The 144,179-nt window shown below is 48.0% G+C and overlaps 2 protein-coding genes across 5 annotated transcripts; both read left to right on the top strand.

The window, feature by feature from the left end:
* The first annotated feature begins 12,703 nt into the window (after positions 1-12,703).
* On the top strand, positions 12,704-17,084 carry LOC144154002 (uncharacterized). Its single transcript, XM_077685812.1, has 2 exons — positions 12,704-13,175; positions 16,193-17,084. The coding sequence occupies exons 1-2, from the start codon at positions 12,943-12,945 to the stop codon at positions 16,887-16,889; spliced, it is 930 nt and encodes a 309-aa protein (XP_077541938.1). The 5' UTR covers positions 12,704-12,942; the 3' UTR covers positions 16,890-17,084.
* An 11,482-nt stretch (positions 17,085-28,566) lies between these two features.
* LOC144151896 (neprilysin-1-like) lies at positions 28,567-119,973 on the top strand. 4 transcript variants are annotated; one of them, XM_077683058.1, is made up of 8 exons: positions 28,567-28,970; positions 38,074-38,307; positions 42,984-43,197; positions 81,906-82,034; positions 85,695-85,961; positions 96,125-96,790; positions 101,412-101,933; positions 119,402-119,973. In XM_077683058.1, the coding sequence occupies exons 1-8, from the start codon at positions 28,786-28,788 to the stop codon at positions 119,717-119,719; spliced, it is 2,535 nt and encodes an 844-aa protein (XP_077539184.1). In that variant the 5' UTR covers positions 28,567-28,785; the 3' UTR covers positions 119,720-119,973. The 4 variants fall into 4 exon arrangements, with proteins under 4 accessions (XP_077539184.1, XP_077539185.1, XP_077539186.1 ...); XM_077683060.1 differs by lacking the exon at positions 28,567-28,970 and adding an exon at positions 34,777-34,897; XM_077683059.1 differs by lacking the exon at positions 81,906-82,034.
* The last annotated feature ends 24,206 nt before the right edge of the window (positions 119,974-144,179 follow it).

Genomic DNA, 144,179 nt, shown 5'->3' with positions numbered 1-144,179 from the left:
GTAATGACTTGCGGGGAGGCCTGGAGAAAGGCGAGGAGAAAAGAGGATGAGGACAAGCAGAAGAAGGAAGGGGGTCAAGAAAATGGTTGAGGGCAGAGATGTGACCTAGGGAGAAAAGAAAACACTTTATGAACAGAAGTAAGACTTTAACCGAGCTGGAGTTCTTACACCACATGGAAACGAAAAGGGAGAAGATGGGTCAAGCTAGCGAGCACACAAAAAAGAACCCCAATGTTCACAGACGCAGGCGTGCGCACACCACGAACGCACGGGAGCATACTTACGTGAAACGTATTTCGTCCAAGCCGTTGTCACGGAGAAAATACAGCGATGCATTTGTAGCCCACGTCGCAACAGGACTTGAGACCCATTGTCCGACGACATCGTGACGTTTTCGGCATGCATCAACACGCAGTCGCAAAATTGTTTTTATGTATAGCCACGACGAATCAAATCGGGGCACTAATACAGCGCGTGTTCGATGTCTTCCCGGACACTATGTTTCACAAAGAGCGGACGTCGACCGACACGGCTTGTGGAAATAGCTTTGGTGGAAGCAACATTGCGGCGTATATACGGCGTATGACTGCGTCCTCGCGCTTCCCTAAACTAAATGGCATCCGAAAGTACGGGTGGGATTAATTCTGCACTGTTAGCTAGTAATGTTTTGTATCGTCTGTCCGTACTCAAAATTGGGACTGCCGTGCCACAGAACACGCCAGAGACGCGGCGTCACGCCGAGTGAATTAAATCGGGAGAGTGACGCCCGACCGACAAAGGTTCCCCTTCAAGGCGTTATACATACGGGCTCTTTATAAAATCGCCGACGGCTAGCGTAAAAATGTTTTAAGGCGAAGAACTTAATTGCCCCATTCTACGAAAAACCACCGTTGTTGTTATTGTTGTCGTTGTCCGGACAAAAAAAAAATATCCGGCGCTAAAAAAATTAAATATGTACGTCCTCGTCTAACGAGGAGGACGGCTGTACACGAACCCCTTTCCCGAAATACCCTCCGAGGAACGGTGGGAGGCCGCGCTGCGCAGCTCGGACCCGGACCTACAGGCCCGCTTGGTCGCCAGGGCCGCCGAGGTCGCTGATCAGTTCACGCTGACAGCCATCAACGCCATCTAACCAGCAGCATTGCTTTCATGATGCATAATCACTGATATTCCTCGAAATAAAGTTTATTTTCTCTCTCTTTCTCTCTCTCTCTCTCGCTATGGATTATTAGGTTGGCCAATCCCACACTGCGAGTATGTGCTCTCGGAAGGTACGCACCACTTTTCTAGAATACCCACAGCAACACTCCAATGTGCCTTCCGTAAGCCTAACGTTTGGGTTTGGGGTGCGCGGTGCGAATTGGTATCTGCTGCTTGGCGTTCGCTTCGACAATGTCCAAATGAAGCATTGGGATAGTCGGCGAAATGGAGCAGTCGGCTTCATAACGCGAGAGACCGTGGTTCGATTCCGGCAACGGGAAGCGTTTTATTTCACTTCACCCACAATCATTCAACATGATCGTCGGAGATAGTTGGCTCCTGCAGGGCGTATTGGCGTGCAACGGCGTCAGAGAGGAAACTAAGGCTTCGCTTGAAAAACATGTGCGATCCGATTGGATTTAAACCTTGGCCTGCACAGTAACAGCCCAGTTCTCTGCCAAACGTGCGAACTCTCTTTTTAATGCAGAGAAAACTTAGCGAAGCTCACTCAAAACAATTAACACAGTGGGGCTCTTCGATTTACCGTCTCGGACTCACCGCGGACTCCCCGAGAAGCAGTCCAGCACTCGATTTTCCCATGTATCCCTATGGCTTCGGGGAATCCTCGGACTACCCGCGTACTATCCGCGGTGAGTCCGAGACTGTAAATCGAAGAGCCCCATTATATACGGTAACAGCTAAGAGGAAGCCTAACAAAACTCGTTACCGTACGCTGCCAGCGTAAAACAGATGTCGTTCTTGTTCCTTTCTTCTCGAAACATTGACCTCGATTGATTGGCCGGTAGTGGGAAGCTTTGAGAGATAATGTGCCCGCTTGAGAAAATTCACACATTTGTGAGTTCGAAGCGCAAATATCATAGAATAGTTTGCGTCGCATGACACCTGAACGTAATGGCACGTGCGTGGAACAGGTGTATCCATTCAGCGCAGAACTTTGATTCCGGTGGAGGAAGCTACTGCGTCTGAAACAAGTCTGGTAGTTGAAGTATTTCCAGCCAATAGACGAAGAAACAAAATCAAAGAGAGACTCAAACACAGTGTAGCAGTAAAAAAAAACGTCTAAAAATTACTGCAGGATGTCTTTTTTTTAACAGCGGGGTAGTTGTCACTGCCTGTAAGTTCGCCGTTGCAGGAAAAACTGCCAATTAAATGCCGCGCACTCGTGAGCGCGTGCCTCGAGGAGACCGCTGAGCGTCCTCGGCACGCGCGGTGGCTTTAGCAAAAAAACAAAACAAAAAAAAAAACCCTCCCGCGCGGTCGTCAAGCGCTGCCGCGCATGTAAAAAGAACTCCAGCGCTGGGCTAAAGCTGAAACGATACCTTGCTTGGAGAGGTCACCGCGGCCGCGACATACTCTAGAAGCCATTATGGGTAATAGGAGACATGGCTACGAGTGTGCCAATCCTTCCAGAGATGACTTGCAGATATCGCCACCGGTGCATAGAGTCGATGGCGGATAGCTGTTGGAAGTCTGAAACGTTGAGGATGACTTCGCACCCACCCCTCGTCGCGAAGAAGACGACGACCTCTGCGATGCATGTGACAACGATTACTGGCACCGCAACCAGGCAAATAAACAATGATACTGGAACTTACTATGCGTCCAGCAATGCTCACCTGCAACAGCTCCGCCATTCAAATCTTGCGCTAGTGCAAGCTTACCTGAATTTTATCTTTCCTTTCTTTTTGTGCCGTACTTATATACTATCTGGTGCGTAGCCTTTTCATGTTTATTGCGTCTTGTGGAAAAATGGCGCAAAAGAAATTAGAGTCTCAAGAAGAAGAAACGAAAGCGGAGAGACGCAAATACGATGTAGCAGTGAATGAGTTGCCCATAAGTATCGCCACGTTTCGCCTTCAAAGAACGCAACCAGACTTAGATGCCTCAAGATATTTCCCGATTTACCAGAGTCTTACCCGCCAAACTCGTATGACGTAACAGGGACTGTTTTGGGGGAGTGGCGGCCGCTGAGTGAAGCCACCGCCATTAAACGTGGATGCAGTTGGGGTGGTGTTTCCAGCTTAGTTTTATGGCACCTTTCCAATGATAATATGGAGTTCTTACCTACCGCAGCCATTGTCCAGTGCAAAATTTAAAATTTGTGCGGAATTTCTTAAATGTTTTGGCAAAAACAACGTTATTTGAGGCCATAAAGGAGACGGGTGAATCACAGGAGGCCAGTTGTTTCAAATAAAGCAAGGTTTTATTTCGTCTTAACGGTTGTTTAACGGCTACGTTGTCACAAAGGGACAATCAGTGTAGTCACCGCTCCGCTTCTACTCCCCCTTTCTTTCTTTCTTTCTTTACAGAATGCATAGTGGAGGCTTCAGCTTGATGCCCGACCTGGACCCCTGCCCACAAATTTCCCCGTGCAGGGTAGCCGACCGGGCTACCCTGCACGGGCTACCCTGCACGGGCTACCCGAGCCTCTCCACCTTTCTTTTTGGTTTTTTTTCTCCCTCTGCGCCGTGCGGAACTTCTCGGAGCATTAAGGTGTGTCCAAAGTTCAGTGCGTTCAGTGTTCCAGTGTTCAGAACCAGCTTACATACAACAGAGAACGCCTTCAGCTAGTCTTATAACAGGCCTGTCGATTAAATAAAAATCCGAACTGAAACACAGTTTTGTGTTAAAGTAAGGCTAATTTATCAATGTGGGGCTGTTTAATCCATACAATTTATCAATGTGGGGTTGTTTCATTCATACAACCTGGGATACTAAAACATGGGCGTGTAATAGAATATCTCCCAGGCAGCAAGATTTTTGCATTAATTCAGTAACTTGGGCTTTCCTGATTGATAACCGAGCAGCACTTATGTGTCAGAAAGAGTGGAGAAATATATCAATGAAATGTTAAAAATTATATCTGCTGCCGCCATGAAATCTGAAGGTAGCAAGGAGTAAGGGGTTAAAGAAAAAAATTAATGTTTTTGTATAGGTTCACAACATGCATTTATGAACGTGCCGGTGAGGCGTAAGTGAAGAAAAGACATTTTGAACAGAGAAGATGACATGGAGTGGGCCGACAAATCATTGCATGCTGCGAACTATTGAAGTATTGTAGTGTCCGGTGCGCACCTGCTGCCGTCACGTACTGCGGAAAAAGAGCTGGTGGACGCCCGAAGTTACAACCTACGACGCCGAGACGCCGAGTATCATCTCGAAGGTCATGCGTGCGTTCGGATTCCCATCCGCGATGCCGCCTTAGCGAGAAGCTTGTCCGTCGATATTGCGGACAAAACAGACTTGTTTACGTGTCCCCGACGGTCACTACAGGACATCAAGACTACTGGCGCGGCCCGACGTCATGGCTAGATAATAGCTTTTGTGTTGTTTTGGGAACCGTTTTGTTTTAGAATCGGGTCGATGTACTTTTAGAGGGGAGAATGCCATGAACCACGTTTGGGGAGTGGTTTGTTCATGTATAGTGACGGCGCATTGCCGCACCTGGCTGGCTTACCCTGTTTTTTACTGAAGGCACTTACAGTAAAGCCCGCTTATATCGAACAATGATATATTGAATTATTGCCTATATCGAACCCTTGTATAAGTCTGGTAAAAATTACATGCATTTGAAACTTTTTATATCGGACGCGATTTTGCTCAGAATGGACATGTCGAACTCTCCCGCGCGGGATTTTTCTGTTTTCTTAGGCATGCGGCAGGCTTTCCCGCAATACATTGGCGCGCAGCGGTGGCGCGGGTGTCGCTTGCCACTCCCGCGGGAGCTCGGGCGCGTCCAAACCAGCAGTGGCAGAGTGGACCAGCTCCACGCATGCATGCCGTTGGGGCCAAAAGCGCCACATTGGGTGCTGCGGGTTGCAGTGTCACCGAACTTCAAGTCCGCACCACTCGCTGCCCGCACTCGCAGTTCTTTCGCCCCAATAAATTATTGTTTTCTTTCCGAGAAAGTGTCGTATCAATAGTGAACTGCAGGGTGGTAAGAGCTCAGCGTTAGCTCGTGACTTCGTCGGCAAGATTGCTCTCATATAAGTTTTAGATGCGACGCTGAGAGCATCTCTTGTCGGCAGCCCTGTCCTTCCTGCGTGCGTCCGTCGTCGTCGGCGTCCGCACTCTCCTCCGCTCACCCCCTCTCCTCTCCGATAGCGAACACTCTCTCGCGAGGGGCATTGGATTGGATTCGATTGGATTGGATTAGCTTGACTTGGCGTGGATTGGATTGGATTTGGATTGGATTGGATTAAAGTGAATTGTGTTGGATTGTATTGCTTAATAGCCGCGGCAGACGCACTGGCGCCGGCGCGTGCCCAGGTGAGAGCGAACACTCTCTCTCAACATCTGCGGGTGTGCGGCTCAGCGCGCTCTAGCTCACTCCGCCGGTGGGCAGCGCTGCGCGCGGTGCTGCGCATGTGCAGTACTCTCTCTCTCCGCGGTCTCCTCTCCTTCGGCCGCGCTGCGCATATAACCGGTGTGCCGCTCTCCGGCGGCCTTTCGGTCGACGGTTGCTCTCCGCTTGCGCTTGAACCCCCCCCCCCCCCCCCCTCAGCGTCGCATCACAACAGGGTTCCCGCGAGGGGAGGTGGGCGTAATTTTTTTTTGCTTCACTTTCTATATCAAATTTTTGCTATATCGAACTATTTTACAATCCTCGTGCTGTTCGATATAAGCGGGCTTTACTGTATTCATAACCCTTTGTCGTTATGCCGCACTGAGCATTTTGTTTGATATCCCGTATGAAACTCGTTCATCTCTCACCTAGACCTCCCTTCCTAATCAGCATTATTCTCGGTCCGATAGGACGTTTCCGTTAATTATTCTGCTTCATGAGAAATGCATGTATGCCCAACGCTGCGACATTGAATCCACCGACATTCGACCGTGTTCGTCACTTCAGCGCCTGCTTCTTCGACGTTCGTGCTCTTTTTGTGGTTAGCTGTAGAGTACAAACTGCTCCAATAAACCTTCGTTACTATAATGTTTCAACAGGCCACTTTCCTTAGCTATTGCATCTGTCGTGCGCATAGCTATTCCCTGTCAGTTTACAATAAGAACGGCATGAAAAGAAAGGTGCATACAACAGGATCAGTATAGTAGAAGAGCGGTATTCATAGGTGTTCTATGCCCAAGTTGTGATATAACGGGTTGAAACAGGGTGTCGGAATGAAATGATTTTCGCTCCGGTCTTTGTTTGCGTTACGGTTCAGCTCCGGAACAATAAAATAATTTTCTGTAACGGTTCATAACGGTTCGTGTTTGCGTGCAAAAAAATGAGGAGTATGAAAATTTTCTTAAAACATTGATGATTATGCAATTAGGTTGGAAAACCAATAAAGGATGCTTATGATTTTCTGTGAAAATGCCTGTTAAATATCTTCGCTGCACAAAATTAAATTTTGGAGGACACCTAAGCCATCCTTGTCGTGTAACCCTTGGTGGCGCAGATGTAAATGACTTTCCAAGATTCCACTCTGCTCCCCAGAAACTACATCCTGGCAGTCCCCAACTTGGTACCCAGGCTTGATTGAGATAGTGACGTAGATGCAAACTCCTCGAGCGCTTTTTGTTTTGGGGTGTCCTACTGGGATGGAGCAAACAATCGTTAAGTACAAACACTTGAAGCCTCCAGAAAACCAGCGTACTGCGCGCGCATACGCTCGATTCTTGAGTATTCCACCTTGATCTGGGACCCGAATAAAACTCTTATGAATGAATTGTGACAATTCAAACTTCCGGCCTTGACTTTGTCACTAATTCGTACACCCGTGATATTATCGTTACAATTTTAAAAATCTGTCTTATGGAACACCCTAAAACTTTGGCGCGCCTTCTCTGTAAATTTAACCTTATAACACAGTCTTATGTAATGCCCAAGACAGAGCCTTTAAGGGCAATTAAATGTTGATGATGATGATGATGATGATTAGAGGAAATAGCAACGGATCAACGTAGATACCTTCATCCACTCACGTATACAGGGTGTCCCAGCTATCATGCACCAAGATTTTAAAAAAGAGTAATCGCATAACTCGAATGATACCTAGTGTATAATGTTTGCAGTACTGTGGAGAAGCGAACAGTTTTTTTAATCAGATTTAATTATTAATTGTAATTAATTATCTAACTCGAGAAGTACTGTCCTAATCACTAAAGTGTCAATGAGGCACTTGTATGTACCCACGAGGGGCATCTGACTGCGGTATTTTCAGCGATAAACTAATTGCGTGCACATTCATTCTGACTGATAAAGAAAACCCGCGAAATATGAAAAATACCACGTGACGACGCCTCCGCGCTCACCGTAAAGCAACGCCCTCAAACAGGCTGCCTCTGAGTTAGCCAGAAGGAAATAAACAAAAGAAAGAAAGAAGAAGAAATCGCCAAGGAGTTTGTGCCTTATCTGCACACGCGCCCCGCGAATCTTGCGGTTGCTGCTCCTTCCATGCATGCCATTATCAGGGTGATGCGCTGTCGCTTCGGGCGGGTGACACGCGAGGAAGTTGGTTTCAATCAGCCTAATTGGGGACGCTGCTTTACAATGAGCCCGGAAGCGCCGTCACGTGGTATTTTTCATATTTCGCGGGTTTTCTTTATCAGTCAGAATAAATGAGTACGCAATTAATTCGTCGCTGAAAATACCGCAGTTAGATGCCCCTAGTGGGTACCTACAAGAGCCTTATTGACACTTCAGTGATTAGGACAGTAATTCTCGATTTAGATAATTAATTACAATTAATTATTCAAGTCTCATTACCGAAAAAATACTGTCCGCTTCTTCACAGTGCTGCAAACATTATTCACTAGGTTTTCTTCGAGTTACGCCATTGCTCTTTTTTTAAACCTTGGTGCATGATAGCTGGGACACCCTGTATATCCAGCCGAAGGGATAACAGCAAGAAAATTGCTGAATATTCATGACGCACTCCCCGTTCTAAGCGTCACTTTCTAGAAACTATTGAAGACAAGAACGCCCTGCCCAACAGTGTTCTTCCAGCCCATTGCAAAATGTTTGCTGCTGCGCTCTGGTGCTCAGGCTCAACGTAATTTGCTGCTGATTTGACTGAGTGTGCGGCTGTAATCTGATGCTCTCGCTGCTAATTGTGTACGCTTCTGTTCCTGCCAGGCATACTATTTTTTTCTTCTTTATTGCTATGTCATGTTTAAGAACACTTCAGAACAACCCCTACAACAACGCCGTAGCCACAGGAAGAATGCAGGTACGCATGTAAATTAATTAAATAAATAAATAAATAAATAAAAAAATAAATAAATAAATAAATAAATAAACAAACAAACAAACAAACAAACAAATAAATAAATAAATAAATAAATAAATAAATAAATAAAATAAGGCCGCGACGTCTGCATCGCAGCCACATTCGCACGGCGATCACGCGGGAGCTGAGCACCAATGACCGATACAGACCAAGAGAGTATGGAAGCAGGAAGAAGGCAGGAAGCCTGCCGTAGGAGAGAGGGAGCCAGCGAGAAGAACGGCGATTTTATGCCAGCATAGCGACGGCCGTCTCCAACTGTACTGCATTCAAATTGAAATGATTCCTTAAATACCATAATTTTGCACTGAAACCGAAAACAGAAATGATTTTTTTTTTCGGTTTCGCTTCTGAACAAAATAATAAGTAACGTTTCGCTCTGATTTTCGTTCCTGCAAAAATATCGTTTTTTTTTTTTTCGTTTTTCGGTTTCGGTTTTTACGTCGTTCCGACACTGTTGTTGCAAATGCGACACGCCTGCCTTCCTCTGTTCACATACTCGCTCTGGTGGCAATCTGAAACAAAGTTTGTGTCTAACGAGTGGCGTACGCGACTTCTGCCTTCAGCTGTCCGTATACCTATACTCCCGCCGTAGAGCAAAGCAATGTAAGTTGAAGCCGAACGAACCTGTTTGAAATGTTGCGTGCTACTTATATAGGGGCCAATAATCATTGCAAATTCAAACGGACACTAAACACATTGTCCCTTTGCGCGAAATTTTGCACTTTATGTTCTGCACTGCGTCTACAAACGAGTGCAACGGCGAAAACTACAAGGAGCAACAAAGTACCCGACAAGGCGTGTCAAGTGATGCCGTGTTTAGGAAGCCGCACGGACACTGAAATTTTTCTTTCAACACGACCCCGTTTACAGATATTCATCTGTAAAAAAAAAATAAAAACAAAGGTGCGATTGCAGGTATACTGCCATTCTTAACTTGCAGTCGACTATCGCCGCGAGCCGTTACGAAGGCCAAAGTAACATTACATAAGCCTGGTAAGCTGCAACTACAAAACAAAGGTTGCTGCCCTCTCGAACACCTTTGCAGGTCCGGCCCTTGGTGAATGCCCGAAAGGACAGCCTTGTCTTAAGATCGTGATTCACCAACTCGCCATACGACAGACTTGTGCACCACCATTCTATCGATAGACTACTTTTTTCAATAGACGAAGCTGTTCCGCTCGTTGATCAGTAATTAGTCCGTAAAACAGTCAGACTGTTTTAAGGACCAACCGATCAACTGGCGGAGCAGCTCTGGCACCTAATACAAAAGCAACGTACAAAGCAACCGGTTAGGGACACCAAGGAATTAAAGCACAAAAAAACTACTTTGGTTATTTGCTATCAAAATATTACTTTATAAATTGTGGAAAAGAAGGAACCTGGAAGTAAATATGCTCTCCGAGCGGTGTAACCGTACAGACCATCTTTAGAATCTTCGGTTGACGCAGCCGATGCTACTCCTATTTATCTAAAATTTCTCCTATTTATCGGTAGTCACCAGCATGTATGCATGCGTATGTTAGTATATTCTGCGTTTAACGGTGGTAACTAGCCCCTCTTAGGAAGCATTATCTGAAAGTTGTGGGTTCGGGTTCTACCCGGAGCACACATTGTCCTGTACGGTTTTGTTTCTCTGCCATTTCAAAATTAGTCCTTTTTTTTAAAAAAAAAAGAACATGAACGGTACCATACAGACCCTTGTTGGCGTTGTCAGCTGCTGACTGTAACTTCGATATTCTTCCAACGAGCCCCTTATTCCAAGTTATAAGCCACGCGCACAATGGGGGCCCCGGTCCGGGCAGTCTTGGTGGCACTAGTAGCACGCGAGGCATCACGGCAGTTGACAGCTCTCGACACTTTACACACTCTAGTCGCGACACCTGGGGATTCACACTCAAGTTGTAAGAACGACGTTGTATACCGCTCCGCAACGTGAGCACACTTACATACACGTAAATGGACGATAAAGAAGCGGAAATTTATCCAACCCTGCAGCCCAAAAGGTGGAGACTCGGGCGGGTATACGAAGGGTTCTCGCTCAGTCTGGTAAAAACTTTTTTTTTTTCGCTTCAACTTTTTTCCTTCTGTTGCTATTTTCATACTACAGTAGACTAAATCCTCCATGCGCTTTTTAGCGCTATTTACAAGTGAATTACCTTTCTACGTTCATTCAACAAGCACTTCTATTCGATTTATGAGTTACGTACCAAAGCAAAAGTAAGCTAGCCAGCGAGGCAGGCAGTAAATTTCGACGGATAACTTCGCGAATAAATTAGTAAACGTACTGGCAGAGTACTATAATAACTTTTTAACACGAAAGTGTTTTACGCGGGGATACGCCAAGATTTTACTGACGTCATATCCATAACGGAAATGACTCCAGTAAATACAAAAACAAGAGAAACGGCAGAAAAAGTTTAATTGACGCGGATGGCGCTGCCGTCTAGGAGAGGGGAAGCGAAGTAGTGCATCATGACGCTAACGAGCGTCGACACTTGGCGCCTCGATCGGGCAGCGTAAGCGGCGTCAGCTGCGTCGTGACTTATCTGGCGCGAACAGAAACGCCAGGAAGCGAAATGCGTTGGTGCGTTCACGATCGAAGCTATGAACTCTGCCTCTTGCGTTCCACAAGCTGGGCTCGTCGCGACGCAATGGTCTACAGTACACGGCACGAAGCAGGACCGAAGTTGCCGCACCTTTGCCGAAGCGACCCGCCAGCAGGAAGGTCGCTCGCCAAGCACACCCTCCAGACAGCCGCCGACCCGCAAATCATGCTCCTTTCTTTGCACACGTCGCTGCACATTTCCCTTTTGTGTTTTACCGATTCCTATCACAGAGGAATCAACGACGGTTTTTTCGATATGTGATTAAAGATACCATACAGCTGTCACCAGGGAAGATCGTGCAGACCGAGTAACATTTTGGTCTAAAGTGGGCAGGCATATGTACAAACTTCTAGCAGGCCTGAGTCAAAATTCTCTTCTCCAGTGTCCTGAATGCGCTGGCTGTTCTTGAACTCTGCATGCTATTATAAATTAAATTAGCACTACACGTTTTTCCAGCCTCATAGAGCCTGACTCCCCTGTTTTTATTAACTGTTACTTGTTACCTAGCTGGAGAATATAGGTTACAAATGCATTGCAGCAATCACCACGGCAAATCGTATTTTGAGCTTAAACAGGCGATGGTTTACAGAACATAGGTCGGCTATGGCACTACGGTTGATCTTGTGTCTGTGAGCATACCATGAACGGCACAGTTCGCAAATCAACTTAGGACTTTTTTTATTTTTTATTAGCATACATTTGAAAACAACTGCTAGCTGCTCGCAGCTTTTAACAGTCAGCGGTGGCATTTTGGTTTCTTTACCCGCCGCGGTGGCTCAGTGGCTAAGGCGTTGCGCTGCTGAGCACGAGGTCGCGGGTTCGATTCCCGGCCGCGGCGGCCGCTTTTCTGATGGAGGCGAAAAGCAAAAACGCCCGTGTGTACGAGATTTCGGCGCACGTTAAAGTTCCCCAGGTGGTCAAAATTAATCCGGAGCCCTCCACTACGGTGCGCCTCATCGCCTGCGTTGCGTCGGCGCGTTAAAACCTACAATCAATCAATAAATCAATCATTTTGGTTTCTTTAGTGCAATAATATTGAAGATTGGCATCCCTGAACTCGGTCAGAGTATTTAGCGCGTCAAAGTGCGTTTATGTTAATTGTATTGTGCGGATGTCTGTCATCATAGCTTCATGGAGAGTAATAATATGATGTCGGCCAGACAAGGAGACACAACACTACGGTATGCTCTCATGTATACCGCCAGTTTCGGTTATCAAAATTGGTGTATAGTGCTTGACCATTTGTGCAAAGTACGAGGCTCTGTGTAAATGGAAACAAATATTATTCGACTGCTACAGAATCATATGCTAAGCCACCTGAATGCTATTTGAATTTGGTGGCAGGGCGTTTATTAACTGCGTGATATTCACAACTACTGAGCGTTGGCGGGAAAGCATGTTCCATGACACAACTGCGTTCTAAGCGGATTGCCGTCACCCGGCGTCCATTGCGAGAACCTTATTTACTGCGTCTTTTCTCAGAACACTATTTCGGCCCCTTCAATACATGGCATGGGCCATGTGTTTATGCAGACAATTGCTTGATAGCAAGTTCATATACAGCCCATCTTCGGTACGTCCTACTGCAAGGCCCTGGCATTGTTTCACTCATTTCTATTGTTCGAATAGCGCCACAGACGAAAGACGAGACAAAGTTCAAATAATGCAAAAAATGTAAGAGAAGTTCAAACGGGCTCTTCAGTCATAGGTCATACAACAATGCAATCATACAACGCCCCCGGTTTCAGTTTTAAGAACGCTTTGACGTACATCAGCGCACTTTGCGCTGTACAGGACCAATTTTTCGCTGTTTCTCTATACGCATTACCACCTGGACTTCCCTCTGTAATCAAGCATCCGGCACTACTACCACGACCCCTGTTATGTCACCGGGAGGAGTATCCGGTGTGGCCGACTCCATGCAAGCCACCCTCGACGCAGCGACGGCAGCCGCGACCAAAGCTGCTCAAAGTGTGACCTCGGCGGTACACGTAGCAGCGTCGGCAGCTACGCTGGGCGTCTTCAATGTGCAAAGTACGTCGTATCCACACGAGGAGGAAGACGAACCGTGGCCTCGACGGCAGAAGGACAACAGAGAGGATACGGCAGATGAGAGGTCAGCATGTCACCTTGTCACTGCCACGTTTCGTCGGTACAGATGTATTAGAAAGGGTTACATTCGGACCTGATAAGGGAGGTCTGGCACCTGTGGAGTCGTGAAGATAGGAAGTTTTTGTTTCAGGGTTTAGGAACATGTTGTTGTTAGACCGATTACACGGGTTTCCGAAAGTAGGCATGCTTCAAATGGCGATACATATTTGCGTTTCTTCAAAATAATAGGTCCTTAACCGCGGGTTTTAAAAACACGCTGTCATATTAGGCGTACAAGGCAGATGGTACAACTTACTCAACCCTTTCTGTTAGCGTATTAAGAATTTTGCAGATCCAAACTGATGGAAAGGTTCGCCTCCAACTTAAAGAACGAAGCCAGTCTTCTGCGTCGCTAGTCTGGTGTGTTCTTGGCTAATGGCGCCGCTTATTTTCTCTGATTGACTTCGTTCGTGTGGCCGGTAAACCAGACTTTCAGGCAAGTGAGAATGTTTTGTCGCCACAGAAAGCACCAAAATTAAGGGCGGCGCGATTGCGTTGCAATGAGGTAACAAAATTGCTGTGGTTTAGCTTTGGTTAGCCCCAGTTGATAGCGTAAGATTCACTGCCCTGCCTAGACCCGTTTTCAAGGGGTGGTCGAGGTGTAGTTTCGCAATGATGTACAGACACGCTCGCAATAAATACACTGTTTATTCATCACCTTTTTTCTGCTCACGGCGTTGTTTAAGCCTCGCTGCTGTACAAGCGACCACAGCTGGATGTTCGTCTTCCTCCATCGCACACGGCTCTGCGCCGCACGTGGCCTCTTGACCTTCCTTCGCGGCGCGCGCTTAATGCTGTGGCGGCGGCCTCCTCGCTTTCTTCCGCCAGGTGGCGACACAGGTTCCACGCACGTCTCCGTTCCCTCCTCGCCTATCTCTTTCCCCAGCCGCTTATCTCTCTCGGCCATCGGAGCACTGCTCCGTGCCGGGCGCTCCGCCAGGGGGGGGGGGGGGGGGGGGACACGTACCCCTCAAGCCTCCGTTTCCTCCTCGCCCATCTCTCGGCGGAAGGTTTGCAAGCTGGGCTCGTTGGAAAAACATTCTTGGATGACACCAGCGAGAACTTAAACAGAGACAAACGAAGTGGAACACAAGTTGTATCAACGCGGGTTTGCTAGAGCATGAATTGTCATTAAAGGGCCCCCATCATCTTACCCTTGTTCTGATTGTACTAAGTGCAGCGGATTGAAACATAATTTTCTTGCCACTGACATTTTATTTAGGCGCCGTAAACAAACCCCTCGCGAAATTATTGAACCGTTCCACATAGCAGAAAAAGGAGACAAGTGTGCCAGCCAAGTAAGCGTGTGCCTTCATCCCAAATAGATCGCATATCTGCGTGTGCCTTGACTGTCACCGGTGTCTATCTAGTTGCCTTATCACTATAGCTTTTGTAAACTTGTTTCACTCATGCCCAGTGTTTTTATTATTTGGTGCTAAGTGTTTATATTCACCCTTCTTGATATTAAACTTTATGGTTAGACCAGTGACTGTCCTTGTGTTCCAGTTCCTTTGTCTTTGTTTAAGTCTGCGCTGGTTTCATCCAAGACTAAGCCTATCTCTCCCCTACCGTTGATCTATCCCCGCCATAGAGCCGCTGCTCCGTGCCGGCAGCTTGCGGAAGGGGGTATGGTTTGACCTTTGGCTCTCAAGGTCAAAACTGGTCACCCCGCCAAAAATTGCCCGAGGTAGCGTAGTGAAGCTTTCGCTACAAAAAACAAAATAAAACTCTAACTCGTGGGTATGTAAGCAAGCTAATCTTTGCAGACCAAAACATTGCAAAACTGTTGAAACAACGGACATACGGGCATCCTTGCACCCAGATGACGTACGCGTGTGCACCCTTACACCCAATATGCGTGCAGATATACGGGCGTATAAAGGCGTATAAGGGCTTTCGGACGTACGTATAGATGGACGCGAGTACAGATTAAGACGTGGTTCTGTGTAGGTACATTCATGAGTAAAAAAACACATCAGGATGGCCAGTGGAAAGTATATTCTAATGCACAACATGAGTGTGGATATTCGCAACACCATGTTTTATGGCGTTGCCCATAGAAACAGTGCCCACGAAACAACGAAGATGGCTTCCGAAAGGAGGTTTGTAGCGCGACTTTATCTTGTTGCGTCTAATCGTGGTCTTTCGACATGTCACAGTGTGTTGTCACTAATAATCGAACCATCCAGGTCGGTTGCAAGGACCCCACCAATAACAACACGGATATCAGCGGGTGGTGTAAACCTAAGTTCGGTGTAGTTCAGGCATCGTAAGGTACTATTAATCCGATCAAACCTGTTTGGGTGAGCTTGGGGTTACAGAAGGGGTTTGCCCTAAAGCAACAGCTGTTCCTGAAAGGTGCGAGCACCCTTGTTTGAGCGTTCATGCACTGCTCACTGCTACAGCTAAGGCGACGTTCGATGTTGACAATGCGGTGCAAATATAAAAAGCATGCATAGACACTTCGTTTGGGGCAAATGAACGATGAACCACTGAGGACTGCGGGAAAACGCCCAGAAGTGGTGGCTACTGGGAGGCCATTTTTCTCGCGTTATTTCTCTTTTTACTTATTCAGGCCACTTAAGCCGGTGCTTTATTACAAGAGGAAAAAAGTGCTTCTTTGAGAGGTGCAGTTTCAATTTAACTCAGTTCAGTCCCATGGTTCATTGGTCAGCTACATCGAATGCTCTCAACCCAAATGCAATACAGTAAACCATTACCTTGATGGAGCGACAAGTTATAAAAAAATTGGGGACAAAGAATCGACCCGGGCAGCGCAGGACAGGAGTCGCTGCAAATCTATGGGGGAGGTGTTTGTCCACCTGTGTACTTAGATAAGGCGGTGATGAAGATGACGATGGTGATTATGATAATAAAATCCCATGAATTTGTGCAGATTTCGCAAACCCCATTCTTGGCGCAGCCTTCCCTGTCTTGACGCTACTGCCTTCTGAGACCCACTTTTTTTTTGCATGTGCGCAGGAGTACCGGAACTCAGCCCCCCTACACGGTGTTTCGTGAGTGGTCATCGAAGTCCTTCCGGGTGCCTATCTACAAACGCAAATGGCCCCGTATGCTGCGCACGGCCGGAAAGCCCACTGTGGCCAAATGTGTCACGCTGATCCTAATCTGCTGCCTGCTGCTGCTGTGCCTGCTCGTATATGTACTGCTCGAACCGTCTAAGCGAGAAGCCACGGGTGAAAAGAACCAACCATCGACCATGGCCAACATCTCCCCTGACCAGGAGGACACGACCGAAGGTTTTTGGCTTACGGAGGGGCTCCCCGAGCGACGTAACGGCAGCCAGGTAACCACACCCACCACCACCGCGGTCACTGAGGAGGCCGATTCTGCAACGGCCGATGAAAGCGAAAGCGCAACGACGTACGACGAAAGTGGCGATAACGCTGGCGCGGGAGACACGACACAAAGTACGCAGCGGCCGCAACATTTCCTTGATACAAATGACGTCACCTCTGCCTCGATCGTCAATGTCTCCGCTGCTGCAACCACGGCGTCGAGGGCAGTGACCACAGCCACTCCCGTGAAAATGAAAGAGAATGCTGGCTCTTCCACGACAGAAGGAAGCAGAAGTGAAGCGGTGCAAGACAGCAATGCCGAAAAATTTATTTCGAACCCTGAAAACGCTGCCCTCACGAACTCTAGCGCTGTGTCCTAAGGCGGGATGCTTAGCGTGACGGGTGTGCGTTAATGCAGCTCGTGTTTTTTTCCAAGCACGCCCACCGAATTCAAAGAATGCGCTGTACTTCTGCTGTGGGTGTTTTGTGGCTCCGACGTGATCTCTGCGATCTTGTGTATTGTCCAAGTCAAACAAAATGTTCGCAAAGTTGATATAAAATGACGTGTCACTATTCATCTGTTTTACGAGTTACTGCTTTAGGGTTAAAGGTGTCTGCGGCTCGCTGCGAAGTGTGAGCTGCGCGTGCGCTTGCACACGAGGGGGCGTACGAATGTGAGCGGGTGCGCGGGACCGCGCGTCTGTGTGTGTGGTCGGGGCTATGTCTGTGTGCTTGTGCATGCGATCAATGAAGTGCACGATTACTGATGAAGCCTGTAATTGCCGCTAAAAAATGGATAAGTAAAGGAATAAACGCGGGAACGTCTTTATTGCTTATGTGGTGTTACCGGCCGCGCCATTTTGTACTGCGTAATTTCAATGAGATGGCGGTATTTGGTGGTGAAAGCGTTTGTACCCGGCTGCAGCAACGGCGTAGTCATGGGGGAAAATTGCCTATGTGGTGTGCGTTCGTGTGGTCTATGTACGTGCGCGTGAGTGCCTGTGCATACCAAAGATAAATCATGCGCCTGATTGCAGGCGACGTTTGTCTGTGTTCTTTCCTCCCATTTCCAAATGTTACCCATTGTTCGGAACAAGGCATAACCGTGCTCCTTAGCTGCACGACTTATCGGAAGCAGAGGAAACGTTAGAGATCATTCGTTAGCCCTGCAGTTTCACACCAAACACTCCATGTGCTCGGAATAACATGTACTTCTTTTCATATAATTGCGATGCATTCTTCACGCCTTTTTCTCTATTTTACGTTGTTTGTAATCCCTTTTGAAAACAAGTCAAAGATAGTCCCTCGAACAGAGTAGGCAGGGGTAGAGCTGGCAGGGAAGGGGCAAACGAGGAGCGCCAGAAACGAGGAGGGAGACGGGGCGTTATAATTTCAGTACGTCAACACGAATCCGCATACGCTGGCCTCTCTATGATCTTTATTCCCGCCAAAATGCCGTACCCGAAGGATCTGCTCACTAAAGCCAAGTTCGAGGGCCGCAAGCGTAAACCCACCGGTGTCGTTATGCCGAAACTCTTGAAGCTCAGTCCAGCGCACAAGAACTAAATAAACATGGTACCTGGACAAATATGACCCGCCTAAACGCTGCAAGAACGAGATGGCCTTCGGTAACAGTGTGTAGAGGTCGGCGAAAGAACAGAGCGACCGCGTATCGCTTTATTTACAACCGTTCCGATCCTTCTCTGATGTCGGCGACAAGCTCTGGTTCTGTTCGAATAGCTTCTCTGTCCATTATTTGTAGTTTCATTCCAGTACAAAACCAAGAATACTCGGTTTATCTCTCTCTTGAGTAGAGTAATGGCTGCCTAATTTTCTATGCGTGCTCACCGCCCCTTTTCGCCAAGCAGTGACTACGTGCTGAATTGTTTGAGTACCATTTCTAAATCAACACCCTGCCACAGCTGCAGACGAATTCACTGATGACCCCGGTCGTCATGAAGCACATACAGCCAGAACTGTATACAGACGACACGTGCGTGTTGTGTAACAATGCTAGGGCCTCGACCGCCCACTTACTCTGGGACTGTGAAGTGCGACCTAACGAGGCGGCAACCAGGACAGACCTACCGCCGTGGATCCAAGAAGCAGGGCGCAGTTGTGACAAGGACACCCAACTATCAGCCGTCCAGCAGGTCCTGGCGGCCCTCGAAAAGCAGCACCGGAGCGAAAGCTGCGGGGCGACGCCCTCCCTTATGGGGCAGCGGCGTCCAACCCCGTAGGGAGTAGCGAAGGTGTGGTCCGAGTAGGGGTGACGTCGGGATCGACGAGTGGCTACGTCCGGGCGCAGTGTACACACTGTGTCTATTGCAGGCACTCAACAAAGTTTTTCTTCCTTCCTTCCTGCCAAAGTGAGCCATTTTAGTTTTGTTTCAGTGCGTAATTCATAAACAAGCTACCGCTGAGAGCAATGATGGGGTCTGTTTCTGCGGCCCCGCTGTTGGCTGGAGTAACCCCATTGACATGGGACTGAGGTACGGCGAGCATTAGTTAGATGCGCGTTGTGCTAAAATACTGTCCCACAAAGTTTGCTCATCCAGAAAGAGAAACTCCAGTCCCAAAACTCCCAGTGGCCCAATTAGCTGTAGCCCACGAAGGGCCTTGCATGATAATTAACCCTGAAGTTTCAGTTTCGTTTCGTGAATGCTTCCATGCATAGGCAGTTTTAACGCTAGCATGCTAGCCTTCGTTGCTTACGGTGACGGGATTCAGCAACAATATTTCTATGCTTTAATGAATTATTCTGTTTCTTGAGTGCGTGCTGCTTAGAAAAGAAAAAAATAATATTATCGATCGAATCTTTAAATTACCACTGCCAATACTGTTTACACGTGAGTTACGACTTACGATTGCCTGGTCTTCAACGTCTTCTCAAGTCACAAAAAGCACGTCACACATGAATAAATATTTGTTCTAAGGTACCAAATGCAACAAAACACTGAAGCTGTCACCATTCTTTCCATTCTCATTGATACATTCATTCGTTAGCCAATATATGTGCACTGCAAGACGAAGGCCTTATTGTCTTATTGTAAAATTTGGTTATAGTTTACGCATGCTCTATTTATACCACAAATTTCCCCTATTATGGTTGAACCTATTTAATTTAGTTTCACTGGTAATGATTGTTATTATTTCTCTCGGACCAAGCTGCACTTCTAACACGGGCGGATATGTATCACGCAATGACATTTGCGATTGCTTCAAAATGTCGAATAGGGTCAAGACGGGAGGCACCGCAAGTTCGTATTTTCATAGTCCTTGCGGTTCTTGAAGGACTAACTCAACTATCCTTCCCTTCTATTACAAGCATATTAATAAATACTGCAACGTACACAACACAGAGGTAGCATGATACATAATACGCAGCCTAAAAAGCAGCCATTGCTGGTTATAAAAGGCGTGCGACCAGGAACACGAGCACAACCACACAACTTAACAAATGATTTATTAACCACAGTACAGGAAAAAAATAGAGATCAGCATTCCCCAACCCTCCAAAAATGGGGACGTGTTTTTTCAGCACGCTAAACACTAGATGATAAATTTCAGTCACATACCGAATTTGAACATAAAAAAGATACTCCCTAAGCCTTATGACCGTAAAATTCTGGCAAATATATTCGTTTTTGCCTGAGGCAGTACTTGTCCAGACAACGAGGGCCCTACTATTGGTAATCATTCCAAAGAGCATACCATCTTATTTGTTTTCTTATGGCTTATGCCCTTAAATAACAGAAAAGCCGTGCCGCTAAATACATCCGCAGTTCGCATTCGCATTATGTCAGAGCGTAGTCTCTGCTGGCTGGTCAGAGCGTAGTCTCTGCATATGATGTACTCCTCTTCTAGTGGTGAAGGGAAGAACAGTACCTCTGCCTCTTCTGGTGGCGGGGTGGTGAAGGGAATAACGGTGGTGAAAGAGGGGTAGGCGGTGAAGAGGGGGAGTGCCGGAGCAGCGCCGCAGCACCGAGTAAAGCAGCTTCACCGCAATGTTAAATTAGCGGCCAGACATACAGTGCCTCGCAGTAAAAAACTGCGTGCGAAGCTTATCCCGAACCGTTCAAAACCTTCAAAAAGGGATGATGCTGTCGCTATACTCCGAGTGGCTTGTGTTTTTAATCCAGCAAGGAGGAACAGTACGTTAAGAATGAAGGCACGACGATACCATAACCTACCTGCTGTCCCAAGGGATGCAAAAAAAGTGTGACCCTGGATTGTTTGCTGAAATGGTTAGGACCTTACGACACTGTCGTGCGTTCAATCTCCAGATGACACGAGGTGAAAAAGATGGCAATATGTTTCGTTGAGTGTTGACACTTATAGAACTCCGAGAAGTCGTGCAACATTCGCAATATGCGCCTCATATAACTCGCCGACACGTGACTTGTGCAACCAGGGGGAATCCTTTACAAGCAGCTAGGTGACACAGTTCCGCACAATCCACGCAATACCATATAGGCTGACGCCTACTTTAGAGCTAATTCCTAACGTAATGAGTTTGCAACATTTCATACCCCTGCTGAAGGAAACAAAACTATCATCCGCACACTAAATGCCTCAATATATACGTTAAAAGGCGTTTGCGCCGACTCACTTTGACGGCTGCCAGTGATACGCACAATCGGACGACATGTACATGAATATATCAGCACGCTTTCTGCTCGTATCAGCCAATGAGATGATATGATTCCCGGTTCGATTCCCGGCCGCGGCCGCTGCTTTTCTGATGGAGGCGAAAAGCAAAAACGAACGTGTGTACGAGATTTCGGCGCACGTGAAAGATCCCCAGGTGGTCGAAATTAATCTGGAACCCTCCACTACGGCACGCCTCATCGCCTGCCCTGCCTCGGCGCGCTAAGCACTACAATCAATCAAATAAAGACGTTTACAAAAAAGTTGTATACCTGTACCCCCCACCCCCCCCCGTCTCATCTCTGTTGGCAAAAACGCCAAGGCTCCAAGAATACACTTAAACACTGCATGCTTCGCCCCTCACCAGGTCTCAAGTTAGTGGAGATGGCCCGGGATTTCTTCGTAACCTTTAGAGAATCTAACTCTATAGTGGAGCCACAGCCCGCAACACAGCGTAGGTAGCGTTGGGCACTTCGCACGCTGCATCTCGTCGCTGTAGCTTGCATTTCACGCGCACACGCACGCACACAACATACAAGCCCCGCATTTTAAAACAAGTAAGCTAATCGCATAACCGGTGGTTCTGGCAGCCAAGGTACCATTAGAGTGTTTCCCATCAGCCACCTGGATGCTCTTGGCAGTCTTTAACGCTCGAGTAATGACCCAGGTTTAAAAATGGCCGCGTATCTGCTCCTTTCTTCGCAAATGTCGACAAAAGACGATAGTCTTTGACGATATTTGCCAAGTAAATGTCTCCCTTTGCTTCCGCGCTCACCTTTCATGTTGTCCCTGCTGCGTCGCGCTCCTCTCAAGGTAACAACACTAAAGGTTTACTCAAGTGAATTTGAATTTACCGCGTTCCGCTGCTCCAGGCCGGCTGCCTCCTCGATGCCAGCGCTGCCGTACGGCGGAGACGTGCGTTAATCGAGGCGCCCTACTTCAACGTTAATAGAACCGCGTTGCCCTGTCCACGTGTGTTCCGAGAAGAACGTGGAACCTATCTAATGGAACCTTTCTTAACTGTTGCCGCTTGTATTCTTAAAATGCCGCCAGAAGCTATAGTGGCGCGGGCGAAAGCAGCGACAGTGTGAATTTTCTTGGTAGTAGATGCAGTATTTCATTTCGAAGAAATCAAGCATCTATGCATTTTTTTATGAAGGAACACTCTAAATATCCCTTGTGTATTGATTTTCGCTCTTATATTTGCGCAATGTCTTGTTCTAGTTCAACAATGTTGACAAGTATGAACGTGTAAACCGGACTTAGACGTTTGGATTTCGCTGTGAGTATATAAGACTTCGTTTCACTTTGGCCGGGTGGCTGAATCGAGTCAGACAGACAGACAGACAGACAGACAGACAGACAGACAGACAGACAGACAGACAGACAGACAGACAGACAGACAGACAGACAGACAGACAGACAGACAGACAGACAGACAGACAGACAGACCAAAATTTCTGGGTTTAAGTAGCCCAAGAAAAACAATCGCCTTTAAAAGAACCCCACCTTCACTCCGAGAGGTTGGTGTGGAGCTCGTTACAACGACAATCCTAAAATAGTTACAAAAGCATAAATACCACAGAAAGTGTCTGAGAACACAGCCTAGCAGGCACCTGAGTTCATCAGGCATCGGAGGCGCAATTCCAAGGTTGGGGATAGGCCCCTCTTGGGAGCACGTTTTTTCATTTTTAACGGTTCCGTTGTTCTTTTACCAGACCACAACTGCCGAAACTACCTCCCCTATCCAAAATGGTCCATTCATTCATTCATTCATTCATTCATTCATTCATTCATTCATTCATTCATTCATTCATTCATTCATTCATTCATTCATTCTGTGAATGAGACTGCGCGCGCGCATCGCAGGCAGCCTAAGGAAATAGTGTAAAGTATAGGTTGCATTATTTGCTAAAGTCTGCCTGCGACGCGCGGGCGTTGCCACGGAATACGTCCTGCGTATTTTGTCTCCTTGAGCCGCACCTACAACAAACCGTGAAAACCATCTTGAGTGATTTTTTTTGTTTTTTGTCACACCTTGGGAACAGGATCTTTCTCAATGTGTGACTCGGTTTTGTTCACCGAGATTCGTAGGCTTCAATGATGTGCGTACGTTATCCTCTGCATATATGCGTGTGTTCTTTTAGTAATAACTTTTGTTCAAAGTACGGCTTGTTCATGCCATTCTCTCGACATTTTTCCTCTTAAGGAATCATTGTCCACCCCCCCGCTCTGTGAAAAAAAAAGAGGGCAAGCGAAGCTAGACGCACTGCAAGGAAAGCACGAAACAAAACATGGATGTTTGTAATGTGCGCATGAGCATACTTCTTACGAAGTGGTCTCAATAAACATGGAAGCACTTCAGTTTAAGGGGCGAGGCCCCTTACGGGCTCGGGATGCCGGCGTCTACTGTAGTCTTCTCCTGTATTCACGGTACTAAAACACCGGGACACTCGTTTTCCGACGCCTTGCGCTAAAACGTAACGCATACTACGAGAAAAGTGTATAAGGGATAAAACCGGTTCGAAATAAACTAACATGATTTAGGATTTGTGGAACGCTCCTTGTCCGCTTCAGCAATCGTCAAGCGCAAGCAGAGGCTGTTTGTAGACGGGTTATAATTCGTGTTACACTAGAGTACAATTCGGCTCTTGACGCTAGGCCTGGTCGGGTAGGTTGGACGGTCGAAGCAAGAAAAGGCATACTTACCTGGTTCCAGAGCCTCGTTGGTCACCGAGGACGAGCCCCCAGGGTGAGGCGCGGGCACTGCACTGCGCTCGCATTGACCCCTGCCACTACCCCAAACTGAGACAGATGGAGAATGCGAATTGCATAAATCTGGTTAAACTCAAGAGAGGGCTCCACCACCTCAGCAACAGCGCGATTGCTCCTCCCACCAGCGCTTCTCCGGCGCCCGTGTTTCTGTTGGGGTCCATGTGAAACAAAGGAAAAAGGGAGGCGAGAGTAAAAGCAATTAGCAAACTGTTCGAAGAAAAGAGACATGAGGAAAAACTCTACACTGTACTGTTAGAGTGTCCCGCTTACATGCTCGCAAGGTGCCGTTTGGAGCAGAAGATCGAACACCTACGCCCAGGACCAATCAGCCTACAAGTGCTCCTTGGCCCCTGGCACACTCCTTCAGCACAACGCAAAGCACTAAAGGCGTTGTTTGAATACCTGGACGAGGTCGGCGTCACTGAACTGATTTAAACTACTGAGAACATGACGTTCGTCGAACTGTTCACACAAACTACATGATGCCCGTTTCTTTTTTTACTTCTTCTATTCTCTTTCTTCTGCCCTGTATCTATAGGGCCTTTTCTACCCTCCCCTACCCATTCCCCCGCCGAGTAGCATGTCGGTGGTACGATTCCGGCAAAACTCTCGGCTTTCTCCTCTAATAAAGAGCTTTCTCTCTCTCTCTCTCTGATGCTACCCTACCCAAATTCTCCAACAAAGCTACTATAGTAGTGACTACAAGGAACGAAATAGCGAACTGCGCATCGTTGTACACCACGGAGCCAGAGGAAGCAGAAGAGGCCGCCAGGGCACTGGCGCTAACGCAACCTGGTACAGCCACAATTCTCACGGACTCGAAGAAGGCCTACAACAGATTCAGAACAGAATGGAACTCAGAAAGTGCCGCCAAAATCCCCAGAGAAACGGACGAAGGGATGCACCCAATAACGAAATATGCAGAAGTCATCACACATTACAGGAATAACAGAAAACGCCTTCCACGCCCTCATCCTAGACTATCCAGGAAGAACAATCAATATATCGACAGATACAGGCAGCCTCTTCCCACACCCTTTACTCCTCAACCGCATGTTCCCAACGAGATACGCAAAAGAATGTCCCCTATGCTCAAAATCAGGCACCCTAAAACACACCATCGGCGTATGCACAAAACTCAAGTCCCCCTCAATTCTTGTTGGCTCCGTCAGCATAGAGGATGAGCGATGGGAGATCTTGCTGACCAGCCCCGCCCTGGAAGATCAAGAGCAAATGGGAACCTGTGAATAAGGAACCACTCCAACTGAGCTAAAATAGCCCCATCGCAACCCTTTTCCTACCAGTAAAGTTTATTAATCTCTCTCTCTCTCTCTCTCTCTCTCTCTCTCTCTCTCTCTCTCTCTCTCTCTCTCTCTCTCTCTCTCTCTCTCTCTCTCTCTCGGCGCCCAATCAGCGCGTGCCGTGAGGCAAGAGAGACTTACAATCTTTGAATACACTTGTACATTGCATGCTTCGTCACTCCTAAGGTTTCACGTTAGTGGAGATGGCCCGTTCTACTCTAGCAGAAAAACGTTTCCCTCCCGCGTGGCAAGCGACTTACTCGCTGTGTAATAGACCAACCCAAACTGCTCCACCACGGAGGACAGCAGTCGTGTTGCATCGGGAAGTGAGGCGTCGACGTTGAAATATCCCCCCCGGTAGATCGGGTATGTAAACGGTGAAGGCGGAAAGTCTGTCTGGGCGTGCACGCACCTTCCTCCAAATGCACGCGTAAGGGCATAAAGTCGGGCTGTAGCAATACTCCTTCCGTAGACGGCTATGCTTTCCTTCGCACGCTCAGTGTGGGAAAGCCAGCGCACACATACGAAGCTTACAACCATCTCCTTAAAGGAGCCATGAAGAGATAACAAAAGTTTGTTTTATTCGAAAGATTAGGTGTTTCATAGTACCCTAAGCGCTTTCCCCGAAGAAAATGATGCTTTATTCACTGAGAAATAAGGCAATTTAAGCCAAAATTTTAAATCTCCCGCTAAATTGCACATTTCGTGACCTGAACAAGGCGTCATACGAGCCGGTCCATGAAACAGATACTTAGTATGTCGACTCCATATAGCACCCACACGCGGGAATCAAACAGGAACCGGAACTCGTGCCGAAACCGAGACGGCGGCCATTTTAAAAATACTAGTAAAACCTAGTGCACCCGCAGCCCTAGTCATGGAATCGCCTGATCCGGAGAACAAAACTCTCGCCGAGGAGCTCGGGCTTGCATTTAACAACCTCACACCACTTGAACGCTCAATGCTTCTAAGTGCACGAGCGGCAAGAGTTGTGGGATACGCGGTGGACGGGAAAGCTACCATTCCGCGATAGCCACAACAGACGAACGCCCTGCCGTCGGCACCGCTGCCTCGTCAGCCCCGTCGCGACGGACGAATACAGACTGGTACGTATGTGCCGTATTTTTATTACGGTTAATAATAGTTCAATTTCAGTAGCAGTATCGCTTATGCCAGTTGGCCGGTATCGTGTATGGAAAGCCGTTCGCGCGAGCTCTCTCGAAAGATACGAGCGTCAATGCGCGGTGTGTACGGCATTTTTTCCCCCCAATGTCAGAGCGCTTTGACGGCGATTTGACGAAGTCGGCGACAAGCGCCAGCATGTCCCAGGAGTGAGCTGACGTAAGGGTCCCTGCCGTAATCACTTCCTCGGAAATGAAGCGAGCACACTCGTACTTCTTTCGCTCTCTTTCTCCTCCGTTTGCAAAGTTCACAAGACGTAGCCACTTGCTTCGCCGAGGTTCGTCGTTGGGCAGCACATGAAAGGAGATCTCGTCACCGGCGGGGATGTCGCACTCCCTCGACGATTTGCCCGTACTACATGGACATTTCAAAACGTAGCAACGAAATTTCATTGTAAAGTACTCGAACAAACTTAAGTTTTCAGTGGTTGTAAACTGGAAACGAGCTCCTAACAATAGCAGCAAGCCAACACCATTCCGAAACTGCGACGACTGTCACTATCTCGTCGCTGCTTGCTGTTCCTTACTCCCCTCGTTTCTATTTTTACCTTCGCTGGTTGGCGATATGACGGCCAACCTCCTGTGAAGGGATTGCGATACCAAGCAAGGTCGCGGCTGTGCGTGCTGGGACGGTTCGTTGGCCTCGAAGAGCCTCGAACCCGAAAATTCGTCTGCGCGACGGTGGCGACGGCCAGACGCCGAGTTCGGCTGGCGGTAGTTTCGTACGCATTGGCGTACACGCTTGCGTGTTTATTCGGAACTTCAACCGTTTACTCCACCGTTCTTATTGTCATAAAAAGAATGTGCAGTATGTTTAACGAGCATATAGCTCACTATGCAAACTGGTAAGCCCTGCCTAACTTGCGTTTGCTTTTGCCGGCCTCCGCCAATCGAAGAGCATTCTCGTGTGACATCATAGGTTCTGTTGCGGGAAATGAGCTGGTGGGTCGCATGGTCATTCCTTTTTTTCCTAATTATGTAGCTTATTTGAGTGAAGTTTGTGTTAAAAGTGGTGTCAGTATGGTTCTAACGAGGCAATCTTTCGAATTAACCAAACTTGTGTTTTCTGTTCATGGCTCCTTTAAGGTCGGTTTCACCAGTAACCCAAAATACATTCCTGGGAATACATTTTTTTCGGGGTGGTATAAGCCTTCTTATATCGAAATATTACAGCCCGATGGCATTTTTTATTTTAACATGAAAGTGTTGTATTCCTGGATACACCAAGATTTCGATGACGTCATATCCGTCACGGAAATGATGCAAGCAGAATGAACGCAAGAGAAACAACAGAAAAGGTTCGTTAACGCGGATGGTGCTGCCGTCTAGGAGAGGTGAAGCGAAGTAGTGCATCATGATGCTAACAAGCGCCGAAAGTTGGCGTAAGCTGCGTCGAAGCGACGCCGACGGGTGCATGGCGCGAACACCAACTGATTTGATGCGAAGAGAAGCGCCAGCGGGTAGCGGAACGCGTTCGGGCGTGCACGGTTCAAGCAGAGTCCTTCAATGCCTTTCTGGTCATGAAACTTCGCCGTCACGCTATGGGAGAGCTTCGTTCGCTGCCGCGCCGCGGGGTTGGTGTTGATCGGAGGGCAGCCGGGGGCGTGGTCAGAGCGCGTTTGGCAGGGAACGGACCACGGAGTAAGATAAAGCAGACGCTCGCCGCTTATCAGCAGTGCGCTTTCGCTTTACGCCTCATGGGCCGCTCACACGGACTTGTCATTTTGTGAGTGGCGAAAAAATTTGGTGCGAATGGGCATGCTGCAACTGCGTTCCTGCCTGCCGGTCTGGCTACAGAGCAGCGGCGGCCGCCCGATGCCCTCTTATCTGCTGCGGCGCCACTCGCGATAGCCTCTGTCCCCGTACGAAACTTGGCGGGAAGAAGCATTGAAGGACTCTGGTTCAAGCTACAAATTCTACCTCTCGCGTACCACAAGCTGAGCTCGTCGCAGCGCAACCATCTGCCGTATACGCCACGGAGCAAGACCGAAGTGGTCGCACCTTCCCAGAAGAGCCGCTAGCGTGACGTCGCTCGCCAAGTACACCGACAAGACAGCCCCCATCCCACACGTCATGCTCCTTTCGCTGCAGATTTCGCCGCACATTTCACTTTCGTGCTTTACCAATTCCTATGACAGAGGAATCAACACAGTTTCTTTTTTTAAATGTTCTATACGCTGAATACAAGTCCCCGAGTTTGCGTTCCCGACGGGCGCAATAACTGGGGCGTTAGACATGTGCAACTCAGCTGCAATACTGCGGTTTGCACCACGTGAAAGAGAGCCTGATGGCGCTGTTGCAATTGTGACAATTGAAATGAGCGGGTACAGGCATTTTTATGCTGTCCAACCATATCATCATTATCTTTAATGACCACCCTTTCAGGCTGGAACGTGCGAGCTGCATCGCGGGCGTCAGCATCATCGGTGTCCAGCTCGCGTGCACGCGCCAACCTTCGGAACGCCCTGGTCCCGTTCATCTGCCTTCCCAGGTCTGTGATACTCGTGGCCAGCCGTCACCAGCCAAGCGCCTCTTTGGATACCACCGGATACTGGTACGTTAACGGTATCTGCCTCCACGACCACCGGAGGCGAGGTACTCTTATGGGCACTACTTCCGCATTCCCCCCAGTCATTGACTTCTATTTACAGCCGCCATTGATCTCCTTTTTTCCTTTTTGGCACCCCTATCGCACGGCGTTCTTCCTGCGCGCACTCGCATTGCAGTTGCCGCCCTCCCCGATACGAACTTCTAGCTCTCACCATATTTAAATCTCCTCCTAATCTTTCCCGTTATCCAGCTCCTTTCATGTTCCCTTCCCCACCCCTCACGGGACTGATAAGGTGTCGGCACCCCGCGCCAGACAGTTTCGGGCACTTTTCACCCGTCTATCCCCCTAAAACCTCATAGCATAGCATAGCAGCAACGTACCATGATGCGGCAGCCGCCAGGTGAAGTAGTTCCTGAGGTTCCTGGAGGGTATTTCCGCATCAGCCACCGATCATGAGCCGTCGTCACATCACTTGTTTTCTTATATATGGCCAACCGTCAGGAGATTAAACAGCGGTAGTGTCTATTATCGCGCGAACCGTGAGAATTACCGTCAGGCATTTCTTACGACAGTCGCTCTAATTGGCTAAGCACGTTATCCCGAGATTCTATGGAGCAAGTACTCCCTGAAATGTTTCTGCAGCTGGTCACGTTGCGCTGTGGTACGGCACTTGCTTTTAAACGGGAAAGCTCAGGTTCAAATCCAGCAGCGGGGACGCTGTGTTGTTTTAGCTTTCGTAATGTTTAATGTTTTCGCTCGTCGTGACTTTGTCAATGCTTTTTTTTTATTCCGGTTATTACTATGTCAAAAGATTAGGTTGTTTTCTTCGTCGTTGGGCTGGGTTACGTTAGGTTTGTTGCCGTTGGGCTGGATATGGGTAGGTGATACACGTACGCTTAGGTTACGTTGGGAGGTAATTATATTCAGCGAATTTTGGGCCAGCCAGCCTTTACGAAAGCCTGCCAGAATTCCCGGACGTGATTCTCACGCCTGCCGTGAGATTAGGCGCAGCCTTAAACAGCGGCTCTTGCAATAAATAGCGCTCAATAAGCGAAGCTCTTGTTCTGGTTTTGCAGGATGAAACGCAGGTTAATGGCCCTATGTTCTCGCATATCTGGAGCATTTTGCCTTGTGCTTCTTGTACTGTCTTTTTTTCGGTGTAGAATGTCGGTTGCGAGGGCAGTCCTTAGCGCTACCCAAATGGAGCAAAAACACCGAAAAACTTAAACGTCTCAACAACAAGAACAATACAGCCATACCCTCTTCTAACTTTCCCTATAGGTCACGAGTAACTTAATTGTCACATTGGCATACACACATAAATGTACGTATAGTCACAGCATCTTGTGCGCTTCCGATTTCGTGTACGGGAAAGTGAGGAGGACTATAATAAACGAAATGAGAATGAATAGCTTAATTAAAAGAAAAAAAATCAATTCAGAAACAATAAGAAGGGGATTCGAATCGGGGTTTAAAAATAAGACTTCGGGACGAAGTGGGCGTTCTCTGGGAAAAATTGGGATTGTTTATTTTTCTTTTGATTTTTTCAGGGGAATTGTAATAGGGCTCATCAATATGGTGTGAGCGGTCATCGAAGCCGCAGTAGCCTTATTACGGTATCATATGCGACAAGCATAACTTTTGGTACCCGCTGTCTGATGAAACACAGAATCAGCGGCCTGCATGGAGGAAAAAAAAGAAAAAAAGAACTTTAGGAGAGGACCCGCTAGCCATGGGCTAATTCGCGAGAGGTGTAGTGGAATCCCCGCGGCCTTGTCCCGCTCTTATAAGAGGTTGCTGGTAACAGCGTCGTAGCAACGGCGGCAATAGGTCGGACACACAGGCCCTAGGTGACGGCCTCGGCGCAAGCAGTATCCAATGGTTAGTAGGCGCAAAGGGAGCAGACGAAGACAGAGGCGGTGGCGAGTAAGCCACAATATAAGCAAGCAGACCTTCCCAAATGGCGTTACCGGCTTCAGTGCATGTGACGTCAGGGCCTCCACTTTGCTTTTCTATCATCCGCGGTGAACTCATTCGTCCTCTAAAAGCCAAACATTTGCAGGAGGTCGGGTTGGGGGGAGGGGGGGGGGAAGGGTCTACGGCTGTCTTCACCCTCCCCGTGCGTACGCCACTGAATGATGCAGCCCAGGGGCCGAATTCTCTAAAACGACGACTCGTCGCTTTGAAACGACGGGGTAGCGCCATGCAAATGCATGTGTTCTGGGGCTGGGGCCGTCGCTTTGGGGCGACCCGCAGGGGCAATCACCGCAGAAAAGCGCCGTGGCAAGGGCTCGAAGCGACAAGTGAAGCGACGGGGGGGCAGTGGGTGTCGCTTCGCGCCCTTGGCACAGCGCTTTTCTGCGGTGATTGCCCCTGCGGGTCGCCCCAAAGCGACGGCCCCAGCCCCAGAACACATGCATTTGCATGGCGCTACCCCGTCGTTTCAAAGCGACGACTCGTCGTTTTAGAGAATTCGGCCCCTGGTTTCCGTAGCCTCCATGAATTACCTCAAAGCACGACATTGTAACGGCAAATATTAACTGCACCGTTTTCTCTTCCCTATGTTTTTTCCACTTGGCTTAGTGTTTCGTCCAGTCTAGTCAACAGCAGCAGTCTTTACTTTTTGCGCAACTACACGCCGCCGATTTCCTTTTCGCTAACGCTCCAAGCTCCGCTTCATGGTTCAATGATAAGCGCGTGAGCTCACGTTTTAATCGGAATATTCTGTGCCTAAGAGCTTAACTCCCTCCAGCGCATTTTGTAGATATTTGTTCGGCCGTGTTGCGAAAAAAATGGGTGAAGAGGGAACTATATGCTCTCAAACACTAATATGCTTGGAAACTGATTTACAATGAACCGATGCGGTGGATCAGTGGCGTTGGGCTGCTGAGCCAGAATACGCGGGCTGAATCCCGGCCGTGGTGGCTGCTTCTATGATGGAGGCGAAAAGCGAAAACGAGATTTGAAAGCGCTGTGTCCAGATTTCAGGGCATGTTGAAGATCACGACTTTGGGAAAATTAATCCGGCACCTCCGCTACGGCGCGCCTCATAGCCAATGCATGCGAGGCGTCAGGGCTTTAAACCCCCCAATCAATCAACCACCTTCTACAAACAATAAAACAAATTCCTTTAACCCTCACCATACATGAAGTCTATTATTAATTGTATTTGTGGCAGGATATTTCCCCGTAAATATTCGTTTTGACGGTTTAGTTCCTTTATCTAGGTGATTCTCACTCACTAAATATTTATGAACTAAACTGGATTAGCCCGCCTAATACTGCAGCTGCCGTCGAGGGGACCTAAAATCACTTATTGCTAATACCTTAGCATGGAAGGCGCTGAATACCGATTTCCAGCGACGTTCAATATACCTGCACAGTTTGTTGCATTGGCACCGCAGCAACTTTGCAAAAATTAAAAAAGAAATACTCACTCCTTTCGTTGCATATTTATTTTTTTGCGAAATGTTTGATGAACCTGTTAGCTCCTTTGTGTTGAAGAAATCGAAAGCGCACTTAATACGGTTCAAAGAAGTACTTTGCACGATCTTTAACATGTCATGGATAGATTTTTTTTTTGTGGAGGGAGGTGTTTCGATAAAAACGAGTCCAGCCAGACCGGTCTATAAATTTCTTTCAAATACAAAGACCTCTAAATTGTATCAGAATTAAAAAAATTCACCGCGAATGAATGAGTGGTTTGGGCATTTTTTAAAAACATGGCCACTGTTTAATCCGCTGAAACAGCGAAGCGGTGGTTTTCATTTGTCGCCTCGAAAGTCAACGGGCGCTTGCCGGGGAACGGCAGCGCCGTTGCCACACAAGTTCTAGGGTTCACGCGAAGAAATCAGGCAACTAAACGTCAGTAGTTGAAGGCTCCCTCCCCTCTCCCTCCGATAGCGGTAGGAAGAGGAACCCGCAACTGCGAGATCACTGCGCCCTCTATCGGTGTGTCGGAAACCTGGTAACCCGCAACTGCGAGATCATTGCGCCCTCTATCGGTGTGTCGGAAACCCGGTTACTTTGAGGCCCCCGGCGAGTCTGGGAATCTGCTCCTACCCACGCGCCTGAGTAACGCCGGACCTTCAGCAGACGGACAAAAAGGGTCGACCCCGCTGTTGAAACTGCCTGGGAATCTGCTCCTACCCACGCGCCTGCGTAACGCCGGACCTTCAGCAGACGGACGAAAAGAGTCGACCCCGCTGTTAAAACTGCAGAACCACAAATCTGAGGATGGCTTCTCCGGGGCAGGAAGCACAGTCACGAGTGTTAGGCTAGAGATTGTGCGTCTCGGAAGATACGGGTTCTAATCTTTTGATAACGATTCGGCTTTTTTATCTTCTACAGCCGTACTTAAAAAATTCTCAGCCCTCATTTACTGAACCGGAACTGTTTATTCGTGCTCCACTGAACTTGATTATGATTGTGAGGTTCAACGCGCCGAAGCTACACTTGGGCTATGAATCGTGCCGTACTGCAGGGCTCCGGATTAATATCGACCACCTGGGGATCGTAACGTTGGCCGAAGTCAAGACACACGGGTGTTTTCGCTTCTCGCCTACAACAGAAAAACTGCCACCGCTACTGGGAACTAACCCGCGTCCTAGGGCTCAGTCGCACAACGCCTTAGCCACTGAGTCACCGCGGCGGATTGCTATACTAAGCTTACCCAGCTACGAACGTCTTCTGCTAATGACGTTAACACTCATCCTGCAGTCATTACTAATGCTACAGTAATTGCTGCTGCCAATGCTAGAGCGACCGACAGATTTCAACGAGGGTCACTTAGGTAGACAGTTTTAACCAGTGTTTCAACAGCACGATCCGACTGGTGGACACGTTCAGTTGGGGATGTGTTGAGGCGAATAAAAGCTGAAGCAGAAACATTTTCCGGCGCAAATTGTGCTCCGTACGGGTACTTATTACCTTCGTCACGACTGTGCAGTGCATAGGTCGGCAAAACAGAAAAAACTCACCCAAACTCATTCACAATTTTTTTCATTAATGCGGTACTCAATCCAACTGACTCAAAAAGCTCGCCTGTTCTCAAAATCACTCATACTCAATCATCACATACTCATTTGAAAACGTACTCACTTGCACTCAAACTCATTTGTCCTCACGGGTATTCGTACTCAATCTGTACTCATGAGTACTCAATCTGTAATCGTGAGTATTCAATCTGTACTCATGAGTACTCAATCTATACTCATGAGTACTCATCTGTACTCATGAGTACTCAATCTGTTCTCATGAGTATACTCATGAGTACTCAATCTGTATTCATGAGTACTCAATTTGTATTACTCACGAATACTCAACTCAATGCTCAATACCCCCAGGCACAATTAAGTGTCCGCGTAGATTGACGTCCGTTCGTATCCGTTCGTGTCCGCTTATTCGCAGTTGCAGAATGCTGGCGTTTGTTTTTTGTTGTTCCGAATACTAGAAACTTCGTTACAGGGCGTTTATCTCGATGAAGTTCAGTGAATATCAAATCGGCTTGTTTTTTAATGTGTGTCCCGAGGTATTCACCTCGTCGGACCTGAACTTCACAGCGTTTACGGCGTTGCGTTAGTCGCGTCGCTTCTGTCGGCGATCGTGTTCCTGTAGCTCGTTGCGTGCTTGATGCATGTGGGAGCATAGACGGCCGTTTTCTACGCTGGCATAGTTCGGCGCGTTGAGGAAGTTGCTTCGATTAAGGTGTGCGTTGCGTATGGTGCGGGAGCCGGTTGGCTATTCGTTTAGCGTGCGGTGGCGTGGTGTTGTCGTAGGGTGACGTGGCGGATCGGTCACAATCGTTGCGGCTCCGTGCTCGCTTTCGCCGTGGTTGCTTCGAAAGTGAAACCGCTGCGGTGGGGAAGCGGGCATAGTTCATCTCGTCCGTTCGGCCCACATTCCTTGGCGTCGTAAGCGTCACTTCATCGGTAGGGTCTTCGATGCCTTCGTCTGGGTCGGGCTCATTCGTTGGCGTTCTTGCCGTGTCCGTGTCGTCGCTCAAGAGCTCTCCCTTCGCCCGTTGTTTCGAGAACGCTAAAATCGCTATCTCTCCCGTACAAGCAGGCTCGAAAGCGTTCTGTTCGTCCCGAGTCCGCTTGCTCGCGGTTGCGTCCTCTTGTGGGAAATGGGGTTTGTCATGCGAGTCTCGATCGGAGCAGCGGGTGCCGGTGATTTGGTACGTTCTGGCTAGGACGCGCCGCAAGCGCTGGCCTTGTCGTTGCTCGTTGACGGACCTACATGCACGAGTGTAATGTCGTTCGTTCGCTGGACTCGAGTTGGAGCAGCGGGTGCCGGAGAGCTCGTACGTTCCGGTAGGGTTGAACCACGTGCGCTGAGTTATTTGTTGCTTGTGGCAAGGTTGATTTCTCGGTTGTGACATTCCCTGGCCCTGTCCGGATAGCAGCACCGGGAGCGGAGGATGCTGCGTGTGTGCTGGCTTGGTCGCGTTCCGCGCGCTTTGCATTTCGTTCGCCGTGGTCATCTCCACCGGTCTAAGTTAGATGTCGTTCGTCACCTCTGGTGTGTTTAGTGCGCTGTGCGCCTAATGTTTCCTGGGAAACTCCCCTAATATTGGTGTGCGATCATTCGCCACGTATGGTGCGTTCCGTGCGCCGTGGGTCTCGCTCGTCGTGGCCTATCCACAAATCCGGATGCTATGTCGTTGGTTGCGCGTACGGGGGCCGGGACAGCATGTGCGGAAAATGTACGTACTGGCCCCGTTGCGTTCCGCGCTTTCAGCGTTTCGGCCGTGTACGTCTGGACCGGAAGAGCGGGTGCCAGGCACGTGATGCTTTCTGGCTCATGCGAGCTGCGTACGTTGCGCGCCTCGTTGCTCGTTTTTGGAATGACCTGCGCGACGGCGATGTAGCTCGTCGATTGGCCCGGTGTCAGAGTAGCGTGTTTTCGTGATCTCGTCATTACCTGGGAGAGGTCCGCTGAGCAGGCAATTACAGTTTTGCATGCGTCGTCTCGTTGGTGTGCGTGCCGTCGTTCATGTGCCTGTGTCTGGATCTCGTGTACTTCAGGCACTGTGGCAAGAGTGCGGCTAACTCTCGCCAGTTGTCTCAGAAAACTTTCTCGTTCTTCACGCAGCATCCTCCTCACAAACAGCGCCGCTTGCAAGTTCCTCGGTCGTTTGTCGTTGTAAGCAGTGCGGTTGAATCATCGTTGGCGCATTCGTTCGTTTGGAGAGCTGGCGACGTTGCTCATTGTCCACTAAAAGATGCGAGACGACGTCGTCCTTACGGCCAGAGCAGGGAAGCCCTCGTAATCGTCGTGCGCTCACGAACTGCCGTTTCTTCGTTGAACATAGGACCTAGCGTTCCGTTAAAGTCAGCAGTGGATCGACCACCGTTGGCGTGGGGTCCGCCGGTGCCCCACGTCTGCCTGCCGCACTCTCGTAGTCGTGATGCGGTTCGTCCACGTCGCTCGTCTGTTCGTCCGTTCGTCCTCCCGTGGCCTCAAATCCTGATCCTGTCGACTGCGCCCTGTTAGCTAGGTCGCGGCTCGAATGAAAGGGTAAACAGAAAAATTTTTAAATGATTAACTAATTATAAATACTGAGGTTACATATACATCAGGACAAAGGATCACGGGAAGAAAACGTCTTACGCTGTGCACTGTCGTAGGGCGACGCACTACGCGAAGGCGCGTACACGGGAGAGAGCGAAACGGAACGTAAGCTCTCGCGTTGCGTCTGGCGTCTCGTCGTGTAGCACCGGAGTCTGGGGCGCGTCATGCTTTTGTGAGAATCTGGACTTCTCGGCGCTGCTGCCGAGATGGAGGTGGGGGCCAGGGGGACAACCCTAGTGGCGGGGGATCATGCCGATGGCGAAGAGCATGCAATGTGCGGCGGCGATGCGTGCGTGGAGCGTGCCGGCACATCTTCAGTTGCAGGCCGAAACAGGCCGTCCGTGAGGCCGTAGTGCGCGAGCACGGCAGCGCGAAGGTCGTCGTAGGGGGTTTGGCTGGGCGGTGGTAGGGCGAGGACGCAGCGGAGCTCGAGAGGTAGCGTCTCCCAAAGGATGGAGTGCTTGAACGGCTGTATTGGGGTGTAGTTCCGCGAGAACGTAGCCTCAAGCTTGATAAACCAACCTTGGATGTTGCGTGGCTGGAATTCCGGTATCGGTGGGTCCCCACACGTCACCATGTCGGTGTGCCGCTGGCCTGGTGACAGGAGCGGGACGTCCGGGTAACCACTTTGAAGGAAGCAGACGTGAAGTGGATGCGGCTACTGGTGGGGACGATGGCGATAGTGTCGCTACAACTTAAATATCCCCCCCCCCCTTATCAGTTATTCAGCCTTTAACTATTCGTAATTATGCACAGACTCGTTCGTGGCGAAACACACCGATGGAGTCACTAGTGATCACCTTGCTAATACTAATTGCACTAGATTTTCAATGCACAATAACCCGCTCTTACCTGAGGCGAGAGCTAATTATGGGAAGTTCACTACCATATTTACTGGCGTATCAGGCTGGAATTCCTTGCCCCATCGCATTAAAATATCCCTTATCAACGCATATTCTTTCGTCGTGCTAAAAACTGTCTTGTTTAATGTTTAAACGATCAATGTGCCTAAGACTTATTTTGACTTGATCTTGTCTGCTATCCGTAGCACCTTGTATTGTTCCTTTTTTTTTCTTTCGTATTTTTCTGTTTATTTATTGTACGCATACTTTTTTCCAATTTATTGTGAAGTTTGTCACCGTATTGTGAAAACCCACATATATATTCTGTAACATATATATATATTTTTCTCCATATATTGTACACTCGCGTTCGTGTTTCTTTATTGCGCACTTTTGTCACCATGTCTGGACACCGATATGTATATTCTGTAACCTGTTGTTTATGTGGCAATATTTATGATGTATCAGTTTGCTTGTTTTTATACTGCTATTGTTTTCACTCGTTTCGTACTAGTCTAAACAACTGAACCCTTGATCGCACCGTTGCCCCACCTATTATTAGATATAGGAGGTCCCTCGGCAGACGCTGACTTCGTTACCTCCTCCTATAATGTTTTCAGCGTTTGTTTTTTTCGTTATGCAGGAATAAATTAAATTCAATTCAATTTTAAAGGCACTCTCCGTTGCAGGAAACGAGTAGCTGCGGCAGAAGGAAGGACGGCCGGCAAGATGGCGAAGAAGCGCAAGCCTTCCTCACGCTCGTCCCGGTCACGCACCCCTTCGCACCCCTCCGCGCGCTCGTCCCGGTCACGCACGCCTTCGCACCCCTCGTCTGGCGCGCGCACATCTTCGCTGCCCTCGCGTGAGCGCAGCGGCACCGGGGACCAGCAGCAGCCAACTGCCACGCAGGGGGAACCAGCGCAGTATGTACTTGCATATGAATACCATGTTAAGATAGACTTCTGGTAAGCGCGCTTTCATCGGCTTCATTTCTCCAACAATCTGAATGCCTGTGTTTTGAAAAGGACAAGAACCTGCAAAAGCGCGGTTTGTCACGTACTCGCACTGTTTAAAACCGCTGATGGGTCATAAAATCGCACTCTTTTGACATCCTAAGTATGTTATACCAATTTTTTTTGCAAATTTTCGTTGTTCGTCTTGTATAGTTTTCACACTTCGGCGTGCTGGGAGAGTATCTTTTCGTTGTGTCACCATGTAAGCGGAATCTGCATTTATATATCTAGGTTTGGTTGTTTGTTACGTGCATTATTGCTTTTATTTTAATGCACCTTTACGCAACACTGGTTACTTATTATAAGTAAATAGTTATTCAATTTAACAAATGAAAAAGCACTAGTGGTATACACTCTTTATTGCGACATTTGTGCGCAGCGCGAACTGCTGTCGTCTCGGAGTCGGCGCATCACGAGCTACTCTGCCGTTACCTCGCAGTACGTCGTCACCGCCGAGCATGCTATTGAAAATCGTCTTTGAACCTCCCGCGCAAATTTCACGTAATTCGGATGAGCCATGAAAGGAGGGGGAGCGTCGGGCAAAAGTGTAAGGGGGAGAGCGCTCCTCAACGGTGACGCTTGGCGAAAGCGGAGCGGAGGCACTTAGAGAGATGGCGCCATACCAGCGTGTGCCACCCCCCCTTACACTTTTGCCGACACTTCGACGACAATCTCGTGTGGGATCAGTATACTGCCCACCCCTCACACTTACGCCATTCTTTAATCCGTCGTTTGGCGAAAGTGGAGCGGAGGCACTTAGAGAGATGGCGCCATACCAGCGTGTGCCACCCCCCCCCCCCCCTTACACTTTTGCCGACACTTCGACGACAATCTCGTGTGGGATCAGCATACTGCCAACCCCTCACACTTACGCCATTCTTTAATCCGTCGTTTTGTTTCTTCGCTCGCTCGGTTGCAACGTCGTCGCCCTTGTCACCCGCAAACCGCAGTAGCGGTCGCCAAAGTGCTGCGCATTAAAAATAGATTCTAACCTAGTTATGACGAGCAAAAGCAAAGGCTATGCACGCAGTCGTGCGTAAAAACATGCCTTTGCTTGAGATTTCGCAGCCTTCCGTCCAGCTATACGTACTGGATGAATGAATTCATCAATTTTTTTTTGAAGCGCGCGCACAAACAGCACATCTGGCGCGCCACTGATGTCGAGACTGAGGGACCAAGGGCGGGTGAGGCAGCAGTTAGTCACGTGGTTCGCTTGCGCTAAAGCGCACGCACTCACAGCCCAACCGGCCCTGAGCGATAGAGCACAGGCGAGCAGCATTTTAACCTCGCCTGGTCGGTTTGATTGTGGGGTTTAGCGCGCTGAAGCCCCACCTAGGCTAAGAGGTGTGCCGAAGTGGTGGAGGACTCCGGATTAATTTTGACGACCTGGGGACCTTAAAGGGCGCCAAAATCCCAACACACGGGCGTTTTCGCTTTTCACCTTCATCAGAAAAGCAGCCACCTCGGCTGCGATCGAACTCACGTCCTGCGGCGCCACCACACACTCTAAGAAAAAAGGGTAGAAAAAAGGAGGAAATCGAGGGTTTTCTCCCCCGGACCAGCGAGATTCTCCCTTTAGCTAATTACACGTAGCGCCCTTTGTACGGCCTCTACGAAACACCGAAACGGGGGAGGAAATATTCTCCCCTGTCGTCTGCAATCTGCTGTCGGCGCCGACGCTTAAAACGAAACCGTTCATCGATGCCCTGTGGCTTTCGCCGATCGGGCGCATACGACGACTATGAGCAACACCTCCCCTGCGGTGTGCTGCTTGCTTGTTTTCTCGCTGTCTTCTTTTTATTATTACCATGTGCCCGCCACGCTAACGCACGGCTCGCCAGCCGTGTGTTTGAAGCTCATTCTGTGGGCACCGCTGCATGCTTGCTGTGGGCGACTCGCCTGCGCCTTGTTCAACGTTGCCACTGCATTTGTGGACGTTTTATACTGACGCCCAAGGGTAAAAGAGGTCAGCGGTAATAGCAAACTGCCCCTTTTTTCGTCAACGAGCACGGAACGCAGCATATTGACGCATCAGTTACCAACAACAAAAGGGCCCCATTCGGTAACATCATGGCTGAATGGTTGCCAGACCAGCGGTGCGCTCTACGCTAAAAAAGCGAAGGCGAGGCAATGAGGGTCATTACCCAAACATACCTGCCGTACTGTTTCGTGAAATGTTTTTTCTTCTTTGAGCTATTTTACTGCTTCTTACAAAACGACAAATTAATAAAAGTTTGCAATTGCATGGGCTACATTTGATCAAAATAACAAAACCCACCTAAGGCTCACGCACTGCCGTGGGTAATCGAAAGAAGCAACAAGCTCATTGTTCCTACCTGCATTCTCGGCGATCAGGGTTATAAATACTTTGCGGCCGTTTCAATGTTTAGTTGTGGGTTGTGATCATGCGGACATGTCAAAAGTGTGCTATATGTTGTGGTGTATACGTGTATTATGCTTGCGATGTTGTGTGTTGCGTGTATTGTGCGTTGGCAGTGCATTTAATGAAGTGTATGTCACTATGTTGTGCTATGTTTCATCCCAATATGTGCCCGCCCACATGCGGCCTCTGTGATATTGGCTATAATAATATACGGTATCCATAAAGGAAACCAAGGAAACGCCTTGATGTAAGTGCCCACTGATGGTGATGCTTAGTAGCTGCCCCTCCCCACCCCTACTTTTTTTTTGCGTCATCTATCGGTCATTTTAAAACGTTTACGGTTGCTTAACTTCGAGCACGCCAGAGGGCGAGCATTGTCATCTCCTCACTCGGACGGATGCGACAGCGACGGATACGTTTTTCGTGTTGTCTGCATTGCCTTTGCGCCACTGAGATTTACGATTGCAGACGATCCGCGTTTTGATGCATCGGTTGTAGCAAGGTAAGGCGAGTAACAACAACTGGTTGTTCTCAAACGGCCGCATTGGATGCTTGTGATCTCGTGTGCGGTGAACGGCGGGGTTACGAGACTTTCGGAAATTAAGGCGGCATTTTGGAAGCAATCGGTATGACTTCTACTTGGTTTACGGCGGCGCGTTCGCTCTGAACGCGTAGGCGGGGCGCGCAGCGAGACGAATGCAAGAAGTCGCACATATACGATTGGCGACGTCGCGTGCTAACCGCAGTTCTGGTGCTCGTTAGGTAATTTCTTGGTTATTTTAGCGCATTTTAAGCGCACACAACCACAGTAACCTACGTATTTGCCCTTCCTCGATCCTCAAACTGATCAGCTCGCTAGGCCTTTTTCGCATGACAAGCCTTGCTCGGGTAGCGCCGCCAGGGGAGGAACGCTGCTCCATTAGCTCACGAAGGGGGGAAATCTTCCTCCACTCCTAGGGGTAGAAACGCGCTCCTCCCTCTTAAAGGGAGAATCTTTCTACCTCTTAGGGAGAAACATATGATACATTCCTGTTTCACCTCTAAGGGAGAAGCTACCACACCCTTTCTTCTTAGAGTGCACAACGCCTTTGCCACTGAGCGACCGTGGCGGGCACCGTCGCCTGGTCGGGTGATACCCCAATTGAGCCACGGAGCGACCGCGGCGGGTACCCTCGCCTAGTCGGGTGATACCCCAAATGAGCCACTGAGCGACCGCGGCGGGTACCCTCGCCTAGTCTGGTGATACCCCAATAGGTGGCCGGTAAAATGCGCAAAGCCTCATGGGTACATTGTCTGCTCCCGCAGAGCCCCGCCACTTCCGGTTCGAGAGCTCTCCTGGCCTCCCGTACGCCGGCGGCTTTCACGGGCGTGTGTGCGTGTTGCTTATCTGTTTCCACTGAAAAAAAAAACGCTCATGCATCGCACATTCAATGAATACCAGCGATTAATCCTACTAGGGGCCTCTCTCAAAGGTGCGCACTCTGTGACAAATAAACAACAGGCACACACGCGAGTGAAAGCCGCCGGCGTACGGGAGGGCAGGAGAAACCTCGAACCGGAAGTGCCGGTAGCAGATGACGTACCCATGAGCCTTTGCGCTTTTTACCGGTCACCTATTGGGCCACGGAGCGACAGCGGCGGGCACCCTCGCCTAGTCGGGTGATACCTCAATTGAGCCACGGAGCGACCGCGGCGGGTACCCTCGCCTAGTCGGGTGATACCCTAATGAGCCACTGAGCGACCGCGGCGGGGACGCTCGCCTAGTCGGGTGATACCCCAAATGAGCCACGGAGCGACCGCGTCGGGTACCCTCGCCTAGTCGGGTGATACCCCAATTCAGCCGCGGAGCCACCGCGGCGTGTGCCCTCGCCTAATCGGATAATACCCCAAATGAGCCACTGAGCGACAGCGGCGGGCACCCTCGCCTAGTCGGGTGATACCTCAATTGAGTCACGGAGCGACCGCGGCAGGTACCCTCGCCTAGTCGTGTGACACCGCAGTTGCGGTGCTCCCAGCGGGCGAAGCTATAGTAAAGAAAGGCGCAGCTTGCGCGCCGGTGGCTGAAGGTGAATGCGGCGCGATGAATGACCTTGAAAGACGGAGCGTAGTAGAGCTTTCGCGCTAATAAATAAATTAGCCCTGGATATGTGCTGCTATGTTCGCAATCAGAGTTCTGTCAGTTTAAAGACACTTCCTGTTACAGGCAAGGAGGAGATGCAGCACAAGGAAGGATGGCCAAGAAGGGGGAGAAGCAGCGCACGCCCACCTCACGCCAGTCTGCGTCACGAACGCCTTCACACCACTCGTCTGGCGCGCACACGACTTCGGTGCGCTCGGGTGAGCGCAGCGGCAGCGCGGACGAGCAAAGAAGTGGCACGCAAGCGAAAGCAATGCCCATCTTCCCGGAGTTAGCAATGGTGAGGAGCCCACCGCATCCTCTTGCGTTTTTAAAGGAAAAGAATTAAAGGGACAATTAAGCGAAAATACAAGTTTAGTTCGGTAAAAAGACTGTTTGTTCCGATCACAAAATTAACAATTTTTATAGCAGACTCGGAACATATAATAAAAACACTAGTAAGGAAAATAGATGTAACAGTTTGACAGACAACAACAGCGCTTAAATGGGCGCAAGAAAGATTGACAACGCTCTGTCTTGTCTTGTCAATCTTTCTTGCGTCCCGTTTAAAGGAGCCATGAAGAGAAAACAAAAGTTTGTTTTATTCGAAAGATTAGGTGTTTCATAGTACCCCAAGCGCTTTCCCGGAAGCAAATGATGCTTTATTCACTGAGAAATAAGGCAATTTAAGCCAAAATCTTAAATCTCCCGCTAAAATTGAACATTCCGTGACGTGTACAATGGCGTCATAGCGCCGGTCCATGAAACAGATACTTAGTATGTCGACTCCATATAGCACCCACACGCGGGAGTCGATCGAGACGGCGGCCATTTTAAAAATACTAGTAAAACCTAGTGCACCCGCCGCCCTAGTCATGGAATAGCCTGATCCGGAGAACAAAACTCTCGCCGAGGAGCTCGGGCTTGCATTTAACAACCTCACACCACTAAAACGCTCAATGCTTCCAAGTGCACGAGCGGCAAGAGTTGTGGGATACGCGGTGGACGGGAAAGCGACCATTCCGCGATAGCCACAACAGACGAACGCCCAGCCGTCGGCACCGCTGCCTCGTCAGCCCCGTCGCGACGGACGAATATAGACTGGTACGTATGTGCCGTATTTTGATTACGGTTAATAATAGTTCAATTTCAGTAGCAGTATCACTTATGCCAGTTGGCCGGTGTCGTGTATGGAAAGCCGTTCGCGCGAGCTCTCTGCTTCGACCAGAAAGATACGAGCGTCAATGCGCGGTGTTTACGGCATTTGTTTCCCCAAGGTCAGAGCGATTTGACGAAGTCGGCGACGAGCGCCAGCATGTCCCAGGAGTGAGCTAACGTAAGGGTCCCTGCCGTAATCACTTCCTCGGAAATGAAACGAGCACACTCGTACTTCCTTTAGCTCTCTTTCTCCTCCGTTTGCAAAGTTCACAAAACGTAGCCACTTGCTTCGCCTAGGTTCGTCGTTGGGCAGCACATGAAAGGAGATCTCCTCACCGGCGGGGATGTCGCACTCCCTTGACGATTTGCCCGTACTACATGGGCATTTCAAAACGCAGCAACGAAATTTCATTGTAAAGTACTCGAACAAACTGAAGTTTTCAGTGGTTGTAAACTGGAAACGAGCTCGTAACGACAGCAGCAAGCCAACACCATTCGAAACTTACGCGACGACTGGCACTATCTCGTCGCTTCTTGCTGTTCCTTACTCCCCTCGTTTCTATTTTTACCTTTGCTGGTTGGCGATATGACGGCCAACCTCCTGTGAAGGGATTACGATACGAAGCAAGTCGCGGCTGTGCGTGCTGGAACGGTTCGTTGGCCCTGAAGAGCCTCGAACCCGAAAATTCGTCTGCGCGACGGCGAGATGTCGAGCTCGGCCGGCGCCTAGTTTCGTACGCATTGGCGCACACGCTTGCGTGTTCGTTCGGACCTTCAACCGTTTACTCCACCGTTCTTTGTCATAAAAAGAATGTGCAGTATGTTTCCGGGGCATTTAGCTCGCTATGCAAACTGTAAGCCCTGCCTAACATGCGTTTGCTTTTGCCGGCCTCCGCCAATCGCAGAGCATTCCCCAGTGACATCACAGGTTCTGTTGCGGAAAATGAGCTGGTGGGTCGCATGGTCATTTCCTTTTTTCCTAATTATGTAGCTTATTTGAGCGAAGTTTGCGTTATAAGTGGTGTCGTTATGGTTCTAACGAGGCAATCTTTCGAATGAACCAAACTTGTGTTTTCTCTTCATGGCTCCTTTAAGCGCTGTTATTGTCTGTCAAGTATTTACCAACAAGCCCGAACCACCACGCTTTTTCAGATGTAACAGTGGCGACTGGCCAGGCAGTTTCACCTGACGTTCAGGAACGGTGGACGAGCACTACTGCGCATGCGTCAACTAGACATCAAAAAACAAAGAAAGCGACGTTTTTTTTTGCCGGATGTGACGTCATGGTTTAAAAAAAAATGGCAGCTGTTGCGCGGTCATTTCGCTGCGCGCTTCTCGTCGTGATTTTTGCCTGCCGTTGCAGCGGTGCATAGGTGTTTGGCTTACGATTGTGATGAAGGTGCTCTCGAAGAACTTCTGGAGAGCACTTACGGTGGTGTGCAGCGTGTGATCGGGACGCTGAGTGTGTGCGACTGCCTAATTTTCGCGTAGTACGTTGCGACGGTGACGACGGGCGCTCTGCATCAGTTCTGCCGCCTCGATTTACGACAGTGATGAGTGCGTTCCCGTCGAATTTCTGCACTGTGTTTTATTAGAGCGCCGTGTTGAGGCCGCTGGGCGTTTCGCCGCCTACGTACCGTGGCGAGAGGCAGCAACGCTGGTCAGACGAGGGCACTGGGATGGCGCATGACCACTCCCATCGTAACCAAGCTAGCCACTGCAAACGTAGACCACTTCTACGTAGACCACAGGGCTGTGTTTTTGTCCCAGTACAACGGAGTTAACCTGTGCGAAGGTATAATTGTGTGTTCGGAGTCGTGAGGCAGGCAGGTAATGTTCACCATTGCGAAGGTGTAGTAACTCCCATAATCTGTCTGCTAATCACTTTGTTGGTCTGAAACCTTAAGCCAGCTGATAATAGGACATGCAGCCCGGTGGGAGGTAGGGCTGCGCACAGGACAAAGGTTTTTTTTTTTTTTGTTGTTGTTACCGGCTGTAGGAACCAAGCCTTAATCCACATCCAGGCCTCAAGTAGTGAATGAGAAAATATGAACTAGTTGCACTTAGCCCTGGTGCTAAGCATTTTTTTTTTCGTGGGCCCTCTCAAGTTACCGTTTTTAAAATTATCCATTCTAAGGCACGTTCAAGCTGGTATAATGCAATGCATTCAACAGATGCTGGACAGTTCACCCAATATGTCCTTGATGTGTGCTGTCACATGCCGAAGAACAATATTGTACTTCAGTTGGTACTTTTAGGAACAGATCTTATGATGTACAATGCTTTCAAGTTCATTTCTTCTGTGTTTAGCGTGACTGAGGACTTGCCTGCAGCAATCTTACCGCAAATAAGTGATTGCTTGTCGAACAGCACAAAAGTACCACTACAACTTAAAACTGGAATTAGTCAGGGATGAGGTTTTGCTTGTCAGTTTTCTCTCTCCAGCAGTGATGGCAATGGAAGCTGAGCAGTGGCGTTGCTGGGTAAACTTGCACCCGAGGCCCAGAAAATTTGTCTCCCCCTCACATATACAAAACAATGATTAATAATAAAACTAGTGTTATTGTTATTATTGATAATATTAATGTCTTCTATTGTTAGCATATGAACGCTGGTTCACACTTGCGACTAAAGCTACCAAAAGCGATTTCTGTCACTCTTGTCACTTGGCATTGCTCTCATCGCGCGACAAGAGCGATTGGTCTCGACAAATTTTGTGTCTTTCATTTGGATACCAATGTAAAAAAAACTTTTTACAGCTACTGAATGCATGGGCTTCGAAACGTCAATGCAAGCATGCATAATATGCGGCATGCGATGCGAAATGAAGCCACAGGATACTTGATGTGTAGTTATTTATAAGAACTGGCAATATATTAGAAAAGTAAGCAGCAAGATAAGAAGTCGTGTGTTATTTAGGCAATAATAGCTACACGAGCTTGGTTTAGAGAACTCCAGACGACGACTCTGGTGCAGATCTTGATACACAACACTGACCTTTTCAGTGAATTAGGCATCGATAAAAATCCTACCAGTAAGGAGCGTTATGGTGTGTCACTCGTGAGCACGAAAACACCATTAGCAGCCGAGAAAGGAGTGGCCAAGAGCTACTTGCGGCAGCACAGGGTGTAATGCGCCAAACCAAAGTAGGTTAGGGGAAAAGTGAAGGCTGATATGCGGCAGTGTGAGGGTACCACATCTTACAGCCGATACCAAGTGAATGGATGCCTGCAAGAGCAATGGAGGTGTGAGAGAGTCTCGGGCCTCGTCAGACAACGACACTTATTATAAGGTGGTCGCTAGAGGCGTTCGGAAAGCTTTGCAGCCCGCTGTGTTGACTAAATCATGCAGACGTCCCGCGGGCCTGGAGGAGGGTGGCCAGCAATGATAGGGCTGTTTAAAGGCAACACATGCAAGACAAATAGTCACTTCATTCGCATCAATTTTCCTGTGTCTAGGAACACACCTTGAACAAATTATGCTTGAAGGACCACAGGCGGAGCCTGGTGAAAGAAGGCTGGGGGACAAATAGAAGTTGTCCCAGCAAATAAACAACAGCCGGACTTAAAAAAAGCTATTTCCAAGTATTGTGCAGGACAAGTGGTATAAAATGTGAAGGAAACGGCCGCCCCATAAATTAGGAAAAACCGCCTGCGCCTGCCCGTTTGTCACTAAAGGCAGCCTCTGTGGCAGCATGCGACTGCTGGAAATTTCTCTAAGTGAGAATTTCAGTACGTTTGAAATAGATACATTGTCGGGTCTCTATTTCTATGGTTATGTGATTACTGAGAATGGAAGCAGATAGAAAGGGAGCATTTAGCGGGGAAAGAGATGACTGGCCGTACATGAGTCGTCTAAGCGGCCAGTGCACGGCTAGTCGTGTGGATGTTTTCTGCGACAATGTTGTCGTTTCCTTTCATACGTTGTAAAAAGATTCCACCACACATTTGCAAATAAGTTAATTGACATTGGCGTCTTGGGAAAACGAACACAGTATAAAGTATAAAATGTGAGGTTCGGGCTTACCAGTGAAGCAGCCACTAGTCAATGGAAGAAATCTGAATCGAAGGAGGTTACAAAGCGATAAAGAAAGAACTCTTGAGTAAAATATCAGATTCGTACGGGCCCGAGTGTATCAGCGCCACACGCTGGGTCACAACCGTTCAGTCGCGCCCATCCCGATTTGTTGGTGACGATTTCATTGACGTCGTCGTACAGTCGACTAGCTCAAGACAGATCCTAGATGAAACAACCTTTTCCCAGTAGCTGAGGAAATAATATCGCCCCCTCCAACCAAAAGTAATAACCAAGAACAAGACGTTTGGGACCCATCTCGATTCCCTCTTCCTTCAGGGGTGACTGGGGTCGCGTTGTAGCGCCAGTCACTCACAAAGTGCCTCGCTGTGGAGCGCGGTGCCTGCATGTACACAAGTGGAGGGTTCGTAGGGAAGGATTTATGTTCTTTGCGACTTTTCCTCCAGTTGGTCACGCTTCTGGAGTGTTTCACCGAAGTCTCTTTTGCGGTCTGATGTTTTGCAGCCAGACGTCGTCGTTGTGCTGCCCGAGTTGTTCCAGTAGATTTTTCCTCCGCAATGCATGCGGAGGGGCACTCAGCTCAAAAATCTTGTATACGACACCGGGCGTCCTGTCCTTTGTCGCACAGTCTTCAAAATTTTTTTTCTAGTAATGTTCACAAAGCACTCGGCAGAACGCTTTCACTAACACAGAAGCTGCCCCTCACTCCCACCTCAATTATCGTGGGGTCTCCCGACCATATTCCGGGATAGGAGCACTCAGTGGATCGAATGCCTAATGATAGAAAGTGGGTGACGTACCTGGTGTTTAACTTTTTGTTATGCACTTAATTTCGTTGTCCTGTCCTTTTTTTTCTCACCCTCCACCTAGATGATGAACCTACCAGAGCAAAATATTTAGGTCATCAGCTTCAACTATTTCTTCACTTAGAACTCCTTGGGACGGTCACTCGGAAACCATGGTAAAATGGAAAGAAGATGAACACACGGCTATCCGCTTTATTTATGTGCGCAACGCAGATACTCATTTATATTGCTCTTAACTTACAGGGGAATGAAATAAAAAAACGTAGATTTACCTGATTAAAAGTTAGGCAAATAAAATAAATGCCTACATAACTGTTCTATTTCTTGCATAATTTGTTCAACAAGCTACTCGTCCGTTGTTCTTTTAGTTTAATTACACGGAGCCGCATGGGATACGCCCCTTCCATATAATGCCATCTTCGTACAATTGCCATGTGCTGGCTGCGTCGCTGGGAACGATGAAGAAAAGTCAACGACATAAAAAATGAGCTATCAACACCAGATATCAGATCCTTTGCGATTGCTTAAATTGCGAATTGGTTGGTTAGTGCAAGCACTGAAGGAATCGGGTGCAACCAAGGGGAAATCGCGACAACCCATTTGTCTCACCTAATGTTGGACACCTGAGCTCCCACCCCTCCTCTTCCACTTGCGCCCCTCCTCCCAACACAGGCTTAATTTGTACAGTTAGCTCCCCCGCACCAACCTTCATTGCATGTTTCACACTTACTTTCATTTCGTTTTAATTATCAGTCCCCGCTTCCTCAAGATTCAATCTTCCCCATATTTTTTTTTTCAGGTCATTTTCACCTTTGTTTCCTTCTGAAAATATGACAACCGGACCGGGGTACATGGTCTCCAACGCGTCACTGCGAAGACTCCAGAAAATGCTAAACATTCACCATGACCCGTACACAACATCTGATGTGCGTAAAAAAAGTCACATAAATAACCGCCGAGGACACATGACCAAAGTCTCGTAGGCTTGGATGCCTCCCCCTTCACTCCTCCCCCCTACTGATCTCGTCCGCCGCCCCAACAGTGGTCCTGGACGTGATGAAGGGGCTTTGTTAGGCCCCTGTTGTCCCACTGGAAAGCAAGCTCGCTCGCTACACCCCTCCGAGCGTCGCAGTCGTATACCGACGCACCCCCTCTCCAGGAATCGTTCCTTGTTTGCCTCCGCTCACCCTGCAGCCAATTAACTCCTAAGCCGCACCCATCCTCGACTACCGCGACATTCCTGGATGCCAAAATTCTCCTCGCTTTCTTCCATTGTACCAGGAAACAAATTTGAATAGACTGGTGGGGACGTAAATTGAACAGGCCAAAGCTTTGGTCTCGTTACAGTTGTCTTCCAGTTTTCGACGTCAGCATTGCACATTGTAGGGGCACAAGTGGCACCTCCCCCCCTTCACCGAGGGGCTGGTACCCGGGGCCCAGGGACCCCCGGCCCCCCCTTAGCGACGCCACTGCAGCTGAGTGTTTCTTGTCACTACAAACGACAACTTACCTTTTGTATATATATTTAGAGGTGTGTGATTATCAACTTTGCGTCTGTGAATTGAACACAAGTTAAACTTGGCTGTGAATTCAATAAAATATTTTTGAATACGAATAGTAAAAGCTGGCTGCGAATTGAATATTTTCAAACCACACTATCTTTGTTTTGGTGTTTCTAGAGTGTATAAAACATAACTACACCAAAAAAGACAGCTTAGGCAGTCAGAACTAGACACATCTCTGTTCAGGTACTTGCGCTTGACATACAAAAAATTTAATGTAACAGAGAAAATAAAACATAGACATGCAAACCAGTGCAACAAGAATTTTGCATATATTGAGATAAAGAAATATGGGCTCCTCAAAATGCTGTGAACACAGTAAGCATATTAGGCATATTTAATATGATAGGCAGCAGCCCCCCCACTCTCCTCAATGATTGAAAGGAAGCTGCGCATGCTAGTTGCCGGTGGGACCTCACCAACAAGCCAGCAATAACGTTTTATTTCTCACTTCTGCTATTATATTTATAGGAAAGCTATTTTAGATTATAAATTTTGCTTTTGTAGTGTGGCACTTGACCTAACATACAGCACAGTTAGTGAACACTTGCTTGGTGCAAGGCTTCTGCATTAGGCTTTTGGCACGGCTTCGGTGTCATGCAGAAAAACCAACCCGCAAGGTCTTACCATGTAGTGAAGCTTGAAAGTTTGCACATCTTCAGATAGAGCAAACATTCGTTCCTCTACTATTTGTAAATTTCAAATATTTGAAACAGAGCTGCAAATCGAATATCAAAAAGTACTCGCACAGTATTCTAAGTTGCGAATGTTCACACACCTTCAAATATACTGCCTGGTCACTTGAGTATAAGTGTATAATTTACACAAATAATTTCATGAACGATAGTTAAAAATGCAGTAAGGTGTTTCATGCAAGTTTGACGCATTTCTTTGAAATCACTGATAAGCATTGGGTGCAGTTGATTGGATGCTTAACCGCTCTGTCTTCCCTTTACTATCTCCTACATACCCGCAAACTCAATGGGCATGGCTTCATTTCTCCTACTCCCTTCTTTAAACACTGCTATGCTTTCCTTTCTTCCTCCACCGGATTCGACCTCCCTCGAAGAATACGCCATTGCCCTTGCAATAGAGCATGCTACTCTTAATGTTCCTACCACCACGCCAGTATATATCTTCTCCGACTGTCAGTCAGCACTTCGTAATTTCGCTAACCATGAGACCCACCCACACACCACTGATTTCATCACTTCGATACTTGCATCGAATCCTTGGCCACGCTTCACACTGGTTTGGGTTCCTGGCCACGCTGGCATGTGCGGAAACGCCTTAGCAGACGCGCTCACCCGAGTACCTTTCCCAGGTCCGCCCATGTCCTGGCCAACCTTGTACCACCCGCCGACGGTTCGTACTCAACACCGCGCTTCCCACCATTACCAATTAAACGCCCAATGCCTATCACGCACCCTGTACCCACCCCCCAGTTCCTGTCTAACTCGTGAGGCTGCGTGCCTCATTCGACAGGCTTAAACCTCTTCACTCCCCTCCCATCACATTCTTCACCGCATCTATCGGCGCCCTGGCCATCCTTCCTGCCCCAGGTGTTCTTTCTACCCATCCGTCCCTCATTCTAATTGGGACTTCACCCCACCATCTCTTACCCAATCCCTCACTTTCATCACTTCCTGGGAGCTCTGGCTGTCTCCCCCGCCGACAGTGAACATTTAGGCTGCCCAGGAAGATCTCTATAAACACGTGCACCGGATCCGCACGGACATTCTGGAGTACTACGTGGATCCGGTGAATTGAACTTTCAAATTAGGACCAGGCATTCAGGAGTACTACGCGGATCCGGTAAATTGAACTTTCAAATTAGGACCTGGACTTAGAAATAAGTGTTTGTTCTCTCTCTCTCTCCTTCCTTCCTTTGCAGGGTGGGCATTCATAGGGGCACGTGTTGGGTAATATGTTGTGTTGTAGTATGTGTGGGTTTGTAGGCATCTGTAAAACGGCTTTGGACTTAGAGGTTCGCGAGGGAATCTGGCAGGTCTTTTCTGCTTTCTACGAATCCGTGGCTAGTAAATTTGAGGGCAGCAGTGTGTGCCGCCTCATTCCCTTGTAGAAAGGCGTGATGTCCAGATGAGGTAGATGATCACTAGCTTTTGTATGCGTCGTAGTGTACTTGAGGTGTGATGCATCCTTCTTGATAAAGGGACATGCTTACTGGGAAGCAGGGTGGAATCTGTCATGGCTGTGCTTGCATCTGTTTTTTGCAAAGTTGTGGAAGTGGTAGTGGTGAGTGTGGCGGGCATCAAGGGTTTTTTATGAGTGATTAATGGCAGACGTCCCAGGGTTTTGTGCTTAAATATGCATCAAAACAGTGAACTGAATGAAGGTGGCTATGCAGGTTAGTTGAGACTTCATCTTGGAAATTTTGGTCAAATGTCAGGCATGACTCAAGGAAAGGATAGAGGAAAGCTTCATCAACGAAGCTTCATTTCCCTCTGAGAGTGATTACAAAGTAAACAAAACCCTCATGTGACACTGCTTTAACACCACATGTATAAAAAGCAATTACAGCTGCTGCACACTTCACACTAATTATTCAGTATTCTATAGTGCATCTGTCTCCCACCTTTATCACATAGGCCTCAAAGATTTCTCGTTCCTGTTTTGTGCCATACAACTTCAGCACTCTCGTCGTATCAAATTCTGGCATGCAGCCACCTGGCGTGCATTGAGTCTTGGAGTGGAGCACCATATCGGTTTCTGTTCAAGTCGTCACCAATGCGGCATGCTCCCACCACCGCCTGTTAGGGCCTTGTCTGCCCTATGTACCATCAAGATACATTGAAATAGGAACAACAAACTACGTGACTTTCAGTATATGCTGTGCATCATGGTGACGGGCTGTGTAGCCACAGGAGGAACAAAGTTACAAGAATTCGTGTCCAACAGTGTTATGGAAATAGCATTTGAGAATGTTAATTTGGCCCACTGCCGCATGTCGTGCGGGGTCCCGCTACGGTTATCAAACTTTGTCACTGTGTACGCTCAAGCAGAACACGACGAAGGCTGATCGCAGAAGCACAAACGGGCACCAAATATGGTGGTGGGCGAAATAAATATTTTCACGGACCGAACAGTGCCCTCTCGACACCCACGTGCAAGTTGGTCGAACTGGAAGTACATAATACCTTAGATAAACTGCACGAAGCTTACCATCACTCCCAAACCTCCCGCCTCAACCACCTACCAGACGAGACACCCTTGAACTCCTCGTATATCTAGCGCCCCAAGAACAGCTCCAATTGTGCCCGTCCACATCCGTCAACACATTTGTACAGCTCCCATACCGCGATATACGCATCAATACGCTCGTCAGGAAAGCAACCCTCTGGAGACCAACGAAACTAACGTGGATAATTACAAACTTTTCATTTCTGCGCGCCAAGATTCCTCTGCAATGATTTAAGAATATGCAGCAGGACCATGACCTCCTGAATATAATGTCAAGAGCTTATGACAGCACGCAGCGATTACAAGACACGGGGTTCGACGAACCAAAGCGACGCGCAGGAATCACCTTTGTAGCCTGTAGGTCGGAATAGTCTTGTTATTTCTTAGTCAACGACCGTGTGGTGAGCGACAATAGTTTCGTGCGAACGATCGCTCGTGGTTGGCCGGTCGCAATAGTCTTGTCTTGATATTTCTTAGTCAATGACCGTGTGGTGAGCGACAAGAGTTTCGTGCGAACGATCGTTCGCGGCTGGCCATGATAGCACCGCCGTTTGATGTTGAAGGCATACGCGCACTCGCACATCGGAGACGAAACGCCCAGCGGCCTCAACACGGTGCTCTAATAAAATGCAGCGCAGAAGCTTGTCGCGAGCGCACTCATCACTCTCGCAAATCGAGGCGGCACAACTTATGCAGAACGCCCGTGTTCACCGTCGTAACGCACTACGCGCAAATAAGTCGGCCGCACACACTCAGCGTCTCAATCACACGCTGCACACCACCGTGAGCGCTCTCCAGAAGTTCTTTGAGAGCGCCCTTATCACAATCGCAAGCCGAACACCCATGCACCGCTGCAACGGCAGACAAAAATCACGCCGAGAAGATCGCAGCAAAGTAAACGTACAACAGCTGCCATTTTTTTTAATTATGACGTCACATCCGGCAAAAAAAAAGTCGCTTTCTTTGTTTTTTGATGTCTAGTTGGCGCATGCGCAGTAGGGCTCGTACACCGTTCCTGAACGTCAGGTGGCAGTTTCCGGCGGTTTCTGAGTGACGTCACAAAACGTGTTGGCGCTATTTGCAGGCGCCAACCAGTGCCACCGGCACGAGGCAACTGGACAATTGTAGTGGGATCTCTAGTTTCGTTTGAATGTATCAATTGTATGCTGAGATGCAGCAGTTAGCACACTAAGTATATTTTAGTGCTAGCCCATAACACGTCACTACTGCACATAACACGTCATTACTGCCCGTAATACGTAAGTGTAGCGCGAAATTTCAGTTTTTCACTATTTATTAACTTTTATTTATTTATTTTTATTTATTTTATTTTAGTTATTTATTTTATTACTTTTATATTATTTATTCACTACTTATTCACTATTCACTTCAGTGTCCCTTTAAGTAGCGCGGCATAGACGGCACAACAAAGAAGAGACCACTCAGTACTAGCGCTGGTCACAGACCACAGGCGAGCGTTAGTCCTGTGTGGTCTCTTCTTTGTTGTCCCGTCTATAACGCACCACTTAACCATGTTTCACAGTTCCAACCAACTAGCCCAGGTTTATGCATTGACAAGCCTTCACAATAGTCACCCATCGCCCCTCCAATCCCGTTCGACGCAACTGTCACCGTCCCCGCCACCGGCCTTGCTATACAGTAACAGGCGGCAACAGAATAATCGCTAGCGCGAAGGCCGACCCCTTCCACAATCGGCGATTGCCAAAAGGCGGCTCAACATATCGCCCCGGCTTTCTTTCGCCCCAAACAAAGAAACATTATCAAAGAAACATTACCATTATCATTATCATTATCAAAGAAACATTATCAAAGAAACACAATCAAATGCCCTGAATGTAGATATCACCTGCCCGTGCACGCTGGCCGGAGGCATCGGAGCTGTCCACATACCGATAACTCATCATCCCAATCGGGGTCAGCTCTTTCTCCCCCAAGACGCCAGGTACACGAGAAGCCGGAAGACCACATACAATAAATGATCACATTTCCGTTTGTCTCGCTGTGTCTATCCCCCGGCACAGAAGTTATCCACCAAGGGCACACGTGGCGTCTATTACAGACCACAGACTGCCCAATCGCGCCAAATTGTACGCCTATCCCACTCAGGCATACACCCTTTACCAAACTGCACGCCTCCCAGTTCCTCCGCACACTTCAGCACCTTATGTGTGGACGTCCGACAGATCGCTATAAAAAAATAACCCCGTCTTAGCAACCCGAGGAGTCGTTGGCTCGCCCAGACCGGGAGGCTCAGACCGGGAGTCGTGGTGGTCGCCTAGGCGGCCACCACGATCAATCGACTTGTTTCCTCAATTCTTGTATCTTCTTCTTCACCACCTGCCTCACTACACCCATTTTTAGTTCGTCTTGTCTGGAAAAACTAAGCAGTCGCATTCTTGCGTTCAGCGCGAAATAATTATCCCCCTACCTGTGCCGATTTGCTGGTATTTGTGAAGTCTGCTTTGTAAAGCCTATTTTGAGAATCACAGTCTCTGCAGCCTGTTTTGCATGAAGCCTCCCTGGAGAAACGTCGCGTGTTTTCTATTTTATAACACGGTTGCGCCAAGGGTGATGTACTGAAGGAGAGGGCTACGCGCTTGCTTGCTACGGCCCGACGTTAAACCAAACCGACTCCCTGAAATAGTCGTCAACCGGTACGCGGGGCTCGACGTGCGTACAATGAGTATAATCTTGCTTGCCACGTCGTAGTTACCTTGAAGATTTCCTATCGTCAAGCCTAAACATAGGAAGTTAGGCGTAATGTCGCATTTGAAGTGTAACGTCGAGTATGACGTAGCTTGGCACGTCGTAACGCGTAATTTGAAGGTTGCTTAACGTTAAGCCTAACCGAAAACGTGAGGCCTAATCGACAGCTTTATTTTTGCGTACGTAGAAGTTCCACGTACGTAGAACTTTCACCGGTGACCAGTGCGCATGCGCAGAACGCAAAGACCGTACGTGTCTCTCCGGAGGTCGTGAGATTCGAATTTTTACATTGCGGTGTTCACGTTGCTCCCGTGCGTATAGCCAGAGTCCTTCAAAGCATTGAATGACTGTGGTAGAGCTGACCAACTTGGCTGCGCCCTGACCTCCCGCTTCGAAGCGAAAAGAGTTTTGTCGCTAATCCCTCGGTGCGATATCGTGTTCTAAGCGGTTGATTTCGCCTTCAATTTCCCCATTGTTACCCTCATCTAAAGTTTCAATCGACAAACAGCTTTTGTTTTTCAGATAGAAGAGCGATTGTTCCTGTTAAGCCTGACGAAGTGGTTTTTATCATCGTCGTCATAGCAACGGGTTCGCGATATCACGAGTGGCTACAGCAGTATCTGTGTCTGTTAGTAGATGCCGCAAGGAGTAACGTGCGGCTATGGGCGGAGAGCGCGTGCTTCCAATCGCCCTACTCGCGGAGCGCGTGCAGTACGTGTACCTAAAAGAGTTTCAAACTGTATGCTCGTGTGCTACGCATACTTTTCAAGTTTGCGTATGTGAACTCTGTACGCACGTGAAATTATAACTGTATAATGTCACAGCATGAGGTATAGCGTCGAGTACAACGTCACTTGGCACTTCGTAAAGCTTAACTTGAAATTTGTATAGGAGGAAAGGCTAAGGTCAGGCTATGAGCTATGACGCCGTGTGGAAATCTGTACCCATGGAGATAAGTACTCTTGGTATTCATCGCACGTCAAGCTTCGGCTACCACCGCAACGCCAACGTAAAACACTAGGCCTAGGTCGGCAGATGTCCGACAGTTTTAACTGGTGTTATAGAAAATGGATACTTACCTAAAAAGAACATACCTGCAGTGAGGGATTGGTGAACTCCTAATAAGAATATCTGGCTCGTACGCTGATGCCGACCAAAGTGTTACGCACCCACATAGAGAACACATAATCCCAACGGGTATTGGACTAAGCTTTGCAAGTAGTGAATTATGTTCATTTCCACGATACACTGTGGTTGGCGCAAGCGGTTTGTGCGTTTTTACTAACATTTTCGTGCATACAATTCAATAAGGATTTTTAAACTATGTTGCTGAAGCATGCGCCTGTAGCGGCAAAAACGGTTTAGGGAAGCCGTGAGGGGGGGGGGGGGGGGCTTGTATACGTGCCCAAATCAACCAGGAAACTATATTGGATAAGCCTGTAAGCGGATCATTTGGTATCCTTAAAGGAGTACTACTTTCGTTAATGAAGAAAGCGTATTTCCGCTTGTTACACCTACACGTACATAACAGCGCATTTCTACACATGAAAAGGGACGTCATCAGCTGGCAAACATACTTTATTTGCAGCGTGTTACAACGAAAAATGGGCGTCTTTAAAAAAAAAGTTTATGAACGAACCGCTCTTCCGTCGGCGCTCAAACTTTACACGGAGGTAGCATTTCGTGGTCTACTCTACATTGTTAACACCAAAAACGAAAATGGCACTTACCTGGTTGCTATCGTGAATTAAAGCTGTTTTCGCCGAAGAGAAAACGGGCAGCAATCTTGGCAATCGTGACCGCCGCTGCAGTGTTAGAGTGAACTAGAATACTTGCAGTGTGGCGCCTCCTCGCGTATCCATTATACAACACGTTGTGCCGATTTGCGGCAGGTTCGCGGGCGTAGTCAGCCCTCCTGACAATGTCGATGATGCTGTGGCTGTGGCGAGCCTCACATTCAGACGCACCAAGCTGCATTAACCATTGGTATTCGGCTAAAGTCAGCTGAAGCCTAACTTATGCAGGGTTTCCTTGATTTCTTGGTACGTTTCCACGATAGGTCAAAAAGTGTGCTCTGAGAAGCTGCTGTTATTTACTACTTGCATCGAATGTTGCCCAATACTACGTGCATGCACATTACGAGCACTAACCCTGGTATTTTTTTCGGAGCCCAGTTTAAACAGGCGAGTGCAGGCCACTAAGTTGAATGGCTGTGTTCAGGTTTGTCGTGGTGAATATACCATGTACGCCGCTGCATACGTGGAAAATATGCGCGGAATGGTTTCAAGCCATGTTCGCCATTTGCTGGATAAGAAACGGGCTTGGTTTTGGGCTCAATTGATGCACACGGTTATAATCTGTCACTGGAAGCTTTGGAAATCTGTAGGAAGAAAAAAAAAGTCAGACTGTTTGGCGGCGTAGTGTCTCCGAAGTCCCAAAGCATCGTACATTCCTATTTATGATGCGTTGTCCCAACAACACCCCTGGTTTGTGCTATTATGTACTATGTATGTATGTATGTATGTATGTATGTATGTATGTATGTATGTATGTATGTATGTATGTATGTATGTATGTATGTATGTATGTATGTATGTATGTATGTATGTATGTATGTATGTATGTATGTATGTATGTATGTATGTATGTATGTATGTGTCCTATTGTGGGTATCATTTCCTCCGTTGCTACGACTCAAACTCTTGGAAATTCCTGTTCGTCTCGGTATTCGAAATTTTGTCAGAACTAACGTTAAGCTTCGTGACAACCTGTCAAGCCACGCCAAACATTCGTACATTAGGCTGCGCGTACCACTTGATGCCGTTTAGGCCTCAAACCATGGCGTTAAGCGTAACGTCGAAGCGGCGAATACCTGCGTCCTCCAAACCTTATTCCTGCGCTCGCTGCTGGCAGTTCGGCAGGCTCCTCAGAATGGTGTCACTACTAAGGCCTCTTCTGACATCTGCGAAGTCTGCGTAGAATCTGGGGAAGGGTCAAAAAGCAGCGCCGAAACAACACGGCGAAGAGCGTGCGGTCCTTGTCGTTTTTACTCCGTCATTGTCTTTATTTGACCTGCCTTTTGAATCACGTGCCAACACGCCCAGAAGACGAGTCTGCGTAGTCCTTGTCGTCTCGACTCCGTTGTTGCTTTTCTTTTTGCTGCTTTTCGGACTACGTGCCAACGCGCCCGCTTTTACAAATTCATCTAGGGTAGAATTTAGGTAGAACCTAGGGTAGAAGTTCCTACCCACTAAACGAGCACGCTATACTCACACCCCTAACACGGTTAAGGCAATAAAATGGCACAGGGGAAAATTTATGGCTGCGCTAGCTGGTGCCGTAACTCGCTCCCTCTCTACAGCACGTTTTCGTGCCATTCGCAGCCGGAGCCGGAGCCGGAGCCTCCCACCGAGGAACTGTCGAAGCCCGAGAGCATGAGCATGTTACGCTGGACGCTCGTCGTGGTCGGCGTCGTAGGCACGAGTGTTATACTACTACTGCTCGCCGTCCTCGTGCTCATCACCCCAAGTACCGTGGTCTTGACCACGCCTTCACCGACCGTGTGCGCGAAAGACGGTTGCATCGAGCATGCCTACTACCTGAACAAGGTTCAGCAAGCCAGAACATTTGTAACGATGGAGAAAGCGTTAGATGGCCCTTTGAGCGATAAAGCTAGCGGTAGCGTGGGCTGCGTCCAAAGCAGCGAAACAGCTCCCTAAACCCACGTGACTGCGAAAAAGAAATACATTTGAGTCTTTTCTTTCTCGTTCCTCCTGCACCATCTAAGTAACAAAAAATTCACGCATCTCCACAAAGTGAATCATGACGAGTGGGCAAAGCACTGGGGATTGTTCTTATCGTAAATCACCATTGAGAGTGCTTAGTGCTGCTAAAACGGTTTCAAATCCAAGCCAATCCAGTCCAATCTGATACATTCAATTCAATCCAATCCAATTCATTTCAATCCAACCCAATCCAATGCTCTTCGCGCATGCGCAGCACGCTCACCAGGAGCTCTCTCTCTCTCTCTCTCTCTCTCTCTCTCTCTCTAACCTTTTGCGAACCTTTTATTTTGTTTTGTTAACCTTTCGTGAACTTTTGTTGACAAATGTTTCGATTTACACGGTGCTGTGAGTCTCTCTCTCTCTCTCTCTCTCTCTAACCCTCTAACCTTTTGTGAACGTTTTATTTGGTTCTTGTCAACCTTTTGTGAACCTTTTGTTCACAGATGTTTCGATTTACACGGTGCTGTGCTGTGAGCACGGACGACGTACAAGCCTCGGCCTTAATTATGGTGCTTTACCCCTAAAACATTGTGCTTCCTTTGACTCGCATTTATACAAGTTGGTCGCGTATCCGCTCACTGTGCTGGAAATGTCAAAAGACGGTAGTCCTCTACCGCCCTTCTCACGTAAATGCCTCTCTTACTAACGCTCTTCCTCTCCTGTCCCGCTCCTCTTACGGCAAACGCGGTGGAGGTTGGATCAAGTCACTTCAATTTTCGCGCGTTCCACTGCTCGCCGCGCGCCATTTGTTGGAGCCTTTCGTTACTGTTGGACTCGGAACGCCGCCACGATGTCTAGGCTCGAGTGCGAGCTCTTTCTGTACTTTCGGGCCAAAGTATTGTTTTAAACGGGTATTTGTTTTTAATTCACTCTCAAATATCAAGCCTCCATCTATTTCAGATCAAAGAACACTGCGAATATCCGTTATGTATTCATATTTTGCCTCACTATTGGCAAGGGCGAAGTATGGTGCCAGACTGAATGATTTGGAGAGGTCTTGGCAATATAAACTTGTTGTTTCAGTATGCTTTTACCTTTTGCCCTGGCAGCTGAGTCGAGCAACAGACAGACCAAAATTTTCCTCCTTATGTCGCCAAAATTGTCAAAACCTAGTTTTTAAAAACCGTTTTTAAAACTTAAACAAAAAACTGCATTGTTGGGTGACGGCTGGTCTTGCACAGAGACACGTGGAAAATGCAGAGTGCGGAGATGGTGTCGTTCAGCATATAGGGGCAGCGACATGTCATCAAATTCTCACCTAGCGACGAAACATTCTGTAGCGAGACAGGCCGCTCTGCGTTGTTGCTGTCGTATTCTCAACAATGTCATCTAAATAATGCCGCCGCAGAGCCAGCATGCCAAAGTAGACGCTAAAAGTTAACCTGCAGATATAGGATCTCGAAACTCGAAAATATTGCACTTAGCGCAGAATTCGACCGCTCAGCGGCCCCCATTAGGGCATAAAAGGCCAACAGCAGTCAAATTTCACGTCGAACAAATTTATTTTTAATGTGTACCACCAAATCAGCTGGTACAGAAGTGGTAGCCCCGTGAAACATAGAGTTTCATACTAATATACACTAGAGGGAAATCTGGCGCCACCGTCTAGGGAAGCCGCGCTTCAGCGAGCGTGCCGTCATGTACCGGGCAGGCACGTTCCACTTGTCCTTGGCATGGCTCATGAACAGGCTCAAAAGTTGGCTTTGGCTGCAAAAATGCAAAAATTATACTGTCGCAGATTAATAGAATTTGTTTTATTATTATAAAATTAAAGCTCCAGAAAGATTTATTTGTCAGGGATTATTTAGAAGCTTCATGCGAGATGAACAAAAAAACAATGTTACCCCTTTTGGCTCCAAGACGAAAAAGAAGCCATGTGGCTAACCAAGCCAAGGAGGCGAGGAACGTCGCTAGCTGCAATGGCGCCGCCCACGGCAGCCCGCGAATGCAGCGCCAGATTTCCCTCTAGTATATATTAGTATGAAACTCTATGCCGTGAAACGCCTCGTTAATCAGTGAGAAGCGTCTATAAAAGCTCCGCTGCAGACAACGCTGCACCTGCCGGCGGATCGCGTAAGCAGCCATGACGCGCCTGTGACGCTCCGGCCAGCCGGGGCGTCTTCCTATGGCCAGCCACGCAGCTGGAGAACCGGTCGCGCTCTGCTGCGCACGCTTCACCCATCTGCTGCCCCATGCGCGCGCAGAACTTGCGTTCAGGCTTGGGGCCCTATTCTCGACTGCACAAATTGCCGGCAATTCAGGCAATTTTTCGGAAGTCTTTTCTGATTGGCTTTCAATTTTGGTCACGTGCTTCCGGTTGACAAAGCGGTTGTGTGTGCTGTCGTCATTTTGACGTTTCATGTCGTCTACGGACACCAGTTCTAAAGTTTGCCTTGTTTCTCGTTACTAAAGGCGCATAATTCTTGTCCGGCAATGAAAAACCAGACTAAATGCAGCGGACATGACAACGTAAGCCTGTCTTTGCTATTCAACAACAATACTGCTTGTAATACACACCCCCTCTGTGATTGGCTGAGAAGGCGTGACGTAATTTAAACAGTTGGCGGGAACGATTACGTCATGCATTGGCAACTTCAGCCTGCGTAAAAGTGACGTAATGCTATGTAACAGCTTAAAAATGGCGGCAGTTTTTGTCGCAAAATACAAGCAAAATAGGGCACAATATTGCCCCGGCTTACGGCGCCGCGAAATGTGCGGCAATTTGCAGCAGGCGCAGTTTCGCATGTGCGCTGTTTAAAGCATGTTTCCTACCGAAACAAATTATAGTTTCAACTGCTTCCAAGTCAGCGATCATACAATATACAAATAACATGCAGTATTTTGCTTTTATGTTTGGCAATGAAATAAAAACTATTTGTTTGGCGTAGCCGCAACATAAGAGGGCAGTACAAGCCTCTCCATGACAAAGAGAACCCAATGCATGGCATTTGTCCATACTTGTCCTAGTAAGCTGTTGGGTCACATGATCGAACTCAAGAGAAAAATAACAATGAAAAGTGACTATTTAGTTCATTACAGCGCTGGTTGCAGTCGAGCTTGACGAATGAGTGAATCGGCGACATCGGTGCGCTCCGCGGTTATCAGGGGTAGCGCTTCGCTGCTCTTATGTGTGATAGAAGCGATGGTCGCGGCCGTCTTTTTCTGTGATCACGCCATAAACTTGTAACATTGCAGCAGACGATGGCGTGGCAGCGGTGGCGGCAGGGAAGGTGATAACGCAACAAAGCTTGCATCATAGGTCGGCGTACTCACTCGTGAGTACACTCATTTGTACTCATTTGTACTCAAACTCACCAGTGAGTACGATGATGAGTGATCACACACCCAGAAAAAAACAGTGAGTACGATGACGAGTGAGTACAGGGGTAAGTCCACTACTCGTGAGTACAGTACTCATGAGTTCACTACTCATGAGTATGAGTACTCATGAGTACAGTATTCATGAGTATGAGTACTCATGAGTTTGAGTACTAATGAGTATGAGTACTCATGAGTACACAGTACTCATGAGTACACAGTACTCATGAATACACAGTACTCATGAGTACACAGTACTCATGAGTATACAGTACTCATGAGTACACAGCCCTCATGAGTACAATACTCATAAATACTGTGTACTCATGAGTACTTTGTATTCATGAGTATACGCACTCCTGAGTACAGTAGTGCAAACAAGTTTTATCACGAGCTCGAGTCCGGACGCGCGTGTACGAGTCGCAAACATTTAGCGGTGCCATTGTGCAGCTTAACTGTCAAGGATGGTAAAATTAGACAACGAAAACTGCACCTCCCTCCTTTCCCGGTCCCTGTTTGGCGCTGTAAGCGTTTTTCGGCGGTCGCTCGCAAAGGGGTCACGGTGAAGAGGGAAAAAGAAGGGGGTGAAAGCCCGGCGGGAAACGCGGCCGCAGTTGCTCTTCTCTGATGGGACTTGTTGACTGCCGCAGTTATTTTTGTTGACGCGGCCTGTGAACGCGTGGCGGCTTCATTGCGCTTGCTCCCTTCCAATTGTTTTAGGGGAGAGGCGGTGGAGGCTGCTAACAACGCATGAACTAGGCGTACTGAAGTCCCTCTTTTTCAGTCTTCAGAAGTTTCCGTAGACGCATGTCACGCTGTGTAGTCGTTTCGTGAGCCGAACTGCTCATTTCAACTGTCGCAGTTAATTTACGTAACTCGCGTCAAACCGACTGCGTGGTTTGTAACGTTCGCTGTGCGTATTCAAGCGACAGTTTGGCTGAGGTACGTGCGCCCATATGGTTTTGTTAGGTTCCCGTTTTGAAACATTTTGCTCAGGTTCGCTAGTAATATGGTCTCGTGTAGTGCCATTTACAAGTGAGCATAAAGCCCCACCGTGCTCTACGGCGTGCAGGCGCGGCGGGGGAATTTGCCCCAGCAATGTAAATAAAATATCCGAGTACACCTAAGCACGTTTGTGAGTTGTGAATCGGACATCATAATATCCAGTTCAACGCGTGCGGCGCCTTGTTTAGCCTCGCATATTTTGTCGAATAGCTCTGTCATCTTGCCGCTGGAGGAGCGTTTTGCTTTCGAATGGCTTTACTTTCGAGTGGCAACCCGATTCGCCGCTTCTCGTTTATGCCACCGTGTAATGAGGGCGCTGACGATGATGGTGAATTTCGGTGGTTGTTATTCCCCTACCTTTACTACTGTTTACAGGCGGGGCGACCACCCCTCGCTAAAAACTATACCGCCGAGTTTAAGCTCGCACTGTGAAAGGCCTCGTGAAGGAATTGTTTTGAATTGATGAACGCCAACGCCAGACGCCGGGATTGTCGCTTAAGCTCGCATCTTGGAACGTCTCGTAAAACATGTGGATTGCACATAACGACGTCACCGCACTTTTTGATCGATCGCTGTCAGCTTCATCCGCGTTGCTCGAGATAAGAGGTGCAGATTTCCACTGTGCAACCAACCCACCAACACGGCAATACAGTGACGTCAGGGCAAGCTATCACGCCTCCGAAAAACGCGTCAACAAACTTTGTTCTCGAGTACACAAAGCACGGCAGAGCAGTTCTACGCTGCTGTAACGGCTGCCAAGTACCGGCAGCAACTGGGTGCCCGCGGCCCTCGACTGCGACCGATACCCTATCCACGCCCCGCCCCCCTCCGCCCCCCCCTTCGAACACACACACACACACTACTGGGACTGGGCCATTCTAACTCAGTCACCACTGTTCGATTCACTTCACTTTATTTCCTTAAAGACCCCACAGGGGAGTGTTACATAAGGGGCGCGTTGTACAACATAGATACAAAAGCCACAGGTGTAGATGCATAGATGCATAGATACAGATGCATAGATGTTGCGACGTTGCCCTGCTCAGTCCGCCATCGACGCGGCGCAGAGGAGAGCGATGAAGTTGTCGACCCGACGGTGATTTTAAGCTACATTCATATACAATATATACAAAGGTAGCAAGAGCGTTAGATGGCTCGCACAAAGGCACTTCTCAACTCAGTGCCTCCGATGAAATGCCGCCGCACAGCCACTGCTTCAGGGCTGGTTTTATACCCCCGGGGTTCCGCCGCAGCCGCACGCAGTTCGAATCTTCCCAATCAGGACTATCACTGGCCGCAGTTTGAATCCGGCGAATGCAGGCGAAGTGATTGCGTCAGCCGAGCCACGAATGGGAAAGGGGAGGCGACTCAGCGGCGCCGTCTCCAGAGTCTACTCGTCGCTGCGTGTCTTTTGCGGGCCGGTCGTCCCAAGCATGATCTGGTGCGGCCGTCTCGAAGGGAAAAGGAGAGTAGACTCTGTGGCGCCGTGTGCCGCCAGTTGCGGCACTTCTGCCGCGGGCTGGCTGACCCAGGCGCGAATCGGGCCCACCGTCGGCGCGTCGCCAGGTGCAGCAAATTTGTGTCGGGTGCTCTGGTTAACCACACACACACGCATAGAAAAATTAGTAAGGTCAGACCCGTGTGGGTTTTGGCCTAGCTGTTAACGGAAATAGACACAACGACGCGTAGCGCCCGTCCTGTCCCTTTTTCGTGGCGGGACCTCCCTCTTTGGCTTTTCGCGCGCTAGCCGGTTTTCGTCTTTCTGTTTATCTCTCACTTTGCGGGCTGGCGGCGGTTGCGAGGGGTACGGTTGCACAATGTTCGCAGAATTCGAAACAGCGGCGGCAGCGTCTCTTTCCAGGTGGTTTTAAAGACGATAGTCTTTCTTTGGCCACTTGAGCGCGACAATGTTGGCCTGTCAGTCTGTCTTTCTGTGTCCGTCATAAAGATAATTCATTATTGCAACTTAATATCACGCCCCGCTGTACACATGGGAGCTACTGGGGTCGCCGTTAAGTAGCTTCATGTACATAATGCGCCCTCTCTACAACTGGCCAACTGCCCCGCGATTCAGCCGCGATTCAGCCCGCGATTCAAAACGCGAGTGCCTACGTCCCGTTTCGCTCTCTCCCGTGTACGTGCCTTCGCGCAGTGGGAAGCCCTACGACAATGCACCGTGTAAGACGTTTTCTTCTCGGGCTCCTCTGTCCTGATGTATATGTAATCTCAGTATTTCTAATTAGTTAAACATTTTATTTTTTTCTGTTTAGCTACCTATCTCAACTAGACGACGACGAGTTGATTGTTTTTACGAGAAAAACTATGGTTGTGAGGCTCTACTTCGAATCGAACTGAGCAATAGTCCCTAAACCCAGCAAAGCGCTAAGCGCAAGGCGCAAAACGCGGTCACGTTCGCTTGCACAGATAGAAATTCGGGCACCAGTTGCAATGGATCTATTGCGTTATGCACAGAACTACACGCTGTACACGTGAATATTATCTGCCACAGGTACCACCCGGCGGCGTGGTCCAGCGGATAGCGCGTCGGGTACCTTGTGTATATTTCCGGGCGTCAGGGGTTCGATCCCTGCTGGTGCCGAAGTTTTTTTTTTTTCTGCACTCTACGCAGTTCGTCCTTGGGGAGTATCGGAACGGACCATCCGGGTGGGGGACTAACCATTTGTCCCCTCGCAGTTAGTCCCCAAAGGGACTAATGATTGTGGCAGAGGCCGTTAGTCCCCGAAAGGACGAACTTTTAGTCCTTTTTGCCTAAGAGTGCATGAACGAGACGACGCATGCAAAATTGTGATTGCATGCTCACCGGACCTTTCCCAGGTAATCGCCACGATTACGGAGACGCATCGAAGGTCAGTGCATTTCTGGCGAGATCACGAACACATGTTGCTCTGCTACATCGCCCACGAGCTACATCGCTCACGCGCAGGTCATTCCAGCAACGAGCAACGAGACGCGCAACGTACGCAGCGCGCACGAGCCAGAAGGCACCACGTTCCTGGCACCCGCTCTTCCGCTACAGACGTACACGAACGGAACGCTGAGAGCACGGAACGCAACGGAGCCAATACGTACATTTTCCGCACGTGCTGTCCCGGTGCGGGTCCACGCAACCAACGACATCGCATCCGGATTGGTGATATGGCCACGACAAGCGAGCAAGACGCACGGCGCCCGAAATGCACCATACGTGGCGAACGACCGCACCCCAATTATAGGGGAGTTTGCTCGATAAAACGAGACGCACAGCGCACGAAACGCACCAGAAGTGACGAACGACATCCAACTTGAACCAGTGGAGCTGACCACGGAGAACGAAATGCACAACGCACGGAACGCCACCAAGCCCCAGCACACACGGAGGAAACTGCTGTTCGCGACATCCTCCACTCCCACTGCAGGTGCTATCCGGACTTGGCCAGCGAATGTTACAACCGCAGAAATCACCTGGCCACAAGCAACAAAAGACCCAGCGCACGCGGTTCAACCCTACCGGAAAGTACGAGCTCTCCGACACCCGCTGCTCCCGCCCGAGTCCAGCGGACGAACGACATGGCACTCGTGCAAGTAGGTCCGTCAACGAGCAACGACACGGCCAGCGCATGCGGCATGTCCGAGCCAGAATTAACAAGATCACCGGCACCCGCGCTCCGATCGAGACTCACACGACAAACACCATTTCGTACAAGAGGACGCAACCGCGAGCAAGCGGACTCGCGATGAACGGATCCTGCTTGTATGGGAGAGATAGCGATTATAGCATTCTCGAAACAACGGGCAAAAGACGAGGTCTTGAGCGACGACACGGACACGGCAAGAACGGCAATGAATGAACCCGATCCAGACGAAGCATCGATTGCCCTGACGATGAAGTCACGCTTGCGACGCCGAGGAATGTGGGACCGAACGGACGGTACGAACTACGCCCGCTTCCCCGCCACAACGGTTTCACTTCCGAAACAACCACGGCGACTGCGAGCACGGAGCCGCAACGACTTTGACCGATCAGCCATGCCACCCTACGAAAACGCCCCGCTACCGCACACTAAACGAAAAGCCAAACGGCTCCCGCACCATACGCAACGCACGCGTCAATCAAGCAACGTCCTCAACGCGCCAAACTATGCCATCCTTACACAGCGCAGCTCGCCACCGGACAAACCAGACGTCTACGCCCCCACATGCATCAAGCACGCGACGAGCTACACGAACACAATCGCCGACGGAAGCGGCGCACCCAACGCAACGCCGTAAACACTGTAAAGTTGAGGTCTGACGAAGGGAATCCCATGGCACACACGCAATAAAATCAAGCAGATTTGAAATTCACCGAAACTCAACGAGACGAACACCCTCTTAACGAAGTTTCTAGTATCTAGAACAACAAAAAACAAACGCCAGCATCGAGGATCTGTGAACAAGCGGGCAGTGATCTGGATACGAACGGACGTCAATCTACGCGAACGCTTCATTGTGCCTGGGGGCAGGCGCATTTCGGATTCAGAGCACGATTAGGATACGTATCAGCGCGCCCGGAAACGAAAACGGACGACAAAAGCTGCCACCCGAAGACACGCAGAAAAACGCCGTTTAGGACCACGGCCGCACCGACAAGCCCCGAGCTCCCCTGAGCCCGACCCGGCCTGAGAACAAGGCGAGACGCCAGGCGCAACGCGAGTGCTTACGTTCCGTTTCGCTTTCTCACATGTACAGTGTACTTGCCTTCGCACAGTAAGTCGCCCAACGACAGTGCACCGCGTCAGACGTTTTCTTCCTCTGTCCTGATTTATATGTAACCCGTGTTTTTCTAATCAGTTAAACAATTTATTTTTTCTACTTAGTCTTTCATTCGAGCTACGACCTAGCTAACAGTGCAGATAAGTTGATTATTCGTGAGTATACAAATTGAGTACTCATGAGTACTGATTGAGTACTCATGAGTGCAGAATGAGTAGTACTCGCGAGTGCAGAATGAGTAGTACTCATGAGTAGTACTCATGAGCAGTAGTACTCATTGAGTACTCATGAGTACAGAGTGAGTACTCATGAGTACAGATTCAGTACTCATGAGTACAGATTGAGTACGAATACTCGTGAGGACAAATGAGTTTGAGTACAAGTGAGTACGATTACAAATAAGTATTTGAGAAGTGAGTACGAGTGATTTTGTGAACAGACGAACTTTTTGAGTCTGAGTTTGATTGAGTACAGCGTAAATAAAAAAAAATGTGATTGAGTTTGAGTGAGTTCTTTCTGTTTTGCCGACCTATGGCTTGCATTGAAGCAGAGAGCCTAGCTATGTTAATAAAAGCGATTGAAAGAAATAAATAGATACGGTAAAAAAATTGTGTGATGTTCTTTAGCTCGACATCCGCCTTTCGCTCGCTTTTGGATCAACGTTACTCGATCGCCTTGTGGTGTTGGCGCCAAATTTGACCTCCAGAAATGTGTTTTTCTTGTCAGCCTCAGCTACCGTCTTAATTTTTATAGTACATGCCAAGTGTTTTTATATCTTTCTTGCACAATATTTGATACCTTGGTAGCGATCTTTACGAGTGACTCGTCAAATTACACTGCATGTCGTCATAGCTATAGGTGCAGCACGTCACTGATTGCTTACGTCGTGCTTACGCAAAAAAACATGGGCGAAATGCCGGCAATTTGTGCAGTCGAGAATAGGGCCCTTACTTCCGAGCTGCCGACCGTCCGGCCGCTCGCTGGACGGCTGCAACGTCGCCACTTCAATGGCCACGCCCTCCTCGATTTCGGTAATTCGGTGAAATACGCGCGTGACCGCTTGTGGCGTTCACGCGCGTATTTCAGCTGGTGAATTTTGAATCCTGCTTTCTTTTACGGCAGAGCATACGGAAATGGTGTTTTCAAGAGGGCGAAATTTTGAGTGCAGTTGGCCTTTAATGTTTTCAAATTTACAACTTCGGTGTTTGGGTTTTTTTTATTTACTTCAATATCCCCATCTCGTCCTTGTTACCAGCTTCGGCATCTACATTTACATTTACATTTACGCAGCACTTACAGTTGCCCATACTTGAACCACTGCTTTAAAAAAATCCAGGTTGGTCTTATGGCCACAAGGGGGTCATCCCCTCGCTAACGTGGGATCCGCCGAGCACGATCTAGCCTTTCTTATTGCCATCCAAGTGACACGATGCCTAACTAGCCTCCACTTCCAGGTCGATAACGTACAAAGCACCGACAGGCCCAACACCCCACCCCTCGAGGTGGCGTCTGCCCTAAGCCCAATGAAGTCCCCCATCCTCGAAAAGCTCAAGGATTGGGAACTCTAACTCCAGCCCAAATCTACGCTTTGGTTCTATCGAGTCGATCAAGGACGTTATTTAAGGCACGCCTATCCGAGGTTCGCGCAAGCAGACATCGCGAATAACATTGAAAAATCGTTGGACGAAGTATAACATAGCTAGACGTCTTGGTGGTTTCTTTATGGTTATTCTTCGGTTCCCCGGTTCCCGGCTTCCTGATGCGGTTATACGGATTAACGCGGACTTCTGGGCTTGTTGGTACTGCATCTGACGAGTAAATCGCAAAAAAATTACGCAAAGGGCGAAGGGAAACAACAGAGACAAGCATTTTACGGGGCGAAATACAAATCACCTATATAAAAAAAAAAGCATACCAGTCTATCTTATCTCCCCCATGGTCGGGAGTGCTGCCAGTGCCTGCAGTTATCCAGCAACGCTAGTGTATCAGCAATACCGGGCCAAAAACCCTCACCCAAGCCAGCTGTGCTGTATGGATATCCCCACTTATCTGTCACTCCGGGCTGACCGAGACATTGCGCCGAAGTATGCACTTTCCACCGGTGGCGCGTATGTGAAGCAAATAGTGACTCCTCCGAGCCACCCGGGGGAGACCACTCCAAAAAGCTTAGCCACGTCTCCGAAGCGCGAACGGCGCCGGTCTGGGAGAAAGGTGTAAGTCCAGTTCTCGACTTGGTTGTTCCGTGGTCATTCACCACGGCAACGATTTAAATAGGTAACGCCCACCCACTCGGAACCAAACCCCAGGCATAGGCTGCTAACATCACTCAAAGGAAAAAATGACGGTAATCGCTTCTGAAAATCCGTCCAGGTGCCCTAGAGCAGTCACTCTTCTCAGCAGAAAACGCAGGAACCGACGCTAGTACCCATGTGCTCCAGATTGAAGATGTTATGCTAGCCAAACACGCCCCAGCTCTTGCGTATTACACAAGAAACTCACCTCATCCGTAAAAAAACTAAAACCACCCGACAAGAATATCAAAGGCAGATAGCAACGTCTTCAAGCTCAGTGCTTCTAGCACATTTCTTACGCCCTCCCTTCGATTATACCATGTCGACCCAGCCGGAATAGCTAGGACACTCACAGGTCGTATTAAGGCCCACAGCTGCGCCGTCCCATACTCCAGTATCTCAGAGAAAACCCTAACTGCGTCTTCATCAGCTCGCCAGGACCTCGCTTACCCTTAAAACGACAACCCTCCTTTGATGACAATTCCAAGGCCTCGAACATACACCGGCCGTCCTGAAACAAATTGTCGCCGCTAGACGCTCAGCCTGCAGCTGTCGCCGATGCGCTTTCACCAACTTTGTGAGGTACCTACCCTTTGGTGGCCTCAGCAGTTTTAAGCTAGCACTGCCCTATAAGTCCGTGACGGCCCTTTAATACAACACCACGCAAAGGGGCTACAATCGCATGCTCAGGAAGCTACTCTCCCCATCAACTAAGTCGGAGTACAGCACCCTCATCGTCAACATTTGCCATCACCCAACCCGCAACGCTCTGCACGTCCTCCACAATGATGCACGCTGTCGCTGTTTCCATATTTCGGCCTCTGTACCATTTGAAAGATTTTTATGCTTGCTGCCCAACTACCTGCCCGTGGGCACGCAACCCCAAGAGACTCCCTCCTGACCAAAAATATCCAAGATATCGACCTGTGTTACTACAAGATCCCTTGAAGGGACAACAAAGGGTGGAAACAAGTTAGCCCTTATTGGCAGGTTACGCTGCCGAGAAATTAAAATACACCATTCTCGCAACTAGCAGTTGTTCATGAATGCAGAAAACGCCAGGATCATGAAAACGGGGGACGACACCCTAAATGGTTTTTGGTACTGCGATTTGTGGCGTCACAAAAGTTGTGACGTAGCAAAAATGTGTGACGTCACAAAAACGGCAAGAGCTGAATGGAGGAGATATCTCTAGGTGTCACCGTGAAATAATTCCTGAATGGTTGTGAACTTGAAGTAAACGTAAATCAAAGCTTTCCATGAGCTCATCGTGTTTATAATACACAGGCAGCCGTTTTTATACATTGCGAGGCTGGCTGCTAGCCTCACTATTTAGTTATCCATCAGGCTTTCAGAAAGCATTCAGGCTTTCAACGCTTTCCGTTTTCGGAAAGCATTGATGCGCAATTAGCGAATTCAAAAACCACGACGGTGAGCGCCCGAGCTTCTTCAAACGATATATCCGGCAGGAAGCAGCTAAAGTCCCTTCATTAGAAGCGGCAAGTCTGACCTTCCCATCTTTCGTTCTCGGCGCGCGGATGTTAGCTGACAGCAAAGGGTGCGCGTCGCGCCCACTTCGAACATGACCGCCCGTGAAATGAACTTACTGCGGGTGGTTAGCTGACCGATCCCACACTGTGCTCTTCCGTTTGTTCCGAAGCGCCGTTGACAATCCGTAAATTGTGCTTCCTTCTGCCCTTGTTACGGTTGGGCAGCGGGGAGCGTTGGCACCGACGACTACTGGACACGGCTGCCGTAAAGAGAGGGTCCATTTCACGCTAGGTTCGCGCTGCGCAAGAGGAAAAAAATACGAGGTGGCTGTGACTAACGTCACTAAATAAGCTACGCTTAAAGGCCAACTGAACTCAAATTTTTGTTTGTCCAAATTTGGTCCAAATGAGTAGTCTATGCTCTTAAAATCACCATGGCGAAATCCTTAGCTTCGGTATCATGGAGCACGCCAGGTACCTTCGTTCAAAGCACCCCCGAGCAGACGACGTATGCACCTGGCGGAGAGTCACCGAAACCAGTTCCGAGCGGCCTGTGACGGAGGTTGGGGAACCTTTCCCGTGAAGCTCGCGCTTCTCAGGCGACTTGCATGGCGCTGCGCCGTCTGCATGGATGCGTTCGGCCGGGATTTCTCTGCTACACCAGCGCGCTGTACCGCCGTCATCATCACATGTTTAAAACTAACCGTATAGGTAGCAATATCGGCCATTTTTTTCAATGCAATAAAAGAGATTAGGAGCCTAGAAATTATTAACGCGCTTGCGAACGTTTCGGAGTTGGCAAAACTTTTTTTACTTGAAAATATTTTTACTCAAGGAAAAAAAATAGCGCGAAACGAGCACTTACCCTACATTCGTCACTTCTATTGCACCTATCACAGAAAGATGTTTCATAAATTCTTGACCACTTGTACTTCCGCGTTCAGTATTGGCCATATTTGGGATGGCCCAACGCCACCTCCATCTTTTAGACCTTTCCAAAAGTTTCACGACCTAACTAGAGTTGCTGTACACGCAGGTATAAACATTTGTGCGTCTTTTGCCTCACTCGCTAAGTGAACCAAAATCAGCCTTACTTCTAGTAACAAATACATCCGCACAAATATCGGCCGTCGTCTTCGCGAAGTTCGAAAGCTAACGAAACTGCTCCTCTCCGAAACAATAAACTAGATTTTTGGTTCAATTCTCAAGTGAAGTATTTACTAGTGGCAAAGCGGTAGATTTAGTTACTTGAAAGTAAAGTGTTTTCAACAGCACATGCCTCTGATGAAAGTAGAAAACAGCGTTACATATAGGAAAGGTTTTCGTGTTTTAGTGCATCATTTAGCTGTGGAAGCTGGCTTATAGTTTCAGACCACTTTTTTAATTCGATTCTCGATGTGCAGCAAGGTGAAAAATACTGGGCCGATATTCATAAAGCTGTTTGTACCTAATGTATTGTAAAAATAGTGATTGATCTCCACCCGCTTGCAGTTTGTTCCCTTCAAACTGAGCGATGTGAGTTCCGAGGCGCCGGCTAACGAAAGCTACTTTTCGATATCGTAGGAGGAAGTAGCTTTGTAAATGAGTGTCCGCTTTGTTACTCGCAATGCCAAGAATCGCCACTCCGGCAGTTATTATGATGGAAAAATATTACGGCAGGACGGTCTACTTCATCTCGATTGATAGCAACGTGATGCCGGCATTGGGCATAACTCCATTACAATGGGCAAACGTTGGTGGAAGCTCTTCTGTGGAAATAACAGTGCCAAACGCGACGCTACCACGCGCATTTGAAGGCAGCTCTGAGCGGCCGCCGGTGCTAGCGCGGCCGCTTCCGTTCCCTCCCGTACGTCACGTCCGGCCGCCGGTCATGGCCGCCTTTTCTATTCAGTTTCGGTTCCGAAAACGCCAATTTCGCGAGCCGTTTGCGTCGCGCGCGTTGACGTTTGAAACGCAGTATTTTGCATTTCGCACCCTTTTTATGTGTACTATTAGGTGACATTATTTTTACGGTGTCGAAAATTTGAGTTCAGTTGGCCTTTAAAGGAGCCATGAAGAGAAAATACAACTTGGTGTAATTTGAAAGAACTAGGATTCAGTATCTCACTCAGCTCCATTACAGCCCCAAAAGATGCTTTTTTAACAAAAAAAGCAAGAAGAATTTAAAAACTTTCAAATTTTGCGCCACAGTGACGTGTTATCAGCAAGAATGACGTCATACGGGCCAACAATAAAACATAATTTTCAGTGCGTTAACTGCACGTTAGCATTCAAGTGATGCGGTCAAATGGAACTAGAGGCCCTATTACAGACGTCCAGTCATGTGTCATCGTGACAGGTTATTTAGGTGGCCGCCAATCGCACAAACAAGGTTCCGTGACGTCATAGAAAAGTTGCGGGAAATTGGCTAGGGGGTCGCGACTGCTTCACACGTTTTCTTCAATATCTCCGTTATTTGTTCGAAGATTGCGATGATATTGGCATCATTATTATCGGGACTAAGCAGTCTTTCTAATAAATCCAACTTGTATTTTGTCTTCATGGCTCCTTTAAGAGTACCGCCACTTCGTGCACCCGGAAGCGTCTGGGGGCCATTTTGTTTCTGGCTTGCAGTGTTGGCATCTCTCCTAACGAAACCGTTGCTGGTTGTGACATGCAGAGTGTGACCGGCCGCTCTAGCGTCCGCGCAGCAGAGAGAGAAAGAGAGAGAGAGAGAGAGAGAGAGAGAGAGAGAGAGAGAGAGAGAGAGAGAGAGAGAGAGAGAGAGAGAGATAGAGGGGGGGGCAGGAACAAAATGGCAGCGCCCATATGTCAAGAAATACCACGTGGTGCCAACCGACCAATGAAAATCCTGGCGGCACTTAACAATGAGAGAAAAGAGTGCCGCTACTCTCAAAGACTTTATTTAATGACGCTAGCTGTGACCGCCAGACGAGGTGAAATGAAAACGCGCTCCTGCACGGGGCTAGCCGGGAGCCCGGGACGCCGCGCTTGATACAGTCTACTCCACTTATAACAATATTCAAGTGCCAAGCAAACCCCATCGTTATAACCGATAATTGTTATAAGCGGGTTTCGAAATAAAAAGGCGGAACAGAGCTCAAATATTTTATTCGCACGCCAGCAAGGTCGTACTAGCACTAATTTTGCGGAAACGAAGCCACAGTCGATCACATTTGTTTGCCGCGTGTGAAGCTAGCGCAAATCTTTTCCAAGAGCTTCTATAGGTGCTTCACCTAGCTGAGGTAAATGTCCTCAGGGACTGTGTCACGCATTGGGCCTCCTACAAAGACACTACCTGAGTAGGCTGCGCAACCGCGTCATTAGAGTCGTCACTGTTGCAATTTTGGTGCACAATATAACCGGATACCATCGTTATATCCGATATCGTGACACTGAATCATTGTAATAAGCGGTTTATTTTATCACAGAAAGAATACAAAGATTGACGGTGCCATAGTTGTTCATCGTTATATCCGATATATTGTTATAAACGGTATCGTTATAAGTGGACTCGACCGTATTCAAAACGGCGCGTGTTCCTTGGAAAGAGGCCCGCTTGCAGCCAGCTCGATGGGATCTGGGACGCCTGTGTCGATGGGCGCACCGGCCACTCGAACATCTAAAAGCGTTTCACATTCCGTCGCTGAAAAATCATAGAACTTCAAGCAAGTCTCCTCGGACAGAAAAACGTTCCCGTAGTAGGTTATGGGTTGGAGACGTTAAAGCTACCGTAGCCAGCGTTTACGCTCTAGACCACACCGATGCTTCGCCCCTACTTTGTTACGCAATGGTTACGTCTCGAAAAAAACGAAAGGGAAGCGGGTGAGAGAAATTCCAGTGCTGTTTACTTATTACTCTGGAAATAACCCCTTGTTGTTCGTCGAGCAGAAGCCGAGAGAGCTACGAAACGTGTGATCCTTAAATTAAAAGAAAGTTGCAATTAGCCTTTAGTATCCGTTTAAAAGCGACACTAAAAGGTAAAAGGTTAGTGTACCATAGGGTAGTGTAAGAGTACTGTCCACTTTGAAGCGACATTAAAGGGTAGAAGCAAGTTCGCCTGTGTCGATAGATTACGCTGCCGGAAATCCAAATACACCCTTCTCGCGACTAGCAGTCGTTTAATAAGGCAGAAAATGCCAGAAACCTGAAAACTGGTGTCAAAGCCGCGCACTCTTTTCGGTACCACGGTTTTTGACGTCACAAAATTTGGGAACGGCAAGCGTGCTTTGGTTTTCCTCAAACAGTTCTTCAGTGGTTGAGCACGTAAAAAAATGTAAATTGAAACTTTACATGAGTTCACTGTATTTAAAAAAAAACACAAACGACAGCTTTTATACATTTGGAGGCAGGCTGACTCCCTAACGCTTCAGAGCCGGCCACTATGTTCTCGGTTTCATTTTGGAAAAGACGCGCTCTACATTGGTGCGCAATTAAACAAGTAAATCATCCACGATGGTGAACGACCCGCCGCGGTGGCTCAGTGGTTGAGGCGCTGTGCTGCTGAGCACGAGGACGCGGGTTCGATTCCCGGCCGTGGCGGCCGCTTTCCTGATGGAGGCGAAAAGCAAAAACGCCCGTGTGTACGAGATTTTGTTGCAGGTTAAAGATCCCCAGGTCAGGTGGTCAAAATTATCCGGAGCCCTCCACTACGGCGCGCCTCATCGCCTGCGCTGCTTCGGCGCGTTAAACTTTACAATCAATCAATCAATCAATCAATCAATCAATCAATCAATCAATCAATCAATCAATCAATCAATACTTTGGTGAATGCTCAGCTTCCGCAAGCAATAGCCCCTTCAGGACGCGCCAAAAGGGAGATAATGTCTAAGCGACCCGCTTGAGCTTCTAATCTTCCGTTCTCCGCGCGCCGATGTTGCTATCGGTAATGCATGCCCGCGCCCGATTAGAACCTTATCACCCGTGAAATGTATAGGGGTAATTACCTTGTGATCATCCGTTCCCCGCAAGCCGCTGTTGATAATCTCTAAACGCCGCATAGCTCTACCGTTGGGCTGGGGGAGCCGGGCAGGACTACTCAAATGTAGTGTTTGCAGGCCGTAATATGTGACCAGCGGTTTTATTCTAGAAGCGTAAAAAGCTTATCGAGTCCGAATGCTAGAAGCGTAGAGCGCGGTCGCAACTGATCACACTGCACAGCCGCATTGTTTACGGCGCCGGGAAGGCGCCAGCGAGGGATCTCGGTAGTACGGTGTCGGATTCTCGTCGCCGTAATCGTTTCAAGTATCACCCGGTGTGTGGACAAGGCCTGCGATTAAGGCAGTGTTGTTGGCATGGGCATCCCTGGAATTTCAAAAAGAATGTCTCGTTCCGCCGGGCACAAATCGGAAAAGACCAAGCCACCAACCCTGGGCCAGACGAAGCGTTGCCGCCGGCGGCCATGGCTTGCAGACGTAAACGCTACCGCGGCCAGCGTGACAGAGCCTCCTAGACCACACTGGTGTCTCGCTCTATAGTTTGTGACACAATGGCTACGCTACAAAACAAAAATGCAAGGGAAGCTCATTCTCTCATCAAGTAATGCATCGTTGCTCGCCGAACAAAAGCCTAGAGAGCCACCAAACATGATCTTTAAGTTAAAAAAAAATTTCATTCAGCATTTAAAAGCTCTGAACTTACCTGTAGCGGCGTGGGTTCACGGTCAAACTACTGCAACACGATATAAATTACACGGTCGTAGTCCGTCACCCGAACTCCGTCTGACCTAGCTTTACTCAGGGCCCTAAACATCCCGACCCACATAATGATCTCTCACAATCCCTCCCAGAATCCTGGAGAGACTACACACATGCTCGCCCAATTCCTAAAACCATGTAAGCAGGCTAAGGAGGCGTCCAGCCAGAAGCCAATGTCAGGGGCACGTATACGGTAGGCGCTAAGACGTTGCACACACAGATGCCAGCCACGGTCATCGGCAGGATTTTACCTTGAGGGGGGCAAATCCATTGTTTCACGAAGGAAGAGGGGGAGAGGGGGGCAAATCCATTGTTTCACGAAGGAAGAGGGGGAGGGCATGCGGGAGGGTGCAAGTGCTGGGGTGGCTTGCAAGTGGCCAATTGGCACCCCCCTGCCGAAGCCCATGATGCGAGCCCCCCATGTGCTGCTCCCGTATGGTGGCCTTGGCCACAATGCCGTGATCACCATACCGTTATCACCATATCATACTGTTATCACCGTACCAAAACCGTTATCACTTCCACCTCGATCAGATGTTCTTCTGCGTGGGTAGCTGAAGAACTAGTATCGTTTTAGTGACCGTCCACGCCCACTCGTGCATCCCCCCTAACCCCCCCACACTGAAAGATCATCATGCGACATCAGCCCAAAGGAAACAATTGCTCTGAATGGTCACTGAACCGCTCTTCATTAACGGGAACCACAGTTGTCAATCAGCAAGCAGGCGCCCTTGCCTCCCAGGCTGCAGAGTGATCGGCGTTGTCACACTATTGGGCCTATTTCTTCCAATTTCCGAGACATGAGTCACAAGTGGTTTTATTTGTGCATTGAATGAATTACATGATTTGTGAATCTAGAAAGCGGTCCTATCACTGACTGACACTCGCGTAGTAATAGAGGTTGCTCGGCAGCATCGCCCTGGTCTACATCCAAATCTTCGTTAAGACTGTAAACCAGGCACCCCCAGATTCCGAAACACTCCCTCACGCAATGCGGCTCCATTCAATGGGCCCCAGTCGATACCTTGCGTAATGCCAACATGTCCCCCAACCGACCACACCGCCTCACAATCGCGCTCGGATGCACACATGAAGCAAACCTTTCCGCACTACTCTCACTTCTTCCCCGCGCTGAGCTGTGGGAGGAAATTACGCATCCCCTTAGGGTGTACACATAAAGAAAACCTTCCCGCACTCCTTTCCCTTGTCCTTCTTCCCCGCTCTGAGCTGTGGGAGGAAATTACGCATTGCCTTAGGGTGTACACACAAAGCAAACCTTCCCGCCCTCCCCTCTCTTCTTCCCCGCTCTGAGCTGTGGGAGGGAGTTACGACCGGCGGTCAACTGGAGGTACGGTTTTTCATCTCATTCAGAGCGTAAGATACAAACTTGGGCTATTTAGTTGGTATATTACGGCATGGAAAAAACTGATCGCCGTCCCGCCCTGCGAAAGTGAATTCCCCGCAAAGCTGTGGCAAACCAGTACAAAAGTTATTGGAGGGGGGTATGAAATGTTCCTCGTCGTCTCGGCGGACTTGTCACTTGCGCTTGGCTAGAGTCACCAGATAAGGACTCAGAGTACCGGCACTCTTTTCTCCTATAGTTCTGTGCCACCGCCATGATCATTGGCCAGTCCGCATTGCGTAACATTTGTTTACACTGCGGCTTTTCATCGGCGCCGCCATTTTGTTGTTTATGCGTTTTAGTCTGTCAACTCTGGTAGGCTTCGCTCGTCCTCCATGCTTTGCGGCTGCGCGTGACTTACGTCGTTCCGAATGCGAATCAAAGATAACGCGTGTACAGCATTACAGCGCCAGAAATGTGTTCAAAGACGCGGCAAACGCTGGGTCCTTCCCAGCCTGACGCCTGCGCTCGGCGTCTTTGAGGAGAATGGCTCTATATAGTTACACTAGTCCTGCCTAGCCTTGAAAGATAATCTGCAAATACAATCTTTACCAGGTACACATGGGGGGGATCCGATTGTTCACAGGCGCCTTATCATACACAATGCCGTTTCGATGGTTGTTTTACGGTTCCCCTAAAGAAATTCTGAGCTCTATGCCGTATGTCTGATTAGCCTGACGCGTGCCCGCGGCGTCTTAGGCCTCGCCGCCTTGGCGTTTTTACCGATGGAGATCGTTTTTGCCCACGGCGATGGAACCGTTGGGGAATAGAGGTATACAACTTTGCTGTAAAAACTGCTCAGGAAGCGAGAACACAAGAGAAGCCCTCTAGACGAACATGGCGCAGACTAGCAAGTGATCTTTGTTTCTGTAAAGTAGCCCCTGGGCTGAAAGATTACTCCCACTGAACAGGTCAAATGTTTTTTACCACCGTCGCCATAACCGTCCAGTGATAGGAAGTACTTCGACGTCGGCCGTACCTCAGTTTTTGCGTCGGCTAGTTGTGGTCGACTCGCAAGTACACGCACACGGCCGAAGCTCAAGAGGCTTTTAATGCAGCTAGGAGGACCAAGCAGCGGGAATTTCTTGCTACTGCAAAATTGCCGTGGTCTCTACGTAGCAGCAGACCATTCAGTCCTACATGTCGCACACGAAGCCATAACGCTTTCGACTTCAAGCCACACAAGCAGTCATCAATGCTTAACGGATCGCATCAGGTTACATGTTGGGCCTCACAAAAGAAGTGATTTCAGTCATGTCGCACAATGCATGCCGGTTGTCTCTACTCTACGGGCTGATCTGAGCACTCCATAAAATTCCGGTTTTGACCTAGAGCCTTCCGAAGCAATATTACGCAGAAATAACTGGAATTATAGCCAGATCATGACTTCCCTTTTTCATTTATCTTTTCAACAGGCTTTTGCATGACATCGTAGCAGCCGCGTACATTTTACGTACGATTGTATAAAAGTAGCGGCGATAGCCTTTTAAGCGACCTAAATATAACCGGCCGAGCGTATCGTATATGTAAAACCAGATGCAAAAACATTCTCTCCAAACCCTGTATGAAATGTTTCCGCCATTTGTGGGGTAGTGTCGCTAGCAATGACTGCTTTCGTATTATATTTTGGCAATGTCTGAAACAGCTTTTTTTTGTTGTTGTTACCTTCGCCTGGCGCTTTTTTTTAACGTGTTCGTCATTTCGCACTAGCGTATTCGGTCGTAGGGTACGCTCCATGGTGTCCTCTTGCACTAACACCACGCATGATTTCACGCCTTCAGTCCATGCTCAGGTCCGTCAGTCCCTGCGACAACTTCTACCAGTTCGTATGCGGGTCGTGGTCGTCTTTTCGTCGGCGGTACATGTCTGTGGGTCAGGCCCTGTACGATAGCGTCTCCGAGGCCATCCAGGTGAGCTACTCATTCTTGATCATCCAACGCTAGAGATCTAACCTAAGCTAACGCGGCGGCCCGAGGCAGTCCGGAGATTGTACGTAAGCAGCAGTGACAAATAAAGATAATACTGGAAACTTCAATGAGAACATCCGATCCATAGCTGACGTGTTTATAATTATGACCCAACTTAAGGAAACTGACGTATTTCATGATGCCCCTTCAAATACCGACACCAAACGTTCTGAATGAAGCAGTGATGGCTTGTTGGTATTTGATAATGGTAATCATAGTCCAGGAGCCTGCACAACTCGAGGAATGAATGAGCACGGGGAAGAGGCGCCTCTTTCCTGCCCTTACTCTTTCCTCTAGTCGTGCTCTGCGAATGATCGACACTCCCCCCAAGCGTTCGTATGTGGATGCTGTTTACACAGCTGGCAGGTGGCGAGCGATACCTGTATCTGAAAGTACAGTAGTGGTATAGGGACGGTAAACCGACGCTAATGTTTTGATGATCACACACACACCTTACACAGAATGAAATCTCTTAGAATGACAAAGAAGCGTCGGGAATGAAGAAGGGTCCCTCGTTTTGAACGGTCCGCTAAAGAGCGCAGTGTTTGTACGCTATCGTGCCGACGGACTGTGTTTCATTTAAAAAGTGAGGTAATTCTGCTGATGTGAGAAAGACAAGACGAGATCTTGCATTATGAGAAGGCCAGATGGATTAGCCTAAGCTACAGTCTGGTGGGTTACTGATATGATCGTCGCTTGACTATTTTACAGACACGCTTCTCAAAATAGTATTCGTAGCGAATCGCGCGGCAACCAAAACACAAATAGAGGAGTATCTTGGGAGTTCTGGCAAGGCAGCCAGGTCTACGGAGTCTTTTCAAAATATGCCTTCCGTACTGCGCTGAAAAAAAGCTTCCTCTAATGGTAATTATTTACGACCCAGTAATTTCAACGAAACAAGAAAAATAATCCTCTAGGTGAGGTATCGCACGTCCCCACAATTGTTATCCTTTGTTAGGACTGCAACGTTTCTTCGAAGGAGCTGTCTGAATTTGGGCGATTTGATTTTTATTGACTGTTGGCTAGGTTTCTTTCGCCAATAGCTCCTTGATCTTTTGAGGTCTCTGGTGTGATTCCATACCTTACCATCCTGTAATCACTGGTTCTCACATTGCCAAAGTACGTGGGCATCGTGTACAGAAATGCAATACACTGTCTCTTTGGGTTGGGCGTTCGGTCCTCTGAATACCCACTTCGTCTTGTTGTTTTCCTTTCTGGAAGAACGTATTTCTTATCTAAAAGGCTTTTTTCTATATATATATATATTATAGTATATCAGAATAGGAAATGAGGGGCTCGTAGAAGTAACACAGAAATAAGGGTTGGCAGTCAAGAAAACCTCGGAAAGCAAAGGGAAGGTTGTGGTAGGTCATTGAAGCAGATAAAGAATTTGGAAAGAAAAAAAGAAAGCGGAGAAAAAATGCCCGCCAGGTGGGATCCGAACCCACGACCTCCAGAATACCGGTCTGGTGCGATATATATACTTTGATTGCGAGAAGGGCTGCCTTAGGTTGCCGTAACTACTAAAAAATGGGTATAGCTTCTAACAAAACTGTTTATTGGTCGTCGTTTCGGTCGGATGCCGACCTTTATATTTATATATATCTATATATAAGGTTAGTAGAGAGATAGAGACACACGGGAAAGACGTAGAAAATAAAAATAACTTTACTGACGTTTCAGGAAGAAGACTTCCTTTCTTCAGGTACTCTGAAGAAAGGAAGTCCTCTTCCTGAAACGTCAGTAAACTTAATTTTATTTCTGCGTCTTTCTCGTGTGTCTCTGTCTCTACTAACCTTATTTTTCCGCGCTCTGTGTGAGTTTTTATCTTTCCAGACTATATATATACATTTATAAAGATCACGATGCTAGGGTTCGGTGGTTAACCGACAGGGCGTGTACACGAGGTCAATGATGACGACACGAAGTTGAACGTAGGTGCATTGTATTAGGCTGAGAACACGGGTCAAATGGGTCGAAAAGAGAAGAAACCGAGACGTTCAGAGACACGTACGGCACACGCTAATGAAAAAAGGGGCAAAAAAGGAAGCGGGATTTCGTCCTGCACCGTCTCACAGTCCCGCGCTAGTTCCAGCTCAGCGAGGGTTAGCGAACGCACCACATACGCGTGCAATCTGGACTGTGTTCACATGGACGGTCGCAGTCGCAGTAGCAGGGGGTCGCAGACGTGCTGGTCGCGTCGGTGGCTGTCCTTCACTTTCGGTGCTGTCCGAGCGCACACCCAACTCTTCCGCCGACCGACGGTGGTCCCCGTCGGCTTCCATCCTCTCACGCGCTCGCGTACTGGGACACGATTTTTCTCCAATTGCAATATATATATATATATATATATATATATATACAGGGTTTGGAAATGAGGGGCTCGTTAGGAAATACAGAAAGAAATGCCGGCAGTCTACAACGCCAAAGAAGGCATAGGGGAATGGTTAGAATATTTTTTACCGTTAATGATGTTACATTATTTTATTTTTTTATTACGTGAGAAAGAAAGAAAAACACGCGCCCAGAGTGGGGACCGAACCCACGCCTTTCGATTAGATCTCGAATGCCTTACCAATTCGGCTATCTATATATATATATATATATACCAATTCGGCTATATATATATATATATATATATATATATATATATATATATATATATATATATATATATATATATATATATATATATATATATATATATATATATATAAAACCTCAATTTTTTTTGAAAATATCTTATAAATTTAAAAACGTACCCAAGGCATATTGGAAACCAGGTGGGTCGGTAATAGACACACTATCTTGAGGACGCCTGTTCCACTCCCGTATTTCCAACGCCAGAGGGGAATTCTGGTAGTTTTGGTCTTCGCAAATATTGGAGCAACATCGAATTTACGGTCATTGCGGGTGGACATATTATGGGCGGGCAGAATGTGAGTAGTAGAGGGAGTGAAAAAAACAAAAGAAATGAAGAAATTTGCGGCGCGTGTCGAGATCTGGAAGATTAAGAGCCTGTTTTAATGGAAAACTGCTTTGGTAGGGAGAATAAGAACGCAAAATGAAACGGGCAGCTTTGTTTGGATGGATTCAATGCCATCTGTAAGATAAGCGGCATGAGGGCGCCAAATAATTGAGGCGTAGTCGAGGGTTGCTCGGATAATGAAACTGTACGCATGAAGCCTTGGGTCACTATCTGTCAGATGTAGAAGCAAGGTTAAACTATTTTTACCTGGAAGCACGTGTTAGAGGGTTTAGGGTAGCAGTTTTATTTTCCAAGTGTCGGCCTGCCTGGACGCAGAGATTATTAGCACGGATATTAAGCATGTGCCCTAATCTCCTTGCGGGTCTGTGAAATACAAACACAGTGGGTTTTCTCAGTTAATCCGCATACATGACGCGGCAGACGTCCCCTCTTCGACGAGTACGAACGCTAACCCGTTGACGCCTCGGAAACAGGGTGGTTGGTGCACGCCGGAGCCCAAACTCCACATCTGGTTGAGTGTGCGGCCCTCTCATGAAGTGGCCAAACTCGAGGAAAACTAGGGGTTTTCTCACGGTGTGGCACACGTCGACGTTTTCGCAATCGGCGTGCTGCAGGCGAGGGCCAACACGCACCCGCCCACAACGCGGACGTCGGCGACGCGAAAGGCGTTCGACATGTACCGGTCCTGCGTCCACGCCCACGAGGTGGCGCGCATTCACGATGAAGAGAGCTCTCTCAAGCGCTTCATGGGCGAGCACCGACTCGTGGTCTCATCCAAGGACTACGACATCGACACGGTGGACCTGCTGGTCGACTTGGCAGTCAACTGGCACCTACCCTTCCTGTTCCATCTTGCACCGCATTGGGACAACGCGACGGGGGCAAGTACCTTCGAGCTTTTCGGCGCTTCCCCTTAATATGTAATGCGGATGCCTTAAAGGAGTACTGACCCGAAATTTCAAAGCTGAGATAACTATGTAAAATGCTTCATTTTATTCAGGAGATATATCTCCCGGCAAGTTTCAACAGTAGCCGTTCAGTATAACATAGTTTAATTGCATTTTAATCTCTGCCCGCACGGGAAAGGCCAGAGCGGACCAGCATGACATCATCGGATACTTGCCCCAAACTGCCGACGTCGGGGCTCCCGTGACGTAGCCGACGCGCTGGCTGCGGTTGGGGCGCACTGCTACACCGTGTGTACACGTCATGGTTTTGGGACCGACGTCATGCTGCCCGGGCGCGCGGGGATAGTGAAGACCTCCGCCGATCAGGGCGAGCGCGTCCGCTCGCTCGCGCGCGCGTCCAGACCGACAGCGGTGTGACAAGAATGGTGACGTCACTTGCACCCTCCTGTCATTGCCGCCGCTCGGCATTCGTTTTGTCGAAACCTAAACTTACACGAATAAAGAACGCCGTAAATGATTGTTTACACTGCTATCGACCGTCTAATGTGCCATTCTATGATTATTGGGCTAACAGGAACCCATAGCAGCGAAAAAAAAAGCGTAAGACGAAAGTTTCGTGTCAGTACTCCTTTAAACGCCTTATCAAACCCGGAAAGTGACCGTAGTTGTCTTCGTCTACACGGATGGTATCAAAATGGTCGCCGCAATGCTGTAAGCACAGCTGTAACCGGGCACCATGTCAGAATGGAGCAAGAATTAGCCTGGTTCGCGCCTCTGGACAGGTTATAACGTGACGGTACGGGCGTAAAACAGGTGCTGGCCGAGGTGCATGCGCGGCAGCTTGCTGTGCGGAAGCTGCCGCGCTAGCTGCGGCCATCCTGCCTTTCGGAGTAACTCGCGTCAGGAGAAGGAACTGGAACCATTATATCAGGTTCCAGAGTATCGGCACTCTTTTCTCTGATTATTGGATGCCGCCGACAGCGGCCATTGGTGGAACAGCGTCACGTGACGTTCGTTTACCCCGAAAGACCCATCGCATACATTTGGTGCCCCTGTGTTATCGCGTGCGCGCGTTTTTTGAAAAATTGTGATTTTCGGAGCGTGAATTTTTAAGCCACAGACAGTGTAGCGATGCCGTGCTGCTCTGTACTGGGCTGTTCCAGTAGGCCGGAAGGTGGAAAACGCCAGCTTCGCTTTTCGCTGGGAAAAAAAACGACAGAGCCCTAGCGTAACCTGCTACCACTAGAAAAGCGTAGTTTATTCAGTGGCTCTGGCTTATTAAGTGGCTTTAGCATAACGTAGAGCCACTAAATAAGCTACGCCAAGCATAACCGAGCCTGACCCTTTGACACCGGCGCGCTGTCTCGAAATCCTCGAAAAGTAAACCTAGCTGTCATGGTTGCCAGGCAGCGCCTGGACCAACTCCGCCCGTCAAGGTCGGCCGCAGCTGTCAGTCAGTCAGTCAGTCAGTCAGTCAGTCAGTCAGTCAGTCAGTCAGTCAGTCAGTCAGTCAGTAAACTTTATTGATGGGAAAGGGAATAAGGGAAGGGGAAGGTTGGGCTAGCGAGCTGAGTAGAGCCCTCTTTCCAGGGCCCCAGTTTCAGCTGCCCCGATCTTCGTTCTCCGGATCAGCTCTCGCTGAGTCCCGAGGGTGGAGTTGCCCAGGGCTGCCTCCCATGTCTCTAGTGTGTTGGGTTCGTGGGCGTTCTCCGGGGGCCATATAACGGGGCATCCCTAGGATGCGCGGAAGAGATTTGCCACCTCTCCACATTTTTTGCAGTGTTCGTTTGTGGTGTTCGGGAACATTAAAGCAAAAACACACCATCATTTGGTGCCCCGGTCACGAGGGGCTTGACGGAAACGAGATGGCCGATGAAGGAGCGAGGTTCATAACGTACCGCGCCGAGTCAGAGCACTCGTACAGTCTTCCCCCTCCTGAAACCCACGAAGAACTCCTCGCCAGGCTTCGTCTCAGCAGGCAGAAGTTTCCCCCACCACACAAAGGCCTTAACACCTACGAAAGTCAAACACTAAGGAAAATTCAAACACCTTCATACACAAGTCTAGGCCGCAGCTGTGCGCATAAAGCGGGCCACTCTGGCGATAGGCACCCAAAGGCTGCCGGGGCGCGTCAGTGTCGTCTCTTAAGCGAAGCTTATTTAGTGGTTCTGGAAGGAACGAAAACGAAGTGAGAGACACCTACACAGTGCAAGAGGGAGAAGTTTTAAGTGCAGAGCACTTTGTGGGCTCGCCTTGCCGTCTTAGCTCGCTGATACCGGGGTCAGGTAGTCACGCTGAAACCTCAAAAACCATGCGGTTTAAATAGTCATAACCGCTCAAACATCGTAAACCTCTGGCGCTTGTCATACGTCTCCCCGTTACTTTGCGCAAAGAAAACTGCACGTACATTTCAGGCAAAATATGTGTATATAACCGGTAGCCCCCGCGTTCATTTAGCTAGGACCGCTCGTTCGGTTTGTTTTTACGATAGTAAGCGATAAAAGCGGCCGCGCAAGCAAGAAATGGCGCGTTAAAAATGCCGCAGAAAGGCTCCAGCCACGCAAGAAAAGAATGCGCATTCGTAATGCCGCGGAGAAGCTCCAGCCACGCAAGAAAAAATGGCGCGCTCGAAATGACGCAGAAAGGCTCCAGCGGTGAAAGAAAAAAAAAGTTACGCGGGCAGAAATGGAACTTCGTGCAGCACACCCTCCGACGGCTCTTAAAAAAACATGGGGGGGCCAAACAAAAGGCTATCACCACCCTCGGCAGAGCAGTAGCGGTGGGCATTCCTTCGTACGGAGGGACACATTATGACCTCAACTGCACCCAACGACGCACGCTACAAGTTCTTCACAATTACACTGACCTCCCACGTCATACAAAAATTGCAAGCCTCCAACAAGCAGCGACCCTCCCACCAATCGACCACATCGTTCAGGAAAAAACGGATCAATACAATTTTAAACGACAACTCACCCACCAAGGCGTGCTCCTCACCGCGTGGGATCAACGAAGCAATATTCCCCTACCTAATTTTCCAGCCCCAATACCCCCCTGGCAGCGGCCCCACTTCACTCTATCCGTCACCTCTCAACCCGTCGCACTGCAGGAAGCCCAAGCTTCGACAGCAACGCTGCCGACGCCTTGTCTCAACTAAACGACCGTGTGAAACTGACGTTTACACCGACGCTAGCCACATAAACCCACACGTCGGCACAGCATGGATCAGCCAGGACAATTTATCCATCATGGGAGCCCAATATCACCGTATTCCCAATATTACTTCAACGGACGCGGAGCTCATCGCTGTCCACGATTCTCTCGACTGCTTCATGTACGATTACCATCTCACCATTCCTCCCAACCTTCGCATCCTAACAGACTCATATGAAGCCCTCCAAGAACTTTGTCATCCCATGTCCACCGACCCTTCTGTCCACCACATTATCACCAAATCACTGCGCTCCAAACATCAGGCTGCCAAGTCCGAATCGATTGGACCCCCGGTCATGAACCAGCCGCTCCTGGGAACCAAGCAGCTCACGTGGCTGCACAGGAGGCCCTTCTCACAATAGCCTCCGATGGACCCCCGGCGTCGCCCTTTTCGGACCACCCCTGGCCCAACTGCCCTGACGATGACCCCACTCTCGCTCCCGCAATCAGGCTCCGTAGATTCAAGCAGCTGAAACAACAACGCCTCAAGGCACTCACGCCTTCAGGCCACCTCACCTCCTTCCCCACCCTGACACGAGCACAAGAGATCTGCTTGAACAAGCTCCTACCAACACCTGTACGGCACCAGAGACCATTCGACAATGGTATTATCCCCAGCCCGCCGCCCGATAGCTGCCACCACTCCATCGCAGCCCATCTCCACCACCTCATCTGGCACTGCCCCAAGTTTTCTCGATTTCTACATTCACACCCCCTCACCACGACACCTAAACCTACATCGACCCAACATCCCTCTCACACGACACACTCTTCGAAATCGCCAGTTATGCCACAAGAAGCGGCCTAGTACGGGCGATTTAGCAGTGGTCTGCACGACTTTGAAGAGAACCCTTGAAGCCGGCATCATAAGAACAGTACTCCGTCCTCCCCATTCCACCCCCCCCCCCCGACCTGGCCTTTGGCCTTCCTTTCTAATAAAGTTTACAACAACAAAAACGCGTACGAAATAACGCAGACAGCTGCAGCATACAAAATTAAAGCAAGCGCAAAAAGAACAGAACTCCCGCTGGCGTAGTTTCAGGAAGGGGGCGCGCGAGCACTGCGAAGGCGGGAAATTTGAAATGCTTTGTGCGGAGGCAGTGGCGCTCTTCGATTTACAGTCTCGGACACTCCGCGGATAGTCCACGGGTAGTCCAAGGATTCCCCGAAGCCATAGGGATACATGGGAAAATCGAACGCCAGACTGCTTCTCGGGGAGTCCGCAGCGAGTCCGAGACTGTAAATCGAAGAGCCCCAGTGAGCGGATAACGGCGGTGCAGCCCATTACGGCGAATCGCTGCTCTGCACTTCCTACAGCTTTCACGTTGAGTTGAATGGCTTTATTTCTTTTTAATCGCTGGATTTCGCCTTGAAATCATTAAAAAGCAGGCTTGTGTGCATCAGGAATTTGTATTGTACCGCTACAGAGAGAACCGTGAAACTTTCTGGATTGTCCCAAAAATGTATAATTTGCTTGAGCCACACGCTTTATTGTTATAATAGCGTGAATCGAGAAATTTGGTGAATCGGAATTAAAAAAGACAACGAGAAATGAGAAAAAGACACAATATCTCAAAAAGGACCAAGCGCAATAAAAAATTTGCAGCCTATATGTTTCTTCCGAGAACCAAGAAAAAAATAAAAAAGCCCTTAAAAAACGTTGGCAACGAGATAAAAACAGCGAAAACGGGTCAAACGGGCCATGTATTTGCGCAAATATGCATATTTCATGCGAGTAACATATTTATTCTTTATAATAGTGTAACCGGCGACCATTCTTCGAATGTAATTAAAAAAAAAAGTCCACAAATTGTCTTCCAATTACGCTATACTTTCCCTAATACTAGGAACTGCACTATTCTCGGTCACGGCGCACTGCTGCGGCGTCTGAGGAAGTGATCGTGTGATCAGCGAACGCACGACGGCGTGCGCTACTCTGGCGTTATCTCGTCGCCGTCACTAATCGTGTTGTTGTAAATAGTCCTTGAAACTACCGCGCCAATGACACGTGATTCGGATGAGCGGTGCAACGAAGTTGACGACTAAGGATCGATGCGCGCGCAGCACGCAGCGTGGGCTGGTGCTTCTGGGCTTCTAGTGAACTTGGAAGAGCAAGACGCTTGATTTCATGGATGGCTGGTTTTGCGTCTCCTTTCACGGGCGCCATAAGGCGCGGTTTTCCCACACGTCTTGCGAGGCCTCGGCATACTGCCCTTCCTTACACGCTTTTGTCGTACTTTTGTAGCGTAAGCTACGCTGGCCGGGGTTGAGCAGTTTGAGCGTAGACCTTGAAGTGCCGTGCTGCGCAAGCGCGAGGAGAATTGGATTGGATTTGATTGGATTCGGATTTGAGTTGGATTGGATTTAAATAAATTGGATTGTATTGGATTATATTGGACATACAATCCCATTGGAGTACGGGTGTACAGAGAATTGGGTCTGCACATTCGCCAGTCTGCACATTCAAGAGGAGTGACGTCATAGCCGCGACAGACACACTGGCGCCGGCGCGTGCCCAGCTGTGCGCCACCGTTGCGCAGTAGCCAAGTCTGACGCTGCGCCGGAGCCGCTTGATAGCCGTTTCACGTGGCTCCTGGAGAGCCGTGCTGTGCATGCGCGAGGAGTAGTGACTGGACTGGACTGGGTTGAATTGGACTGGACTGGACTGGATTGGATTGGATTGGATTGCTGAACCTTTGCTCACGCTACGTATATCCTGGCATGGCCGAGCTAAGCCACTGCTAATTTTATTCTCCCGCTTTCCTGTTCACTCGACCCTGCCTACCTTCGGTGTCCTCTTCGTTCGATCGGTTACATCGAGTGACGACGGCGTCAAGAAACTACAGGAGCAGGCGCTTCAGATATTTCGCTCTAAAAATACAGCAAACAATAAATTTGCACAAAAGGACTAAACAAATATATCATCGCATACATCTGCAAAAAATTGGGCGCATATCTGCTAACTTCGCTGCAAATATCGTCGGACGACGACAGCTTTCTGCTGTCCCTGCCTCATGAATTCCTCTCTTCTGTCCCCCAAGCCGGGGTGTTCCATTGGCTTCCACGAAAACTGGACGTCTGGGTTCTGCTTTTCTTGCCTGATCCGCCATACGCTGGTGGCGGAAGCCAAGCTCTTCCAAGCCAAGCCAAGCCAAGTACAGAAAGGCACGCTTTTTGAGAACACGTAACGGAGAATCTATGCACATGGCGCAATACGAAACACAAGACGCACCATGGCGCGCTTGCACGCGAGGGCGGGACCCAAACAAGCGAGACCGTTCCCTCTACCCTTGGAAAGACACTTATGGGTGGGGCACAGTAGATTATGGGCTCGAGCAAAGAATGCGGGTTGTTTTGTATGCGTGCGAATAGTTTAGTTTTTCATTTTATTATCCCTAGCTCTCGTTTCCACTTCGTTGCTTTTTATTCAGCTAAGAAACACATATCAACGCCCGGCATGATTTTCCAACGAAATTGTGCTGAATTATTGATCAAGTCAGACATGCGCAACATTTCATTCTTCCTACAGCGGAATATTTTATCCCTAAATGTCGTTTCCACTCCATTGCTTTTTATTCAGTTAAGAATCACAAAAGGCCCGGGGCATGGTTTTCCGAAGAAATTGTGCTGAATTACCGATCCAGTCAGACATGTGCAACATTTTAATCACTCTACAGCGGAGTATTTTATCCCTAACTCCCCTTTCAACTCCATTGGTTTTTGTTCAGTTAAAGGAGTACTGACACGAAATTTCTCGCTTTCAGTTTTTATGCTGTAAAGAATACCTATTGGCCCAGTAATTACGAAAATCGAACCGAAAGCCGTCAGCCGCCAACACAGAATTAATTATAGCACGTTTATTGCAACCAGTTTCAAATTTGGTCGCCGCGCGGGAAAATGGCCGTTCGAAGGCCAGCCTGCAAGCGGGTCAGCCTTACGTCACGGTCTCACCCGTGACGTCAGGGACGTTCGCCGCATCGTCTGCTACGATTGCACATGGTCCGCACTCGCCCGCGCAGTCGACATGTCGTCTGAATCGTCAGACTCGGATGAGTCGCTGCCACCCGACAAACAGAACAACTTTATTTGGCCAGGCGATTAGGCCGGCGATGTCTTCGCCGTCGTCCGTTTTTTAATATCACTGCGGCTCGAACCGGCGCAGACCGTGATAGCAACAGCTTGCCGCCACTCTTCTAATCAATCTGATCCCAAAAAAGAAGTTCCACATGCGAGAAAGTAGATGTTAGTGTGTTGAAAAATTGTGCTAGGGGTTGTTATCAGCGCTGAATTTAAAAGCGGCGTTCAGATATTTGCCGCGATGGTAAGCCTACGCTGACCGGAAGCGGAGGTTCGGCGCTCTGACCCAGCACTGCCGGCACCGCGGTGCGGCGAGCGGCCGAAAGATGGCGCCACCTGCGCGCTAGAAACAAAACAGGCCACGGCAGATGTCTTGGTCACCGATCGCTGAAACGGAAATTATCGCCAAAATAAAGCTCACTATGCGAAAAAGGGGATGATAGTGTGGTGAAAAGTTCTGTAAGGGATGGTCATTCGCAGTTGTACAGATACCGGCGATCAAATATTCGCCACGATACTAAGCCTGAAGTTCCCAACACCCAAGCTGACCGAGCAGCGCCGAGCCCGCTGGCTTGGGCGACAGTTCTTGCGGCCGCCCCCGCGCACGAACTCAGTCCACGTTTAGCGCTGCGTGTCGTCGCGTGGAAAATAATGCATCTTGGCGTCGTCGTCGATTTGCTCGGACAGGCTTCCACGAGCAGTACTTCGCATTCCGCGAGCTTGCCATAGCACAACTTGGTCGAGCTCAACGACGCGCACCGCCGCGTCGACATCGCGCACCGCGCGGTGCCGGCACCGCGCAGTTTTCAGCACCAGTGCAAGGGAACACCATGCGCCGGCCACGAACTGAAGAGCAAAGGCGTCGAACACGCAAAGTGCGCAAAGTTTACAAGCATTGCTCACACAGCTACACCCGTACGTCTCCTGCCCAAACGAATACCACCGACAACAGCAGCGCAGGATATCGTTTCCGGTTCCGAAAACGACTATATGACGTCACCCTGAACTGGCCAGACACGCAGGCCGATGTTTCGCCACGCTGAAAGCGATTTCGCTAGTGCTGCAGATTTGTGGAAGCTCGCGGCCGGGACAATCAAAATCGATTTTAGATGTGATTCCGGCTTCGGATCGCTGCAAAACTTTCTGTGAGGCATCTGTACAAACTACTGAAGCCAATTATATCATTTTTAGGCGTCAAAATTTGGTGTCAGTACTCCTTTAAGAAACACAACACAAGGTCCGGCATGATTTTTCGAAGAAATTGTGCTGAATGACCGATCAAGTCAGGAATGTGCAGCATTAACTTTCCTACAGCGGAGGACTATGAACGATGAGAAGGATGAAAATGACAGCCCTTTCACCCTGAGAAGAGGGCTGTCTAGCGAAGCTGGCAGCGTGGTTGGATTTTCTATGTTGGAGTTTAGCGGTATTGAGGATTCGCTATATTGAATTATCAGAACAGTGGCCCGTCACAGATAAAGGAAGCACACGATCATTTCGTAGAAGCAATGGCGTTTTATTAGAGCGCGGCTACTCCAATCAGAGCGCTGGCTGTAGTGCGCCGCAAAGGTTGCCGCCGAGTTGCGCGGTGCAATCCGCAATGGCGGATGGGAGAACACCGCGCGTGGCGAGCAGTATACATGACTCGAGAATGAGGAGGCGGCGGCAGTGACAGGAGCATAAAGTTGGGCCATGACCTCAGTCCCTCCATAGATATGACCAAGCTTCCCTGCGCCACACGCAATGTGGGGAAGCCAGCTTCAAGCACCAAGCTTAAGCGGATCTCTTTAACATTGAATTCACCTCCTAACACAACTGCATCGCTTGGAAGGCACTTTTCAGGGCAATATTCGACACCTTATATAAAAATATTGATGCTCTAAGAACTTTTTTTAATGAATTTTTCTATATTCTGAGTACCCAGCGCAGAGTTAAGTGAGGCGTGCACGGGACTTAGCCGGCATCTACCGAGGAGCAGCTTAGGTCAGCAGCAAGAGTAAATCGTAATGCCTACCAGATGGCGAACCAAGTCCGCGAGTTTTCGTTCCACACGGGCGCAAGAACTGGGGACATAGACCTATAGAGCTTCGCTGTGAAAAAATACCGACCCACGTCGATTAAAGGACAGGCGGTGTTTTAGGGTTCCTTGTTGTGCCTCATCCTTTTGCTACAGCAGGCTCAGAATGGAAGAGAAAATTAATTTAAGATCCTCATATATTGCTAACAAAATTCTTTGTCAGAGTTTTTCTGCAGGAGAAGGAATCATCCGCCGATCGCTGTTAACAAGACGGCTAATACATCAGGGTTCAGCTGTTGACACTACCTTCGTATATAATCAGGCGGAGCTGGAAATTCACTAAGTAACGTTCAGAAAGAGCAAGGCCGAATAAAAACGGTGAAAAGATTTGTCATGAAGCACACGCGTGCAGCTGCAGCCAGTTACCTCCATGAATGCTCCTTCTGCCTAGCAGCTTACAAAATGCTATTACATTACTACAGTTATTAACCAACGCATGCTTATCAACGGGGGCGTGTGATCTGCTGTAGATACGACGGATACACTCGCAACGGCTGGTGCGCTTTTCCCAGGCGTCTATTTGTGACACCGCTGGCAAAAAACACCCTGCAACGGTAGATCGCTTGTTGGGATGCTAAGGGTGCCATATATATTGGGAACTGTAGAATGCAAGACAGCACACGGGCTCGATGCAAACATCTGACGACGTTACTCAGTCGATACACAGTCGACGCTAGAATAGATAATTGTCGACCCCAGCGAGAATGAACAATGCTTTCTCAAGCAGTCAGAATCTTTATCCTCGCGTTTCTTTGTCGTCACTCCGCAGAGCCTGATGCTGATCGTCTACCCGGGCTCGTTGGGTCGCTACTTCACCGTGTCCGAGCAGACGCGGGCCGCGTTTCCCGAGTACATGCGAATTCACCTGTCGAGGGGCTTCGCCAACGACACCGACTTCGCCACCCTCTTCCGCGACTTTCGGGAGTGGGTGGAAGCTGCGACGAAGGTGTTACATGAGCCGATCACCGACTCCGACTACCCGTGGCTCAAGTTCCCCTTCTCGGGCTTGGGCGCGTACGCGGAGAACGTCGATGCCGACGCCTTCCTGGCGAGCGTCAACAGGCACTACGAAAAGTACGCGCTGTACGGTGGCCGCCAGCGCATCCAATTCTCGTCCGGCTCGACCGTGTTCTTCACAGACAAACGAGTGTTGATGGCGCTGGACGCTTTGCTCTCCAACCACAGCTTCACCATCCCCGTGTCGTCATACGTAGCCTGGAAGTTCCTCGAGCTGTTCGGCTGGGCCCTCGACAACAAGATCGCGGAAATACGTTTCGGCGAAACGGAGAAGCTGCTGTTGCTGAAGGCTCGCCGTGTGGCCTGCGCCAATTTCGTCGAGCGCACCTACGGGTTCGCCATGACAGCGCGCTACCTGATGGAGAAGGTCGACACGCAGATCAGAGACACCATCCTCGGTCTACTCACCAGAACTCAGGTTTGCTTCCTCGCTCGTTCCCTGCAAGCCAGACAAAGATGTTCGCGTGGTCGCTGGTAGAAAACAGGAAATGTAACAGCACGCGCAAAAGCAATTCCACTTTTCTGATTGCCACAGGGTATTTCAATAAATAACTTCTGTATATCGAACTTTTATCGGAGTATGTTGTGATGTTCACGTGTTTTCACAGTTGCTAAAAAGTTGTAAGCTAAGCCAAGTATACACTAATTTGCACCTGTCTACGTCGACAATTTACATGACAGGAAGTATTATCAGCGTCTGTTTTTTCTGGCAGCTTTTTTTTTTTTTAAACTCCGTGGCTAGATATAATGTCGTGCTGCTATTCGTATACACAGTAATCTGGGATCTAGTGGCCGTCTGTCTGGCGTCGCTGTGTTTTTATTTTGAAAAAAATCCACTTAACTATGGTCGCTACGAGACCTTTGATAGTTCCTGTTATGTTTTTTGACTACACGAGCGTTTCGTCAAAGACTACATGTTCGTCCTGACGCTAAGCCTTGCGACAGGTGCGCAAACATCTGGAGTCCCAACTAAGCTCCTAGTAAAAGACGTTTGCCTTGTGAGGAACGACACTATAACGGGATTAACAAATCACCAGCGTTGTGGAGTTATAATCCTTCAAAATACTTTAAACGACCCGAACAAACCACGCACTAAAAACAAAAGCATCGAACGCGCGTACTAGCGGGTATCACATAACACCAAAGGTCATTTAGAACTTCTAGCGCTTGCGGAGAATACGTTGCATAATCAATACGCACACAAAAACGTTAGGTGATTTTCCCTGTGCAGATGCAGCTATTGATACTAAGTCGGAATACCTAATGAAGAATTTGGGCCCAGCAATGGCCATTGGGCATGCCATGCTCAACAAGACGGTTTTTGTCGTCCAAAACTCAACAGTAAATAAACACACGAATAATCCGAAACCCACGGAACCCACGAGCAAATTAACCAAATAAAAGCTGCAGGTGACATCTAAGTGTTGTCTTAAGATGTACGACGCGAAAGCGTTACATCGACTCTCGGGGAGTGTTTCGGAACGGAATAGCAGCATTTACAATCTATGCTTCATGAGCACTTAATGCAAGCGAAGAGGGAAAGACTAGCTGCAAATGTGTAATCGCCGTGGCCCCGAAGAGACAGAGGCCATCTGAAGTTCTGTGTCTTAAGATGTGAGCGTTAAAGGTTGTGGCTGCGTGGCGTTGGTAAATTTGGGGGAGGAGGTTGCGTTGTTAAGTGTTTATTCTCTAAGGTCTAAAAGAGACTGAGCGTTCTTGCTTTAGGTTTTGGGAAAATGGGATAAACAGACGGTAGGGTGCTCAAGGGTGTAACCTTAAATCTGCGGCACCAGATGCAGCAGCTTCCTTCTTTGTCCTCTCCATCAGCTTGTGCTGATCTTGAGGTGATGAGCTGGGATTATTGTAATATCTTATGTTTCAATTTTTATCCGCTGTGCTATAATCATTGAACACGGCTTGGTTGCGTGGAAGAGAGTGGACGTATGATGATGTATGATGTTCCAACCGACCATCTTCGGCCACATTTATCTGCAGATACTTCTGTGGTTTACCCGCCACACAGTTTACAAGTCTTCGGTATTTACCACAGCGAAAGAAGATCGTGTTCCTAGTCGTGGGATTGGAAGAAATTCTTAACGTTTTTTTTGGGGGGGGGAGGGGAGTTTCGTGGTCGTGGACGCAATGTGCGGGCACGTGAGTTCACGTGCCTTCTCATCAGTGCCTCGTTCTCTTCCAGACCCTCGTGTACGGTTTTCCAGGAGATGTTGTTAGCTTTATTCATTCTGGTTGGCAGTATCTTGCCGATGCGTTAAGGCATTCTCTCTGGAACCAACAGTCTAGGGCCCTTTGAGAGTCTTTAATGGTGCTTAAGCTTCTCTTGATACTTCCGCTAGTCTGATGACCAAAAGGATGACTCCAACTTCCGCTTCTTCGTTCCTCTGTAGAGAAGAGTCAGTCACAAAGATTGCCAGAGTCATCTGCTCTTGGTGCCTCCTACACCCGTACGACAGGGAGACGGTGTATACTGCGTTATGATAACCGAACATTCCTCGAATGAAGTCGATCCTGCTATATCGCCTGTCCTTGCGTAGGTTTGGATCCATGATTTTGGTGGAGTATTCGTGCGGAGTCGCTGTATCGGTGGCATGTCCGTGATGGCGTGCAATCGACGCTTTTCAGGGGGAGGGGGTACTGCCAGTCTTCCATACGATTTCCCATCCCGATTTTGGTTTCCTAACCCACCCTTGTTTGCGGAATAACATTTTCTATAATTTCTTCCAAATCATTTTAGAGAAATAATTGGACAACTTATTCATCATCATCATCATCATCAAGAACCAAGGTAGGTCCAATGCAGGACGACGGCCTCGCCCATTGACCTTCACCCGCCCCGTTATTGCTCTTCCCATGTCTATTCCTTGCCTCCCAATTTGCTTATTTTTCTCCTTCATAAAGTTAAAGGCCTTGCCCTTCTTTTCCACACACCTTTGGGGGTCTATTCTGCTGCCCTGGTGGGTCCACGGGTTCTCAGTTTGTCTCACTGTAAAAATTGCGACGGGGAGGTCTGCCTTATATGCTGTCGTGATGATGGCTTTGATTTTCTTCGCTGCCTAAAATTTGTACTGTGGTAGGCTCGCGGATATTCGGCTCATGATCAGCGACTGCACGATTCTTACCATTGCTTGTCTCACTCGTGTTCTCTTCTTGACTAGAAGTGTAATATTGTGGCAATGGTATGAAAAATTTTCTTTTTTTTTGCGATTGTGAGATCGGCTCTTCGGTATGAGTCTACATCACCGCCGAGAATTCTTACGGGACTGTTCTCAGGGAGGACATCTGTACGTATTTTCAGGGTGACATTAAGATTGGTCGCGCCCGCCATTCGTCGTTTGCCAACCACAGCTTCCGGCGGAAACAGATCCGCGGCCATAAAAGTAGTTCGATTTGACGCTATAGACTGCGTTTTGTTTTAGTTTGTTTCTGCCCACAATATATACCTTCCTTTTGGAGACTTGCGTTAACCCCTTGCTCCCTTGTTTAGTTTGGTAACCCATTGAAGGTGCCGGCATCAGTTCCAGTGAACAACACGGCGCCGTGGCTCAGTGGGTAAGGCGTTCAGCTGCTGAGCCCAAGAACGCGGTTAGATTCCCGGGCACGGTGGCATTTGCCGGATGGAAGCAGAAAACAAACGCCGCTGCGTCCAGATTTCAGCGCACGTAAAGGTGCTCGTGTTGTAGAAATGAATCCAAGGCCCTACACTACTGCGCGCTCCCTCGCGAAGGTGCGGCTTCGGCACGTGTACTACCAAAAATTCAATTGCTATCTTCCGGTGGAGAGGAGATTTGGTGTCATGGCGTCATCGCGTGCATGGCTGGCGAGCGCGTCTGCCCTGCATGCTACCATTGAAAGGGCGTAGAACGAATTTCACTGCGCAGAGGTGGCACCCGCTGAAAATGCATGTCGTTGCATTCGTCTCCGATCGAGTGTCATTATCCGCCTTTCCAGATTTCAGTTGTCGCCCTGCCGTATTCAATCTGATACAGCGAGATGCAAGAGGCTTGATGAGCACGGACGCTTGATGACCACGGCTTATTGCGGACGGCCAGCAGCCAAGGGGAAAGCGAAAATGAGTCTAATAACACCAGCGCGTTAATAACCCCCATATGTAAGTGCAATGAGAAGAAATATACAGGATTAAATGTATGACAAGAAATGTTCCATTTAAAGAGGATGGCTATGCGCTACCAATAACAACCGTCGTAGACAGGCATAGTGCGCCAACATGCGAGACGACACGGTACTCGCAGTATGTGTCAGTGCGCTGTGACGATGATCGTGTTCCTCAATCTGCCGCACCTAAAATAAATGAACCGCCAGCCTGTCGCACTAGAGAGTGTGTGCAAGGAGCGGCGCTACTTTCGGCACGGATTATTACTCGCCGTGGGCGGTCGTACGCGAATAGTCACTGTCACCCTTTCATAAATGCGAATTGTCTGAATAACCAGTGTGCAGAGACCTTTAGTTTTGCCATGCTCAGACGAAGCAAAGGAATATACCTGAGGGGTTTGATTGCTGGTGAGCGCAGTCGTCGTTCAGCACGGTCTGGGTGATGCAATCAACTGAAAACCGTGAAACGCTACGTTCGACAGACGTAAGCAACCATCTACCGCTGGGCACAGTTTTTGCTTTCACTGCTCCTTTTTTTTTTGTTCACACATGTCTCTCGTTTTTGTACAAAAGCTTTCTAGTGGAGTCCGCCATCCCGCTAGTACTGCTTCGCATTTTCATTTGCACGTTTCTTGCAGAATCACAAGGCCTAACCCGAATCAAGCCAACTGGCTAACGAAGTGTGAAGTTCGAGGTCTTTATTTAAACAAAAAAGATACATACACAGCACACCAACCATTATTGTGACAAGTGTTCCACTTACAGACTAAACAACACTTACAACACTACACATACACACACTACACTACCGCACAGTATATTTGTCACTTCTCCCAACCAGTCACAAGTATAGTGTGCCAAGACACAGCTGAGTTCCGGTGGAAACGTGTACAAAGGTTTCTTTCTTCCAGGAAGCGATGCTGAGGCTCGTGGCCAGGGCGCCCTGGATGGACGCCAGGAGCAGGGAGCTCTTCAAGCTAAAGGTTCTTCAACAGAAGCGCTACATCTGGATGTCGTACCAAGCGACGTACACAAACGTGCTCGACAACCTGTACTTTGACTTTCCGGACATGACCGAAAACTTCGTGGCCAATTGGATCAGCAGCAGCAAGGTGCTGGCCAGGAAACTACTGCTCAACACCAGCATGGACTACATCGGAAGAACTGACCCTGCGCTGGTGCGCTACCTGTACCACCAGAACGCCCAGCTGATACCCATGAGCCTTGTCTTCAAGCCCATGTACGTGCCAGACGGAACGCCCGCTATTAACTACGCGGGCCTGGGGGCAGTGTACTCGCAGTTGCTCATGCAGCTGTTCGACACGGTGGGTGTCCTTTTCAACCATAACAACGACTTCGTTAGCTGGATGACGGCTCCAACCTTGGCCAGCCATCGCGTCATTCTGCAGTGTCTCTTCAAGGAACAGCCGCAGGCAAGTTGAACAGCTCTGTGAGAGCAGCCCGAACCGGCTTTAAGATTAGATCTACTTTCGCGCTATGGCAAGCGTGTCTCTAGACTGCCTTGTTCCCAGTCGGTACGTTCTAGCTCATGCCCGCCCACCGTCGGTGTCAATAGACGAATCACTTATACGTACTGTTCAAACACAAGACTAAGACAAGCGCTCGAGAGAAAAACGGGGAGAAGACAGTCGACGGACATTACGCATTTCTAGCACCGATTGATGTCTAGCATACCGGAATATATAGCGCATTCCTGTCCGCCTACTTCTTTAGCTGTCTAGATTTATTTTGGCGCTGAAAAAAAAAAAAATTAAAGCCGTTCCACTCAATGTGAAAGCTGTCGGAAGTGCAGAGCAGTGATTCGCCATAATGGGCTGCGCCGCCGTTACCCACTCACTGCTTTCACCCAATGCATTTCAAATGTCCCGAATTTGCAGTGCTCGCGCGCTCCCCGCCTGAAACTGCGCCAGCGGGAGTTTTGTTCTTTTTGTGCTTGCTTTAATTTCGAATGCTCGAGCTCTTTTGCGTCATTCCGAACGCGCCATTTTTTCTTGCGCGGCTCCGGCCTTTGTGCGGCGTTCAGAACGCGCCATTTTCTTCTTGCGCGTAGAGCTTTTCTGCGTCATTTCGAACGCGCCATTGTTTCCTTGCGCGGCCGCTTTTTTCTCTTCATCATCATCATCATCATCATCACCAGCCTATCTACGCCCACTGCAGGGCAAAGGCCTCTCCCATTATTCTCCAATTACCTCGGTCCTGTGCCAACTGTGACCAATTTATCCCCGCAAACTTCTTGATCTCATCTGCCCATCTAACTTTCTGCCGCCCCCTGCAACGCTTGCCTTCTCTAGGGATCCACTCTGTTACTCTTAATGACCAGCGGTTATCTTGCCTTCGCATTACATGCCCTGCCCACGTCCATTTCTTCTTCTTAATTTCTACTAATATGTCTTTAACACCAGTTTGCTCTCTGACCCACTCCGCTCTCTTCTTGTCCCTTAATGTTACACCTATCATTTTCCGCTCCATTGCCCGCTGAGTCGTTCTCAATTTAAGTTGAACCCTCTTAGTGAGCCTCCAAGTTTCTGCCCCGTAGGTGAGTACCGGTAAGATGCAGCTGTCATACACTTTCTTCTTCAGCGACAATGGTAGGCTGCTATTCATTATCTGAGAATGTCTGCCGTATGCACCCCACCCCATTCTGATTCTTCTAATTATCTCTGCCTCATGGTTGGGATCCGGGGTCACAACTTGGCCTAAGTAGATATATTCGCTTACCACTTCCACTGCCTCGCCACCTATCTCAAACTGCTGTGCTGTCCCGATGTTATTGATCATTACTTTAGTTTTCTGCATATTAATTCTCAGGCCCACGGTTCTACTCTGTTCGCCCAGTGCGGAAAGCATGCTTTGCAATTCCTCCCCCGAGTTACTTAGCAAGGCAACGTCATCAGCAAATCTGAGGTTACTGAGGTATTCTCCATTAACCCTTACTCCCACCTGTTCCCAATCCAACGTTCTGAATACTTCTTGTAAGCATGCTGTGAATAACATTGGAGAGATTGTCTCTCCTTGTCTGACACCCTTCCTTATAGGTATTTTACTGCTCTCCCTATGGAGGATGATGGTAGCTGTAGACCCACTGTAGATATCCTCTAGTATTCTTACATAATGCTCATCTACCCCCTGGTTCCGTAATGCCTGAATGACTGCTAGGGTTTCGACCGAGTCAAATGCTTTCTCATAATCTATGAAGGCTATATATAGGGGTTCAGTATACTCAGCGCACTTCTCTATCACCTGATTGATCGTGTGAATATGGTCCATTGTTGAATAACCTTTACGGAACCCTGCTTGTTCTTTAGGTTGACTGAAATCTAAGGTTGCAGAGATTCGGTTAGCGATTACCTTGGTAAATACCTTGTAGACGACTGACAGTAAGCTGATCGGCCTGTAATTTTTCAAGTCCTTCATGTCGCCTTTCTTATGGATTAGGATGATGTTCGCGTTCTTCCAAGATTCCGGTACCATTGCGGTCATTAGGCATTGCGTATACAGGTTTGCCAGTTTTTCAAGTACAATTTCTCCGCCATCCTTCAAGAGGTCTGCTGTTATCTGATCCTCACCAGGTGCTTTGCCCCCTTTCATTTCTTTCAAAGCCTTCCTTACTTCTTCGGTCGTTACTGGTGGGATGTCTATCTCCTCTGAACTGCTGTCTCGTTCGGCATTATCCTGTATGTCCCGGCTACTGTACAGATCCCTATAGAACTCCTCAGCCACTGTGACTATTTTATCCCTATTTGTGATGACATTGCCTTGCTTATCCTTAAGTGCATACATCTGATTTTTCCCCACGCCAAGACGTCTCTTCACTGCTTTCAGGCTACCTCCGTTCTTTACAGCGTATTCGATCCTCTCCATATTATACTTCCGTATGTCAGCTGTCTTACGCTTATTGATTGACTTCGAGAGCTCGGCTAGTTCTATTCTGTCAGCTGCGGTAGAGATTCTCATGGTTTGCCGTTTCCTGATTAGATCTTTCGTCTCCTGTGAAAGTTTACCAGTATCCTGTCTAGCCATAGTGCCCCCGACTTCTATTGCAGACTCCGTGATGATGCGTGAAAGGTTGTCGCTGGCTTCCTGGGTCGTAGGCTCGGCTTCCTCGTTAAGGGCGGAATATCGGTTCTGCAGCGCGATCCTGAATTCTTCTACTTTACGTCTTACTGTTAGTTCGTTTATCGGCTTCTTTCGTACTAGCTTGTTGCGGTCCCTCCTCAAATCTAGCCTAATTCGAGATCTTACCATACGGTGGTCACTACACCTTACCCTTCCGAGCACTTCCACATCCTGCACGACGCCAGGGTTATCGCATAATATGAAGTCTATTTCATTTTTGTGCTCCCCATTCGGGCTCCTCCAGGTCCACTTCCGACTCTCCCGTTTACAGAAGAAGGTATTCATTATGCGGAGGTTATTCCGTTCTGCAAACTCAACTAGTAGGTCCCCCCTGCTATTTCTACATCCCAGACCAAAGTTCCCAACTGCCTTGTCTCCAGCCTGATTCTTGCCTACTTTAGCATTGAGGTCCCCCATAACTACGGTATACTGTGTTTTTACTTTAGCCATTGCCGATTCCAAATCTTCCTAGAGGCGTTCCACTACTTGGTCGTCGTAGCTGGATGTGGGCGCGTAGCCCTGTACCACCTTGAGCTTGTACCTCTTATTGAGCCTAATTACAAGACCTGCTGCCCGTTCGTTAATGCTATAGTATTCGTCTATGTTGCCAGCTATGCTTTTATTGACTAGAAATCCAACTCCCAGTTCTCTTCTGTCCTCTAGACCACGGTAACATAGGACGTGTCCATTTTTCAGCACCGTAAAGGCTTCGCCTGCCCTCCTAACCTCGCTAAGCCCTATTACATCCCATTTAATGCCCTCTAGTTCCTCGAACAACACCTCGAGACTTGCTTCGCTAGATAAGGTTCGTGCGTTAAACGTTGCCAGGTTCAGATTCCATTGGCGGCCTGTCCGGATCCAGGGATTCTTAGCACCCTCTGCTGCGTCACAGGTCTGACCGCCGCCGTGGTCAGTTGCTTCGCAGCCGCTGGGGACTGAGGGCCGAGGGTTAGTTGGCGTATTCATGGGAGGTTGTGGCCGTTACTACACCAGGGTGGCCAATCCTGCTCTGGTGAGGGAGTGCATTACCGGCAATGGTCGCCGGGGTCAGGCCGCACCCCAAGCCCCTTTGTGCAATTCCATCATACGCGGATTTTTTTCTTTCTTTTTTTTTTAAATCCGGTGGGAATTGTCCGGCACCGGGATTCGAACCACGGTCCTTCTGCACGCGAGGCGGGTGTTCTACCTCTACGCCATCGCTGCATCCCCTTATCGTAAAAACTAACCTTACTATCGTAAAAACTAACCCAACGAGCGTTCCTAACTAAAGGAACGCGGGCGTTGCCGGTTAACTACGCCGTAACCTGAAATTAGCCTCACCAGATATTAAAAGTTAGCTTACCAAACTTTCGTGAGACCGAAACTCGAGTATGCCTGTTCAATTTGGCACCCCTGGCAATCATATCTTTACTAACGATCTAGAAAGAATCCAAAACCGCGCCGCCCGCTTTATTTGCTCCCAGTACTCTAACGATATTAGCGTCATTGGACTAAGAGAATCACTGAACCTGCCGTCACTTTAATCTCGTCGAATAGTTTGTCGGCTCTGCCTTATCGACGCTTTTTTCTATCGCCCACAATGACGCCACTCCCTCTTACAACGATCACACAGAACTTCATCTCGCATTAACCACAGCCACCCTATAGCACCTCAGCCATGAACAACTCCTTTTTCCCCAATGGAATAACCCTACGGAGCAACCTGCCTGATAACATTGTCACGTGCGGCAACCGCCAAACCTTCCGAAATAAACTTAACAGTCACATGTCACATTCTGAGTAAATGCAACTAACATATGCCCTTGTAGATTACTTTTTGGAGCCATGTTTTTTGCCTTTATGTCTATTGCAACACTGTTTGTGCCACTCTGTTTTTCTTTTTTTGTTCTTTTTTTCAGCTGTTTGTATTCAGGGTTGAGCAGAAAATCATACCCTGTACGCCCCCCCCCCCCCCCCCGTTATGTAATGCCTTGGGGCCTTAAGGTGGAAATAAATGAAATGAACAGGCAGTCAGTATTGCCATCAGGTGCATGCACTCTTTTGCTTCTCATAGATTTGTACGCCTGTTCGATCCAATCATAACTTAGCTATAATGTTTGCACAGGACTATGAAAAAATGCAATTCTATGCATCGTTTACCCTCCCCCCCCCAAAAAAAAAAAAAAAAAAACGTGTTTATCTCAGCAACCGAATCCTCAGTTGGCTTTGATTGCAAGGTATCACGGGCTATGCAGTAAACTGCGGTTGGGTGGAAGGGGGGGGGGGGGTGTGTTGCAGACGAATTTTCAACCGCGATTTTCGCGCTTCATGCCTTCCGTGGTCCAAAGTACCAGTAGCGCTATCTGTGCGCCATTAAGACAAAGTATATCCAGACAGGACCTTGCAAACTACATTTTTTGCAAGTTTGTGGGCCTTCTCACCGCACAGGTAGGGCGCATTTAGGACACATGAAGTCAGAAGTCAAGCCTCACTGTCTTTTTGTTAATTAAAAATGCACACTGTTTTTTTTATGCGAAAATCGGCTGGGAATATTGGCACACAGGAGTAACTTTATACCATCGTGACATCACACGTGGCTGCTGTAAAAAAAATTAAGAAAAAAACACAGGGTAACGTACATGACAAAAAATCACGCCATGTCCACGGAATGAATGATGATAAGTGGGGCGAAGCTCGAGAGGGGGAGATCATCGGTAACCGTAACTCTCCCGTGAAAGTTCGCCCATTACATCATTAAGAAAGACGTAAGACTGTGTGCGTACATTGTACTAATCAACTTTTATTTTCGGAGTCAATGCTCCCAGGCCCAGACCTGGTGAAAGACCCCGCGCCATCGAGGACTACCCCGCACCCTCACCACAATTTGTCACGTAGGATGGGACACAACGGTAAAGAAAGAACTTTTATTTAGGGCGAACTTGTGCCCGAACAAGACGAGAGGAAACGAGCAAAGGTCCTTGCGTCTCGTTCGATCTCCGGGAACGACTGCCTGCGTTCGTGGCGTGATCTCTTGCGTGATCTCCCCCTCGCAGTGCACGTGCGCTCGCGCCTCCGTTGGCGAACACAGACAAGCTCGCGCTCCCGGTGCCGAGTTTGCGCTTCCGGTTGCAGCCGGTTCTTGCGCGTGCAACGCGGCCCACTTTGCGACATCTCCGAAAGCATGCGGCGGTCACGTACCACGAGACACAAGGTATCGACAGACCCATGACTTAAGGAGCTTCGCCCCGAAAAAATTAGACCCAGTTCCACTCAGTGTAAAATCTGCTGAAACAGCGGACCTGCGGTGGTTTTGTGTCGGCTCGAGCGTCAAGTGGCGCTTGCCGGAGAACGGCAACGCCGTCGCCACGCAAATTAAGCGGTTCGCGCAAAGGAATCGGCAGCTATACCCGGGAACAAGTTAAGAACGGCAATAGCTCATGTACGGTATCACTCCGCCTAAGCGATGGACCCGGATGTCAACGGGCGGGCGCGTTTTGAAAGGAGATTGCTATGAATGCGTGATATCGCCTGCCTTTTCCCGCGTAGCTTGTTTGTCGTCGCTGAAGTTGTTTGAAAGCATATTAAGCCCAAAAAATTACAAGAACGGCTCGTATCATGTTCAAAATATTCTCAGCCATGCACTACTTGCAGCGCGCGGAGTAACATCCGGCTGCGGTGATGAGGCGCAGCGGCAACTTCCGTTAACGAAGGCTAACGATGAAATACGGAAAGAACAGTGGGGAATCCAAAAGAGCCAAGGTAACCAAAAAAGAGGCAAGGCAGATTGAAACGAATAAATGGAGGGAAAAAATGGAAGCTAAAACGTCGTTAGATATGTACAGGACTGATAAGATGAACATCACAAAGGAAAATTTCTACGATAACTCCCAGGGCAGTGCTTTGCTTTTTGAGGCTAGAGCAGGTTGCCTGCGAACTAAGAGTTTTGTGGAGAAGTATTTACAAAATGATGGGGTATGCGTGGTCTGCGGAAAAGAAATAGAAACTATGCGGCACATCGTGTTAGAATGCGAGGGTATCCATCCAAATCTACATGAAGGGAATATTGGGCTTTCAGAAGCCCTAGGATTTAAGGGTATCACAGAGGAAGTTAACTTCAAGGCTGTCGAGGGGACGAAAAGAAGATTAGAATGCTGGTGGACGAAAAGCAGAGAGGGGAATATTGCCTAGGACAGTTACCACCTGTAACAGGAAAAAAAAGTATTTTGTGCCTAATAAGCTTTTTGTTCCTGCCCTAAGCAGCGCTAGTATTGAACCGAAAGTGTAAAACATAGGTAGATTAGTCCTTTTTTGGTAAGATGACATGTCATCACCCCGCTTCAAAGGGGAAACCAATAGAAATCATCATCATCATCATCAACGTTGCCGTTCTAAAGTTGTCACCGAGTATAAATGTCAGCGGCGCGAGGCCCCCCCCCCCCCCTCCTTCCGCCCCCTTCCACTACATAAGCGGTAGGGAGAGGAACCCGCCTACGAGACCACCGCTCCCTTTATCGGTGGGTCTGAGAGACGATTTCTGCGATGCTGCCGGTGCGTCTGGAAACCTCCTCCTACCCCTGCTTCGCGCACGACCGACAGCAGGCCTAAAGCAAAAGGCTAGACGTATAGCAGCTCCGCTGTTGTAACCACGATTCCAGCATTGGTGTGACCTCGCGCGAATAACCGAAAAAAAAAACCCAGTTGTCGTCTAGGTTTATAACAACGTTTAAAATACCCCTGCAACGCTTTTCATAGAGGTACATTTCGGGCCCCCAGTCTGCTCTTCGTGTCGTTCAGATAGAGACTCGAGAAATGATCAAGATCGGTGCGAGATTAATAAGAACGTTATTCAATTTTTACGTCTACGTATACAGGCAAACGCGCCAGATATGGCGAAGCTACGAGGGGACCCTCTGCACCCTACGATTGCACGAGCTTGCAGTATTTTGTATGTCAATGTATCGTCCAAAACAAGCCTGAATAATTGTTCAGGCCGCATTTTTTCCTTAAAGGAAGCATAAAAAATGGCAACATCTCCACTCCGTGGACGATGGCGAGGATGCGGAGTACGAGGACTCGAAATGACATCCACATTACGCCCCGAGTGACATCCGATTTGCGCCCGGACCGTTCATTCGATTTGAGCCGTGAGTTCCACCTTGATTATTCCCTAAATGAAACTGCTACTCACGGCTCAAATCGAATTTCGCTTGATTGTTGCTTGATGGTGGTGTGCGCACGAATGGACGCGGACGTACATTGGGAGTTCCTAAGGTACTCTGCACCGTTACAGGTGAAAGAGTAAGCCGTTTGATTCACGGGTACTAATCACGGTCGTAGCCCAGTGGGTAAGACGACTGACACTAACTCTTTCTGGTCTACCAGACATAGGCTTCAGTCCTGCCGGTGCCTGTGTGATTTTTTGTGATTATAAATGGTATGCGCACGGATGCGGATGGACATTGTGCGGTCCTAAGGTACTTCGCACCTAAAGCTTTCCCGTAGTTATTAACAGAGTGCAGACACCATAGTGCCGCTTCGATCGCTTTCGAGCCATTTCCAGGCGTGTTACGATGAACCGCTCTCATCATCGGCCGGCGTCTGTGCACGTTGCTGAAATGCATGCCGAAAAATCCGTCTGCGTTCCATATGACAATCTCTGTCGTTGGAAGATGCCAGCGTCACGCGAGAAGTGATGTAGTCAGCGAAAGTCGCTATACAGACGGCAACGTCGGGGTTTTCAACCCGTCTCTAGCGTTTGTGACGTGCCTTAGTTCTGGGAAGCGCCGTGCCGTTACAGAAGAACGATCACACCTTTTCTCTTTAGCCGCAATCGGCTGCCATAAGACAAATTCAACCATACTAGTTTTGTTGGAAGGCTGTTCTCAAAGAATTGCATTTATAGTGGATTATTGTTTTCATGAGTAAATTGGCCTGCGTAAGGGAGATTGCGACTGTGCTATAGGCTTTTATGAGCAAAACGAGGGACTAAGGTGCTTGTAATATTAGCATGACAAGGCTAATCTGCAAGATCAGGTCGTGACAAACAAACGTTATCGCTGGCGGAATTTGTAAAAAATGACAAAAATTGACAAAAATGACAGGCACAGCATGCGAATTTTTTTCTTTTTTTGTCGTTGCTGAATGGCCGAGTGGTTAACGCACGAGGCTTTTCTTTTGAAGGTCGCTATAGTTCGATCCCGCGGTGGCTTAGCTCTATTCTTTTTTAACACGAAAGTGTTTTATTCGAGGATACACTAATATTTGAGTGACAACATATCTGCGAAGCAAGCGGCCTGTAAAGGACGCACCCGTGCACACAGGGTCTTCTTGCGGGGAAGCAACCTTTAGAACCAAAGAGTACGTTATACTTTCCCCCGTATTTATAAAGCACATATATATACTTATACCATAAGGAAGCCTTTCGTAAGTGTCGGAAAAGAACCAGAATGAGAAAAGGCCGCTTTGAGGTTCACAAACCTTCCTTAAGGCGCACTTATCAAAGGCGCCCTTTTCGAGGCACGCCAGGCTCCTGCGAACGAGGCTAGCGCGTGATGAGCCGATCCGTACACGGCGTGTGGGCGGGATTTGACCTCTGCGCAAATAGGGGAGAACGCTTCCGTGGCGCCAGCTTCGAAGCGCTCGGATCAGCCAGCTCCGTCCGCAGGGAACTTTAGGCTTAACATCGTGGCAGAATACTGATCGCCACTTGCGCTTTGACTGCGCATGATTATATATTGCGTGAATGTTCGCCACAGCATCATCCCCTTTCTCGCATGCGTAACTTGGTTTGCGCGATTAGTTCCATTCGGGCCAGCGGCAGCAAACTGTAGCTGCACCTGTCGGCGTCGTCCTACGAGCGGAGGCAGCGCCATCGTGGCGGCGCTGGCAGCATCGCGCGCCGGCCGGGCCGGCGAGCCGCTATGAGGTGTGCGGTGTGCGTACGGCCGCGTAAGGGCGGCAGGCGTGTGCGCGGATCGTTGTTGCTCGCGGAAAGCGCTTTATTGTTTACAAATTTATCATTTTCTCGCGTACGATGCGCGAAATGGAACACCTCAGCCAAGGTATCGTAGTAGTCTGCAATGTTGGTCGGGAAAAAGCGTACTTAGGCTAGGTCGGGACCGCTTACTTTTCTGTCCGATAAGCTCGCGAAAAGGCGCCCTTTGAGCATAAGTTTGGTTCTTCAAACGCGTTAAGGCGCCGAGAAGTGTCCGAAGGGAAAAGTTCTACTTAAGTTAGGTTTGTGAATACGGGGGTTAGGGTTGTTCGTTTTCGGGTTTTATATTTTAACACGAAAGTGTTTTATGCCGGGATACACCAAGGATTCACTGACGTCATATCCGTCACGAAAATGACGCCAGTACACCATTGCCTAGTGACCCGCCAGCAGGGCGTCACTCGCCAACCACACACACAAGACAGCCGCCGACCCGCAAATCATGCTCAGCTTCATATCTCACTGCACATGTCGCTTTTCGCTTTCGTGTTTTAGCGATTCCTTTGACAGACGAATCAATCATAATTTTTTTTGTATGAGCATCTCAACTTTTTTTTTTTAAAACCAGTATATGTGACTATTTCTTTGCTTTGTATGAACCCACAAGTGGAGTTCACGTCAGGCCTCAGTGTAAGGCAGCACACATTTCGAATGAAAGTAAGAAATGCACTTGGGGCACAACTTCAAGGTAGGTTTGTTCTAAACAGCTGCCCTGTTAAACCAAAACAGCTTGAAAAGTGTAGTATAAGTTCAGAAAAATAAGCCTAGCAACACACAACAGCGCAGCGACGGGCAGGTGTCTGTGGCGGTACCTGCCTTCTAGCTGTAGGCGCTGAACGTTGAGCGTGGTTGGCGCGGTGCTGCCGAACGACCCCGTCAAGGAGCGCGGAAAGGAGCCACCCAAATCAGGCAAAAATGGGCTGAAAACTTCGGGAGCCCGCCATTTTTTGCCGATGTCATTGGTCCCGCAATACGACGTTATCGGTCAGAGTGGAAATCGAGTAGCAGTACCACCGTTTTCTAGAAAGAGAGCCAGTACAATTTGCTTGTATTTTTAAATTTAAAATTTAGTAACTTTTATTTCTGCACCGACCTTTTTTTATAATTCTTCTTGCGTCTATTTGTGCACGATATGAAGAGCAAACGTAAACCGGAAAACTAGCTGAAAAAAAGGGTTGCAGGGATCCTTTGACAGAGGCGAGACCAAAGCAGAACAATACCGCTCGCTGTGTTACGAGCGTCGCCAAATGCTAAAACAACATTACTGAAAAAAACTTGGTTCCAGACGTGTCGAAAGCTGTGTGCGTTTTTACTTCAAACAACGCCAACCCGAGTAACTTCACCCAATCGCATATGAGAAACTCCAAAGAAAACGATTCTACTGAGCTGCTACGCGCAATATGACATTTACCTAACAGGGAGTTTTATTATACTCCATGTATTATATAATTTTCCTTGAAACGTTCTGCTGTATTACACCAGTCTGGGCAATTCTTAATGCGCGCTTTAAAGGAGTCACAAAAACAAAACACAGACTTGATCAGCTTTAATTAACTAGCCTTTGTTAACTCACCCAACACCAGTACAGCCACGGAAAAAACGCTTAAACCAATAAAACAGAAATATTTAGCAACCCAAACTTCGCACCACAGTTACGTAACATGGGCAGTAGGAACGCAATAGAGCCAGCACTGAAATGTAGTTACCCGTGTGTGAACTGCATTTGAGCCTCCAAGAGATATCATCAAAGGTATCTAAAATTCCCCGCTACAGTCACCCAGTCATGTTTGTCAGTCGTCGATGTTGTCGGTGTGCGCCAATAGGGCAAACAAGATTCTCGAAGGGGGCTGGGGAGTCGGCACTGCTTCATCTATTTCATTTCATTTCATTTATTTGCTCTTCAAAGGCCTGAGGGCATTAGGGGCTTGCGCCAACGTGTTGGCCGCGAGGGCCATCACTGGAGAGGCCGGCGCTGTTATCGTTTTGACGTCACTTGTAGGATCCCCGTTACTACCTTGCTGCCTAGTTGGCTTGAAGCGCGTAACTTTTCGATAAGGACGCGCCTTCTAAGTGTATTTTTGTGTTACTTTTCGGTGTTATCACTGCCTCAGGCGTAGTTTGACCTCATGGGGACTTTATAATCGTGTCAACCTTGATAGGCTGCCCGCAAACGACTTGAGCGTGGTGGTGTATGCGGACGTATTCGACGGAACCCAGTGTAAGCGCAACCTGCGGCTCGTTTCCCCGATCAACATTGTAGGGTACGGCGATCGCCGAGCTAAATTTTTAGATTTCGCTTGTCGTTCGCAAGAAATGGATGAAGCAGGAAATCATGAAGCGTGTAGTGCTCGTAGAAAAGCTCCGCACACACATCTCCGGTGCCTGCTCGCCGACGGCTCGAACCTATATACGCAGGTCGCGGCAGCCGCTTTTTAAAATCAGACTAATCGCGGAAAAAAAAGTATCGCATTCGCGAAAGTGGATGTTAGTGTGGTGAAAAATTGTGCTAAGTAGTGTTATTAGCTGTTATTTTCAAAGCGATGCTCAAATATCTGCCGCGATCTACGCCGACCGCCCGCGGACGTTGGTCCCGGAACCGCCGGTCCGTTCGCGCATGGTGCGGCGAGCGGCCGAAGGCCTTTGCGCGATACTTGCGCGCAAAAGTCGGCCGAGGCCATGGCAGGTATCTTGATCATCGATCTATTAAAGGAGCCATGAAGAGAAAACACAAGTTTGGTTCATTCAAAAGATTGCCTTGTTAGAATGACACTGAGACCCCTTTTAACGTAAACTTCGCTCAAATAAGCTACATAATTAGAAAAAAAGTGAATGGCCATGCGACCCACTAGCTCATTTCCCGTAAAAGAAGCAATTATGTCATACCAGACAGCTCTCCGATTGGCGGAGGGCAGCAAAAGCAAATGCAAATTAGACAGAACTTATAAGCTTGCCGAACGAGCTATTTGCGCTTAAATTTAGAGACATTCTTTTTAATGCCCTAAGAATGGTAGGAAAAACAGTGGAAGTTACGAAAGCACACGTAAACAAAGAAGTACCGATGCGTACTGCTGTTGGTACTACGCGCACTATGCTTGGTTTAGCTGCACAGGACTACGGGGCTTTGGGGTTGTTTTTAGACGGCTATGACCGATTGACGCAGGCGACGATGTCTTACGTGACCGTATTTGTCAAGCGAGCACCATTTTCACGAAACTATTCTCTCCATGAACAAAACAAGGCAGGTACAAATACGTTAACAAACAAACCAAAGGCAGAAAACGGCTTGCCACGGTGTGGTGGCGCCATCTAGGTTCACTAATGGTAAACATGGCCTTGTGATGTCATTGCAGACCACGAAAAGCACGATTTAGCAGGAAAATCAAAATTTTAACTTACAATAAATATTTCTCAATTACGAAAGCATCGTTTGCATTCGAACAAGCGCTGGGGGCACTATAAAACACGAAATCTTTCGAATAACACAAACTTGTGTTTTGTCTTCATGGCTCCACCTCGGATACAAACTTCCACATACGAAAAATGGGATGACACTGTGGCGAAAAGTTGTGTTAGGGATTGTCATTCGCGACTGTAACAATAGCGGCGATGAAATATCTGACGCGTCGCTAAGCCTAAAGTTCTCAACATCGGACTCCGCGCATCCGAAACCGGCGACGAGCTAGCCATTGGAGAAGACCCTCTTGTAAAACTCGCTGCGCGCAAGCGTGTTGCTTTGGGTTCCCCTAACTTCTTGGGGGCCCCAACGCTTGGTTCCCCTAATCTAAAACTCCCCATTAGCCCACGACGTGTTTGGCCTCGTACGCAGCCGCGCCTTCTATGAGCAGTCGTGAGTTCCCGAACTTGATGCTAGAGAAAGGCGCCGGCCCATTGTAAAGACAAAAGCCCTAGTTGCAAGTATAGATTTCCACGGCGAGGGCGAGGCCTTAATTAAAAATAAACATAGGCACGTCTAAACCCGCTTGAAGGCGGTGAAAACTTGCGTTAATACCAGGGTGTTGAACAGGAACCGAACCGAACCGAAAACCGGACCTGAACCGGTATTTTTGCCGGAACTGAACCTGAACCCGACCGTTATTTTTTAGCACACTGAACCCGAACCTGAACTGAACCGAAAAAAACAATAACGGCTACCGGTTCATGCCGAAACGGTTCGACCCTCTGTTGTCGATATTGCACAGTCAATGCAATTCAGGCTTTTTTGTTTCACGTACCATCAACTTCGTACCCGCTCGCGCACTTTTCCCTCCAGGCAGTTGAACACTATCACGATATATGTAACAACAGGGGAAATTAATGAGCACCGATGTAGCAATGGTCTGTTGCTGCTGGTAGCGCGAGCGTAGTGCAAGCTGACCAAACGAAATGTCATTCTTGGCAGCTTGCAGGGGATATAAAACGACTTTGCCCTTCCCTAGCTGCGACTTTAATGGATCAATCAGGCTGCAGGAGTGCTCCACAGCGCAACACCGAAAGCCCACACCCGATGTGGGCAAACTTTTTGCATTTCGTAATTTGTTTAAAAGGTCAGACACCTGCAAATTGTTAATACTTGACAAGTGTGACAGCAGGAACTGCTCAGTGGGTAAGCCGTTTGCTGCTGACTGCACATTGCCTCGATCTCCCTTCCCCACGACCGCTTTTCTGAAGTAGATGGAAATCGAGAACGTCCGTGCATCGAGATTTTGATCCTAGTTTAATATCACCAGCTGGCTAAAATAAGTCTGCCGGCCTGCAACATAAGCTGCACCTCGGATGCAAAACGGTGCATCAAATGCGCCAGTTTTTTTAAATGTGTTTACACGGAAAACAACAAAACAGAAAAGGCGAATCACGTTGCTTTAAAATATTACGCAAAACGTAATTAAAACTGAATAAGTAAGAAAAAGCACCAAAACGTGGATATATCTCTATACTTTTCTTTGCCCTGCCTTTCACAACCAAACGTGCCATCAATGCGAAGGAAGTGATTTCCGTGGTCAGTTTTTGAGGACAGTGCAGTGAGCAAGTTTCGTTTTTTACAGATACAAATAACAACAGATATGTCAGAGAAAGCTGTTAAGGTGCGCACTTAATTCCTTGGCAAGAAACTGCAGCCCTCGACATTGTCTTGGAAGCAGAAACAGTAATGAAGCAGATGACACGTGCAGAAGGCAGGCCGGTACCTCACACTGTCCCATTCGCCCAGCGATCATTTTTTCTGCTTGCTCTGCAGTTTTGTCTCTTTCAGATCTGCTTTTTTTTCGAAAGTGCACTTGTACTGACTGCCCAACTCGCTACATTACTTCTGCTGCTACTCGTTCCGGAGGGGAGTACTGCTGTGGACGAGTTAAAGAGCGTTTACCCAAAAACGTCCCATCTCATGCTCCGCGCGTCGAATTTCCCTTTTGTAACAGCATAATCTGTTATAAGATTCCGCAATGTAGCACACGGAACGATGGCCGGCGGTGAGGCGGTACGATGACATACTGATTGTAATGCACACATCCGGTATAGCTATCGCAAAAGGAATTGCAGTGGTTAGAGCAATAATGCAGTGACTGAGCCTTTAACTACAGCTTACTTTTAACAAAAGTGTGGCTAACACATTCGATAAGGTGGCAGCTAACAAATTATTCATGGTGACCAAATAATCTAATTCATTGGTAGAATTTATGTGCCTGTTTGAGAATTTTTCTGTTTTGTTACAAATATAAAAACAGTGCGCCATTGGTATTAAGCGCTGGTATTTGAACGCGCGACTACGCAGGCCTAAATTTAATGCTTCAAGGTTAGCGTGATGGGCGATTCCATAGCGACGATTGCGATTTAAACAAAAAAGAAAAGGGCAGTAAATATACCCCATCTTCATATGTCTTGGCGGTGGCTTTATGAATAGTCGCCTAGGACAACATAAACTCTGGGTGAGAAAGTAGGTGGTAAATCGTCACCACTTCATCTGTTTTTCTAATATCTCGTAATTGTTTAAAGTTTGCTTTGGAATTGCGCCAGTGCCCTTGGGGAACAGCAGCATTTTGAATGTTTGTTTGTATCTTGATTTGACTGTCGTTTTAAACTACTAGATGTTTTTTTTCTAATTTCAGTGATAATCCAACTCATCAAACCGGTTTGTGAACCGGTTCAAACTCTCGAACCGGTTCGTGAACCGGTTCGGTACGTGATTTTGTCGAACCGGAACTGGACCGGAACGAAATGATTTCGCCTGAACTAGAACCATAACCGAACCAGTATTTTTTTCGGTTCGACACACTGGTCAATACCATTCATACATTGCGGACAAGTTGTCGCGAAAAGGAAACATAGCAGTACAGAGTACTTATATTTTTTATATTGATCATTAATAAAATCAGGGCATAAATATAAAGAAAAAACATTGGAGGGGAAATAGGCACTTCTTAAGCCAAACTGCAGATCGTACCAGCACTTCTATGAATGTGCGGCGAGGCAAACCGCTCACCGTTCTCAGGTAGTCATTCGCGCAGTACGCGTGTTGAGATCACAACTGAGCGACGCGTATCCATCGCTGGTGCAAGGTAAATGTTTTTGCACACACAGTCTCGTACATGTCACGTCGCAAGTATTTAATAATGAATTACCAGCGTACTTCTCTCGGCACCAATTTCATCGTCCGCGGCGTTAGCTGGCTGCGTACGAGCTGCCGGTGGTGATGGTATAGCAACTACCTAGCCGCGGCAGTGTCGCCGGGAACAAGCGAATTGCTGATTGCTTGCCTGGATTATTCGGTCTGTAGACGACTTTTTCTGTAGTTTGCATCAAAATCGCGAGGAGGGTTAAAGCGGTGGCCACAACAACAAAAAAGTGCCATCGCATAAGCGCAGGAAATGTGTTCCAGCAGACGACAACATAACCCGGCATCCTACAAGTGACGTCACTCGTAGGTGGCGCCACGGAATGTCCTCGACGCCAATAATACATGCAATGAAAACAACAACAAAAAAGAACACAGTGACAATCAACATCAGCTAAGAATAGTGAAACTACTGCGAACATAATGAACGCGGGGTAATAATAAAAAAGAAGGAACAACGAAATTTGAACAATCGATTCGTACGGAGTAACACGTGAAGTCCAATAGGTTAGTAGCTTCAAGCTCTTTTTGCGAAATGTTTTGCGGTTAGTGCCCGAAGCTATGTCATTAGGTAGTGAATTCCGAATTGCGGTTGCGTGAGGAAAGAAATGAGTATTCATGGATAATTTGGGGTGCTTAATATCTTCATTTAAGTACTTTAAAGGGACCCTGCAACACTTCTATGTAACTTTTTTGTGAAATCTTTAACGCTTGCGAAACGTAGTCGCCCAACACACCCCGTTCTTACATTAAGGGGCTGCAAAGTACCACAGCTAAAAATTACTGCTCTGAGCTCATCGGATAACTTGTAAACTCGGTGAAAGTATTTTTCTCTCTTTCCCGGCCTTGACGTTCTTCCGCTCGAATTACGTCACTAAGGCCATGTAGCGGCTTTTGGCCGGTTTTCCTTCAGTTGCAGCAATAAACGCTTTTCGTAGCAAGTTGAAAAAAAAAGTGTAAAAGCATAAAAAGGCGTATCTGGTGCGACGAGCAATTCACGCAGTGCCGCTCCGTGCTGGCGATAACTATAGCTTTCGTAGTGGTTCCAGACGCGAAGGAAAGAGTGAAAGCGCCTATCGAAAGTGTTGCATGGTTTCTTTAATATCTTAATCATTTTTCTTGCCTTAATATGGGTTCATTGTTATACAGACAAAGCAGCCTGACAAGAGCAATCTTCGATGCAGGTGGAAGTTTGGGAACGCTTAGCGTTTGAGCTCATCTATGAGGCGTTCATCGGCCAGAAGTTACAAAAACAGGAGGGACTCCGGCTGCAAGGGCTGGAGGAGTTCTCGGACGACGCGGTCTTCTACATGAGCTACTGCTATATGAGCTGCGCCCGGACCGCCTCCAAGGGGACCCCGGTGCGTCGGGCTCATGTCTGCAACGCCATCAAGACTACGAACCACTTTCGCGAGACGTTCAAGTGCCCGCCGATCAGCGATAAGCGAGAGAGGGCGGAGTCCAAGTGCAGGCCGTTCTGGAACCTGACCTACCACACCTAGTACGCAGCGAGCGATACCAATAGTTCTTTTTTATACCGTTTTAAATAAACCGCGTCACTGTTCAAGATATGAACTTACGGGTGCAGTCATTCTCATTGCTATTTTCATCACCGGTATATTGTTTGAATACTGCTATATTCTCAGACTGTTTAATGTACATAACTCTTCCTGACACTGCTTGCCCGCGAGCGTCTAAAACTTCAACAAATCTGTCCTCTTACTGAACCTTTCCTGGCTGAGTATCACGCACATATTAAGTCGTGTGACAGGACTTTATGCATGTGAAATGCTACCTTTATCGCCTTGTCTAACTTGGAATGAAATCGGGGCTTCGACGGACGCCCGTCTGGTCGAGAATTACATTGAAATAAATAATAAAGAATACGCCGACCGCAAGAGAAAATAAAACAATGACGTTTCGGCACCCCGAACGGGAGCCTTGTTCACCAGGCTCCCGTTCGGGGTGTGCCGGGGGTCCCACCAGGGTGAACAAGGCTGCCGTTCGGGGTGCCGAAACGTCATTGTTTTATTTTCTCTTGTGGTCGGCGTATTCTTTATTATGTCCTTGTCTCAACCTGTTACCGACGCACAGTGGAAAGCCGGGCTAGTTGAGAATGGTTCATGACTGAAACTGCACACTCTGAGAACACACACACACCTCTTCCCGGGTTCTGTTTTTTGATGCGCAGTTTCAGCCATTGTTACCGACAACTGCCTCAAATCAGTATTGTAGATTTTCCGGATTATACGACCCAATACAAAGAGGTGCACCGCAAGCGTTCATCGTGACTTGGAAGATATTGCAAGTTTACAGTGAATCAATTGACTGGACGGTGTCATGTGTGACGCACTCGGCTTGGATTATGCTGTTTTCTTTTAAATAATGCAACTATGTAAGAGCCCTATCCTGGCGTAGAGATACTGTCATGGCCTGTCATTGTGGCGTGATAACCTTCCTCACTGATGCTGGTACATATTGTTATCTGGTTGCAAAGACGACGACGGAGAAGCAAAGAGGCCAGCAGCTCCGGGACGGGCATCGAGGCTCGTGATATCATCTTCCTCAACCGAATTACAAAGAGCTAGAAAGTCGCAATGAACCGGTGCTCGTCTAAACCGCGTTTGCTTCTTCAACGTTAAATCATGAATTCATTTTTTTGTCAAGTTACTAAACACGAGAGCTGTTCCTGTGAGCATATTATCGTGTCTGGCAGCAGCGCGCATGCGTCACCATGTGGCGTTGATAAATGTATTTGATCCACTCTAGAAGTAATGATTTTAAAGGGACACTGAAGGCAATCTTAAATTATTTTCAAACAAAAGTGTGACCTTTCCATAGCCATTCCAGAGTTGAGTCGGTGCCGAAAGTTGCCTTAATTGCTGAGAAATCGCTAGTCAAAACGCATGTCCCTTCATTTCCCAAGCAGCAATGCTATGAGGTAAACAGCGGCTGCTGCAGCCGCTGTTAGGGTGGCGATAGACCGGAACCAAGGAATCCAGCTGTGGTGTATAGCGGCACAGAGTTAATGGTGTCGCTCTAGAAGGTAATACTACTGGAGGTTAATACTAATAATACTAATAGGTAATATTACTCACTCTACTACTGCCCGACATGCCGGTGTTAAAGCGTGCTAAACCAGAGCGCAGCCATGATGCGACCCTTGCAGCGTTGCCCGCTGTCTGTTTGCCTACTAAAGATGGCGGCAGTAATGGGTAACCTACCAGGAAGTGGCGACGTACGAATTCTATCATGGCAGCCTCCACTGCAGTGAATGCGGAAATGCGCAGGGACAACTTTCGCGTGTCCAAACGTTGTGTGAAGTTTTCCCTGTGGTAGGTAACCAACTTTTGTGCCACGTTAACGGGTTAAATGCAGTGCTGAATCCTCCGCATCTTAGAAGGGTAGCGCCTAGAGTAGCGCGTACTTCGCACATTCGCAGGTAGCTTTTGCGGATTCGTCAGGGCAATTCAGCGGTCGCTTCGGAGTTGAACGGACGTGTTTTTTCGCGCCCATGTGCTTCAGAGGGACTTCGTTTTGGCGGCCCGTTGTCCTGGCGGGCCGTCGCTCTGGATTTGGATGTCGCCCTGGTTTCGCTCTGCTGATGTGGGCCGTCGAGTGCTAGCTCGCGCTCCTCATTACCCCTCTTTCGGCCGTACTCCGTCCCAGTGGTCAGAACCGCCGCGGACTTCGTTCCTCGTCTAAGCAAGCTCGGCTCTACGGTTCACCGTTTCCGTTGAGGCTTCTTGTCTCCCTGACACAGCATGGTGGCAGCCCGCTGTGTTCTAGGTGTGTTGCGTGCGAGGGAATCGACCACAGCAGAACTACTATATCCTCACCTTTCCTCCCCTTTGTAATGTTTACTTTTCTCTATCCTGTGCTATTTTGCCCCCTATTCTCACCACCTGGGCTCGGTAGAATGCAGGTGAGCTCCCATGAGAGCTCAATAATATCCCCAGCAATGCGTGTAAGTGTTATTGCACTTTCTGCTAAACAAACACGCTTTTTCAGGTTATGTAAATGGCTGTCTATGGGGCCACTGGAGCACGTGTGTCTTGTCTTTGTCTGTGATTGAAATGCTCTTGGGTAGTGGCCCTTGGATTAGCTTAGATTCATTAACCATATGAAATACCCACGCTTTTCTATGTGCGTCAAGAGACTGACTCTAGAGATTTTTGCTCTTTCTAGGTAAGCTTAGGAGACTGGGCATTGGTTGTATGCTTTGGCTGTCACATAAGCCAAGCCATATCACTGTTGCCGGGTTGCTTTAAGTCGCAATAATGTATTTTACAACTTAAAAAAATCTCAACAAAGTAAACCAGAGACTAGTACAACGGTATTTTACAAAACATGGAGTCCGACTCTGGGTTGATGGTACTATAGCTTTCAGTACTTCCAAACGCAAAGAAAGTAGTGCAAGTGTTCATAAGTGTGACTGCAGGGCGCTTTACCCCGAAAATTCCATGTCCCCCTCTTCCAGAAGGAAGAAAGAGAAGAATAATGTCGGCTACTAACTTGCTCCAGCAAAGCTATGGCAGGTTTAAAGCCAATAAACAGACAGGGAAAAGCCAAAAACCTTTTTGAAGAAAAACCAATTTGACGATGAAAATCCGTATGTACTAGAGAACAGCAGAGGGAACGAGCTGAAGTACTACAAATGCGGTGCAATTCTGCGAGTCAGTTAGGCACAAAAGCTTGACACGAAGGCGCAGCTGCACTTCAGGAATAAAAAAAATAATTATGTACGCTATATACATCAAGTACACAATAAATAAGTCTTATTTCGGTTGTTTCAGACAAGGTGAAGCCGAAGCAGTCAAGCAATTCTTGTCTTCAAAAATCAGATTCAGGTACATAAGAGATGAAAACACACAGATGTATTCTAGGGGAGTTACTAGCGTATAGCGCCCTTCGTTTGCTAACTTTGTCTTTTTGCATGCTTATTTTTATGCCTTTTCTTGTTTTGTCCGTGGTGTTGTCTTGGTACTAGCCATTTTCACACCCTGTTTTTTACTTTCTCCCCAATTTTCTACTCTTTATTTTATACACGTTCTTTCTTTATTTCTGAAGTCCCTTATTCCCATTTTCATGTGTAGCGAAGCTAACCGGACAGTTCTTTGTCTCCTTCTTTCCTTGGTTAACTTCCCTACCTTTCTTATACTGTTTCTTCCTTTCTTTCAACTCGCACATTAGGTCATCTTAGCCTCGGTATTAGCATCACAAACTTCCCTAAAGGTCTGGTGCAATTACTGGTAGTGAAATAAATTTGTTTGGTGAGAATTATTGGTATATATGAGCCCCTTGCCTTTTCTGTGTTTCTTTTGCTGGTTCATGTGCTGTGTGCATGAGAAGTAATGCAGTACTGTATGTGTACAGGATTTTATTGGATTCAGCTTACACAAATAACTTCTCATGTCTTAAACAAAACTGGTGGAAGCGAGAGAGGGTCCGGCTGTCAACGTCAAATTTGTCGTTTTTTCGTTGCCCGAACTGCAACACAGAACATTTTCTTTTTTTTTGAAGTACATGATACACTGGGGCTGATAGCATTATGATGCCCCTATTATTTTTGAGGAAAATAAGAATGCTGTTAAACTCAACCTTGATTAGCATTAGCCGAAAAGAAGCATTACTGACACCCAGTTCTGGTAATGCAACTTCGTATTTTTGTTTCTGTGAGCGCGGTGGAATAGAAGCGTGGAAATTCGACAAGGTGTGGCATGGAACCTTTGGGTCCACCGGTCTGACATTGGCATAAATAAGAATGCTGTGCTATATATACCGAACTGCAAGGTTGGTGTCTTATTATTATCCTTCCTTCTGTCTGATGTACACAGCTGAAGAATGTCTCCAGGTTTAACCGATACTTGAACATGTAACTGCCGCAGATAAAAAACATTCAGAGTTTAATTTATTGTCAGCTATCTTAATGACTGTTATATGCAATGCACATTAAGTCTCTGAATATTCTACGTTAGGGAATGATTATAGCCCCGTGGTAAGCAATTTGGTTCACCTGCTATGGTTATATGTTTGACAGTTGTTTCGAAATTCACCTCTATGATTTAGCTCATAAAGTAGAATAACTAATTTATACGTACACTCAAATTCATCTAGCTCTGTTGGGCAGCAGATATCCTTTGTTGGCTTCACCATGCACAAATACACGACGGGGCCATAGCGAACCGAGAAGACGCGTATGTACGTTAGCTTAAGATGCTTCTAAGGTGGTTTCTATGGACAGGCTGAGGTTTCTGGTCAAAACCGCAAGGTATTTCAGCCAAGACCACCTTCAGACGGGGTGGCCCTGATAACCGGGTGCGAACAGAAGCGACCGTTTCCGTTCATTAGCGAAGACGCGCTGGGAAGGACAGAATATATTAAATGCGAAGCATCTCATGCTCGGGGCTGTGTCCCTCCCTCCCTCCCTCGTTGTCGTTGTCCGCCGTCCGCACTCCACTGCGCATGCGCGTCTCTTCAGCCCCGACAGCGTTTGGGCTGATGTCAGCGCAGTCCACTATAAAAATAAATAGTTAGGTGGCGACCGGTTTCGATCCCACGACTCTCTGGCCGCAACGGGAGGTACGTGGCGTTCTTCCCACTGCGCTACAAACCGAGACGAGAGCATGTGCTACGAACGCGCCTTATGTCCTTCACTGATTCAAACTACGTCAAGAAGCTACTGATACAACGAAGGCACGTGAAGCTGAACATCAACGGAGACGACGAACTGAAAACTAATGGGAACTTCAGTCGACCCCATGGCTGCTTCGCATACTACTCAGGGTTCCCCTACGGGAAGATGGTGTAATTTTTTTCTTAACTCTCCTCCCAGCCGAAGCCCAGACATCAGCACCTAAGGATCGCATGAATAAAGTTTAGTCCACCTCCTCCTCATCTTGGCCTATAGCAGTGGAATTACACGTAGACGTAAAGAAATGTAACTTCACCGATCCATGGACTTTCTGAAATTTTCCATGCAAAGCATCAACTATATCTTCGCAAATTTCGGATTTTGTGTTTCAGTGATGAAAAGAGCATGCACCAATCTAAATCTCGCACACACCCATACGTGCGATTCATGCACCTACGTGCGGACTTATCTTTCCGCTTTGACTTGTCCTCCTCTGGAAAACCATCCTATTGCACAAATAAAAGGATCCATATTGTTATTAGTTTTCGCTTGTTTCAGCTCTCACTCAAACAAAACAGCGTTCAGTGAAAGTATAACAGCACACGTAAGCAAAAGCCTAGTTAAACGCTAGACGTCGTAACATGTTTGGGACATTGGTTTGTTTACAATTTACGAATCATATACACTCGAAGGGACCTGATCTGCCCAGTAATGTCTCACGTAATATGAAATGACCTGCTGACAGCCAGTTTAAATCGGCAGCAGCCACTCCGGGCACGTAGTGAGTTGTATCCTAGAAGAGAGGTGGTGGCGGCGACTTTATTCGTATCCTTGACAGTGTGTGTGCTGCAGCACGGGATTAGATTAGCTAGTTCCCGCAAGCAACGAGGTGACGCAATAGACATCAAGGTGTGGTAGAGGGAAGCTTTGTAAAAGTACCCTACATGACTGACGCTCTTCACAAAATACCGGAACTGAATTTGGCGCCTCAGTCCCCACCTGTTTTTCTTTACATTTCATTTATTTGTTCATCAAACATGAATGCGTTGAGAGAACTTATAAAAAGATACAATATGTAGTAAATATATCCTGTTATTGCCATAAAAGTTGCCTACTCCTAGTTGAGAACCTAAATTTGTGCCAGATTTTCGTAAAAACTGTTAACCGTACCTTAAAATACTGATTTGGCCACAACAGCATGACATCATGGCGGCACCCGTGTTTAGAGAGCTTTGGAGGCCAGCTTTACCCGCCCGTATGCTTTCCGGGCGAGCGCAGCGCCAGGCGCGGCAGACCAGCGCAACTCTGAGTCGGTCCCGCCGCGCCGACCGCCTTCAGCGCCAGTGGACGCACCTTCGCAAAAACGTGTGTCATATCGTTATTGGGTTGTATATCTACTTCATACTGCAACTGAATCATGCAGAAATGTTATATATAGTAGGGGAAAGCCTCCCAATGAGAGGAGGCACTGATAGAATGCTGAAAAAACAGGCTTCAAAAGCGGAATGTAAGTGCATTTTTTCCTGAACAGCTGCTAAACCAGTTCTCAGTGTCTTGATATTATTTAACAACGAAGCTGTGTAGCAAAACGTTAGAGTTTCATGTTCGCAGTTAAAAACACCAGGAAAATGCCGAGCGCACGTGAGCACGTGCCTCGCGGCGCCCGCCAGGCGGTGAAAAAATCAAGAAAATGTCGAGCGCTCGTGTGTGCGTGCTTCGTTTCGACGGCCCAGCGTCCCAGGCGCACGTTTGTCAAGGAAAGCATACCCACTCAGGGAGATTGGCCAAGATTGGAAAAAAAAAACTACAGCGTTCGCCGTAACCATGGCAACATTTGCTCGCAACGAGCAAGACACGTCATAGCTTACGCCCCTCCGGAATGATGTCCAATGATAGCACTTCTAACAAAATGATGGAAGCTCACACTTATAGCAACAATGATGGAATAAAGGTTGCTGAGGCAACAAAGAAGAAGAAATCGGCTGCAATTGTGGACTTAAACCGTCGGGATGGTCGTGAAGTTTGCGTACAGCTTCGCTACCTTCAAGTCGTACGTGTTCGCGTAAATGTGTTTTTTTTTTTTTGTTAACAGCTGTAAAACCACTTGTTAATGTCCTACTTTTCTTCATTCATGAATATTTTTGTTTATTAGCCAGAGAGAGCGCTTTGTGCCGTCACCCACACCATCCGCTGAAGTAGTCACTCTGATGCTTCGCTGAGCAGAGGACCGGCAACATTCGCGCGCAGAAAAGAACCCTGGGGCTCAAAAAAAACAAAACAAAAAAACAGCGAGTCTTCTTTCTGGTCCGCAAGCAAAGAAATGTTTAGAGAACTCCAATCTGTAACCTCCCGTTGCCTCACTACAGGCTTCCCGATTCAGGCACATTAGAATGGGCTGCCAAGATCATGCAGTTCCGTAAGTGGTCAGGTGGGTTTGATGAATGGACAGAGCACATCAAATTTTGCAAGTGACTCTGAATCCGATTCAGTAGCCGAAACACAAAACTTTATCGCACTTATAGAGTGTCGCATTTGTTTTTTAAAAGCTGCTGTTCGGGGGAATAAATTTGCAGCAGGCTTTGCAGGAGTATGATCCAGTCCTTAAACAACACGTTCCCTCTCTCACTTTCTCATTCTCTTTCTCTGTCTGCACTACGTAAGCTAAGAATTCTCCTTTAATCTTGAGCATGGTCATGGAGGATGACTGTGTATATTGTTAGTACTTTGCCTGTGTTTTTACGACCATTGCTGCTACCTTTTCAACCCCTTAAAGGACGGTACTGACAAAGAGTAATCAGCAACCGAATGTAGGCTTGCTCATGCCTACGAAGAAGCAGCGGACTGCATGTTCTTATAGCTCCCATGAACAAAATATTTTATGTCAAATGGACTTCCTCGCTCGTATGGCAGCCAAAAGCCAGTGAAATGTTTTTTTTTCTGCGCCAGTGCTTCCGCAAAATACGGTTGACTGAAAAAGCCATTGAAGTCATTTTTAGCACAGTCTGGAAATTATTCGCGACAACAATTTTGATACGCAAGTACGTCCGGTTCAAATCATCACAATTGAACAGATGCACACACAAAGTATCGATTAATACAAGAACTGCGAAAACTAGTATGATGTCAGGCCCTCAAAGTATGCTGTTATTATTTGCACACCTTCTGAAGAACACTGGTTTCCGCCTTACGCGAGGCAGTCTGTTATTTTCACACAAAATTTGTAACAACTTCACCCCCTAGCAGCATCACAGATAGCCTAAACAAAGCTGAAAACCAGGTGAAAATCTGTGTAATCTGAAAGATGGATTGCCTGCTCTTCGGCGACAGATGTGCTATAATTGAAGTATACTTCCTTTTCATTCGAATAAAGCAATCTAATTGAGAATTGAACGCATGTTAATTAAGTATTAAGTCCAGTCTCCAAGATTCTCTCAAGCAGGTAACAATGGGCGTTAGCTTCTGGAAAGTTTTTTTCTGGTAGGTGTGAAATATGGAATATACCGCCAAATTGAGCAGCTGGCAAGACTTCACAATGGTCGTGGTCAGGTTGCCTTCTTACCACTTGGGTGGGGCCGAAAAACACACGTAACCTGGTTTTTTAGCACAGCGGAAGCAGTCAGGAAAGTATTTGAACGTCGGTTTGGCCTCACCTTGACTCCGTATGTAGGCTTCTCAAAGCTTGGCGGAAAATTTAGCGTCACTCGTTCGATTTCTGTCATAAATGTTTCCAGAAGGAGGGCGAGCCTTTGAGGAAGCATCGGCGTAGCCTTCGCTGGCCCGATTCTGCGCGAAGTTTGCTTCACTCTCTACACACTTTGGCGAATGTTTCGCTGTTATTCGGGATATATTCACCGCAAAAATAGAAAAGGGGAAAATTCGCAGGAACCGGACAGCGAAAAGAAGCTTGTGGCTGCAGATATTAGGACGACTGGAAGAACTTCAATTTGAACCCCACGTTTCTTGGGATACTGATGAGCACGTACCAGTGGTAGGAGAAGTGACTCTAGTAGGGCATGGGTGAAGGGTTACGCTCAAGCTGCAAAAGACGAACAGATGAAAGCGCTAACCACACCACGCTAGCAGTGAGCCACAGCAGCGTGCAAGCAACTTTCGTGCTTGATATCGTCTTCAAAAGAGACGCAGTACTCTCATGTTTCTCTCTCCACGCGCAGAAAGTGTCTTCCCTGTTTTCAAAAATGCTCTGAAAGTGAGCCTGCATATACTTCTCATTGTTCTTTGCAATTAGCACAACAAAAATATCTCCTTTAGTGCGGTACGTATCCTGCATAGATTCTGCTAGACTGCTGTAATTATTTGATTGACCACCCTGACACGCTCCAATTCAACGTTGAACTGAATCTCACGGCATGTTCTCAGGGCATATTGTCTGGAAGATACGGGATGCAGATATGCGATGGTGATCTTTCGTCTTCTAAATGCTTCTGACCACTTCGCCTCACTAAGAATTTCAACAGAACGGCATTTGCGACAAAATATCTGCGTTCTTGTGATCCTTGAGATCAATGCAATTTCGCTTCCTTCATCGACTGATTGCGCCGCTTTCGTAGTCATGGTACCAGCTTTAATTAGTGAACAGTGACGTTAAAGGCGTTACCTTTCCTTTTCGTTGTAGTAAACAACCTAATGAAGTAGATACTGGCAGTCCGTGACACTGCGACACGCAAAAGACCGAGTGAACTTGTAAACGCCATCACATAGAGTACTGTTCTGATATGCATTTTATGTTGCTGTACATAAATTTGTAAAGATCAGCCACATTACTTGCCCGAAGAGTCAAGGATTTGGGGATAGCGCCTACAAGCGATAGGCCTGGCTCATCCGGCTGGTAAGGTAAAACTGCAGTATCGTCATTTGCACCAAGCCAATGGTACATGCGGTGTCGACGTCGAGTTCGTTTGGTGGCGACGCTGGTGAGCACTCTGACACATAATAATTATCACGATGATAACTACAGCACATTTATAAACAGACGTATTTGAGGGAAATTGTCTGTGCATAGATCTTTGCTCCATAATAGCGATTGAGAGCTACCGCACAGAATAATGATGTAGCAAGCCGTATTGCTGGAAGTGTTTGATATTATTTGCACGAATCACAATTCTGCGCAGTAATAGGTAGTCGAACAGTATGTGAGCACTAAAAATGATAGTTAATGCGAGGCATCAACTGAAGACACGATCAGAAACATGCCGCTGGTTTTTAAGGCGGCACTTTGTAAAAATGAAGGCAAACTTGTTAAGGGCAACAACTGCTCGCAATTGACCAGCTTAATACTTAACCTGCACTACCAGAACGCCTTTTCTCCCAATGGAGGATGGGTTTGTTACTTTGGCATTAGACAGAGAGAAAACGTGTTTGGTAAGGAGACTGTAACCAGTTCGTAACTTGCTTAGGCGATTCAGTTATGGTCCACAGTGTTCTAAACTTTTCTTGGTGGGCCGCCAAAGAACGGACCCCTTTTCAAACTGGCACGAGAGACCACTTTGCAGTGGTGTCCATAGCAGCCTTGTTTCAAATAGCGAAGCGTAGCGTACGCTGGAGCGAGAGCTGGTCTGGCGTTCTGTCGCTGCAGCTTCGGAAAATGGCGGTCCCGCTGTGCGCAGTGTTAGTCCTGGCAATTAAATAAATTCGGGAACCTGGTAGCCTTTGGAAAAACTAGAAAACTTTTGAAATGTGGAAATTGCGGTGTTACGATAATCTGGATGATTTTAATTGGCGCAAGAGTTCAAAGAAGCGGCCGAGCAGGGCTGTGATATCGGCGAAGCAAAGTGAGCGCTGTCATGTTTCACAAGGAAGCGCGTTCGTTGGTTCTGTTTAGGAAAGTGTGCGCACGTTTACTGCATCCTCGTTGGGATGGGTAGTACGTCGCTTCGGTGAAGGAAAGGAAGTTTATGTGTAAAGTGTGTAATTGTTTCGGGTACTTGAAGCTGCATTGTGAAGCTGTGACTTCATTAACAGTTCTAATGTCGTAGTGCAAAGGTTGTGTTTTTGTGGCATTGCTTCTTTTTCTCTTCATTTCATTTGATTTGTTGTACCCTCAAGGGTATGGAGGCATTATATCAGGAGGAGGGAGATAGCAGGGCTTTCAAGAGTACCATTAAACAAAACAGATAAAAAAGAATGAGGACGCGAAATTCGAAAATACAAACAAAGAGTACCTTAGATTAGAAATTACACAAAATGTGCGAAGGCAACAGTGAAGTCAAGCGAACAGAGTTATAATACAAGAAGCAGTTGAAGCCCCAATAGTACCATCAAGTCAATAGAATTTCATCGGTAGTATGCTATGTGAATATCTTTTGACGCTCATCTCTAAAATGTTTGTTACCGGTCCACGTGGCGATGTTGGCTGCCAAAGATTTCCGTAGGATCTTCTTCAGCCTATAGGTTCTTGAGCCTATTTATCGCCTCATGTTACCTTTTTTGCATACGTCACTGGAATATTCCTGCTTATATTAAAACACCTCCCACGGAAAGAAACTACAATGCCGTCGTATGGATCTCTACCAATAGCATTGAAAACCACAAAAGTAAAGTGACCTTCCGTTACAAAACAAAGCCCAACGGTCTCAGAAACCTTAGCTTACAGGACACCACCGTGGTCGGGAAGCTCCCACTAATGGTAATCGCTTGTTTCCTTTTCTTGACCACTAAGGAATCTAGCTGCCCCAATTTCAAAAGCTCTAAAAGCATGATGTCATATAAACAATTACACACCAGTCTATCCTCCACTTGACTCACAAATAATTTCCACCATCCAGTGGTGCACGTTTTAAGCCGTAGAATGCTTTTACCCTTACTTGCAACGAACACAGCCGAACACACTTGAGTGAGTACTAAGGCCATTTCTCATGAACGAATACACTCTAAAAGACACAAAAATTGATTGCTTCTCCAGTGTCCCCAAGAAAACTTTATTGTACACACTGTTACAAAGGAAAACACGCGGAACACCGGCACACTTATTGTTGAACAAACAGTGCCATCTCCGACTGAGCATTACTTCAAGATATGCTTCATAGCAAACATTTTATGATCAACAAGTGTCACAGCGGCTAGTCAGTGTTGTCAACCTAACTGGAGGTTTCGGAAACAAAAGAAGCATCACGGTAATCTCAGGGGCCATCAATTATTAATTGATTACCAAGACATAGAAAAAAATGAACAGAGGACCATCATGGTAGGTAGCTGGCATTCTGTGATGGGAATTACACGTGCGCTGATCACCTCCGCAAGAAAGTCCCCTCTCACAACACAACAAGCACAGCATTAAAGTGCAGAGTGATCTCACAATGTAGGCGTAGGGGCAGCAAGAACATTTCCTTCTTCAAACACTATCCACATGGAGCCAGAGCACTCAGGCGCTATAATGTGTACTCAAGATGGTTTTCAAAGTTTTTATAGAGCAATACCGGGCTTACAGTCAGACGTCAACGCGAGAGACAATATATAGTCACCAGAACATGTGCGCTAGGATGCTTCTGAACAACGCGTCTTAATTACACACCCACACAGTTCGTGCACACACAATACACAATACACACACAGTTCGTGCACACACAATACAATATTACGGTGTTGACACCTGGCTGCCATCTGGGTACAATTTTACGTCCGTCTGTTTGAAAGGTCTGTGTGGTGTCTTGAGCACGGGATGAAACTGGCACCTTCCTGAAGGCTTGCGTTATATAAAAGCTGGCAAGTATGCGGAGCCCAGCTGTGCATACATTGTGCTGAAATTCCAACAAGACATCAATTGCCATAACGTCAGAATATCGCATCAATGATGTCGTGTCACGTGCACATTAACAACGTCCCTTTATTTTGCACTGACCACGGCCATATTCTACACGACTCATTGGTATGAACCAAACGCACAATAATGCCAGACGTTCAATAACAACGTTCAACGGTGGGTAGAAATATTCCAACTGATTGGTTATTGCTGGATTTCGTGCAACAGATTCCGAATAAATGCACGTATGCAACATCGGTTGGGACTCACTGTGTCATAATAATGCCTCGCTCTAAGGAGCTTTTTCTCCAGGTTAGTGGTAGGTCTCTTGAGAGTAAATGCAGAAGAGCAGAATTACCGAGGTTGTTGGGGATATTTCTAAAATGGCCAAACCTCTCGCCCAGTGCGATGACACGCAGATATGCCAACAAGTGGGAACACAGGCAATCCCGCACATTAGTTCACGGCCCCAGTTAGGTCACAGTGAATGTGCACGACCGCTCAGCCACCATCCCTATTATTTACTGTTGCCGCCGCATACTTCCGTTAATTCGCTCGCAGCGTGAGTCAGTGTGCGGATGCTGTTTTGGTGTAACTATGGGATGAAGCTTCACTTCTTTTGTCGTTGAGGTAGCCTCGCCACAACCTGTTGGTTGTCCGAAAGCAGGGCTGCACGCAATCCACTGTGCCTTTACAACACTTCTAGGATGCGTGCATACCTTTGTCTTGGGCTTATGAATTGTCCAGAGTACAGAGAAAGCCACCTTGTATGGTGCGTCGGCGGCCGCCTGAAGCGCAAGGTTTACGGCTTAGTAATTCCGAATGATGCGGAATCCTTCAACCATATAAAGATCGGATACGGATATAAGTACATGTGTGATTTCTGTATGACGCCTATAATTATTTAATTGGGCGACGCATTACTTATGGCGGGAGTACACAGCAAAGAGGTCATTGCTGACTCTTAGGGGCACAGAGGCACTGAGATGTCGCCCGATGTCGCCACGGACATCGGGAGACATCTGGTGGAGTTGTACTTCGTGGCCAGCGACGGGCAACCTTCCCTTAGTCATATTCCTGGATACCGAGCCACAGAAGGGACTGAGCCCTAGAGCTGTCCCTTGCATGTCCTGAAACGTTGCAGCTAAGTTTGCCAACGATTGCTTCACGAACGCTGACAAGGACACAAGCTGAAATAAAGTGTGGCGATTGAGGTGAATAGCACTCACATTTTCATACTTGCTAGACAAGATGCGGTGATAGGTTCATCCCTGTAACTGCAACTGCAGTCACGAGGAACCAAGAGCCCATTCGCTTGAGGTGGTGGTTCTGACAGCGGACACGAGCGGTCACTTATTGATACCGCCGGGAAGATCGCCGACAATAGCCGGGTGGCGAGCCCTCAACCCTGTCGACCCTTGAAAGAAGTAAAGGGCAGTGCTGAATCGCCAAATCGACCTGCATTAAACAAAACTCCAAACAAAGGCCTGATTTGATCGTTTTCCCTACATTCACTACTAATTTGGACAAGATTCGTTGCAAAAAGCACCAGAAATATGCTCCAACATCTTAAACAATTAAGCAATCTTGAAACACTGTGTTCCACGCGTGCTCGATAGTGTCACCAGCCTATGAGCGTTCCTGCCCGCTCACCCACGATGAACGAGAAGGCCTGATCTCGTGAGATGTTTGAACAACCACGAAAAACCCGGGATATTTGGAACTTTAACGGCTCTTTCTAACTTGATTAGGGCCATGTCTGCGACAAAATTGTATAAAATGTGAACTAAGGCAATGAACACGGCCTTTCACTTTATTTGAGTCGCCAAACTATCAATTCCTATATGTTCTTTTAGATGAAGTTTTGGTTTACACACGCACATGGCACGAACAGCAACGGGAATGATTCGCCGCCGAAGGTGATGCAGGTATCGGTTAGCTTTCTGCTGCTGACGCTCCGGTTGTGCTGAGCGAGGGGCCGTCGCGAACGGAACGGACAGTCAAAAACGATCAGCAGAAACTCTATGAGGAACAACTACTGGCATTTTATGGTTGCTGCGGTTCAATCCTGATAGGTTGTAGGTGTAATTTCCTCGGTCGATGGGAACCGTCGCATTCCTAGCATAACAGGGCAGGGTTCCGCCTCTAGCGTTTTTTCAATTCCTTCCGTAATACCATCACAGCGAGTTGCTGCTCGCGCCGTTATTGTCGTGGAATAATTTTCGCCTCCCTTTGATATTGAACTGCTTCCACGAAGCCACTAAATTGAACTTCCGGTGGGAGCTGTTTTTGGCATTTCCCCGTGGCATTGCGAGCGTATGCGGCATGATGGCAGTACTCTGAGGAGCTTGCCTATAATTCGGCACTGACAGGTGTGGAAAGAACTACCATGGATGTCTGCGATATGCCAAGTTTGGCGCATAAAGGATCACGTCACCTAAAAGAAGGGTACAAATTTTGTGACGATTCCAGATATTTACAGCATAACCCACGTCGGACTTGAACCCCCGCCTATCGCTCACACAGTGCACAACAAATCAAACTCAGCTGGCATGAAGTGCTCCGCAGAATAGCTGACTGTCTGTTGATGAGCCACATGACGACCCCTATTTTGCCGCGGTCTCAGCTCACGTTCCTCGGTCCACCGATGCGTCTAATTAATCTCCCCGATCGTCCCGCCGCGGTGGCTCAGTGGCTATGGCATAGTACTGCTGAGCCCAAGGACATGGGTTCGATTCCAGGTGGCTGAGGCCGCTTTTCCCATGGAGCGAAAAGCTAAAACGGCCATGTGTTCGAGAATTCGGCGCACATTTAAGACCCAGAGGTGGTCAAAGTTAATCGGGAGCCCTCCCCTACAGCACCCCACATCGCCAGTATAGCATAGGCGCGTTAAACCTCACAATCAATGAAGTATCATCCACTTAGAACATCGACAGAAATTTTAACGTGAAAGCGTTCAGGCAATCAAAAAGTTGAATTCTCAGCGTGGTGAGTACCATACACCAATGCAACGATATCTCACTCTCTGTTACGTTAAAAAATCCCAGTGAGGTGCACTTTCATCGATGCCAAAGTCCACTGCGTCCGCAACGCATACCACACGCCGTGCAGGGGGGGGGGGGATGTGAAAAACAATCACGGGTATACACTGGTCTAGGAAACCGATCACGTCTAACAAATTTTCTTGAAAAAATAAAAGGTACGCTACTCTTAAGCATGGTAACACGTAGCCCTTCCGGCTGCATGTCTATATCACGCAGGCCTGGGAAGTAAACTTGGGCATTTTTCAAATACCCTCTGACCACCGAACTTATAGCAGACCCGTGAAATCTTTGAAGAAGAACGAAGACAGGAATGGTCTTGCGCTGGAAACTAACCGTTCGTGACACGCTGGCGGATAACTTCTTTCTCGGCCTAATGGCAGTAGATTTTCCTTTTGTCGCCTGAAAAGGTCGGTCATCGTAGCCGTAAGCAATATCATAGGCTCACGAACACGAACGCCCAAACACCAGAAACGTAAACACGGGCCCACACAAGAATATCGTTGTTGTCTGCGATCAGTTAAGCTTAGCGTAAGAATAATTACGACATCACCTACAAGAAGAAAACAGGATTTGTTACGACGCCAGATTTTCACATTAGAACACACGAAGGACTTGAATCATAGACTAACACACACACACACAGTGCACAAAAAATCAAACTCGCTTTGCATGAAGTGCTTCAAAAAATAGCTCACCAACTGTTGTTGAGCACATGACGGCCCCTATACTCGCCGAAGTCCCAGCTCTCGTTCCTCACTCCATAGATGCGACCAGTTAATATCCCGTACCCACCAAGAATATCGACAGAAAATCTAACGTGAAAGTGTTCAGGAATAAAAAAGCAAGTTTCGACGCTGTGGCTACCATACACCAATGCAACCCTTTCGGGCTGTCTTTTAACGCTAAAATTCCCTTGCAGCGCAAGTTTATCGATGCCAGAAGTACAATGCTTCATGCAGCGTGGACCTTTACTCATAAAAAAATACTCTAACACCTCGCGCAGGGGAAAAACATCAACAGTGCGTTAGCTACGAAAGCTGGTAACATCTAACAAGAATTGCATTCTTCGGAAAATAAAAAAATGTAATCTTAGTGTTTTGATCTCGTTGTCCTTCGGACGCTTTGTCCATGTAGCGCAGGCCTGGGACACCCGATGGTGTAAAGGTAAATTCACTGAATATTTCGACACGCTCCTGAAGGACGGACCATTGTGTACCTGAGAAATATTTCACGACGCAGGAAAGTAACGCATATTCTCACGTTGAAGATTAGCAATTCATCACACACTGGCAGAAAGACAGAGAACGGGGGCCACTCGCCTCTCGCAGATGGGTGGCGGTAGCTCTGCCATCCATCGCCTGAAAAAGTCGGTCCTACAATGGCATCAGCTGACGAGCGTGAATGCACTAGCAGAAGTGATCTAAACACTGAGCACTTGATTCACGACAATAACCGGGCCACCAAGCCGAAGATTTTGCTGCATGTGACAGGCCGTCTTTGCGCAGCACACAGCGACGATGAGAAGAAACTTGGGGCTCTTCTTCCCAGTATTGCTTCCGGCAAACTGAATTTCAAAGGTCCAAAACAACTACCATTTTTCACAATCACGATAAGTCCCCTTTGCTTTTGTTTACTTCCAAAATTCCGAACCAAGGATTCTTCCTGGGGAATTCATCTGGCGTCTTCTCTAGGCTGCCGATAGGTGTCATCCACTGCGCCTCTCCTGCTTAAACACCCCGAACGTAAACAAGGACTAGCGCTCTAAACAGCCATAGTGACAAGGGGGGATTCTGGTTGAGTCGCACTTCTCCGCAAGCGACATTCAAGCTTCCCTTCACCACAATCTTGAATACGTAGACATAGAAGGGGCGGCGACCGCGAATTGTTTCCGTCACGGCATTCGGTTTGTTACAGCTACCCTCACCCACGATGCCCTACGATGGTGATCGGTTCATCATTGTAACTGCCACAGCGACCACGACAAATGAGGGGATTCTTGCTTTACGATAATAGTTCTGACGACAAACTTGGACGATCAATCACTCAAACTATGGCGGTGAGCACCGACGGGTTATGCGTCCGCATTGAGCTTTACCCTTAAACGAAGTGATGTGCAGTGCGGATCACCGAAGCGATCTCCTTCAGCGGGACTGCAAACGGAGACCTCCTTTGTTCTCTCATTCCAGGTTCACAACTAGTTTTGGTGATATACGTGTCAAACAGTTATAAATATTGAAACGGATCTTTGGACGCGCGCTGGACAAATGGTGACTTGTTCGTGATTGTAACTGCCCGAGCAGACACGATGAACGAGTGCCTCCGTATTGTAACCAATCTCATGAGACGTTGGCACCCCTGCCACGTCACAAACGACGTTGCCACCAGCAGAGAATCTTGGCTTCCCCATTGGGTAAAACTCGCGCACATGACGGCCTCAGATCCGGACCCTCAACAACAAAGTCCACTTGAAGCAGCCGCCACTAGCAAGCCCAACGCAAACCCAATACCAAATTCTCACTTCACTACGCAGACGGCTGGAGAGAATTCTCACCCAAGAAAAGAACCCCAGGGCTGAAAAAAGGTGCATCTTTAAGCAGCTTCTCATTTCAACGAATTTGGCATGAGCTCCAGCGGATATTTTTGCGGAATCCTGCCACGCGTTTTTCATATTCTTTTTTGAGAATTGGACACAGCTTTAGAATTTAGTCAGCAAGTGCATCCGGTACTCGAATTAGAAGGTTACAAAGTATCACACCCGAATATTACGGCTCACATACCATAAATCTCTTTCAACACATTTTTCGTTCTCGGTATGGCTCTAGTGTGATGCCCCTCGAGCTATATCCCAACTATTAAGCGTCTTCCCTACACTTGCAGCAATAAAATCATTCAATGGCTGCTTAAAAGCAAACCGAAACAAAAAAATTCCCCCGCATTTCCCCGAGGGGGAGAATGTGAAAGTGCGAATGCACGGTTGTCGGCCCGCTTGCGGCGCTTGCGCTCGGCCCCCGCAGCCCACCGCCTTGCCGCCTTCTCTTCCATCTCTTCCATCGGGTTTGTAGTATCACGTGTACACCACGCAGTTATCAAGCCGCTATAACGCCGCTGAGTCGCCAACGCACGCCGGTGACGACGTAGTTTGAATGCGTTAAAATTATAAGGCGCGTCACTAACACAGATACCACCGTCGCGTCCGTGGCTTGGTCGGTAGAGCGTCGCGGTGCGGCCGCGAAGTCCTCGGATCGAAACCTGGCGCCGGGTGCTGTTTCTTTTTTAAATATAGAGGAGCACTGCGGACGCCGCCGCCGCCGGCGGCGGTGGATGGTTTGGGGTCGCTTATAAAGTGCATTCGCACTTAAAATCAGAGAAGAAACTACAAAGCGTATATTCTGTGACGAGCAAATCACGCGGTGTCGCGTTGCGCAGGCCATAACTGTACGCTCGCAGTGCGTCCAGCCATGAAGGCAAGAGCGAAAGCCTTTATCGAGGGTGAAAAAAGTGAAGCAGGATCCTTGTAGACTTCGCTTTTCTCCTGCGCAAGCGAAAGAATGGTAAATGACAGGTATTCCACATGACTTCCGGCATTCCAGTTGGCCAACCCTTATTACGCAGGGAAACGGGCATGTTTGTTTGAGGGGCTTCGTATGAAAGCCGCCCAGCATGCACCGTCAGAGTACATCCAATTTTTGAAGTGACACTGAATCCTTGACGAGGCAAAATGAGTCTGTTCGCCGTGTTTCTTCGCCACACAAAACTGACAGACGCTTGACCCAATGTAGCAGGTATGAAGTGCAAAGCATTTTCGGGGCTACCCTTGTCGTCGTAGCTCGCCCTCTGTAACGCTGTTCGATGTCAAGCGACTGCCGGAATCAGGCGGTGCACCGAGATAAAGCACCCAACTAGATCCCGACGGCGTACTATAAAGGCGTCCCTCAGAGGCTTCCAAACCAAGCCATTGATATAGTTGTTACCGTTCGAAACTCCTGAACCGCGGGCGCCTGTCATACATCTATAACATTGTTTACCGCAAAGAAAACTTCAGGTAGATTTCAGGCAAAATTTGTCTATATAACTGGCAGCCCTCGCGTCCATTTAGTCAAGAAAGCCCGTTGGGTGGGTTTTATACGATAGTAAGTGAAACAAGCGGCCCCCAAAAACGACGCGTTCCAAACCACGCAGTGAGGCGCCGGCACATGCGGGATGTAAGCAAGCCCAGAAAGAACAGAACTCCCACTCGCAAGGTTCTAGGCAGGGGGCGCCCGAGCACTCCGAAAGCGGGAAATTTGAATTGCATAGGACAAACCTCCATTCAATTCATCAAAAGAGGAGTGAGACAGGGCGGCGAAGAGCGTGATTGTTGGTAGCAGTGGTCGGGTAACGGTGCCGTCGCAGGCCATTATGGTGAATCACTGCTCTGCACTTATCACAACTTTCACCTTGAGTGGAACGGCTTTAATTTTTTTCTAAAGGGCGAGCCTTGAACTGAGACATTTTCAGGCGCTTTTGCGAGATTAAGCTGTCCTTAAGGAACACGCCCCAACCTTTCTATCGCTCTGCTCTGCCTGGGTCAGAACCGTCCAGGCATAGCCCAGATTTTCCCAGTAGTCCTAAGAGAAACCATACTTTTTTTGAAATGGTTGCCATTGGGACATGCACTAAAAACATACTCTAGCGCGTATTTTTTTCTACCCAACACTTCGCTAAATTAGAATGTGGACTTTGGTATAAAGAAATAAATGTCCGCTTTTTGAACGAATGGATTCTTACTGAAAAATTCTTTGAATAAGAGTGATCCATCTTCTCCTGAATTTCACCATATGTCGTATGGGACAGTGGCATTTCTAGGTGCTAGGGTCTCCGCGTTGTAGCAAGAATTGCTGTTGGTTTTTTCGACCTGTAACGGGAGTACTGGCATGAGGTCCCGAGCTACCAAATCCCGGGTTATTCATTGTCGCAGGGAGTCAGCGGACGGTATTTTCTTAGCTTTGTCGGAACCATTGTGAAATGAAAATACATTGTATTATTCCAAGGTGCCATAAAATATTTCCCTACCTTCAGGACCAGCCGGTGCGATTTCAAACCCACATTCCTCCTAAAATTGCAGCCCCAATTCTGCTTATTCCAGATTTCTATGCATAAATCTCTCGTCGTAGGCGCCAATATTTAGGAAAACCATTTAAAATATTTACAACTGAAGCCCCCAAGTAATCAAAATTTACATTTTCGCCCCCCAGGTCTCTCCAGTTCAAATTAAACACGTTCGTTAGATACAAAAGAGAGGAACTGAAAACTATGCAGTGCAGCAATAACGACCACGATAATGTAAGGATTAAAAAGCCGCAAACAAATTTAATAACAGTGCCTCGAAGTGCGTTGCGATGATTTAAACGGAAACGTCTCATTATCTTTTTTGCTGTCTAGCAAACAACTCAGTGGCGTTTTGCCTAGCGCGAGGCTCCCTTTGCCGCAACACGAAACTTGTGAAAAGTTCAGCTCCCAGTAGCACCGTAGAGAGCCCAAGCAAAGCGCAAAACCAGCTGAAAAATTCTGCGAGTTCGGAGAGCTGTAATCCTTGTGATTCAGCAACAACGGCTCCGAATCCGGGGTGTTCTTTATTGCCTGTTTGATCCGCATAGTGTAGTCGAGAATTAAAACCATGGTAATTAAGTCCAGTCTCAAAGACTCTCTGTAGCAGGTTACCGTAGGCTCTCGCCTGCGGGAAATCTTTTCTCGCAGGGGTGGACATAAGCGCCAAATTCAACCGTTCGCGAGACTCCACAATGTCCGGACCGAGGTTGCTTCCCGAGAAATCTTCGTGTGCAGTGTAAAAGCACACAAAACCGGGCCTTTCAGCGCAGCGGAAGCAGCTGTCAGCGTATTTAAACGAAAGCTCGACGCCGCCATATTTTCTTTCGTAGGCTTCCCGAAGCTTGGCATACAATGTGGCGTCATTCGTTTGATTTTTTTCATGAATGCGCCAGTAGAATGACGATCCTTTGACGACGCATGGGAGTATTCTTCGCTTGTCTAATTCTGAGTGGAGTTTGTCAATAGTATCAACGTTATTCGGTGGAAGTGTGGCTGTTAGCCGAGACGTCAACTCACCGCGGAAGTACACTGAGAAAGGAAAAATTCCTATGACCCAGACAGCGAAAACTAGCTTATGGCTGAAAATATAACGACGGCTGAAAGGTCTTCCATTCGTGTCCCAAGTTTCTTCTGATACCGAGAAGAACGTCCCAACAATAGACACAAGTGAATCCACCAGCACTTGGGACAAAGAATTCCGCTTAAGCTGCAGAAAACGAACAAATGACAGTGCTAGCCACGCTACGCCAGCCGTGAGCAGCAGGAGCGTGCAAGCAGCTTTCGAGCTGGATATCAGAGCGAAAAAAGACACGGTGCTCTCCTCCTTCGCTCTCCATGCGTAGAAAGTGTCATGCCTGAACTCGAAGACGTTCGGGAACAGAAGGTAGTCAGAATCGACTGCGTTCATTGTAATAAGCGTTAAAAGAATGTCTGCTTTACCTTGAAGCATGGCATCAATAGACGCCCTATGCCCGCTGTAATAGTTCAAATGTGGTGTAGCATTGAGCACCCTAAGAATATCTAACACAATGCGAAATTGATTCTCATGGCAGGTTGTTAACGCGGTAATTACAGAAATCTGAGGTAAGCATGCAAACATGATTTTCCGGTTTCTAAACTCTTGTGACCACATCGTCCGGCCACTTATTTCCCCAGAGTGACATTTACGAGAAAAAACCAGCGGCCGTCTCACGGTCGAGAACGATTCCTTAGTGCTTCCCTCGGCACCCAACTGTACGTACTCGTCGCAGGAATGGTAGAGGCCACGAAATTGGAACATCCGTTCTAGATGCGGAACCAGTCCATTTTCGTCGTAATCAACGACCCAATCAAGTGCGTAGACGCGTAACATATTAAGCCACGACAATGCGACACGCACGTACGAGAGCTCTCTTTGAGAGACCTTAATATAGACAACTGTTCTGACGTTCCATTTCAACTTACTGTCCACGAACTTGTAGAGGTAAGTGATCTTATTTGCCCAACGAGTCAAGGCTTTGGAAATATTGAATGAAAGCGGAAAACCAAGCCCATATGACTGGTTTCCACAAGAAAAAACTGCGATATCGCCGTTTGTACCTGGAGATATTTCAATCAACGTCCATGTGGAGTCATTTCCTCGGAAACGGTGTTTGAAAGTGAATCTGTGCTGACCCATCATCATTATTATTATGATACTTTTTATCATAAATTTATTAAGCGGCATGGTTAACGGAGATTTTCTGTAAAAGAATTTTGTGCCAGAGTTCTCGGTTTCGTCTTATCGCACAAAACAACGTGATGCTGCAAGCAGTTTTGCAACAATTTAACTAGTTTGGCTAGTTGAAATTTTGCAATTAACAACCATGATGGTAGATAAGAAACACCATCACAGCATAAATTTGGCAACACCCTCGGTTCTCGCAGTGAACCAAGAATATACAGTTGAGAAAAGCTGGCCCGAATATGTTACCCAAAAGCAGACCAGCGCTTTTTACCCCATGACGAGATCCGGTTAAGGCCTTTGGGAAGTATTCACAACAAAGCAGTCTTTTTCACTGGGAAACTAGTCTTACGATTCAGTTGCACTTTACTTTTTTCAGTCACCGAAGATACTACTCCGTCATAAAGCGCTAAAACGCCGAGTACTCTAAATTAACCGTTTAAAAGTGCATTTGTGACTTGGCAACGAAATTCTGTCGCAAAAGCACATTTTGTTGAAGATTTCAAAGATAACTATAACAATGACAATTATCTATAAGCGGGTGGATGCTTAGTTTATAGCGAATAAAGAAAACAACTGCTCACGAAATCGATCCTAAAACAGCTTGGCTGTGTATGTTCAATCTGGAAGGGGTACTATTCATGTACGTATGGCCGCACTACAAATTCGGCCTTAAACTTCATACAGGAACTGGCGCGTTCGCAGTGCCCGCTGAGGACGCCGTGGCACGCGGAAAATGCTTTCTGAAGTACCCAAAAATAACCACGTAGACCGATTATCCCCTTCTGTCCTATTTTTTGTCCCGATAACTTACTCTTCGCACAAGAAGTTGTTTTAGCGTCTGTTGAGACTATAACAGGTGTTGAGATCTAATGAGCCTTGATTTTTAAGTATGAAGACGAGAAGATGCATACATATCAAAAGATGGCTGGAAACAATCGATCAGCTATTTTCTCGGTGTAGGTGACGCGTAGCAGTGCGATACTTTACTTTCACTCGCAAACGGGGTGCACTGCGCTATGCTATATACGTATATAATTACAACAGCGGGATATGTCCGGTTTGGAAACGCAGGTACGACACAAAATTGAAGGCAGCACGTTTCAACGCTGCTTCAATTAGGCAGTTTGAGCGCGGCTGGAGTGCGTAGATTTATATCAGGTGGCGGGACGGCAAACATGAACGTCCTTTCCGGTAATTCCAGTGTTAACTCGGAGATCCTTCATGGACCGCGCTA

The sequence above is a fragment of the Haemaphysalis longicornis genome, unplaced genomic scaffold (assembly GCF_048455015.1).
Source record: "Haemaphysalis longicornis isolate Haplotype H1 unplaced genomic scaffold, Haemaphysalis longicornis Haplotype H1 scaffold_9, whole genome shotgun sequence".
NCBI classification, from domain to species: domain Eukaryota; kingdom Metazoa; phylum Arthropoda; class Arachnida; order Ixodida; family Ixodidae; genus Haemaphysalis; species Haemaphysalis longicornis.
Note: the sequence above shows the minus strand (reverse complement) of the source record. Positions and strands in the feature narration are given on the sequence as shown.

Bases quoted from the DNA above. Each gene is read 5' to 3' on its own strand.
- LOC144154002 (XM_077685812.1), top strand. From the start codon at position 12,943: ATGTCACCGGGAGGAGTATCCGGTGTGGCCGACTCCATGCAAGCCACC. The intron at 13,176-16,192 runs GTCAGCATGTCA...GCATGTGCGCAG, and splicing joins GAGGATACGGCAGATGAGAG to GAGTACCGGAACTCAGCCCC.
- LOC144151896 (XM_077683058.1), top strand. From the start codon at position 28,786: ATGACCACCCTTTCAGGCTGGAACGTGCGAGCTGCATCGCGGGCGTCA. The intron at 43,198-81,905 runs GTGAGGAGCCCA...TCACGCCTTCAG, and splicing joins TCTTCCCGGAGTTAGCAATG to TCCATGCTCAGGTCCGTCAG. The intron at 96,791-101,411 runs GTTTGCTTCCTC...TCTTTCTTCCAG, and splicing joins GTCTACTCACCAGAACTCAG to GAAGCGATGCTGAGGCTCGT.